Raw genomic sequence first — 142,849 nt, forward strand, 5'->3', positions numbered from 1 at the left:
GGACTCAGTCAAAAGGCTGCACTTGAGGACCTAGAAGGCCACATGTGACCTTGAGGCCACAGGTTCCCCACACTCTTTGATCCAGCAACACCACTGCTAGGTCTATATCCCCAACACATCGAAAAAAAGAAAAAGGACCTATTTGTACAAAAGTATTTACAGCAACTCTTTTTGTAGTGGCTAGGAATTAGAAATTGAAGGGATGCTTATCAGTTGGGGAATAGCTAGCAAACTGTGGTATATGGTTGTAATAGAATATTATTGTGCTATAAGAAATGACAAGTAGGATGATTTCAGAAAAACTTGGAAAGACTTCCATGAACTGATGCACAGTAAAGCAGTCAGAAGCAGAACATTATACAAAGTAACAGCAAGATTGTTCTATGAAGAACTATGAATGACTTAGCTGTTCTCAGCAATACAGTGATCTAAGACAATCCCAAAGGACTAATAGTGAAGAATGCTATCCACCTCGAGAGAAAGAACTGATATTGTTTGAATACAGACTGAAGCATGCCATTTTTCACTTTCATTTTTCCTCTTATTCAAGTCCCTGTACAGAATGACTAATATGGAAATATTTTACATAATTGCAAATGTATAACCTATATCTGATTGCTTACCTTCTCAGGAAGTGAGGAGGGGAGGGGGGAAGGGAGGGACAGAATTTGGAACTCAAAATTTTAAATAAAAATGTTTTAAAAAGAAGTCTTCATGGAGGAAGTGGAGCTTTGAGTTGAACCTTGAAGGATGATAAGAAATTAGATCAGTAGTACAGAATACTAGGAAGGGGAAAAATGTGAGCAAAGGAATGGAGGCATGATATCTTAGGTAGAGATATGCAATCACTTTTAAAAAATTATTTTTATTATTTTAAATTTAAAAATGAAAACTTCAATACATGGGAAGAAAAAAATAAATAAAAATTAAGAAAAAGAAAAAAAAGCATTGCCATGTACACAGCAGAGGATTCAAAATATGTAACAATAAATTTCCATTTCAAGAAAGTCTCTACACTATGCATTGTGTTCAGAGCCGTCCGTCTTTTCTTCACTTCCTGGTAAATTTTCTTTTGTTCTCTGCTATATATTTTTTACTTTGTCTTTTTTTCTCCTCCCCCTCCCCCACCCACAAGAAAGTACAAATAAGTGTGGATTTATGTATACACACATGCACATATACGTATGTACGATACATAAACACAGAGTTATATACTATATATACATGCAAATATACCTATACATTGATACATATATACACATATACACAAAGATATATACACACATGTACACTTACATACACATACATATACTTAAATACCTATAATGATGTTCATATACATATACATTCACATACATCCATGTAAGACCATACTATACTCATTTGTCCTCTGTTTCTCTGAAGGCAGATAACCTTTTCCATCATAGGTCCAAGTCTTTCCATGTTTTTCTAAGTCCTTCAACTCATCCTTTCCTACGCCTCAGCAGTATTCCATCCTTATACTGTCTAGGTATTTTAAATAGTCTAAGAGAATATTGATTAATATGACTGATGTATAGTGAGGTTTCCCTATTTTTCTCTTATGATTAAATCTATTTTAACTTTAATTTTATGTGAGATCATGATGATTATCCCTGCTTTTATTCCTTAATAAATTCTACTTCTGATTTTTATTTTGTTGGTGTGTGTCTCTTATTTCCTATCGCTCCTGACTCCTCTACTTTACTTCTACCTGCTACCTTGCCTTCCTTTTATTTATCCTAAATACCCCCCCATCTCTCCCTTATCTTCCTATTCTCATTGATCTAAATACCTTTCTATTACCCCCAATTATCCTATTCCCTCACCCCCTTCCCTCTAAAATTCCTCCCTCATCCTCTTCTCCCCACTCTACCCCTTAGCTTTTTTTTTAATTTAAAAGACTTTTGAACCCTTCTAGATATATATATTGTTCCCTCTTCAACCCATTCCTGATGAAAGTAAGTTTTCAGAGCTACCAGTCCTCTTCCTCATCTAATTCCTCTGTGTCAGCTCTTCCTCTCATACCTCATTTGTATACAATAATCATACTCTTATTACCTGTTCCTAAATGGTTTTACCTTTGAAAATTATGTCATACTCAGGTCTACTCCAATTTTTCTTATGAACTACTCAATTACTAATAACAATCTTAGACATGTTATACATGTCCTCCTACAAAATCTAAATAGTCTGTCCTTTTAGAGTCTCTTGTAATTAGTCTTTGATATGTATCTTATATTTCTCTTGAATCTTATAAGTAAAGTCTTCTAAGTTCAGATTTTTTTCATACAGAATCCTGAAAGTCTGACAATTCATTAAATATCCATTTTTTTCATGGTTATGCTTAATTTTGCCTGGTATACTATTTTTGACCAGAGTTCTATAGGTTTTCCTCATAGAATCGCTTTCAGGTGGTGATCAGTGAATTTTTTTTTCTATTCCTACTTTCTCCTCTTGTTCTAATTCTTCAGAACAATTTTCTTTAATTATTTCTTGTATTACTTATCAAGATTCTTTTTTTTTAACCATAGCCTTCAGATAGCCCAATTATTCTTATGTTCTCTCTTCTTCATATGTTCTCCAGGTTAGTTCTTTTTCTTATAAGATGTTTCACATTCTTTTGTATTTTTTTCATTCTTTATATTTTGTTTTATTATTTCTTGGTCTCATAACTTGGCTGGCTTCACCTTGTGCAATTCTAATTTTCAAAGAGTTATTTTCTTCCTTAAGATTCTAGATCTTTTCTAATTGGTTGACCTTCTTTTCATAATCTTCTTGTTTTTCTTGGATTGTTCTTATTTTCTAAAATTTTTCATCAATCTTTCTCATTTGATTTTTAAAGTTTTTTTTAAAGTTCTTCTATGATTTCTTTTGGGGCTGGTGACCATTTGACATTGTTCTTATGGGTAGAAGAGACTTTTTTTTGTTTCAGTATCCTCCTCTGAAGATGAACCCCAGTCTTTTCTATTCCCATAGTAATTTTCTATGGTTGAATTCTTTCTCCTTTACCTGCTCATTTTAAAAATTTGTAGTAGCTTATTTTTTATAATAGCCTCTAGACCTGGAGGGTGGAGAATGGTGTTTCTGGCCTCACACCCTCCTTCAATTTTCCCCTCTAGTTTGGAGCTGAAACCAAGAACTTCACCCTCCTGTAAGTTCCCATAGCCAGCAGAATTCCACCTCTCTGCACTGTAATCACTGGGTGTGTGCTGTCTCAGGAGCACAGCTGTGTCTGGCATTCCTTATCATCAGAGGTTCCCTCAATCTTCCCCTGCTCAGACAGCAGATTCCTGTCACTGTCTGAGAAGTGAAAGTTCCTACGGCTGGGTCCAAGGCACCCTCCCAGCCCAGCTAGCCCCAGGGCTTGCCACTTGCCCTTTTATTGGAACTAGCCTGGAAGTGTTTACTCTTCACAAGGACCAAACCTCCATTCTCAGATTTGTCTTTGGATCTTCTGCAGTTGTCCCAGCGGGACCTTTGTTTCACCCAAACTCTTGTTTATTTTTACTTCTCTATATTCACCTTGAAGCACTCTTTTATCCTGTTTGTGGGGGAAATCTGGAGAATTGGAAGTTTCAGATCTATTCTTCCATTTTTTCAGAATCCTCCTCCATCACTTTTTTAAAAAAAATAGCATTTTACTTCCCTCCCAATTATATATAAAGACAATTTTTAGCATTCACTTTTTACAAAATTTTGAGTTCGAAATTTTTCTCCTTCTTTCCCTCCCCTCCTCTTTTCTTAAAATGGTGAGCAATTTGATATAGGTTACACAGAACACACACACAATCATGTAAGACATATTTCCATATTAGTCATAATTGTGAAAGAAATAGACCAAAAGGAAAATAAATTGCAAAAAAGTGAAAACAATATGCTTTGATTTGTTCAGAAATCATCAGTTCATTCTTTGGATGTGGTTAGCATTTTCTATCATGAATCCTTTCTAATTTTCTTGGATCATTGTACTTCTAAGAAGAACTAAGTCTATCATAGTTGATCAGTTTTGCTGTTACTGTGTTACAATGTTCTGGTTCTGCTCATTTCACTTTGCATCAGTTCACATAAATCTGATCAGGGTTTTCTGAAATCTGCCTGTTCATCATTTCTTTTTGCACAATAATATTCCATTACATTCATATACCATAGCTTGTTTAGTCTTTTCCCAAGTGATGGGCATTTCCTTAATTTCCAAATTTCTTTGCCACCACAAAAAGAGTTTTGTACATGTAGGTCCTTTTCCTTTTTTTATGATCTCTTTGGGATACAAGCCTAGAAGTGGTATTGCTGTATCTAAGGGTAGGCACAGTTTGTTTGCACATTAGATGTAGTTTCAAATTGTTCTTTAGAATGGTTGGATCAGTTCAAAACACCACCAACAGTGCATTAGTGTCCCAATTTTCCCACATTCTCTCCAATATTTATAATATTCCTTTTCTGTCATATTAGCCAATTTGATAGGTGTGAGGTGATATCTCAGAGATATTTTAATTTGCATTTATCTAATCAATAGTGATTTAAAGCATTTCTTCATATGACTATAGGTAACTTTAATTTCTTCATTAGAAAACTGTCTGTTTTATATCCTTTGACCATTTATCAATTGGGAAACAGGTGGCATTCTTATAAATTTGACACAGTTCTCTATGTGCTTGAGAAATGAAGCCTTTGTCAGAGACACTTGCTGTAAAGATTATTTCCCAGGTTTTTGCTTTCTTTGTAATCTTAGTTGCATTGGTTTTGTTTGTGCAGAACCTTTTTAATTTTACATAATCAAAATAATCTATTTTACATTTTGTAATGCACTCCATCTCTTCTTTGTTTATAAATTCTTCTCTTTTCCACCAATCTGACACTTAGAATATTCCTTGATCATCTAATTTGTTTATGGTATCACACTTAATGTTTAAATCATATACCAATATCTTAGTATATATTGTAAGATGTTGGTCTATAACCAGTTTCTTCCATATTGTTTTCCAGTTTTCAAGTGGTTTTTCTCAAATAGTGGTTTCTTATCCCTGAGGCTGAGGTCTTTGGGTTTATGAAACACCAGATTACTATGGTTATTTATTTACTACTGTGTCTTATGTACCTAATCTATTTCACTGATCCACTATTCTATCTCTTAGCCAGTAGCAGAATGTTTTGATGATTACTGCTTTACAGTTTGAGATCTGGTATAGCTAAGTATACCAGATATACTAAGCTATATCTGGTTTAACTTCCTTTGCATTTTTTCATTAATTCCCTTGATATTCTTGACCTTTTTTTCTTCCAGATGAATTTTGTTATTATTTTTTTCTCCGAGCTCTATAAAATAAGATTTTGGTAGCTTGATTGGTATGGCACTGAATGAACTACTCTAGGCACAATTGTCATTTTATTATATTGACTCAACCTACCTATGAGCAACTGATATTTTTCCAATTGTTTAGATACAACTTTATTTGTTGAAAAGTAGCTTGTAATTGTTCATGTAGTTCCTGCTTTTGTCTTGACAAATAAATTTCCAAGTATTTGATGTTGTTTATTGTTATTGTGAGTGAAATTTCTCTATTTCTTATTACTGTATTTTGTCAACAATATATCGAAATGGGGTTGATTTATATATGTTGGCTTATTTTACAATCTGCAACTTTGCTAAAATTGTTAATTATTTCAAGTAATTTTTTTAGTTGATTCTCTAGGATTCTCTAAGTATATCCCATCATATCTCTGCAAAGAGTGGTAGTTTTATTTCTAATTCAATTTCTTTTTCTTCTCTTATTGCTATAGCTAAAATTTCTAGTGCAATATTGAATAATAGTGATCATAATGAGCATCCTTGCTTCCCCCCTGATCTTATTGGAAAGACTTCTAGCTTATCTCCATTACAGATAATGCTTGCTGAAGGTTTTAGATGAATACCACTTATAATTTTAAGAAAGGCTCCCTTTATTCCTATGCTCTCCAGTATTTTTAATAGGAATGGGCTTTGTATTTTGTCAAAAACTTTTTCAGCATCTGTTGAGAAAATCACACAATTTCTGTTGGTTTTGTTACTGATGTGGTTAATTATGCTAATAGTTTTCCTAATATTGAACCAACTTTACAATCTTAGTATAAATTCCACCTGGTCACAGTGTGTGATCCTGGAACAGGAAGGGTAGATGTGTAGAGGGAACTTTTGGTAACTTTTGCCAGATTAGCAGAATTCTATAGCCCTGGTTTCTGATTAATAATGCATAATTCTTGGTACCATTGTAAAAAGTAGTTGTAATAGAAATTAAGTGCCTTATACATTCAATGTAAGTACATTATAGTGGAAAGACAGTCAGAAGACATGGGTTCAAATTCTTGCTTGACTACTTTGTCCACATGTAATTGGGTAAATCACTTAACCTCCCTATGAAGTAGAGGTAATTGTATTTGTATTACCTACTATAGGGGGTAATAAGGGGACTTCCTATATTGAAATTAGGGCAACTCAAGAAAACATATTCAAGGGTCCCCTCCACATAATTATGATAAAATGAAATAATGATAGGGCTTTATAATTTTTAAAGAACTTTATAAATGTAGCTCTTTTTTGCATTTTATTTTTCAGCTTGCTATGAAGAAAAATTTTGTGGGATCATAAAACCCTCTTTTGTGTTTTACATTTGTGTATTGTAGGGCACTGAATAAAGATAGGACTTGGTGAATTATCACCAATAATTCTTTAATTTGTAAGTTTGACAAAACCTTTAGCATATCATACAAATAGACAGCCTTCTCATAGAGAGTAAAAAAAATCTAGGGAAAATCAAAACAACAAAAAAGGAAAAAGTCTGTAAAAGAGAGGAGAACAGATCCAAGGATATAGACATGAAAAATAAAAATAGAAATAGAAGTGAGGTAGAAATATTTCCAGCTTTCATAAGCAACTAGTATATTCAAGGCACTGCAACATGAATATTAGCCTCTGCTTTCAAATAGCTTACATTAGTTAGGAGAGGGGAATAATACAAAGTAAAGACATAGCTCTAATAATTGAGGGAATTGGGGAAGATGTCATGGGAGAAGGGACTTGAACAAGACCTTGAAGAGAAAATAAAGATTTCCATCAGTGGAGATGAAGAAGGAGTATAGTCTAGGCACTAGATACACTAGTGCAAATGCAAGGATACAGGACAATGGAGCATTGAATTAAAAACCAAACCAAACAGCTAGTAGTCCAGTTGGACTGGAACGTTGCAATCATGAGTGGTGTAGAATAAGGTTGGAAAGGTAAATCAGAGTTGGATTGTGGAGAACTTTAAAATTCCAGACTGAAGATACAAATTTGGGTTTTAGCCATGAAATGAAGGGCACTAGGGGAAGGTTATAAATAGTATTACCTGTTAGCTTTATTGAGAAGTAAATATACAGGAGAAGGACTTAGGCTGAAGGATAGAACATTGTAAAGAGAGAGATTTGGAGAGGGGTATGAGTTGTAAAGGTAAGAGATGAAATTTTGAGGAAGGGAGAAAGAAGTAAAAGGAGCTAAAGGAGAGCTTGAGCAGCATGGGAGAAGGATGTATTGTAACAAGATCATTGATATAGAAACTCAAGGCACTTTACAGGTCATTGAGTTTGACCCCCTTATTTTATAGCTGAGGAAAATGGAGGCACAGGAAAATGAAGTGATATGCCCAAAGTCATGGAAGTTGTAAGTGGCAGAGCTGGTATCTAAGCCCAAATCCACTGATTCCAGAGTTAGTGCTTTCCCTCTCTCCCATACTGTGCACTCAATTAAACATTAATTAAATACCTGCAATATGCTAGGTACTATAGTAGGCTTTGGGGATTCAGAGGCAAAGAAGACAGCTCTTGTCCTCAAGTAGCTTACATTCTATTGGCCAGAAACTGCACATACATAGATTAAAATTTAAACAAAGTAAATACTTTGTATACTTTGGAGAGATAAATACCAATATATATGTATATATATATATATATATATACATACTGATATAGTATATTTAATATCTATAGTATCCTGATATAGTATATCAGGAATATACTGATAAAGTATATTTGCAGTCTATTCCCTCCCCCCAAAGTGGGGTAAAGGGTCAGTGTAGGATGCCTATAGGAGGTGAAACCAACTGAACTTCGATGGAAATTTTTAATTTTATGAGATGGAGGTGGGATGAGGAGGGAGTATATTCCATGAATGTGGTACAGCCAGTACAAATAGAAAAAGAACAATACTACTAATTTGCCAATAGAAATCTAGAGGCAGATTGTGAAGGGGTCTAAAAGCCAACCAATGGAGTTGAGATTTTATCCTAGAAACAATAGGGAGCCACTGGAGCCTTTTGAATACCTGAGTGTGGATGAGCATTTATCAAGTATCTACTGTGAACCAGGCACTGTGCTGAGTGCCTTACAAAGAACTTATTTGATAATGAGGGAGTTGATGTGGTCAGGCCTGAGCTTTAGGAATATCAGTTTTGTGGTTGTGTGGAGGTTGGATTGCAGAGGAGATAAATCGGAGGCTGGAAAACCAATTAAGAGGCAATTACAACAATCTAGGTGGGAGGTCAGGAGGTCTTGAACGATACAATGACCACAGCCTTATTAATGGACAGAAAAGGGTGAATGCAGGAAATGGTAGGAAGACAGAATGAGCAGGATCTGGCAACTGATAGCCTGAGGGATGATGATATAGTGGGAGGAGTCAACTCCTGATTAACTCCTTAGTTTGTGAACCTGAATCTCCTGGGTGGACTTTTTTCATCAGTGGCTTTAGTTTTGACTATTCTAAGTGACCCATTTCACTTAGTTCAAGGGGCTATTGATATATGAATTTCTACCTGTAGAAATGAGGTTAGTTCAAATTCGTACAGTTATTGTCAGTTATGTCATTGTCCTGATATTTTTCAGTGACATTCTGATAGAAATAATTGAAAGACACAAATCACTATCCTGCTTTTATTTTAATGTTCTTCAGGTTATTGTTCAGGCATACAAAATGACAAATTTTGTAACTGAACGAAAATATTGAGACAGGATGAGGGCAATCACATGTACCTCATCTTGTTTCTAAGTGATTAAATTGATCCCACTGGTTATATAGATACCAATATATGTCAATATATTGAAATCTATTCATCCTGTGTAGTTTGGAATTTTGAGTATTCAGCATGATGATAGCTGTTAAAATATGAATATTTTATGTATCACATATCTGGGCAGCTATTAATATATTTCTAATAGTTATAACCACTTCTAGGTTCAAAGGATTGGTGCACCACGCTCTATCCTTCTCCACTGTGGGGTCCCTCTGCTTTAGAATCACAAATACAGTCCAGACTAGGTTCAGTCCTGAGGTAGCCTACCCACTTCAGTCATATTTTTTTATATTCTTTGGCATATTATATTTGCACCCTGGTGCCATGGAGGGATATTATCTAATACTTAAGGATTTATCTCATGTGTGAGTTCTCCCCAAAGGGGGAAGGGAGAAGAGAAAAGTACTCAATTTACAATTCACACTTGATATGGGACAGGTATTTATTTCCTCTACATACACAAAGCCAAAATATGTATTAACTATTGTTAGACTTTCTTGGGAGGTTCATGTAAACATCAGAACATGAAGCAGTTTGTAGGACTGCTGAACAGGATTTTTACATATCATTCCACTCTGCACTGTCCCCCACAAGAATGGTGCCTTTTAGCAAGTTAAGCCAGGGCTTGGACTCATCCTTTAGTTTATTGCCATGTTGCCAAGAGGCTCTGCTTAGAGGGGTGAAGGAATTTGTTGGTGTCCTTCTTCCACTCTAGTCATGGAGGTGAGTAATGACTTCTTTCCTGCCCCTCCAGGCAGAGACTTGAGTAGGTGCTTTTCTTTTCTCCATGATTTTCAGGCCAGAAGAGAAGGTAGAGGATAGGTTTTTGAAGATCCACTGATTAAATGGCTTTTCCTACCCAGTAGTCATTAAGGGTATTGTGTTCTCATCTCAAAGCATGAGGCCTTCAATGAGTCACAGGTATAAGTGGAATCTATGGAAATTTGTAGGGGATCCCTGTTACACAATCCCTGAGGTCCATTACTACACATATTTGATGGGGTACAACTTCCGTTAGATATAAAAAAATAGAAAATCAAATAGATTAAAAAAACACAAAAGAGAAAATCTTTAAAATTAGAGAATATGTAAAGTGGAAAAGCCCTATAGAACTGATGAAGCTAATAACTGATTCTTTGAAAAGATTTTTTGAAAAAAAATGGATCAAACTTTAGTTAACCCAAACAAAAAGAGAAGAAAATCTAATTACCAAGATGAAAAATGGACAAAGTGAAACCCTAACAAACTAAAAATAAAAAATAACTATCAGAACTTACTATACATAATTATTTGCTAATAAAACTGAGAACCTAAAAGAAATGGAATATTACTACCAAAATATAAAATATGTAAATTACAAAATATGAAATAAAGTGCTTAGCTTTAGCTCAGAAAATAAAGCAATGCCAGGAGTGAAAACCTTGTATAATTCTATGTTAAGAAAAATGGTCCAGTTTATTTTCAATGATAGTAGAGGGCCTCTAGGTGACAGGGTCTAAGAGTGCCAAACTTGGAGACAGCTCCTCCTTTAGACATTTCTGGACAAGTCTAGTAACTGCTCTGACTCTGTTTCTTTATCTGTAAAATGGGGTACTATTAGCACTATCACGAAAGAGTAGTTGTAAGGATCAAAGGAGTTAACACACATAAAACACTTGGCACACTCTAAAGCACTACTTAAATGCTAGCTGTTACTGTTAGAGAATGATAAATTGATTCAGCCAGTTAAGAATGGGACAATGAACACTTACTGATGACGTGTTTGAATCTGAGCATGAGAGATACACAGGAGCAGAAGAGTTTTATTCACTCTCAGACTCATTGATTCCCAGTATTGACCAGTAATCTGAACTGGAGAACTGTAAAATTGTGACCTCCATGGGAAACCTATCAAGTATAGACAGGGATATAAGAATCATCACAAACAAGTTTAAAGAGACTTTAGATTAGTTAGAAGTCAAAATTAGACGGCTTTGGGGCTATAACAGTTCTATTGCTAAAGGTAGAGAGAAGTTTGATTGACTAAAGGAAATGGATTGGTCTTCCATGTTCCTGGCCTTTTATAAATCTAGTTAGTGCTTTTCGGTATTATCTGTGTAATAAGTACAACATGCATGTAATAAGGAGGAAAGCCCCTCACATGTAATATATTTTCATATATATGTATGTGAATGTATATATATGCATTATGTATGTAGATGTGTATACACACACATCTATGGCAAGAATGGTTCCCACATGAAATGTAGATAGTAGTAATGGGGGTGGATTGAGGAGAGTCCCTTACCCTTTTAGTTTTCACTTGTAAATTGAATAGGGTGTAGAGATATAGGGAATAACTTGTACATTTGTAATGAATCCTCTTGCCCCCTCTATTTTTCCATCTTCTTAGCTCTGGTCCTGTTCTACTGAATGCAACAGAAGGAAGTCATTCAACCATGCCAACTTAGACCATTAATATGAATGTTATCTGATCTGCATGTTATCAAAACTCATATTTTGCAATACTTTTATTTTTTCTCAGTTGCTTTTGTATCTTATTCCCTTCACTGGCTCTTTACTCCTTTCTTTGGTAACTTATTGCTCTCTTCCACATCTACTCCATCCCTCATCCTCAGAAGAAGATCTTGACTCCTGCCTACTTATTGAGAGCATCATGATCATCAATTATGAACTACCTCAACTCTCTCATGGTATAGCTCTAAACCTCTGTTTACATCTATTCTCTGAGGAAGAAGTAGTTCTTACTCTTGTTCAGGCTGGTCTCTCTATGTATACCTTTAATACCAAGGATTCTTGTCTTTTCTGGGAACCTCGCTATTGATCAGTTCTCCCCTCCCTCCCACCTTCAAGTATCCCACCATCTACAGGTTCTTTCCCGGTGTCTATAAAAAAGTTCAGATCTGTCTCATACTTAAAAACTTTTATTTTGATAGTGCCAAGCTGCCATTCTGCAGATCAATGGTCTCCAAAAAAATACACAAAGTACATAAGAAAATACAGAAGGGCAAAGGTTCTAACTGTTTTTGTTTTTTATATCTCATTTTTCAGCATATCTTCTGATATCTTTTATTCAATGTGAAAGTAAAAATTTTCTAGAGTTTACCATGAATAAGCCCAGAAAAGAAAAGAGATTAATTGGTTTTTCATTAAAAAAATAAGAATGAGGTATATTTCTCTTAAAGGTACACCAAAACTAGTTAAAATCAATTATTATAAAAAGAAATGAAAAATATTCTTCTTACTTCCTTGACAATCTTTCATACCTCACCCTGGGGTATACATACCCAAGGTTGAAAACTCCTGCATTTTTGTATGGGAAAAATAGTAGGACTTCTATTTACAGTTATTTATTTAAAAATAAAAAGAAAGTGTTTGACTAAAATTCAATATATAGATAGACCATGGTGCTCTCATTCAGTTCCTATATAGTATAATATAGTCAAATATAGTATCATATAGTCAAATGTCATGTAATAATTCGAGAAACATTGAGGGAAGAGTTGGACCTACACCTAGTGGGGTTAACAAGTGCTACCTCTCATTCACTTTCTGTGTATTGTGATGTATTTCAGATTGATATGAAGATGTCTCAATCAGCAAGATATCTAAAAACTTAGCTTTTTTTATGCAAATGATGTGTCACTTAAAAAATCTCTGTCTTGCACACTTAAGAAAAGTAGAACTAGAATTTCATAACTTAAAAATCTCAGAAAGTGCTTCAGTGAGTTTTAAGTACCTTCCTCATTGAGGTCACCCCAGGGTAAGAAGGAAGGAAACAAACATTCATTAAAGACTTACTATGTGCCAGCCACTGGATTCAATGTTTTACAAATATTATCTCATTTGATCCTTACAACAACCCTGGGAAGTAGGTGCTATCAGTATCTCCATTTTATAGTAGAGGAGACTTGGACAGACAGAGGTTAAGTGATTTTCCCAGGGTCACAGTAAGTGAATGAGTCTGGATTTAAACTCAGGTCTTTCTGACTTCAGGTCTAGTGCTTTATCCACAGGTTCTCCTTGCTTCTTTTGTAGAACTTTAGGGAAAATCTCTGAGCTATGGCTCATTGTAAGGATGTGAGCCATACTGCAGTAAGACCTGACTTCCCGGTTTCCCCTCAACAGGGATTAGTTTTATTTAAAAAGCAAAAAAATAGTCCCTGGGATCTGATTGGCCCTTGCCCCATCTTATTGTAGCTCCCTGATCTCCCAAGGGCATAAAAAGGAGTGGAATCAGGGCACCTCCAACCTGGTGGCTATCTGAAGACCACATGAGTCAACATATTCTGTCCTACTGACCAGGTGCATTTCTACTTGTTGACAAGTAAGGGATGCATCTAGAAACTCAAGTGCCTTTTTATCCTTCTTGCATATTCTTACTGTGTTAGGGCAAAATAAACTTTTTGTTTGTTCCTAATTTTGTTTTAAAATTACATCTGTCCGTGCAATCCTTTGTGAGAGTTTTAGATTTCTAATTGCTAATAGAATCCCAAGTAACTTTACTCAAAGTGGATTTCCATTGGTTTCTCCATCTATATATGCTTAATAGGAACCTTATTGGTGGTTGGATAGTCCCTTTAAAGTACATGGAGCTTTCAGATTTCAGTCACAAGGGTGTGCTCAAGAGGTGCTTTCCTTTGAAGTGGAAGATGATAGGAGAACAAACAATTTAGTAGAAATTAGTTTGGCTGGTGGATGAGGAAACATAAAACTCTAATAATCAAGCATATCTAACAAATTTGGTTAGATAATTTTGTCTTAGATAAGTGACGCTGTGGGGAGGAGAACCACTGGCCAATCATTTTAGACTTTCTCTACCCCACCCACTTTACTTCTAAATGATTGGCTATTTCCATACACACCCATGTCTGACTCATTATTACTGCACATTTTTTCCCCCTTAGTAGGTGTATTTACTGAGTAAAAGGAGTGATATTTGTTTAGCAAAACACAGTACTGTTGAGAACACAGTATTGGTACATTATTAATAGCAATGTTTGTTAGTTGATATTGTCATTTTTGTCAACAAATTATTGTAGAACTTTATGCTTACGAAGTGTGAACAAATGTTTACCTGACATTTTAACTGATTTACTTAAAATATGACAGACAATGTGACTTGGTGGGCAGGGAACTGGCATCAGATCTAGTTAGACTTGGGTTCACGTCTCACCTACAACATTACACTGACGGTGTGACCATGGACAAATCACTTACCCTCTCAGTGCTCTAACCAACTCTTAAAACTATAAGTTGCACTGTGGTAAAAGGGCTATAAAACTGCACATACCCTTTGACCCAGCAATACCACTTCTAGGTCTGTATCCCAAAGAGATCATAAAAATGGGAATAGGATATGTTCAAAAATATTTATAGCAGTTCTTTTTATGGTGGCCAAGAATTGGAAATTGAAGGATGCCCACCAATTAGGGAATGGCTGAACAAGTTATGGTATATGAATATAATGGAATCCTATTGTCCTATAAGCAATGATGATGAGCAGGTGGACTTCAGAAAAACCGGGAAAGACTTATGTGAACTGATGCTGAGTGAAGTGAGCAGAACCAGGAGAACACTGTACACAGTAACAGCCACATTGTGTGATGACTAATTTTGACTAATTTCCATGGATTTAGTTCTTCTCAGAAATGTAAGAATCTAAGACAATTGCAAATATCTCATGATGGAAAATGCTATCCACATCCAGAAAAAGAACTATGGAGTCTGAATACAGATTGAAGTATGCTATTTGCTTTCTCTTTCTTTTTGTTTTTGTGGTTTTGTTTTGTTTCTTCTTCTTGTTGGTTTCTTCCCTTGGTTCTAATTCTTCTTTACAACATGACTAAAGTGAAAATATGTTTAATACGAATGTATATGTAGAGCCTATATCAGATTGCATGCCATCTTGGGGGGAGAGGAAGGAAGGGAGAGGGACAAAATTTGGAACTCAAAATCTTATGGAAGTGAATGTTGAAAACTAAAAACAAATAAATACTTTTATAAAAAGAAAAAAAACAAGACTATAAATTGCAGAGAAAGTATTGGCTTGCATTGGTGGAGGCAGTTTCCTCACTCATGTGTCTCTTATGCCAATGAAATCACAGAGGGCAATAAAATTTAAAGCACAAAGGAATATTAAAGATTCTATAGACAACCCTCTCATTTTACAAAAAAGAAATTGAGGCTCAGGAGTGACTTACCTAAAGTAAAATAGAGTTGGCACATAACAGAGCCAAGAGTAGAAGCCATGGCCTTTGACGCAAATCTCAATGTAGTTTCTCCATTATACCATCTCGCCTTCCTATGAACTTTCCTGAAATAACTAATGTTGAATTGGATATTGGCTTAGAAATTTGTTGGATTACCTGGCACTTTGATTTAAAACCTTAAGGACATATACGGAAAGCATGAGGATTTTTTTGTATTTGTAAAGTAATCTTTCTAAACAAATGTTTTATGGATGACTTTTTCTATTTATTGCTATAATCACTGTACTCCCTTCCCAGTGATTCCTCCCTTTCCCCAAACAGAACTCTCCTTTGCAGCAAAGAACTACAACTAAACAAAACAAATCACTAATGTTGGAAATATCTGACAAGGTATAATTTCAGCACCTATAATTTACCACCTCTCCACTGAGAAGAAGGGGAGCACACTTCACCAACAGTTCACTGAAGTCACAATCAATCATTGTATTGATTGAAATTCTGTCTGTTTTTTTTCCCTTTTAAATTATTGTGGTCGTTTTCATTCTATATTAGTTTGGACAAGTCCTTCCAAGTTTCCCTGAATTCTGCGTATTTGTCCTTTCTTAAGGTGTAGTAATATCACATTATATTCATATACCACAATTTGTTTAACCATTCCTCAATCAATGGGTATCCCCTTTCTTTCCAGTTTCTTGCTTTGATGAAAAGTGCTGTTATAAATAATTCTGTATATACAGAATCTACCTTTGACTTTCTTGAGGTGTATGCTTAGTAGTGGTGTCATTGGTTCAAAGAGAATGTGGAGTTTAGTGACATTTCTACTGTAATGTCAAATTAATTTCTTTTTTAAATTAAGTTTTCTTTTCTCTTTTTTATTGTTTATTTTTAGTTTTCAACATTCATTTCCACAAAATTTTGAGTTCCAAATTTTCTCCCCATCTCTCCCCTCCCCCACCTCAAAACACCATGCATTCTGATTACTCCTTCCCGCAATCTGCCCTTCCTTCTATCACACCCCTCCCTTTCCTTATCTCCATTTTCTTTCTTTTCTTGTAGAGCAAGATAGATTTCTTTACCCCATTACCTGTTTTTCTTATTTCCCAGTTGTATGCAAAAACAATTTTCAACATTCGTTCCTAAAACTTTGAGTTCTAATTTCTCTCCCTTCCTCCCTCCCCACTCATCCCCACTGAGAAGGCAAGCAATTCAATACAGTCTATATATGTGTAGTTTTGTATTATTTTCCATAATAGTCATGTTGTGTAAGACTAACTATTTCCTTCCATACTATCTTGTCCCCATTTATTCTATTCTTTCTTTTGACCTTGTCCCTCCCCAAAGGTGTTTACTTCTAATTGCTCTCTCCTCCCATTTACCCTCCCTTCTACCATTCCCTCACCCCACTTATCCCCTTCTCCCTTACTTTCCTGTAGTGTAAGATAGATTTTCATACCAAATTGAGTGTGCATGTTATTCCTTCCTTGAGCCAAATGTGAGAGTAAGGTTCACTTTTTCCCTCTCACCCCACCCTTTTCTCCTCCATTGAAAACCTTTTCTTGCCTTTTTTATGAGAGATAATTTACCCTATTCTATTTCTTCCTTTTTCCTCCCAATATATTCCTCTCTCACACCTTAATTTTATTTTTTTAGATATCATCCCTTTCTATTCAACTCACCCTGTGCTCTCTGTCTGTCTGTCTATCTATCTGCCTATCTATCTATCTATCTATCTGCCTATCTATCTATCTATCTATCTATCTGTCTGTCTGTCTGTCTGTCTATCTATGTAGGTGTGTATAATCCCTCTAACTACCCAAATACTGAGAAAAGTTTCAAGAGTTACAGATATAATCTTTCCGAGTAGGAAAGTGAACAGTTCAACTTTAGAAAGTCCTTAATGATTTCAGTTTCCTGTTTACCTTTACATGCTTCTCTTGATTCTTGTGTTTGAAAGTTAGATTTTCTATTCAGCTCTGGTCTTTTCATCGACAATGCTTGAAAATCCTCTATTTTACTGAATGATCATTTTCTTCTGGAGTATTATACTCCATTTTGCTGGGTAGGTGATTCTTGGTTTTAATCCTAGTTCGTTTGACTTCTGAAATATCATATTTTGAGCCCTTCAATCTCTTGATATAGAAACTGTCAGATCCTGTTATCATGATTGTACTTTTCTAGCTGCTTGCAATATTTTCTCCTTGACCAGGGAACTCTGAAATTTGGCTACAAAATTCCTAGGAGTTTTTCTTTTTTGATCTCTTCCAGGAGGTGATCAGTGAATTCTTTCAATATTTATTTTACCCTCTGGTTCTAGAATATCAAGGAAGTTTTCCTTGATAATTTCATGAAAGATGATGTCCAGGCTCTTTTTTTGATCATGGCTTTCAGATAGTCCCATAAGTTTTAAATTGTCTTTCCTGGATCTATTTTCCAGGTCAGTTGTTTTCCCAATAAGATATTTCACATTATCTTCTATTTTTTCATTCTTTTGGTTTTATATTGTATTTTCTTGGTTTCTCATGAAGTCGTTAGCTTTCATCTTCTCCACTCTCATTTTTAAAGAACTATTTTCCTCAATGAGCCTTTGAACCTCCTTTTCCATTTGGATAATTCTACTTTTTAAAGCTTTCTTCTCCTAATTGGCTTTTTGGACCTCTTTTTCCAATTGAGTTAGCCTATTTTTCAAGGTGTTATTTTCTTCAGCATTTTTTGGGGTCTCTTTTAGTAAGCTGTTGACTCACTTTTCAAGCTCTTCCATGGCCTGATTCCATTGCATATTTATTTTGGAGGTTCTGGATGCAGAAGCCTTGTCTTCCTCTGACAGTATGCATTGTTCTTCCTCATCTGAAAGGATGGAAGAAAATACCTGTTCACCAAGAAAGTAACCTTCCATAGTCTTATTTTTTCCCCCTTTCTGGGCATTTTCCCAGCCAGTTACTTGACTTTTGAATTCTTTGTCAAGAAGAGGATCCCAGTGCTCCTCCTCACCCCAGGACCGTGCTCAGGGCTGAGATTCAGATCAGCTGCTCAATTCCCCCAGGGGCTTTAGGCTGAGGGCTTCACAAGTGAATGTTGCTGCTGCTGCTGCCTCTGCCTGGGGCTGGGGCTGAGAGTGACCCTGCTCCCCTCTCATTCAGTTGCAAAAGCCTTCTCACTGACCTTTGAATCTTTCTTTGGTGCTGGTGGGTTGAGGGATTTGAGAACTTCTACTACTGCTGGGGATTTTACCCCTGAGGCCTGTTGTGGTTCTATTCTCCCTGGTGCCACATGGCCAAGGCTGGGCTGTGCTCTGCTCTGTGCTCTGAGCAATAGACCTTTCCTGTCAGCCTTCCAGTTTACCTTTGGCTGGAAATCTCTTTCACTCTGTTGTTCTGTGGCTTCTGCTGCTCTAGAATTTGTTGCGAGTCATTTTTTACAGGTGTTTTATGGGCTGTGGGGAAGAACTAGAAATGTGCATCTTTCTACTCCAGCATCTTGGCTCTGCCCCCCTTCTGTTATGATTTTTTGAACTATGATGTCTAGGCTTTTATTTAAATCATGGTTTTTAGTTTGCCTACGGATTGTTAAATGATCTTTACTCAATCTGTTTTCCAGGGTAATTATGTATACTATGAGATACATTATATTTTCTTACATTTTTTCAATTTTTTGACCATTTGACCATTTTGATCATTGGTTTCTATTTGGTCCATTCCTATTTTTAGAATGTTTGTTGCTTGGGAAAGATTTTATATCTGTTGATTCAAAATATTAATTCCCTTCCAAATTCTTTCTTCCATGCACTTGTTTCTTTTCCCATTTTTCCCATATGTGCCTTTGGAACTAATTGTAGCATTACAACGGTAATTTCCACCAAATTACTTTGTAGTTTCCCCAGTTGTTTTCTAATAGAAAATCCTTATCCCTATATTTTATATTATTAGATTTGAGAAACTATTACTATGTTATTAATTATGAATGGTCTTGAGTCTATACCACATAAGGATCAATTGAAAGAATTGGGGATAGTTAGCATGGAGAAAAGACTCTTGAGGAGGTGGAGAGATGACATAACTCTTGAAGTATTTTATGGGCTGTTATGTGGAGGAGGAAATAGGTTTGTTCTGTTTGTCCAGAGGGTACAATAGCAACGAGTGTAAGCAATGCAGTTGATAGAGTGTTTGGCCTGGAGTCAGGAAGACCTGAGTTCAAATATGTTCTCAGATACTTACTAACTGTGTGATCCTGGACAAGGCATTTAAATGCTGTTTGCCTCAGTTTCCTCATTTATAAAATGGAGATAATAATAGCACTTACTTTACAGGTTTGTTGTGAGGATCAAAGGGAAAGAGTCCAATATAAAGTTGTTGGAGTTTTTTTTTTTTTTTGAGGGATCAACAATCACTTTAATCAAGAACATATATCATTCACTTAGTTCAGGGAGAAAAGTCAACACCCTGAACTTCAGAGAAAATACAGAGAAATCAAAATCAACAGACAGGGCTTCCAGCTGCTTGACAGATCAACAGACAGATAACTATCTGACCACACATATATAAGTTACCAGAGAGAGAAGCACCAACATCTGGGTTTTCAAAGCTGAGGAGCTCCTCAGAGGCTGCCCAGAGTCTTGTCTGCTCAAACAAACATTTCCAATGAGTAAGGCCCCTAATGTAGGTTTGATATTAGGAAAAACTTCCTAACAACTAGAGCTATCCAAATGTTGAATGGAAGGTATTGAGAAGTCATAGATTCCCACTCTTTGGCTGTCTTTAAGCATTCACTACACAGCCACTTGTATGGGGTAATTATTATGGTGACTTCTTTTATATATGGATTGGACTCAGTGTTTGCTGAAATCTTTTCCAGTTCTCAACTTTTTTGACTTTTCATTTCTTGTTCTTCCTTAATTTTTTTTCTTTTTGTAAAATAGGACCAAGTAATTTTTATGAGTACTACTCCGAGGCCTGGTAATTCTTTACATTATTCATTCTTGCTTTTTAAAAAATTATTTCCCTAGAGATTTTAAAAATTATAACTTTGATTTTTAGGATTCTTGTTTTTTATATTTATTTGTGTTTTTATTGTCTTTTTAGTTTTCTCTTTAGTTACACACTCAAATTATTGACTTCTTTTTTCTCTCTTTTGTTAATATGAGTATTTTCAGATATTCATGTTGCCTAAAGGACTGTTTTGGATATATCACATAAATTTTGACCTGCTTATTATTATCATTTTTAATTTTTTTCATGCCAAATTATTTAGTTTCTACTTAAATCTAAATGATTTATTTTAAATATATTTCTTGTAAAATGCAAATGGTTGTGTTTTGCTTTCTGATATATTCTATGACCCTACTCTATTTAAGAGGAAGTTCATTTCATTCACATACACAGCTGTGATTATTATGTTTCTTTACTCAGCCAGACTCCATCATACTCTTTCCTCTATTTGATACCCCACCCTATTATTAAAAAGAAAAAGAAAAGGGGAATAGAGAGAGTGAAATCAGTTCTAGCTTTCTCTAGTTGGAAAAGTATAATTCAAATTCTTTCCCCTCCCATTTTTACCTAGCCGAAAACAATAGATTTTAGTCTTTGACTCTCTTTCTCATAAATCTTTCTCTGAAGTAGGTTTTACTTGTTCCCTCTTTTTCTTTTAAACCTCCTTCCTTCTGACCCTTTTATACTTAGTTCCTTATTTACTTCATTGCATTTCTATACTAAATTTTATTCACCCACTCTACCTTTTCTGATGTGCCTCTTTTTGAACTGTGTGAGATTCATAAGCTCACTGCTCTCCTCTTTCTCCACCTATGTGCTTGTATAATCTTGATTTGTAATGCTTTAGTTTTAGAAAATAATCCTTCCTCTTTCCTCTCCATTCAATCCCTAGTTGTTTTCCTTTTTTCCTCTTCTTTCTCCCTTTAGTGGATAGAGTGTTAGACCTAGAGTCAGAAAATTGTGAGTTCAAATCCGGTCTTAGACATTTACTAGCTGTGTAACTCTGGACAAGTCACTTAACCTCTGTCTGCCTCAGTTTCCTCACCTGTAAAATGAGGATAATAAAAGCACCTACCTCCCAGGATTATTCTGAGGGTCAAATGAGATCATATTTTTAAAACTCTTTGCAAACCATAGCATTGTATAAATGTAATAATAATGATTTTTAAATTATATACTCTTACCCTGTTTATCTATTTTTGTTCCCTCCATGGCCCCTATAGTAGTGTGACCAATATACCTTAATTGCCCTCAAGTCAATCTCTTCTTGTGGCCTTATATCATGGGGTTTCCTTAACCCATGGCATTTCTTCATCATCTTAGTAATTTTCTTATTGTTCATTTCTTTAGTCTCTCCAAAAGAGATGTCTGGTGAGGATTCCTTCCATTTGCTGTTTCTTCTGAACTAAATTTATTTTTGTTGTTGCTAAAGTTGTGGCTGCAAATATCCTTCAGAACTGGGGTAGTAGTGATTTGAACAGAGGTATGGCCCTTGACTATCATCCCCAGACCTAGGGTCAGAAATATGATAGCCTTCCTTCCCCTCTGAATTGCCACATAGATGATGCAAAAGCCATTAATTTTTTCCCTCCATCTCAGAACTGTCTCTGAGTAGGTTGAATTAGATCAGGTTGAGGTCAGTAGTATAACAGATGGCGGTATAACATTCTGTAGTGTTACCTCTGCCCCTCCTCTTATTTTAGCCCTTCCAACTGGCTCAGAGTAGATGGATTGCTTGTAGTATGGTCCTTTGTTGTTTTCTCATGAGGTCTGCCTTGCTGCAGAGTCTTTCCATTCATCTCTTTTGCTTTAATTTCGCTTGCACATTTTCTTTTTTTAATGTGGTTTTAGAGGGGAACTGAGTTCAAATGGAGTTTTTCATGTCGCCATCTTTTCCTCCCCAGATTTTCAAGAAAGAAGCTGTCTTAAATGAACTAATGTATATGAATGCATTTTGTAAAGCACATTGCATAATTTATTTGTAATAAATTATCATCACTACTATTAATGGACTAATTGGTACTAGTTATCACTTTTAATGCCAAGTAAAAGTACTAAATTGTAACACTAGTGCAGTATATTCCATTGTTTTTCAATATATATATATAACTCTTTTTGTCTTCAAAAGGTCATGTGAGTTCTTTCTCTACCACAAAAACTCAAACAGATGATCTATGACACAAATAGTTATTTCCAACTTTGCTAAATAGCAGTACTCTATCAATGTTAGTTTGATTTTGTGACACAGCACCTTCATGTGTTATTCACATATTCAGTATTTCAGTTCACAAATTCAGTATTTTAGTTTTAGTGAATTAAAATTCATTTTGCTCTGAAAATTTTATAAGATAATGGAGGTACCCTCTTAAAAACCTCACCTAAAATGAAATATCAAAATTCAAGTGATATATCTGAATAATTTGTGATTTCTTATTATTTACTTTTGTTCTCCTTAAAATTGAGGCATGAAGGCATGTTGTCTAATCAAACCTATTCATTTTTTCAGATTGTTTATGAATATTTCTGTTACTAATTCATTCATTACTCTGTTATCTTTAAAGTCACTTTGGGGCTTGTGTAGAAAAGAAGTTGCCTCCTGTTTACAATACTGGAATTTGCTTCATCCCAAGTGAATTCTGATTCTGGGACAGAGTAGAAAAATGACATGTAATCAACTCATTCAAAAGAAAGTATAGGTATTAGATCAAATAAAAAATTTTCATCTAAATCAAATGAACAAATACCTATTGGAAACATAGAAGATATTGTGCTTAATTTGGGTGAGTATGAGGTGAGGAGCTATAAAGACTTTTTAAAGAAATGGAGCTTGTCCTTATGCATTTCTAAAGAGTATGTTCCCCCCTAAAAAGACTATATCCCCATAACTTAAACTATTTTAAAAATTGATTGTTTCATGGTTCATTGGCTCTCTTTTGCTCTTTACTCTTAATTTTAAAAAATCACTGTCATTTAATTGGTATAAGGGTCTCCCAATGAGGAAACTGTTACCTGCCAATGTAAATAAGAACCTGATCTGCAATTAATAATCTTAGGGAGTTTTCTACAGCAAATTTTGAGAGGTTAGCACTTGCCTACAGTCACTTATCCAGTCTGTGGCAGAAGTACTCGAACCCACGTCTTCCTGTCTTCAGGTCTGGCAATCTATCCACTGTATCACCTAGATGTCCTTGTACCATACCTCTTTTTCTAACTCCTAAAACAAGTTGAAGACTGAAGTGCAGGATAGCTCTTTAGGGCAGCAATGATTAAACTCTGAAAAATCCAACAGAACAAGCAACAGAAAAAAAAGTTTTTTGAGTTAACTGGAAACTCATAGCACCTTGTTGACATGAAACATTAATGTTTTACTTACATGAAAACTACTTTTAAAAGACCAAAGAGTATTGAGTTATTGCACTGACCCTGAGATTTTGGAAGAATTTCAGTTCTTTTCTGTTTCATCAAGAAGAAAAAGAAAGATAAAGAGAAAAAAAGAAGAGGAAGAAGGAAGGAAAGAAAGAAGGAAAGAGAGAAAGAAAGAAGGAAAGTATATTCTGAATACCTACCTAGTAGACAAATAATTCTGTCTCAGATGAAAATGTTGACATACCATTCATTACTAGTTAAATTCAAATCTGGGGGCTTTGGTCCTCTATTTCTAGGATGTCACAGTTGTAAAGTGTGTGTGTTCATCCTTCATTGCCAAAGAAGACCATGCCATCAGAGAAATGATGACATGACTTGCACTTGAATTTGTTTTGAATGAGGGAGGGCTGTGCAGGTCACCACCAACCTCACTTCTCATGCAGGGCCATCTGAATCTGGTGACCAGATTTTCGTCAGGATGACTGGAGATGATCCAGGATGAGGCAATTGGGATTAAGTGATTTGCCCAAGGTCACACAGCTAGTGAGTGTCAAGTGTCTGAGGGGAGATTTGAACTCAGGTCCTCCTGACACCTGCACTGGTGCTCTATCCACTGCGCCACCTAGCTGCCCCCACAGTTGTAAAGTATGGTAATGTTGAATTCTCTAGGCCCCATTTGACCTGAATTTTTCAGAATACCTTTACAAGGAAGTATTCCTTTCCATGCAACCATATCTCTTTCCAGCTTTTTTTTTTCTTAAAGCTCGATGGTCATAATTACTGCATAATTTTCTCAATGATTTATTTAGTTCCCTCCAGTTCCATATTTCTAGTCATTAATTGAACTTAGTATTTGAGGGAAGAATAGTTTCAGCGTGCTACAAAGGTGGAAAAAGGGGAGGTTTTTGAATCAAAGCAAATGACTGTCAGAAAGAGAACTGACTCAAGCCTGGCTGTTTTATCAGCAGACCATGTAGTGATTATCATTTGGACAGTGCAGAGCTGACAGGAAATGTAAAGTGATCAGTGACTGGACAAACTGCTTTATGTTCTGATGGGGTTCAAGGATCAGTCAGCTGGTAGATTTTAACAATAGTTATAAGTTAAGTTATTAAATCCTTTTTGAAGTTTATTTTAACCAAATGTGAGTGGTTGATGTTTAGCATTTTGTCTATGTGTGAGAAATAATTATTCCACCCCTGATTCATATATATTTTGAATGCTTTTCTACTCCCCCTTTTGGAAAAACCCTAGATATGAGCCTAATCTTAAGCTTTTAATGAGAAAAAAAAATAAACAAGAAGTTAGGAAGGGTTGCGTGTTTTGGATAAAAGGAAGTAATAAAAAAGCTCATCTTTACCATAATTTTCTAATTTATAAAATGTTTTCTTCTTAACCATCTTGAATCTCATTTTCCTCACCAAACAATGGGGACAGTAATACATGTAGTACTTACTTAACAGTCAAATATCTATGTAAAATGGTATCTCACAGACAAGCTTATTCTAATGTCTCTTTTTGGAGTCATGTTGTTCCTTGTAGGGGTCCAGTGGACATGTAAGCTTCCACTTTAGGGAAATGTGTCTGAGTCTATGTGTGCAGATCCTTTCTTTTCCATGTTTCTTTTGGCACTGGATTTTTTTCCATCTCCCTTTCACCTTTTTAAAAGCAAAGTCTAACAGTATAGCTCAGGTATTGCCTTCTTAGCTATCATGTATTGGCTGGGCAGGTATCAGCTTGTGCATTTCAACAAGATGAGGCTAACTGAGTGGTCTTCAGGACAAGGGCAGGTCACACATTGTTAAACCAAAATAGGTGTCAGAATGAAGGTTTTATCCCTGTTAACCTTTTTACCAAGGAGTTAAACCTGAGGAGTTAACTCTCTCAAGAGAATTTCAAACTTCAATAAGGACACACAAGAGGGATTGATAGATTGATTTTTCATTACTCCCCAACAGATAGTCTCTGGATCAATAAGTACAGTCTCCTCACTATCCTCCTAACTGGAGAAGTTATGTAGCAGAGTGGATAGTGTCCTGTAATTGGAATCTGGAACACGTGTTCAAGTCTAGCTTCTGGCACTTATTTAGCTAAGTCACTTAATGACCCTCACTTTGCAGTTAAATATTTGCCATTTAAATTTTATATCTAATTCAAAAAAGGAAGTATATATCTTTAGGGCAGAGGTCTTAACCTGAGATTGGTACACTTGATTTAAAAATAATTTGTCAGCTGTGTTTCAATATAATTGGTATTCTTTGTAATACTATTTTACTTCATGCCTTTAAAAGTCGTTATTCTGAGGAGGCTATAGACGTCACCAGACTGCCAAAGGGGACTATGACAGAGAAAAAGGTCAAGAATCCCAACTTTAGAGTGAGACTTTGCAATAAAGTTACAGGTGATAGATCATCAATGATGTATGCTTTGCTTTTAGAGTCACATTTATTCCATGAGCCATGAGTGGGTTGTCAAAGTTGAAAGATGTCCCACAGAAGTAAAATTTATTGCAATCCTTTGACATTAGATTGCACTTGAGTAATCACTGAGGGATAGCAGAACAATTCATGCAGAAGGGAGAGTTGTTTATATTTGTTAAAATCAAATAGAGGAACAGAATACCTTTGGGTTCTCATCCCAAAGAAACATCCTGATTTCCTGAGCAAGGTCTGTCTGCTGCTTCCTAAAGGGGGCAGAGGGCTGATTCTTTGTGAATTTGAAATGGCCAGTAAGGTGTTTCTCCAGGTTTCTGGGTTGGATGAAAATGAGCAAAACAACACAAAGGAAACCAGAACCTTTCCTAATCTATCCGTTGACTATGAATTACATAAGATATTTTTGGAGCTATTTATATTTTCAACCTACCCCCTTCTCCCTTTGGGATAACAAATTAATAAATTTATTTTTTGCTATGTGTATCCATGTTCATATATTTTTCTTTTATATTAAAACAGGGCTTTCTGCCTCATGGGATTTTTCAGGATCTTTGGAATTTGTTGCTGCAATGTGCTTTTCAGGGGTCCTTCCCTCTTCTGAAGGTCCTAGGGATGTGACTGAGATTCTGTACAATGTACTGTAATGCCAATGCATTACAGCCACCATGAAATATGCATGCATATTTCCAGAGTAAATTCACAAAATATAATAAACTTCCTCGAAGACAAAACCCAAAATATTTGTCTGGGACATCATTAGAATACCAGGAGGTGAGATTTAACAGTGTACTTATCACTAATTCAGCAAGTGTCAACATCTTAAACCTTCTATCAGGCCTCCCCAGAAAAACAAATTCCTCCCTCTGCCCACTCACAGCTTGCTTTTCTCTCTGTCTGCTCTGCCTGCTCTCACTCTCTGTTCATGCTCTCTCTCTCTCTGTCTCTCTCCCTCTCCCTCTCTCTTTCTCTCACCCCTCTTTGGACAAACTCCTCCCAATCTGAGCTCCATGTGACCCGGGCTCTAAGTGACCACAGACTCCATGTGTTAGCCCTACTAATGGGCAGGGAATGTCTTCCTATTCTTTTAACATTACATGTACTGGGAAAAGCAATCAAAGACAGGAGACATCTTGGTTTAATTTTCAGTAACTCCAAATATTTAACAGGGTGGTTGTTGTTGTTATTGATGGTGGTGCTGGTGGTGGTGAGATCATGTAAGGCGTTGATTAAGGGGAAAATCCAAGAGAAAGAGGAAGTAATCGGGTAACTTTTATTTTTTCTTTGCTTTTGAAAAATCCAAAAGGAAGAGTTAAAAAAAGAAATTCAATTTAAGACAATAGGAAAATGCATTAAATATCTGGGAATTAGCCTATCAAAACACACATAGGACTTGCACAAATGAAACTGTAAAAACATTTTTAACTGAAATAAAAGAGGACCTAAATATTTGGGGAGAAAATCCATGCTCTCTTTTTAAAGCTGTGTCAATACAGTAAGAATAATGATACTACTGAAATTACTCCATAGATTTAATGATATACTAATCAAATTTTTTGTTGTTTGGTCATTTTTAGTCTTGTCCAACTCTTCTTGACTCCATTTGGGATTTTCTTGACAAAGATACTAGAATGGCTTGCCATTTCCTTTTGCAGCTCATTTTACAGATGAGGAAACTGAGGCAGAATGGGGCTAAGTGACTTGTCCAGGTTCACATAGGCAGTAAGTATCTGAGACCAGATTTGAACTCAGAAACATGAGTCTTCCTGGCTTGGTACCCTATCCACTGTGCCATCTAACTGACTATTGATCAAATTATCAAAGGGATATTTTAGAGAATTAGTCAAAATATTAACAAAACTCATTCAGAGAACCCTTCAGCTCTCTTGGTGGGAATTCTTGGTATAGGAACCCACACACATTGCATCTATGACTTAGTACATAAGGGCTAGGACACATATGTGTTAAATGACTTGCCCATCGACATCTAGCTAGTATTAGAGGTGGAATGTAAACCAACATCTTTTTGACCCCAGCTCCTGTAATCTATCCATTATGTCAGGCATGCTACATTGTAAGCATGATTGTTCAATACTTCACTATCCCTAGTCAGTGACTTTAGTTTGGACTGGCTTTTCCAAGTTATTGGGTTCTTTTGGTAGCAATACATGAGTGGGTGTTAAAGGAAGAAGTACGTGAAGTCTTTGAGGAGACTTGTGAGATAATGGATTTGGAGCTGCAAAGGACCTTGGACATCAACTGTCATGAACTCATTTACCATATCTATCCATTCCCATTTTACAGATGAAGAACTGAAGTTAAATGATTTGCTGGACTCACAAAATTTAGTGTCTTAAGGCAAGACTCAAAAACAGGTTTTCCTGACCTCAAGTGTAACATTCGATTCTATATACCATGCTACCTCTCATGACTTTTGTTGACTTAATTAGGCATTGAATTTAGTATTGATTCAAGTATACTGTCTAGTGAACCCTGGAATGATGTCTGTAGGCTGAGGTTTTCATAATTCATATCACATCAATACTGTTATGCCCCTGATAAACTAACCAATCAAAGACCATCCATTTCCTGGGGACACCTCAAAGACCATCTAGTGGTCCTGGAACAACACCCAGGAGCTGCCAGCATGTTCTTTAATAGATACCTTGTTCTCTGCTGGAGCTGATAGATCTGTTAGTTGGTAGTTTCAGCATGAGAAGCATTATTCGAAACCTCTCATAACTCCTATTGGAAGGTTAGGAACTTATTAGCAGATAGGGCTCATCCTAGATAAGAGCTCTATTTCTATCAAATAGGCTGCCTGACCATCCTTGGAATAGGATCCATCCTTTGGAGGATGGAAGCCAATAAGGATTTGCAACTGGGCAATGGATCCAGCAAAGATCGCTGCCCTGAAACATCATTTCCACAGTCTTAACATGACCTGGCTTCATGGTGGTAATATTTCACTGTATTCCCCACCAAAATTAAGTTGTGTTTACTTTATATATTTTATATATACTTACATGAATATATGTTGTTTTCCCCAATAGAACGTAAGCTGAGGGCAAGAAGTGTTTTAATTTTGTGTTTATATCCTCAGCACTTAGCACAGTGACTGATCCCCCAGTTGCTATACCCTTCTCCTCTAAGGTTATCCTGCATCCACTTGATGTACCTATTTATTTAGCCACTGACTTTGCTAGAAGCAGTAGCTGACTTCGAAACCAGGAAGACCAGGAAGATCTATATGATCCTGGGAAAATCATCTAACTTCCCAGTGCACTAGGCAGTTCTCTTAAGACAAAATATTGACTTGCATTGATATTGGGAGTGTCTTCACCAAGTATTCCCTATAGTAATGAAATCATTGATATAGTTTCTCTCCCTTTCCTATCCTATCCCAGTAGAATATACCTTAGTCATAGAAAGGCACTATTGTTTTTTGTTTTTGCTTTTTTTTGTTTTTGTTTTTGCATCTACAGAAGTTGGCATAGGGCTTGGTATATAGTTAGGTGATTAAGAAACACTTTAAAAAATTTGGAATCCTGACCGATATTTGTGCTAGACAGGGCTATCAGTTTCCTCATAGCTAAAATTGGAAGATTTGTCAGGAATGTGATAAGATTGTTTGGCTTCAAGAGAGGAGTTGAGACCTCCATCTACTCTTTTTAGAGGTAGGGGACCACAAGTATAGAATATTTTATATGTCGTCAGGCATAGTCTGTTTTGGAAAACTCATTTTTCCCTTTTCTTTTTAGATGTTTATTACAAGGATAGTCTTGCTGGGTAGGGGAAGAGGGAGAGATACATTTAGAAATGAAAATTATGTTAAAAACAAAAGATATTGATAAAACTAAAACTGGTCCATGTAACTCAGACTTGGCTGGAAGCTAGTACAAATAGGATAGTTTAGGGTCTATGTTCTGTATTGAACCATCCCCAATTCTAGAAGCAGGGAGGGAAGTATAATAGTAGGGTTCCATTGAGGATGGAGGTTAGGAGTATGAAGGAACTGTGAAGATAAATCTATTAGCTACAAAAGGACCAGACATTGAGGGTGGGGTTAGAGATGGAAATAGGATCAAACCCAGAAATTCACAACAAAAATATGCAAGGACCTAGGGATAGGGGGAGTTGCAGGTGAAAAGTCAAGTCTGGATTTTAGTCTATGTGAGTTCAATGCCAGGAGACAGACAAGGGGTTAAGTTAGACACATCTCTGTGTAATTCATTGCATTTACAGTCACATACAAGTTTTTAACCTAGTTGTGTACTGACTGACCCTATCCTTCCAGATCATTCAAATCACTGTCAGCTGTAGAACCAATGCTCTTCACTGCCCTTATTTTCCTCCATGGAAGTTAATGTAGAGCTGAAGATAGATAAATGATTCTGGGGAAAGAAGTTAGTGAAATGTTAAAATGGCAGTCCATGAGGTGGGTATGGAGGGAAGCAAATCAAGAGTGAAGTGCAATGGATCAAGAGAATAAGGATAAGGGACTATATTTCCTGATGATATTAGGTTATATGAATAGGTGTAAATTGAATGAGAGTGGACAAGGGAAATGTGTAGGGGTTTTATTTTAGGTATTAAAATTTCAAAATTCCAAATCTTAGAAAGGATATAAGTCTGAGAGATGATGAGGCCTCAAGAGTGATTGTAGCAGAGATGGGATCAAGAAGATTAGTGAAGTTGAGTGGTTTGAGGAGTTAACAGATTGGATATAGATATTGAACATAGATATTGAAATAGTCAAGAATATTAATAGGGGATAGTATGGAAACAAAAACCATAGACAAGATGCTGAAGTCAGTATAAATTTGGGAGTGACATGGTCAGGGAAAAAATAGTGTTAAAAAAATAAGATGTCACTGAGGGATGTATAGAGGAATGTTAAGTAAGTGGTCAATAGGAGAAAGGATTTATGTTCATCCCTTCTTTTAGTCCTGGGAATCTGATGAAGTAGAAGAAGGGATGGCCTCCAGTGAAAAGGGTAGGAAAGAGTGTGGTGTACTTAGCTGAGAGCCAGATTTCAGTTAAAGAAAGGAGGTGGAAATATTGCCAATTAAAGAGTATAGAGGGGAGTTTGTTAAGAATAGAGCAGGGAGTCCAGTGAGTATCATGGAATGGGCTAGGATATAGATGAAATGAGTTGGACTGATTAGAGTAGAGATGTGGTTTTGGAAAGTGGAAGTATGGGTATACTGCTTGTACACAGGATAACATGGCTAGATCACTGGGACTGAGTACCCAGTACAAGGCAAAGTAGTTTCCAAGTGGCATGCTCTGTTGGTAGAGTTTAACCAATGAAATATGTTTCTTCCTTGATGGGATGTAAGTTTCTTAAAGGCAAATAGTTTCATTTCTGTCTGTATCCCCACCACCTAGCATAAAGGCTGGCACATAGAATAGGAGACGCTTAAGAAATACTTGATTAATTAATAAAATATCTGTCGATTTGTTTTAATATTTTGAAGGAATTTGAAATACTGTTTCTGAGTCTCATTTTGAGGTTTGTTGCTTCCTGCTTAAGGGTTGGAAACCTGGGAAAGACAGCTGGTTAAAGGAAGAACCTATACCAGGGGTGGAGAACCTGTGACCTCCAGGATACATGTGGCCCTCTAGGTCCTCAAAAGCAGTACTTTAACTGAATCCAAACTTCACAGAACAAATCCTTTTATTAAGGGGATTTATTAAGGAGATTTGTTCTGTGAAGTTTGGATTCAGTCGAAGGACCGTGCTTGAGGACCTAGAGGGTCACATGTGGCCTCGAGGCTGTAGGTTCCCTACCCCTGGGCCTTATACAATGCTTCATTTCTTGGTGCTATGCTACTACTTCCCCTAAATCTGGTTATACATGTCATTATCTTAATACTAGCTGAAAGTGGGCAGTCATATTGAAAAAGGATTAGTTGACAAGGGTCAAAGTTAAGTCCTAACTTACAAGACTGAGACAAAAACAGAAATATCTCAGGACCAAATCAGGTCAGGTTTGGGAAACAGAGAGCAAGACATTGTCCTAAAAGACCAAAGATTTGGAGAAATAGGCCAAACCCAGCAAAACATCAGTCCCTCTCATGTATTCCATATCTTGCCTTCTAATCCAAGACTGATTTCCCACACTAGATCTCATCTCCTATAGCTGGTTCTCCTGTTTGTCTAATCCATTGGATCATAGCATTCTGAAGAAATCCTGGTACTGACTCAATGTGACTTTTTGGTTGATACTTTTGTATCTTAATTCAGACCCCAACCCTCGTCCTCCTAGGAGACCACTTTTTTCTTAACCTTGATTTTGCCCAATTCTTGGCATGTGGCCAAGAAATTCCCTTTGGTGGTGGCAATAGGGGTGGTGGTAGTGAGGTACAGCAGTAAATATTAAGTTAGAATGAAGGATGAAGATAAGATGGTACTACATGATTATAGAAGCTACAAGTTGTCAACAGTGAGAAATGGAAAATTTAAACATTCATTCTAAATATCAGCATTTCCTTTCCCTCTGTTTTCATTTTCTTTTTATTCTGATCTCCACAAAACCAAATAAAATTAATATTTTCATATATAATTGTAATATAGAAACAGAGTACTATACATGAAACTGACTTTCCATTATGTGGTACATGCTTTTTTTTCAAAGTAACTTTCAAAGCTATCCTGCTTGTCTATGGTTACCTCTGACCCTCTTTTCTGTCTTCTTCCTTTTTTGTTGGGGGTGGGGGATGGGTAAAGAAGGACAGAGGGTAGGACAACCTGTCCTAACACCCATTCCCTCCCACTTTTTGCTACAAGTGAAAAGCAAAGCAAAGCAAAATCCTGGTGACAAATATTAGGATTTATTAGCAAACTTTAACTGATAGAAAATAGTCACAATTAAAAGGCCAAAGGAGCCAAGAAATTGAGTTTGTCAACAAACTCTTTATCATTGTCCTAAATGGAAACACATGGCAGCCAAGGAAAATAATAGTCAACTAGTGTAATGTACAAGCTTTTTCAAAACATCATAGATCAAGATAGTAGAAGACTGAGCAGTATGACCTCACAAGAGAGTGAAATTGGCTGAGGAGAAAGCACTCTTACACAGAGTTTGACATGAGGATATTTGTAGATTGCATCAGATATACAAATATACAAGAAATAAAAGAGATTTGCCAATATTTTATATTTTATTTTATTTGCCAATTTTGGTGCCAATTTATTGCCAATATTGGTGATAATGTGGACTTATCTCCTTTAGCTTTTATGGTATTCATGGCCAATATAACATCAGAAGAAGTGACAATGGTAATTAAGGAGAAGTTGGGAAAAATGACTGTTTTTTGTCTAACATGAGTTGATAAGCACATAGAGATCCATTTTTCAAGGCACTTCAAATAAACTTATAAAAGAAAAGGTCATAGGTGGTGCTTTACTCTCACCTATTCCTTCTAACTGATGAGAAAACACCAGCAAGTATTTTACTTGCTTTTTCATTTCTATAAGCTTTTTATGAAGATCGTTTATGTACACATTGAAAGTATCTTTGATTTTATATACAATCAATTCTCAACTTCTATGGGGGTAATGTTCCTAGAAAATGACATGAAGAGATAACACTCAAATGTTGATACTTTGAATTTATGGAAAAATAGGGAGTTAGGTTCCCATGACCACTAAAAATTGTAATCTTTTCCTGGAGATTGTTGAAAATACATGTTTATGTATATAATTCTTGACAACAAAACATCAATTCTAACAATTGTACTTTCCCTAACATAGAAACCATGAAATAACCTATAAGACACAGTACAAAAAATAAAATTGGGAACAACCAAAACATTTTTTTTGCTAATGATTCCTTAGAATTCTGTGACCATTAGTGCTAACATCTCAATAAAAAAAAAAAGACGCTAATTTCACACATTTACATTTCATAACATAAAATTTACAATGCCATAAATATGGTACAGCAAATAAAATTCTTAAAATGAAAATTTCTTTTTAACCTGAATCTTGTCTTTCACTGTGTCAGATGTTGGTGTGAGGCTGTTTTGCTGTATGTTATATTGACATAAACCTCTCTAACTTGGCTGCGTTTGGATTTCCATGAAGGGAGAGGTTGCTAGAACGTCACTCAGCCCAATCGGCCAGCATCCCAGCATGGTCAGTTCCGTGTTCCCCAGTCTCTAGCCCTGTTTAAGCACCCCAGCAGTCCTGGGAGCAGAGCCAGTGCTTTCCAAGAGTTTTGCAGGGAAGATTGCCCTTCCCTTCCTAGCTGAGTACCTCAGGCCATGCAGCTGTGTTCCCTCCTCCCCTCCTCCTCTCCTCCTGAGCATAGAAGAGTTTGGCTCCAGGCTAAACTAGGAAAAGCCAAAGCAGGCAGCCAAGTTTTGCCCCTAGCAACTTCCCCATCTGCTCAGAAGACTCAGAGACTGGTGAGTTCTGGTTCTCACCACCTACATTCTTTCTCTACTGAGCATAGCCATGAATGTATGTGGCATGGTCAACCTAAAAGCTAAAAAGAAGTTAGTAATACAATCGTATAAATACTTGAAGTTGCAAAAATGAAATATATAGGAATATTGAAGATGAATTATACACATAGATCTATATGTATGTATACGTATATCTATATGTTGTTGTTTGTCCTTTGTTTTTGAAGAGGACTGATGACATCACAGGGTAATATCTTGACTTGCCCATGTTTTAAGTGAAACAGAGTTGTACATTGTCATCAACCTTACTCTCTCTTCCAGAGTCATTTAAATCCAGTGGCAAGACAGAAGTCAGGATAACTGGTGATAGTCTGAGACGCAGTGGTTGATCTTGACATCTTTGATATTTGACCGACCTCTAAGTATTCCACAGCACCTGCTTTAGCCACTTTCATAGCCTTTGGAACAAATGGTTCTCATTTGCCCATTCCACCAGAGGAAGTCTTCACATGTTTTGCATAGACATCCCCTAGTTCACCAGCAGGTTTGAGGCCTATTGATTACCTTCTGCCTGGTTTAGCCCATCTGCTGAGACAGTTTTTTTCCTGTGGTGTGGTTGCTATGTAGCTTCTTGGAGTCACAGGTGAGAATTGGGTAACAGATGGCAGGTGACAATAGAATCCACAACAATGTGAAAATGAAACTATCCACATTAGAAAAACAAAGTGGATGAAAAATACAAAATGCCACAATTATGACATTCAAGTGGATGAGCAGTCATTCTCTCTCTCTCTCTCTCTCTCTCTCTCTCTCTCTCTCCCTCCCTTCCTCTCTCTCTCTCTCTCTCTCTGTCTCTCTCCTTCCTTCTTCTTTCTCCCTCTCTGTCTTTCCATCTACATGTGTGCACATACACACGCTCCAATGGACAGACATTGCAAATTGGCAATGAACTGAGTTCACAACTAAGCAGGAAAGGATATGAGGTTGGATGACATTTGGGAAACTGCTTACTATATTCATTTTTTAATGATTCTAAATGACAACAAAGGCTTATTTCTTTAACATTAGTATTCTTCTAGTGTTGGTATATGACTAGAAAAATCATAATTCTGAGAAAAAGTTCAAAAGTTAATGGGAAAGTACATAGCGGGTTGAAGCATGCCAATAATGGTTCTCATCAAAACAACGGCAGGAACAATGTAATCAAGGACATGAATGACCAGAAAACAAGATGGCCTTGTCAAGTAGTTAGAATGGAAAGCAAGAAATGGACAGTGCAGATGTTGCCTTGAGAACAGTAAAATAACCAGAGGAAAGCTTCCTTAACATTGATGAATCCTCTGTGGGAGACTTAGAGGAAGGCATGGTCATGAATTGCACATGATGAGAAGTATGGACAGGGTTACAGTCTTTACTGGTGGAGGAAGTACTGGCATTAAGACAATCAGATTCAACTCCACAAATATTTATTAAGTGCCTGCTATGTGTAAGGCTTGGAGATACAAGAATAAAAATGAACCAAGCCCTTCTCTCAAAGATCTCACATTCTATTTGGTGCAGGGGAGGGGCAGAACCCTAATAGGCATGCATGAGCTACATACCTTTGGGGTCCTTCCAAGGAACTCATACTCACAAAGATCAGATTTATCTTAGGCCCCACCTTCCTTCCTTTAAAAAAAAAGGTCAGTATCTCACATTGCTTTTACCCTACCTTGGAGGAAAATTCTAGAGAAATCTCTAAAACCAAGCTGAGATAACATAGGGGAGATAGGGGTTCCCCTGTGTAGGTAACAGCTCCCCACTCCCACCCTATGAAGGCACTCAGTATCCAATATGGACATCAAAGATGGGTACAGCTTTTTATTTCTTCTATTCTAGAAAATATGTAATTGCAAAGGACTCGTGGACACTCATGAAGAAATGGTTGGTTGAGCTCATATTGATCTGATCAGACACAGTCAGACATATTGTACCTTGACTACAACAAGGTGATATCATTTTGTTACTCTTTAAAAATGAAGGATAACAACCACCCAGCCAGCTATATAACCCTGGACAATCAATTAGCCTCTCAAACTCAGTTTCTTCATTAGTAAAATAAGGTTAATAATCACAGCCACGCCACAGTATTATTGTGAGGGTTAAATGTACTAACAGGGGTGGGGAACCTGCAGCCTCAGGGCCACGTGTGGTTCTCTAGATCCTCAAGTGTGGCACTTTGAATCCAAACTTCACAGAAAAAAATCTCCTTAATAGAAGGATTTTTTCTATAAAACTTGGACTCAGTAAAAAGGCCAACCCCAGGACCTGGAGGGCCACGTATAGCCTTGGGTCTGCAGGTTCCCTCCCACTGAACTAACACATGTTAAATGTTTTACAAACTATATAAATCATTGAATAAATGCTAAAAAAAAAGAAATGGTTATTTGGTTGGTTGTCCTTTTTTCTCAGAGGATAAACATGGTATCACTATGCTGGGGTTATGGTAGAGTATGTCTGCCTGTGGCTGATCAGACCAGTATGAGCTCAGAACACTCTACTACAGGTCAGGCACAAATAGTTCATATGAACATTTGGAGTAGAGGTGTCTCTAAATTTGTGCATCTCAGGTTTCTTTTAAATTCAGCACCTTCTTTGAAGTGGGCATACCATACTGGGCACACCTGTGCCAACGTTTCTCATGTCTCATAATCAATTCCAAAGTTTTCAAAGAGACCTTGAGAGTGTCCTTGTATGATTTCTTCTGACTTCCATGTGATCATTTCCTTTCTGTGAGTTCTCCATAAAATAGTTATTTTGGAAAATGTGCTTTTGGTATTTGAACAATGTGTCTAGTCCATTCGAGTTGCACTCTCTGCAGTAGAGTTTGAATGTTTGGCACTTCAGCTTGAGAAAGGATTTCAGTATCTGGTACCTTCTCTTGTCAGGTAATCTTCAGAATTTTCCTAAGACAATTCAAATGGAAGCAATGAAGTTTCCTGGCATGACACGGGTATGCTATTCAGGTTTCACAGGAAATGACGTCAGCACAATGGCTCTGTAGACCTTCAGTCTGGAAGGTAGACTGATAACTCTTCTCTCCCATACTTTCCTTCTTAGCTTCCCAAATACTGAGATAGTTCTGGCAGTGTGTGCATTAGCCCTATTATCTATGTCTATAGACATCCCTAGAAAGTATACTGCCAAGATAAGCGAACTTATCTGCAGCATTCAAAATTTCTCCATCTGCCATAACCAGTAATTCCACTTATTAGTGTGCTACTGGCAAAGAACCTGTTTCCTTGGTGTTAATCATCAGGCCAAAATTAGCAAAAACAGAATAGAATCAACCTATAGTTTGTTGCATTTCTGCCTCACTCAGAGGCTTCGTTGAGTGCACAATCACATTAAGTGCAAACAAACAAAATCATGCATGAACTTTCCCTGTACTTTAGTCTTGGCTTGTAGCCTTTTCAAGTTAAATAATTTACCCTCAGTGTGATAACTGACCTTGATGCCATTTTTTGTCCTTTTGCTGAAGGCTTCTGACAACATTGTTGAAAACAACATGCTAGAAAGCATGGGAACAAGTACACAGCCCTGCACCATTCAACTGGTGACAGGGAAAGTGCAAGACCATCATCTATTATCCAGAACCCATGCAAACGCCCTTGTGAAACTGGTGTACAATACTGATGAACTTCTCCAGGCAACCAAATTTTGCCATAATCTTTTATAAGCCCTCCTTACTGACAGTACCAAAGGCCTTGGTTAGGTCAGTGGATGTTGTCTACAGACATCTGTTCTGCTCCTTATGTTTCTTCTGGAGTTGTCAGACAGCAAACACCATATCAACTATTTCACAGCCTTTTCCGAAACCACAGTGGCTCTCAGGTAGATCATCTTCCAGGTGAAGGAACAATATTAAAGAGGACTCTGGCAAGATTCTTGCTAGCAATGACTAAGAGGAAGATACCCCCTCTTACTCTCCCCCACCCGTGGTTGTCACAGGACAATCTGTTTCCTTCTCCTTTATAGAGATGGACAAAGGAGATATCTTTGAACTCCTGGGAGATAACCTCCTTTTACCATGTAACCCAGAAAATTTCAGTCAGCTTTTGTGTGGGAAATGAACCCCCTGCCTTGTAAATGTCAGCTGGAATAGAATCAGCACCGGGCACTTTGCCACAAGAGAGGAGCTAATGGCATTCAAAACCTCTCCTTCAGTTGGAAGTTGGGCTAGTAAAAAGGGATATATAAAACAGTGAAATAGCTCATTACACTCAATAGTGACCCTGCAAGGTAAGTACTGTTCAGTAAAATATCAAAATACTGACTTCTGGGATTTCTACCAATTGTTCTTTTGCTGTAGATTTGTACTCCCTTTTACTTGTACTGTAAATATATGCTGTTGGTTGAAAGCAGAATGGGGGAATGGAATGTGAATGGTTCAGTGCAACCTGTCCCTGCTGTTGCAAGAGCAGTCCAAAGAACATTGCTTATTTAAGTGTATCATTAGTAGAATCATCGCAAAGGATGGAACACATAGAAATCTTAATGACAGGGATTATGTCTTTAAAAATTATATTGTCACTTTTACCCAGTGTAAATTGTAAGTTTTGGGTAAAAAATTCTAAATCTGACCTATCAAATTAGGGCATCCTAAGCAAAAGTCATGATTTCAGGAACTAGTTGTTGTTGTTTGGTTGTTTTCAGTCCTGTCTGACTCTTCATGACCCTGTTTGGGGTTTTCTTAGCAATGATACTGGAGTAGTTTGCCATTCCTTCTCTAGCTCATTTTACAGATGAGGAAACTGAGGCTAATTGGGTAAAATGACTTGCCCAGGGTCACACAGCTAGTGGGTGTCTTGAACTGGATACAGCTGTAGAAGAAAGTAAACCCACTCTATCGTAGTTTCCACTGGGATGATCATCTCAATTACACAACTCAGAATTTCTTAGGAGACACTCCTTTTTTCCACTTTTTGTGGTCTTTCTTACATACTTGTCTCTAGAAGACAACATGAAACCTGAGATTATAAGAAGGGTGAGGGGACGAGATGGCCTGGGATAGCCCTTCCAGGCCTGGGATAGTTATAGTTCCTCAATGACACCCCAATAGAGAATTGGAGATCCTTGCATATCGTTTTCACAAAATATTTTATTTTTCCCCATGTTAAAATAAATTTTAAAACTTTTTTTTAAAGTTTTGAGTTCCAAATCCTATCCCTCCTTCCCTTCCTTCTTCCCTTCCTCTCCTCTCCCCTCCCTGAGATGGTAAGCAATCTAATATAGGTTATACATGTGCAATCATGTAAAACATTTTCATATTAGTCATTTTGTACAAGAAGACGAATAAGAAAGAAAGAAAAAAAGAAAGAAAAAATAGCTGTATTCAGAAACAGTCTGTATTTAGATAGTATCAGCTTTCTCTGGAGGTAGATACCATGCTCCATCCTGAGTCTTTTAGAATTGTCTTGGATCATTGTGTTGCTGAGAATGGGTAAGTGATTCAGAATTCTTCATCGTACAATATTGCTGTTACTGTGTACAACATTCTCCTGGTTCTGCTCACTTCACTTTGCATTGGTTCATGTAAGTCTTTCCGGTTTTTTTCTGAAATCATCCTGCTTGCAATTTCTTACAGCACAATAATTTTCTATCACGTTCACACTCCACAGTTTGTTTAGCCATTCCGCATTTGATGGACATCTTCTCAATTTCCAATTCTTGGCCACCACAAAAAGAGTGGCTGCAAATATTTTAGTACAAATAGGTCCTTTCCCTCTTTGATTTGGATATTTGTGGGATATAGACCTAAGAGCAGTATTGATGAATCAGAGCATGCACAGTTTTATAGCTCTTTGGCATAGTTCCAAATTGCTCTCCAGAATGGTTGGGTCAGTTTACAATTCCACCAAGAGCTTGCATAGCTTTCTAAAGGATCACTTCTCTATGCCTTTAATATCATAGGATACTAGGATTTAGAGAAGTAGCAAAGCCCAGTGAGTGAAATGCTGGACTTGGAGTTCAGATAACTTGGATTCAAATCTAGCTCCTGGCACTTGTTAGCTGTGTGACTTCAGGCAAGTTGCTTACCTGTACTGTAAATCGCTTATCATTTAAAGAGGAGACATTCATCCAGAGGTATCACCAATCTCTCAGGGTTGTCAGGAGATTCAAATGAGACAGTAGATACACAGCACTTTGTAAGCTTCCATAAAACTGCTGTTATCATTTGGAGGTAGAGAGAACCTGAGAGATCAGTCATCTCATCCAGGGACTTTTAACTGGAGAGATTTCAGGTGCAGTATGCACATCTTTGTTCTCACCAGCCTTTCATTTCCTTTGCAATTCAGTGTGTTTTATTTTACACATCAAAAATATGATTCTCAGAGGGGGTTCATAGCGTTCACCAGACTCTAAAATGTTTCCATAGCACACAAAATAAGCAACTAGGTAGTGTGGTGGATAGAGTGCAGGGCCTGGAGTCAGGAAAATTCATTTTCCTGAGTTCAAACCTGGTGTCAGACACTTATTAACTGTATGACCCTGGGAAAGTCACTTAACCCTGTTTGCCTCAGTTCCTCATCTGGAAAATGAACTGGAGAAGGACATGGCAAATCGCTCCAGTGTCTCTGCCAAGAAAACCCCAAAAGGGGTCACGAAGAGTCAGACAACTTAGAATGACTTAATAATTTAATTCAACCCTCTCATTTTACAGTTTGAAGCAACTGTGACCCATTTGAAGGGATTACACAGGGAATAACATAGTTTCATTGCATTTTTTCTCCTTTTATATTATAAATGATAGTTATCTCCTAATGCTATTGACACTATTTAAAAAGGGAGGCAGAAAAATCAATGATTCTATTGCTAATTTTATCCTCATAATACAGAGAATAATGAAAACAGTTTAGTTCATTCTAGCTCCTAAGTCAGAACTTAGATAATTGTTTAATGTTTCAACTTTGCCTTCATTTTTTTTCACTATTTATTTCCACTATTTTATTTCACTATTTTTTCACTATTTCATTATTCACTATTTCACTATTTTTTTCACTATTTTTCACTATTTAGTAGATATTAAAAAAAAACCCACACCAAACAAAACAACTGATTGAGGGAGGAACCTGGGTCTACAGTCCAAATTAAACATTAGCCCACTATACCTCTTGGTCTGAAGCAAATATACGCAGAAAAAATTTGCTAAAGCACATTGATGATGAAACATTTTAGGTACAAATAATGTGAATCCCAATATACTGATGTTATCAAAGGTTATCTCATGTCCTAATGTGGTTCTCCTTTTGTATCTGACTCCTGACATTGGCCTTTTCTTCTCCTTTTACCAATCCCCTCTTCCCCACCAAAAATAACCACCTCGCTCCTTGTTAAACATTGCTAAATATGAATCTAAGATCCTATTGCTTAACTTCTAGGGAGTGTTGGTTTTGTTTCATTGGTGGTAGTAAAGTATTTAAATGTGGCTTTTGTTACTAAGCAATTAGCAAAACCATGAATGTGCTGGTTGTTGCTACAGAGAGTGGAATTGATGTCAAAAGGGAATGATGACTTCTCTTAACTTAAAAAAAAAATACATATATAAGAGATGCATACGAATGTAGTCATCCTGATTCCTAATCATGACTTTGACATTTTGCTATTTTTGAAGTTCTTGACATTAGATTTGGGGTGATCTTTTGTTCTCCCTAGTGAAAATTTGTTTCTCTTTCCCAGTATTTCTTACAACCTGATTACTCTCAATTTTTGTTGCATCAAATTATGGAAGAACTAAAACATATTTGGAATGTAATGATAAATTAGAAGGTGTTGCTGTTGGAGTGCAGTATCATCTTACCTGTATAATATGGTTTATTTATTATTTGGGCCAGAGTAGAAGATTCTAAGATCAGTGTGAACAGTGATTCCCTAGAAATTATTGGATCTAGGCTACTATACATATAAACATTGCATCTCTACCCTGAAGGCTCTAGAAAATTGTACACCACCACAGTTGAAATGTCCCAGGAATGATTTTTCACTTTTAAAACACTTTCCTGAAAAAAAACAAAACAAAACAATTCCTTTTTTTCTTCCTGTAACCTGGGAAACCTGATTCAGTAACAGTCCATCTGGTCATTATGTAACAATTTCATAGAAATAGAAATACCTTTTACAATAATTAGTGTGGGCAAAGAAGTCTTAAAAACAAAGAAGAGGCATGCTTTCCTTCTGAGATGAAACTGTGTTAAAACTATGCTTCACCAACTGCAAACCCAAGGCAGAATTTAGCTTTGGCTTTCTTTTAGTGATAAGCTAAAATAGATATATGCAAACAGAGAAGTTCATACTAGACAAGTGAAAAAATAAACAAAAAAAAAAAGAAAGAAGAAAAAATGCTGAAGAGAAACAAGGGAGAAACACCTCACAAAAAAAAGATAAGGTGTGCTAGAGTCCCTCCCCCCACTCCAAACCAATTATTAGTCTCACTTTTTCTTAGGAGAGTTTGATCCCACATTTTTCTATTTTCATGCAACAGCAGTACACATGTGAAAACATTTCCATCTGTCCAAAGGGGATGTTAAAATTGGAGTAATTCATAAGTTCCTAATATAACCAATCAAGGATCCCATAGGTTCTTCATTCTTGCAAAAGTCATGGGATTTCTTGGTATGTAATGCTGAATTTTGTGCTGTGGGAGATCAGAGTTCACTGAAATTCCCCCAAAGAAAGAAGGCTCCCCTACCCTCCCTGCAAATGGATTCCTCCAATTTTCTCACATGATTATTCAGGCACTTTCACTTTTCCATATATAGGAGCCACTGGAACTAAAGATCCAATCAGCCAGAGAGACACCGATAGGGGGAAGAGGCACATGCCGGTTCAGTTCACTCATTCACTTTCTCACACATCCTTGTTCTACTCACACTTGCTCCAAGCTGTGCAGGCAGAGGCAGTCTCCTAGATAGAAACAGCTCTGCTGGGGGGAGGAATTCCTTTTGGCTCCCAAAGGAAACCAGGGTGCAATCAGAGTCTTCAAGCTGTTCCTTTGAAGAAACTTACAGGGAAAAGTATTGCAACATGAATGGAGCTGTGGATGGCTTGTGTGACCCTTCTCTGAGTGAAGAAGGGGTTTTCATGTTCACTTCGGAGTCTGTAGGAGAAGGGCATCCTGGTAAGTTAGCTTGCCTGGGAGCAGCTTCACAAAGTTAAGTAACTAGCAATTAGTGACATGGGATGGAAGAGGTGGATGGTTGCCCAAGGGGGAGTAAAGTTAGTGTCAACAATGCCATCGAAGTGGGCAGGTTCTATTAGCTTATATTACTGTTGTGATGACTTGTCTAAAAACAAACAAACCAACCAGAACAGTTAGATGTGCAGGAGATGGAGCCCTGGACCAGCAGTCAGGGACATCTGAATTTGAATCCTACCTTAGACACTTATTAGTTATATGATGTTCTCCTTGTCTGTAGAATAAGGATAATATATCAGCATCAACTTCTCTAGGTTGTTTTGAAGACAAAATGAGAGTATATGTAAAGCATTTTGTACCCTTAAATTGCTATATATCTATTATTATTGGCAATAATAATAATAATCTTGTCACGAGTATGAATGGATTGGTTTGGGCTCCATAGTCTCAAAGTCTTAGAAAACATTTTCATGGAAAGGTTGAACTCTCAGCTATCAGGGTACAGAACAACGGTATATACAATATATTTAGTCCCACTAGCATCTTGTTATATTTTTTAAATAAAGGAATGTATGGAGATATTGAACTAGTAATGCAAAAGTAATCAACTGAACATCTACGTATACAGTCAGAACATTTAAAATTATATATCTTTCTTTTTTAAAAAAAAATCAAATGGTCATCTGCCACCAATATGCAGCTTGAGTCAACAGAAAATGTTCCCTCAAACAAGGACAAGGGTCACTGAGTTTTCCATGTTAAGTCAATGTACTTTAGAAAGAAAGAGATGGTATCAAATATCTGTTATTTTAGGAAATGGGAAAAAAAAACATTGGCTGAAAAGATAATTATTTGTCCTTCTGCTCTTGCAAAGGCATATGAACAATAACTACCTTGGAAAGGGAAATCATCATTCTTGACAATTGTAACTATGATCAAATTCATAGGATCAAAGATATAGAACCAGAGACTTTTGAGATCATAGAATTATGGGCTTTGAGCTGGAAGGGACCTTGGAAGTCATCTGGTCCAACCTCCACATTTCACAGATGATAAGACTGAGGTTCAAAAAGTGAAGTAATTTGCTCAGCACCACACAGTCACTCAATCTGGCAAAAGCTATTTTTAAACCAAGGGTCTCTGACTCTGACTCGACTTCTTTTTACTTTATGCCATGCCCTCCCAAAGACATAACATGGCATTATTGAGTGTTCAACCTGGAATTAGGATGAACTGGGTTCAAATTCTGTGTGATCAGTGGCAAGTCACAGCTTCTGAGAGCCTCATTTTTCTTATCTGCAGAATGTTTACCAATAATACCTGTAGAAGCCATCATACAGCGCTATTGATAATCTCATATGAAATGCCTATAAAATGCTTTGTTAGCCTGAAGGCATTGTTGAAATTCCAGTTGTTTCTAATCTCTAGCATTATTCTTTTTTTCTAATTTTCAAATTAATTAATTTGTTTTCAGTTTTCAACAATCACCTCCATAAGTTTTAAAATTTCTCCTCCTCCCTCACCCCCTCCTCAAAATGGCATGCAATCTTATATGGGTTCTACACATACATTCTTACTAAACACATTTTCACATTAGTCATGTTTCTAGCATTATTCTTGTACAAACATTATACGTCTAGGGATATCACAAAGTTCAGATGTATTTTGGAGCTCTGCATAAGGTGTTTAGTACTTTAGACCAATATGACAAGACATTTTGGTAACCCTCAAGTCTGTGGTTCCAGCATATGTTTATTATGCACTACTTAGAGGCTTTGTTGATAACTTGAAATGTATCACAATATCACACGTATACTCACTCAATCAAACTCAATTCAGTGAATATTTATTATCTCTCCTATGTTTCATTCTCCTAGTTTGTTTCTTTTTTTTTCCTGCCTGACATTTCCTTTTGGTTCATTAGTCCTTTCCCTACCTCCTGTGTAGTAGGTGAATGTTATTATGCCTGTATCCTCCTATTTTCCACTTGAAATGTTTTATCTACTGATTTTGAAGTATGGTATCTGGGATTGCCATGGCATTTATTTTCCAGTATACTGCTTTGTCTCATATAATCTAGAAAGTTCCAAGTGCTTATGAAGTGTTAACAATTAAAGGTTCTGATCCTCTGTACCTAGGGGAAAAACTTGGGACCTTGAACATCCAGTGATCAATTTGGGCCTTCAAAGAGCCTATGATGATACAATACTAATATATTGAACAGTTGAAAAGATGAAAAACTCAATTAATGAATGATTTTGATTACCAAATACCACCATTTAGATGATTTCCTATTCTAGCATTTCTCTTCACCGTAAATTCATTAAATTGACTTTTATTTTTTCCATTATATGAGAATAGTCATAGGCCACCAAGTCTGGGGAGACTTCACTGTGTGCCACATTTGAAGGTAGTTTTGAAAAAAAAAAAACAGCACAGAGGAAAGTTTGACTGCATATTACCAATGAATAATCATGCATAAAAATGTTGTAAAGGATACTATTTAAGAGATGTATGCCTAGGAAAGGAAGTAGCATGATCATATTCTAGGAGTCCTTGCTCTCAATGGAGGAAGTTCCCATGTTCCATTGGCATTTATATTCATCAAGTGATCTGGAAGAAGGCCCAAGCATGGTGGGTAGACCCCCTGGACAAGAGTAACACAAGATCAGCAAACGTAGATATATGGGCTGTGCTTTTAGTGATTAGGATGAGTACCCATACCACTGAAATCACAGATCCATGGATGCATCATTGAAGGATCAAAGTAATAACTGAAAATTTGTGTTTATTTCAAAATAAATTATTTTGGGGATAATATTAATAATTTCATCTTACTACATAGTCTTGAGCTAGAAAGAAATTAAGCCTGCAACATTTGTATGAAGCTTCAGATGATAATCATGGTATTATCTTTACAATATTTAACAATACCAATAAAAAATAAACTTAAACAGCATGCATATCCCTTTTGTCCCTTTCATTGGACTGTGCTCAAGAGTCTATTGAAATCTTCAAGCCCTTGTTATCTTGTATCACTTGTTTGGGACTCCTATGTATTCATCTAAAAATACAAATGTTTAGTCTCTCTAGATAGATTATAAAATACTTCAGTGTAGTAATTATATCTTGTTCGTAATAGGAGCTTAATAAATGTTAACCCATCCTGTATCCTTCCTTAGCTTGTATAGGAAGAATGATTGTTCTTAGTACTGAAAAAAGATGTTCCTTCTCAAGAATGGAATCTCCTGCTTTATTTGGACTTCCAGAGGAGGCGTGCCTCCAGATTTATGTCCCTCTGAAAGATTCCTGGGTAGGGATTAGCACATCATAAGCCTTCCATAAATGATGTTGCAATGGCTAACAGCTGGAAACTTCTTTTCCTTAAAAGCAAAGTGGAAAAGAAATTAGTTATTTCTTTGCGAAAGGAGCATCAGTATAAAAGATAAAGGCATATGTACTATTACGATATGAACGAATTCATGTGTTGGGAGCGCTTCCTTCTAAATTATGTGAGAATAGTAACCACTCACATTTCACATGAGCAAGTCTGTGAATTAGGTAGTAAAATTATTATCATCCCTATTTAAAAGATGAGGAAAGTGAGGATCTTAGAGGTTAAGTGGCTTTTCTATGGTTGCACAGCTGCTAAGTCTTCGAGGGGAGATTCAAACCTAGGTCTACTGACTCCAAGTCCAATATGTTTAATATTATAGCATGTTTGACATTTTGACAGTGTTAATACTTATAGAGAAAAAGAGCATAGTTAGCAAAGACTATCATCATTCTTTTTTGTAGCTTATTGTCTACCAATAATCACTATTATAATAATAACTAACATTTCCACAGGTTAAGGTTTGTAAAGTGCTTTACACTATATCTCATTTTATTCTCACCATCTTAGGAGGCAGATGCTGTCTTTAATCTCATTTTGCAGACAACAAAACTGAGACAAATAGGTTAAGTGACTTTCCTAGTTTCACATAGGTCATATGAGAATGGATTTGAACTCAGGGTCTCCTGACTTCAGGACCAGCACTGTTATCTAATGAGAACTAACTCTTTCACTTTCTTCATGCACACCAGGAACACATAACTCAACCCTCATTAAGCTTAGTCAACCCTATTTAGCAAAATGGGTGACTCCTCTAAGTTTAGAAGATTTTGAAGTGGCTTTATGTACAAACATGTTCTATCAGATCTTAGATGTAGACTATAATATACGTATCACAAATTCTTATTCTTCAGTTCCTCATTGTAGAAGGGAAGGAATTCTGAGTTTCTTGAAGACTATGCCAGTAGAGTTGAAGTTGATTGGTTTTCCCCAGCTGGAAAAGCTCTAATATAGACATGGTGATGGGTCATCAGTCTGCTGTCTGAGGATCAGACTAGCTAAATTTTAAGAGGCTCAACACCATGTCATTGGCCACAGGGTGATACATTTTTTGACCTCACCAATTCTTGAAGACTAATTACTTTGTTAAAGTGGGGTTGCAACCTGTACTTGTGGAGGGGACACTGTGCCAATAAATTGCATATTGTCAAACTTCTGAATTAAGTGCTATTGTTTCCATATTACTTAGAGGCTTCTTTTTCCTCTATCTAACTAGATACTTGTGTAAAGCTGACAGAATTATTCAGTTTGGTTTTAGCATAGTCATAAAGTAGATGATTTTGAGATCTATCTCTCATGAGGATTTGGTTCTCAAGCTCTTGTTTCCATAAGGGAAGGCTCCTTCTTTGACTGACCATCTGATGGCCAAATGTAATAGGAGCAGACTTTGCTTCTTTACTCACTTGCTTCAATAGGCCTTTAGGAAATTGGCATAAATCTTTGCCCATTGTCGCTCACAATAAAGAACCTAGGAGACATTGGCCAACTTTGAGAAGATCTCTGTGCCCTACACTGAGATTCCCCTCCATTATCTAGTACTGCTCTGTTTTGTCCATGGCACTTAGTGTACTTCTAGGAACACAGTGAGTATATACCAAATGTTTGTTGATTGATTGCATCATTCATGGAGGCCCCAGAGAGACCCTGAGCTGTTCAAAGCTTGGCAAGCGAACATAAGTTGTTTAAAGGAAGAGACTGTTTCATTACTGTCTTTGCAAAACCTAATATTGTGCCTTACAGGTAGTAGATATTTAATAGATATTTGCTGAATTGAATTTTAATTATTACACCCTTTATTCAGTCAGGTAGAGTTTTGGCTGCCTCTTCTGAACGTACTAAAGTATATTTAGTATATCCATTTTGACATCATTAGATTTTGTTTCCTGTCTCCTGTCTCACCCATATAAATGAGATACAGGGAGGCAGACGGGGGATATCGAGATGCTTCATTAAATTGTCATTGAGGTTATTTATTCTAATCTATTGTTATTTGGATGAGAATGGCTCTCTGGTTTCTACAATGTGGTAGCTCTTCAGATGCTCTCTGTGTTAAGGTGGAATGTGGAGTTTTGAAAACATTTGCCAATGTGAGTGCTGATTTAGAATTTAAAAAACCCTAGGTTTGACTTGTTCCTCTGCTTACTACCCGTGTGACCTTGGATAAGTCATTCCCTTGTCTATACCTCAAGTTCATCATCTGTACAATGAAAGGGTTAAATTCGATGGTCCTTCCCAGTTCTTAATCTGTTGTGCTTTGAATGTATACAGGTAACTATATTCAAAATTTCATGTTGTAGCATAGTGAGTGAAGCTCATTCTAATTTTTTTGATAGTATGAACTATTTTTAGATGAATGTGAATGGATATGAATTTTTAAAAAGATAATACAAACTATTAGAAGAACAGCAGAACATTTTAGTGAGTATAGTTTTAAAATTTTGTTCTACCAATACACTTACAGTAAAATGTAAGATGTATCATATACAATATAATATAACACTTACAGTGTTAGAGGATGAAAGGATCCCAGACATGTTTCCCTTTTAGTTTCATTAAAAACTATTCTATACGGAAAAATATTTGTATGTATGGTCAGTTTTCTACTTCCAGACTAGTGGATTACTTTATGCAGTAGAAAATACAAGACAAATTCTATTGGATTTGGGAATGTATAACATAATAAATTGTTTAAAACAGATTTACATTCCAATTAAATTCAGTTCCATAGTTCCCAGAGTGATAATTTTTATGTAAATAATTATGTCACTTGTAGGTGTAGATATTTTTAAAAAAATATTACAAGTAAACTCCCACTGGTAAAATGAACCTAAAATATGAAGAAAGTAATGCCAGGTAATTGTTGCATAAAGAAGTGTAAAGGAAATTGATAAAAGGCAACAGCAAACAACATATTTCATGTTGTTTAGTATCTATCTGAACCAGAGCCTTAATACAATTTAGATACAGTAACTATGGTTCCATGGCTACATTCTTAGAAGATTTTTTGGTTTAAATAATAGTATTCACATGATTCGGTGACCCTGTTCTTAATACTTATTCCTCACTGGAGAAACAGAAGATTGATTTCAAGAACTGATTTTTGTAGTTAATTTGAAACTTGAACTTGATATCTAAGCCTGTGTGTGCAAGGCCAAGGCACTTTTTATTCCTTACGTTTTGAACATGGGCAACTCAGATTATCCTGGAGTTACAGTGATATGAAGATTTTTTTCTGGAGGAGTTTTCCCCAAACATGATACTCTTCAAGGTGTGCATAAAAGGGAAAATTTTATATTTCTTCTCTAAAATACTACACATCAAATAATGTGCATATAATATATATGTATATGTGTGTGCATATATGTACATACACATACACATACACGTATATGAACATGGCATTTTTGCTATGAAAATAAGGTTAATTTGCTCAATCCAAAAGTTATCTGATCTGATCTCCCTTTATGCCAGTAAAATTCTATACCTCTTGACAAGAATGTTTGATGTTGTTGGTAAATGTCAGATTCTGAAGTGCTCTGTGGTCAAATTAGTTTGGGAAATGCAGCTCTGCGGTTCGTCTGTACAAGTATCCTTGATGCTGAAGACATCCTAGGTAAATATGAAAAGCACAATGCCAAACAATGGATTGAGCTCTCTTCTATCTACTGCAACTAGCACTTGGCAAGGGTTTTCAGTTAGGTATTCATTTTATTAAAAACAATGAAGATGTTTGGCATTTTGGGATGATCTGAGAAGACTAGAGAATTTCCTATGAAAATATCTTAAACTATTATACTGATCTACAAGTATTCTTCTGGTCACCTTTGTTTTAGAATTTTCACATGCTGTTATAATATTTTGAACCTAGTGCATTGAAAAAACCCCATCTGCAGTCCAATCAGATTTTGCTGCCCTAACTTTAACTTGTTATATTGAAGTAAGTGCTTGAGTGTCTGCTTTTAGGACTTTTCCAGATGTGCATTCAGGAATTAGGGAATATATGTTGATGGATGAACACATTATTAGAAGAATGTTTGTGAATTACCCTGGAGCTCTTGGAGTAACTATTTTTGGCATGCATTTTTCTCTACAGGAAATTCCAGGATTAGGACAAAAATCTACATCATCCCAAAGTTGGGGTGGGAGAGGAGTGATACTGGAGAAAATGTTTGAAATGATTTCTCATTTCTTAGATATCCAATACTGTAGTCTCTTCTTTAATAGCTAATGATATACTCTCATTTGTCCATTCATATATTATGTATTTACTATTTCAGACTCATAATTTCCTTCTTATTTCAGATAAGATCTGTGATCAGATCAGTGATGCTGTTCTGGATGCCCATCTGAAACAAGACCCAAATGCCAAGGTTGCTTGTGGTAAGAATAACGAAATCACATGGTTTTGTGAGACAGGATTATTTAATAGCTAATTAATTAATAGCTAATTATTCTATTAGGACCAAAGTTTTTCTTCTTTTCTACTTCTTCATCAAGAAACTAACCAGCATGAGAAATCTCTCTTAAAGATTTACCCTGGCCAAGATCTAATCAGATAGTAAAAAAAATTCTAAGTTTGGCTTAATGGGTGTAATTCTGGTCATTGTATTTGCTCAGATAGATCTGAGAAAATGTGGCTCCTCCCTTTTGTCAGACAGGTGATATGGAAATTGATAAGTCTCTCTGACCAAGTCATACCCCAAGACCCTCATTTTAATATAGCCTACCCTCTCATTGCAATATTCATTCTCTCATCAATTGTTAACTAATCAGAGTTGATTGCCATTCCTCAGGAACACCTACTCTTTGAAGAACGTAACTGTGAATTCACCACCATAAGGAGTTTTTAGTCTAAGAGAGATGGCCAAATGACCTTCCTTTTATTAGTAAATGTGCCGGCCTTATAAATAAAATGATTAAATTATCCAGAAATTCTCTCAAACCTTTTAATTGTCACAATTTCAGAATTAGAATTAATCTCAAAGGCCATTCAGTCCAACCTATAATTGAGCAAGAGCCCGTTCTACAGCGTAACCAGCAAGTGATTATCTAGCCTTTCTCTGAAGACCTCTAGTAGAGGGGGGTGTGTGTGTGTGTGTGTGTGTGTGTGTGTGTGTGTGTGTGTGTGTGTGTGTGTGTGTGTGCGTGTGTGAGTATGTGTGTATTTGCCTACTTGAGTATTACCTCTCAAAGCACCTATTCCACCACTGGTTGCTCTAATTGTTCACAAGTTTTTCCTCAAATCAGATCTAGATCTAGATCTCTATAATTCAGGCCTGTGGCTTCTACTTCTGCCATCTATCATATTAGCAGCTAGGTGGCTCTGTGGATAGAGCACTGGGCCTGGAGTCAGGGAACACTTGGGTTCAAATCCAGCATTGTACACTTATTAGTTGGGCAAGTCATTTAATTTTTGTTTGCCTCAGTTTCCTCATCTGAAAAAAGGAGAATAACAATAGCCCCTAGATCCTAGCATTGTGAGGATCAAACGAGATAATAATTGTAAAGCACTTGGCGTAATACCTAGCACATAGCTAGTAATGTATAGATGTTAGCTCTTGTTCTTGTTGCAAAGTAGAGCAAGTCCAATCCTTTTTTTTAAGATTTCAACTTATTCATTGATTTTTAGTTTTCAACATTCATTTCCACAAGATTCTGAGTTCCAAATTTTTCCCCATCTTTGCCCTCCCCCCACCCCAAGATGGCATGCATTCTGATTTCCCTTTTCCTCAGTCTACCCTCCTTTTTATCATCCTGCCCCATTATCTCCTCTTTACTTTCTTGAAGGGCAAGATAGATTTCTACACCCCATTGCCTATATATCTTATTTCCCAGTTGCATGTAAAAACAATTTTTTGACATTTGTTTTTTGAATTCCAAATTCTCCCCCTTCTTCCTTCTGCACCCACCCCCATTGAGAAGGCAAGCAATTCAAAATAGGTTATACATGTGTAGTTATGCAAAACAACTCCAAAACAGTCATGTTGTGAAAGACCAACTATCCAGTCCTTCTTTTTGTGACAACTTTTCAATGACTTCAAGACAATTATCTTTTTCTCTCCTTAAGATAATTTTAGGCTAAACATCCCTGTTTTCCTCTCCCAACCCTCATGTGACATGTTAATCAAAGCCTCAACTATTCTGGTCATCCTCCTCTGGAAACTTGCTGGCCTAATCAACATCCTTCCTAAAATATTGTTTCCTTAGCAACATCATTTTCCAGATATGGTTTGATAAGAGCAGTGTACAATGGGAACATCACCTCTATAATACTGAACATTGCACCTCTAAATGAGGGATGTTGACATGATTGTTTTGGCAGTCACACCTCACTTTCAACTCATATTGGTTTGAGCCAACTGAAACCCCCACTATTTTTTCAGATAACTTGCAGTTTAGCTACATCCTTCCATCTTATATACTCATGAAATCATTTTTAAACCTCAGTCTAAAACTTTTACCATTTTATCTTATTAGGTTAAGCCCAGTATTATATCCTGCCAAGGTCTTTTGGGATCCTGAGTGTGTCATCAATTGATGGCTGTCACTTCTAGTTTTGTCACATTTTCCAAGTGTAATAGAGGTCCTATCTGATCTTGGGTTCATGTAAAATTTTATTTTCTTCTCCTAGAAATCTAAATGTCCAAATGAGCATTACGTGGTACCTTCATGCTTCATGGGATATGGTGTTTCAGTCAGTCAACAAGCATTTATTAAGTGCTTACTTATAGGGATAGGCACTGTGCTAAGAGCTGGCTTAAATTAGTAGAGGTGAACTAGAAATGATCTAGTTCAATCCTTTCATTTTATAAGTGAGGGGACTGAATCTTCAAGAGACTATGTCTATCTACAAGTCACTTGCCAAATATGACTCGGAGCCAGGAACTAAAATCCAAATAGCCTATCTCCTAAATCCATTGTCTTTTACCAGCTTGATTTGTTCCCCCATTTCTATAGGTGAAATCATTGTACTATAGGCAAAATTTAGTAGTTCTATCTTTTTGTTTTGTAGAAGTTCTGCTTGGTGTTTTTAGTGGTCCTAAATAGGTTACCTTCTCTGGGAGAATAATGCTATATAGAGCCTGTCCCAGAGCTTGGTCACAGTTAGAAAGTCCCAGAGAGTTTGTCTGATTGGGAAACAGGCAGTTTATCTTCAGTCAGGGCAAATATCAATACAGATTTGGGGCCTTCTGCAGAAAGTTATCAGGCAGTGCCTGGGAACAAGCAAAACTTTTGAAGTGTTAATGGTGCCTTCACTGTACCAATCTGGGCATAAACACAAATGTCTCTCTGGTTTAAATTTATTTTTTCATTTATAATTTTTAATTCATGATAGCATTCGATAGAAGAGTGATTTTCCAGGAGGTTATTATTTTGGCACTAGTCTGTTGGTTAAAGTTAAATTGTGATAATTAATTCATTCTCCCATATATGTCATAATACCCTCTTGGGGTTCCTTATTAAGCCAGTAGAGAGACCAAGGAACATTATTGTTTAATTAAATCAGAGGCACCATCTAAATTCCATCACATCATTATCATCCTCCATCAGTATTTCTTAGACCGGAATAAGGTGCAAGGTTCTACATCTTGACATTAAGGGAATGCTCTTTTTCCATATTCCTTTGATTTTAATAAGACTCAGGATTATAATGATAGATTTATAGAATTTTTGAGCTGGAAAAGTTTTTAAAGATCAATCTTGTCCAATTCTATCATTTTATAGGTAAGAAAACTAAAGCCCAGAGAGGTCATAAGATGATAGATTAATTGCTGGAAAGGCCATCAGAGGCCCTCTTGTCCAACTCTCTCATTTTGCAGATGGGGAAATTAAGACCCAGGGAGGTTGAGTAACTTTTCTAAAGTCATAAAGACAGGAAATGTCAGAGGTAGGATTTGAGCTGGATCCTCAGACTCTAGAGACAGTGATCTTTCCATAAGTGACTTTTCTAAGGTCACAATAATCCTTTGGTCTTATGCTAGAACTAATTTCATAATAAACACACAAAGCAGAGTCTTACCAAAGGTGCAGTTGTGCAAGGGGACAGACTGACCCCCAAGGCCCCTCACATTCTGCAGGAGATGAGAGAGGGATTATGGGCTACTGCCAATTCTAGGTGGGGAGGGGTAAAGGTGGACAGAAGTTGTACCGTGTGGTGACATAGAGAATGACATGTGGGATGGTTGTTGTGGGCAGGAAACATGCTCTCTCCCCTGGAACAAACCCCCAGTCGCCCCATACTAGTTACAGCTTTGCAGTCAGTCTCCTTCAGATTTTTTAATGTCTCTCTGAGGTCTGTATCAGGCAGTATGGAGACTTTGCTACCTTGCAATACATGTTATAAGATTTCCTCTGTTCTCTCCTTTACAGAGACTGTCTGCAAAACTGGGATGGTCCTCCTCTGTGGGGAGATCACTTCAGTTGCCATGGTGGATTATCAGCGTGTAGTCCGGGACACCATTAAACACATAGGCTATGATGATTCAGCCAAAGGTAGGGAAGAAAATATTGGAACCGAAAAGCATATTTGTCTTAACTGTGTCTCCATGTCTGGGATGAGAACAGATTTATTTGGAGGCTGTTCAGATGTTTTTAAGAGTGAAACAAATTCACAGGCCATCTCATAGGAATTCAGGAGTGACGCAAAAGGCCACGTCAGAAAAAAGATGAGTTCAGGCAGCTATGCCCACACCTCTCCATCCTGACTCTAAAGCATTGGAAGAGAAACTGCCTATAGGCAAACACCTCTAATTATTATAGAAACTTAGAATTAAATGAAAACATATTTCTGTTTAGGTTTTCTGTTATGACACTATTTGACTCCAATGGTGGGTGACCTTAGTCAAAAGCTTATTTAAACAAATGAGCAGCCTTGTCTTTGGAAGCGCAAACATCATCTATGAGTGTTGCTCTTTCTGAGGACTTTGTACTCTTTCTGAATATTTTCCAAGATTAGTCAGTTGTAAATATTAAAGAGTGAAAACCTAGTGATTAATTACAAAATTGTACTTGGTGAAAATATCAAGGACCTGGAGTTGAAATGCTAATATTAAATATTTCATAAGGGTGGTGTCCCTGGATGCCCAAATGACAGGAAAATGTAGAAATGAGAGCAATAGAGCTCTCATGACATAGTGGCAAATGCTGTGTGGCTTTGTATATACTTTGCACAAGCAATCGAGTGAAGATTAACATAGGAATTACAAAACAGCACATAGAGGCATGATATGATATTATGTGACTTCTCCATCAATGGGGGAGGGGCTTGAGGAGAGGAGAAGAAGATGATTTGAAGCTCAATTTTTTTTAAATGTTAAAAATAAATAAATAATAAATTGAATAAAATAAAATAAAACAATTGGGGGGGGGGAGGAACACCTAGATGCAGCCTGGTGAAAGAGAATTGGTGGTCAGGAAGACCTGAGTTCAAGTCTCACCACTGACATATACTAACTCCATGACCATGGACAAGAAGGTTCTCTTCTCTGGGCCTTGGAAGAGAAGGCCTCTCCACTGTTACTTACCACTTGTTCCCTACATTAATGAAATCTCAGGAAAGTCCCTCAAACCACAAAATGTTATAATAATAACTTGAATCCTATGATGACAAAAAGAGACATTTTGCCATTGGGTTCACTACCTGCTTTTTTGGCCCTCAACACATTCACTTGAGGAACATGTTAAGCTAAAGCTTAGTGATTAGACTAAGAGTCAGGGAGACCTGGGTTTGAATCCTGCCACAGATAACTTACTAGCGGTGTGAACCTGATCAACTTACTTAATCTTTTTGTACCTCAGTGTCCTCATCTCTAAAATAGGGATAATAATAGGATCTATCTCATAAGATTGTTATGAGGATCAAATAAAAGAATATATAATGTTGTGGGCAGCTAAGTGGTGCAGTGGATAGAGCACCAGTGCAGGAGTCAGGAGGGCCTGAGTTCAAATCTCACCTCAGACACTTGACACTCACTAGCTGTGTGACCTTGGGCAAATCACTTAAACCCAATTGCCTCATCCTGGGTCATCTCAGTCATCTTGATGAATATCTGGTCACTGGATTCAGATGGCTCTGAAGGAGAAGTGAGGCTGGTGACCTGTACAGCCCTCCGTCACTCAAAACAAAGTCAAGTGAAAGTCATGTCATTATTTCTCTGATGGCATGGTCTTCTTTGGTGTTCTATAGTGTTTTGTAAACTTTGCAGCAATATATAGATGCTAGCTATTATTTCATTGTTATTACTAACACTATCACTAATTAAGAACAAAGTAGAGAAAATATTTAAAAATTCATTAACATTATTTGTATTTCAGTATCAAGGTTAGTGATTTGCTTAAGATAATTTGTCTTTATTTTTTCATATAATTATATTTTTAAAAATTGTTATTTATTTTAAACATTCTTTTAAAAATGTTTTAGTTCTAAATTCTCTTCCTCCCACCTATCCCTCTCCCACCCACTGAGAAGGCAAGAACTATGATAACAATTATACATGTGAAATCATGCAAAGCATATTTCCGTATTAGCCATATCACCCAAAAGCAAGAAAAATAAAATAAGAAAATTATACTCCAATTTGCATTCAGTTTATAAGTTCGCTCTCTGGAGGTATATAGCATTTTTTATCAAGAGTCCTTTGGAATTATCTTGGTTCATTGTCTTGATCAGTCAAGTCACATTTTGTCTTTATTAAGGTCATTAGTACCTACCTCAAATCCCAGCTTCTCAATGAAAACTTCTTGGACCACTGGAACCTGCACTGATTCCCCTCTGCTCTGAACTTACCAGTTTCTATCTATTGTGCTATAAAATTTAGTTGTAGTGTTTTATTGTTTTTTATTATTTAAAATTGTTATTGGGAGTGTTGAGTTCCCAGGTGGATTTTCAGTTTTTTGAAAGCAGGAATAATTTTTTTATACTACTTTTGTATTCTCCCGCATCTCCAGTTTAGGTGGAATAAACAAATAATTGTTGACTGGTAACTGAAAAAGTCTCTCCTTATTTATGTTTGAATTTTTCAAGCTCATTTTTAAAAGGGGATTTAGGCTTGGTCTAAGGGTAGCTAAGTGATACAGCAGATAGAGTACTGAGCCTGGGCCTGAAGTCAAAAGGACTTATCTTCTTGAGTTCAAATCTGGCATCAGACCCTTACTAGTTGTGTGACCCTGGGCAAGTCACTTTACCATATTTGCTTCAGTTCCTCATCTGTAAAATTAGCTGGAGAAGGAAATGCAAACCTCTCCAATATCCTTGCCAAGAAAACTCCAAATGACTGAAATGACCGAACAACAACAAAGACTTAGCCTAAGGCATAAGCTATTACTTCTATTGACAGTTATTCTTCACAGTAGGAGTGATAGCAGGTCATTGAATTTGCTAATTGTTCTTCTATATTGTAAACAAAATAACAAATTCAAAATTAATTATTGAGCACCTACTATATTTAAGGCATGATCTTAAGTTCTATGAGAGATGAAAAAATGATTGATCCATAGTACTTGCTTTTAGGAAGCTTGCCATATAGTAAGCAGGATAAAAGAAACATACTATTAACAATTTTTGGGGGCAGAATAAAATAAGAGATGGATTGTTACATCGGAAGAATAACACTGGAGGCCAGTGTCTCTAGTTCACAGAGGGGAGTATGACATAAGAAATCTGGAAAGGTAGAACAGAGCTAGGTTATGAAGGGCTTTAAAAACAAAACAGGATTTTATATTTGATCCTGGAGGTAATAGGGAATCACTGGAGTTGGTTGAATGGTAGTAGGGTGGGATGGTGATATGTTCAGACATATTTTAGGAAGAATATGGACTATTAGTGACTCACCTGGGGCAGAGCATTCCAAGCTCATAATGCTATAATCAGTCACAGTTGGACACGCTGTACCTTGACCCCAAAATAGTGATGCCATTTTGGTCCTCTTCAAGAACAAAGGATAACAACCAACCAACTTTAGGAAGATCGATTTGACAATTGAGTGGAGAATGAAACTAAAGAGACTTGAGGCAGGGAGACCTATCAGCAGGTTATTGCAATAGTCCAGGCACAAGGTGATATGGACCTGCACCATGGTCTTGGAGTTTTAGAGGAGAGAAGGGGGTGTATTTGAGAGATGTTATAAAGATATGTGTGGCATCAGACTTCATAGGAAGGAGATCTTAGAACCAACTGGTGGGATAAGTATCATAGACCTGATTATATTTAATCTTGACCTTTTAGGGTGGATAGGGAGGAGATTACATGTAAATATACACAGTATACACACAAGAGAACTATCTGTCTATCTATCTACCTATCTTTCTATCTACCTATCTACCTATCTATCCTATTTATCTATCAAGACATATCTAGATATCTACCCATATAGATACATATCTAGATATCAATATCTAGATAGATAGATAGATAGATAGATAGATAGATAGATAGATAGATAGATAGATAGATAGTAGATGGAAGGTAGTCTGAGAGGAAGGCACTAGTAGCTAGGGATACTGGAAGAGACTTCCTATAGATTAGAGCTGGGTCTTTAAGAAAACTAGGGAAGCTAAGAGATGGAGGTGAAGGGGACAAACATTCCAGGCATGGAGGGCAGCCAGTACAAAGGCACAGAGATAGGAGATATAGTGTCCTGTTCATGGAAGCAAGCCTTCATAGCCAGATCACAGAGGACATGGAGGGAATTGAGTCCACTACAATAGAGCCAAGTGTTTGGCTCATCTGCTTTCAGGGAAAAAAAAATGCCTTAATTGTTTTATATAATGTTCTGTTACTACATTTCCCTGTACTGACATAACTTGAATTTGAATTCATGGGATAGCCTACAGAACACCTTTAAGTATGGAGACAACTTGGTCCAATAGACACTGTGCTAGATCCAGAACCGAGAAAACGTGGGTTTGAGTTCTGGAACTGAGAAGCTATGGGGTTGAGTTCTGTCTCAAACACACTGGTGACATCTCAGTTCATCTCCCCTACCTTCAAGCAACTCTCTGGGATTGTTTAGAAATTCCAGAGAAGATGCTGGTCTCCACTGGAAGTGGAAGTTCTCCCTACACCAATGAAATCACATTTAGCCCCTATCCTCATCCTTGTCTCTAACTTATACTATTTACTAGTTTTGTGGCCATGGTCAAGTGACTTAATCCTTCTGAGCCTCAGTTTTCTCATCTATAAAATGGGAATAGTAACTCTTGTAATACCATATAGAGTAGATATCTCTCTATAGTGTGTATATATAAATACACACGTACACTCATGCACACACATATGCATACATACACACATATATGCAGATACACACATTGTCTATTCATTACTTACTTCCTTTGGTGAAGGAGAATAGGTGATAGTGCTGGAGGCACAGATTTTAATAAAATCCTGTCCATGGTAAAATACCTTGCAGATGTGCATGCTTTCCCCAAAGTAGAATTTTCTGACTCCCTTCCTTCTTCCCCTTTCCACCAATATCAGTGGTTGGCTGAGTTGTCAAGAAGTATCAGGGAAAGTTTTGGATGGTTTTCATCCATTGTATTACCCTTGAGAGTGTGGTTGTGATTGAAAGTTCAGTCAACCAATAACACTGGTGGAAAAGAAAAGGGAGGAGGAGCAGCAAATTCTACATCAGGTAGCCAGAAGATTATAGGAATGCTTGAAGATATAAAACTATCCCCTGAACACTTTTGTTCTCCAATAAGACAACAGAGCTTTGGGTCAAGTTGGCCATAATGTCGGAATGTGGGAACAACATTAGACACTTCAGAATGCTCGAACTATTGCCTGATGTCTCCACTGACTACTTTTAAGGAAGCGAGGTTGGGGAGAAAAGAGAACACCCTTGAGGCTCTAACTATATTCTGGATATACCTAAAATAGAAAAGACCCCCAAATGTCCAGCTATCACTCTGATTGAACACCAGAAACAAGAGGATTGTAGAATCAAATCATAGGAGCATTTATTTAGAACTAAAAGGTACCTCAAAGACCAGTGGACTTATTTTACAGATGGGGAAAGAAGCACAGAGGACAATTGACTTGCCTACGTCACAACAGTTAGTATCTGAGACAGAATTTGAACCCAGGTCTTTGCAACAAACCATCATAGATTATAGATTTAGAGCTGGAAGAAACCTCAGAGGCCATTTAGTCAAACCTTCTCACTTTAACAGATGAGGAAACTGAGGCCCAGGATGGCTAAGAGATATGTTTAAAGTAATTGTTTCTCTCTACTCTGCTAGTTCTTAGAAGCATTCTTTTATGACATCTCTCCAAGGAACATACTGTTCAACATTATTTAACCTTCCTGAAATGCCAAGTGGGCATGTTTTGCCAGACAGAATTGTCAATATGTTCTACCAAGAAAGTCACTTTATTTTGGTTTATTCAGAGGTTATTCAAGAATTACTTTTTGTCTTTGTCTTTAAAAGAGACAGTTCCCAGAAGGGATTTCCCCTAGAAATGATAAAGGGAGAGGAACGTGGAAGAGTAACTCCAAAGCTCATTTTATTTCCTCATGAGCCCATCTTACTGTAGCAGATGGCGCATGGACTGTTGTCTATGACCACTAATTGGCATAGACTACTGGGCATGGAGTCAGTGAGACCTAAAGCCAAATCTAGCCTCAGACACTTTCTATCTCTGTGAGCCTGACCACGTCCCTTAACTTCCATCTGCCTCAGTTTTCTAAATTGTAAACTGAGGATAATAATAGCACCTACCTCCCAGGTGTGTTGGAGGATCAAACAAAGTAATATTTGTAGTGTGCTTAGACCAGTTCCAGGCATATAGTTGGTACTTAAGAAATACTTGTTTCCATCCTGTGACACCTGGACAGTTCTATGATTCTCTCTCTCTGTCTCTCTGTCAGTCTCTCTCTGTCTGTCTCTCTGTCTCTGTCTCTCTCTGTCTCTCTGTCTCTCTCTCTGTCTCTCTGTCAGTCTCTCTGTCTGTCTCTCTGTCTCTGTCTCTCTCTCTTTCTCTCTGTCTCTCTCTCTCTGTCTGTCTCCTTCTGTCTGTCTCTCACTCACTGTTGCACACAGGTGCTAGAGTTTCTATCTGATCATCATCTGGCATCGAAGATATTTCAGAAAATCTCTGACTATTGCAGTCAGTCAGAAAGCCATATTCTTCTGTTCCCCAGTGTGTTTGCTACATTACGCCAGAGTCTTTTTTGTCATGGGCCTTTGTTTTCATGCATTGCAGCTCCTTCTGTTTCTGTCCCACAGATGCCATCTTTTTTTATTTTTTAAGTATCATTGATGCCTTTTGTTGCTACAGCACCGTCATTTTTAGAAATATTGCCATCTCTCAGGAATTGAATCCTCTTTTGTAACTAAGGAAAACAGTTAAGCAAACATGCCTGGCAGGGTGACCTTTTCTACTGAGAAGATCATAGACCCAGAGTTGGAAGGGGCCCAAAGATCATCTAGCTCAACCCCCTCCTTTACAGTTGAGGAAACTGAGACCCAGAGAGGTAAGTAACTTGTCCAAGGTAACCCAGGGAGTAGTTGTCAGAAGGGACATTTAAACTCAGTTTTTTCTGACTCTAAAACCAATTTCTCTCCACAGTACCATGCTAATGGATAGCAGAGAGGTACAGTTCAATTTCATTATCTGGTCTCTGGGACCAAAGTACACAGGCCCCCTCTGAGCTCCTGCTTTACTTTCTGCTTTCCTGTGAAGAAAGTCCAGTGACTAGTGGATTGCTAAGGAATGTGCCAGGCTTCCTCTGCCACTATTTTGCTAGACCTGTAGTGAAAAGCTCTGTTCCTATCTATAATATTGCTATGCCCTTTGAAACGCACATCCATCATGCTCTCTGTCCACATACAAAATTCATGGCTGGTTTTGAATATCTGAAAAGGTTTTGGTTGTTGGGATTCACCTTGAGGAGCCCAGGAGGTATTTTCAGTCCAGCCACTTGGGGAGGGAGTATCCCTTGGCCTTAATCTTGATTTAATCATATAGTTGGCATTCTCAGTCCACCTTAACTAGAATGTTTTTTATGGAGTTGCTCTCATTAGACTATTTCTTAGTGTACAGAATGTAACAATAGCCAAGGAGAAATGAGCCTCTGGCTCTGAAATGGCATTTGACTGTATAGAATTCTAGCTATGACAGATGGAACTGTTTCATGAAATGGAGTGAGATTTCTTGGGGAGGTTTGTGCCATTTTAGGATTAAATGACTAGTGGTGTTTTTTTATCATCCCATGCTGAAAGAATTTTTTCCTCTCCCTTTACTCCATAACTAAGGAAGCTGAGACTCACAGGGGTGGTGGGATTGTCCCAAGGTTATACAGCTAGTGTGTGGCTGAGGTGGGACAGGAGTCCAGGTGCCCTGTCTCCCACCTCAGTGCTATTTCAGGAGCACCTGAATTCAAATTCAACCTCAGGCACTTGATAGCTGTGAGACCCCAGGGAAAGTCACTTAACCTTGTCTCATACTTACAATCTGTGTGACCCTGAACAGATCACTTAACCCTGTTTGTCTTAGTTTCTCATCTGTAAAATCAGCTGGAGAAGGAAAAGGTAAACCACTCCAGTATCTTTGTCAAGAAAACCCCAATAGGGTCACAGAGAGTCAGACATGACTAATTGATCAAATAACAGTGACTAAAATCAAGGCAGCTAGGTAGGGCAGTGAGTAGAGCACTGGTACTGCAGTTAGGAGGATCTGAGTTCAAATTTGCCCTCAGATATTTACTAGCTGTGTGACCCTGAAGAAATGACTTGAACCTGATGATATTAAAAAAGTAGTGGCTTCTTGGGACCCCTTTCTCTAGCAAAACTGGACAAGTTCTGTTTTCATTCTGTGACTTTGACTCTTTCAAGCTCTTACCTTCCTTCTTTAGTTTATAGGCAGGCAGATGGTAACCATCACTACCACCACCACCATCACCACCATAACAGTGCTAGAGCTTTCCCTCTGTTGATTACCTCCATTTTATCTTAAATATATCTTGATTGTACATAGTTGTTTTTTTGTTGTAGCCCTACTAAATTGTGAGCTCCTTGGGGTCAGGACCTGTCTTTTGCCTTTCCATGCATCCCTTGTACTTAGCATCATGCCTGGCACACAGTAGGTGATTAATAAATGCTTATTGCCTGACTAGCTGGTGTTTTCAATATTCCAAAGCATTTTACAAATATTATTTCATTTTTATCTTCACCACAAACCTGGGAGGAAGATGCTATTATTAGCCCACATTAGTTACAAGTTTCTTGGTTTGGGTTAGTTTTAAGTTGTATCTGACCTTATATTAGACAAATGAGGCAGAGAGAAGATATTTCCCTAGGGGCATAAATAAGAAAAATATAAAAAGTTTTAAAAACTAAATACCATTGCCTGGATTAGGAATTGAACAAGGCCATCATGTGTTCACCTGGGGTGTAGGCCTCTGCCCAACTTACCTGAGAAATGTGTATTATAATGTTCATATTTGCTTTTCTTCCCCTGCAGGCTTTGACTTCAAGACCTGCAATGTGCTGGTAGCCCTGGAACAACAGTCTCCAGATATTGCCCAGTGTCTCCATTTAGACAGAAATGAAGAAGATGTTGGGGCTGGAGACCAGGTGACTAAGCGTTATTCACTGTAGCAAAGCCCTAATTCAGTCCCAGTTAGTCAATTACTGTATCTGTTCTTTTCAGGGAGAAAATGGTCTCTGTTTTTAGAATACGTCAATTATTTAAATTTCTTACCTGTTGATATCTCATGGTATTTGCTTTTTCTATGTTCTTATTTCTATCCAGTTATAAATTGTGGGGTAAGGCCAGTATGTTACAGGACCAACAACAGCTTTTCCTGCTCCTTAACCCTCCATCCCCATGTCCTCAAATAAACTTCCCTCATTGATTTCCAAGCTGCTTAGGGATTTAGGAAGAACTTTTAAGCTTTGTATAAGAGGATATTATTCCTTCTCTTTTTCAGTTCTCAGTATCCTCCCTCAAAGAAGGATTAATTTACTATGTGGTATTTGCAGTGGGTTGGATGGCTAACAATGTGAATATGGCCTGATGGACAGAAAACTCTGAGAGAGTAATTAAAAGTAATACAAAATAAACTTAATAAGTATTAAAAGCTCAGAATCACCACCTAAGTCTCATGTTACGTATAAATTTGATGACCATACATCAAACACAGGATACAGGGATGTGCTGAAACCAATACCCACTGGCTCCTGAGAACCAATTGTTAAATTTACTATGTGAGAATTTATAGTTTGGAAATTGGCAAATACTATAAATCTGAGCTTGATTGATTGTTGATTGATTACACTTAAGAAAGTGCTGGAAAAAATGTTAATGATGCAAATTAAACTAAATATATGTCATGTATACTTTTTTTTCCCCAGACAGCTGGTTGTTAAATATTTACCAGCATACTTCTTATTATAGAGCATGAGAAACTCATAAAGTCATATAATATATATGATCTTTATATAGAGAAGGCCATGTGGTCTAACAGGATGCATGTTGGAGTCAATAGAGAGCTAAATGTAAATCCTGCCTTAGATATTTACCAGCTGGATGATCATGAGACAGTAACTTAGTCTCTCTGAAACTCAGTTTCCTCCTCTGTAAAATGGGATGATAGCACATATTTTCTAGAGTTGTGAGATTTAAGTGAGACAACATATATATATGTATAACATGTATAATGCTTCCCAAGTCTTAATTCACTACATAAGTGTAAGCTTTTATTATTGTGAGAATTAGCATGGCATGATGGATAGAAAGATCAATTTGTCATTGGCCTGCCTATGTATCCCTGAGTTAGTCACTTAATTTCTCAGACCTATAAATAATTCTCTAACACTCTAAATTTAAGAGAAGGTACCAACCTGCATTGATAGAGGGGATCCCCCATCTGGCCATTTATCTTTGGTAGAAGAGCTGAACACTGAACAAAAGGTTTAACTTGGAGATATTGTAGTCTAGAAATAAATCATTCTGAATAATAAATTAGATCAAATCTCAAACTCTTATCTATTTGACATAGTTTCTATGATAAATCTTTAGACTTGCCATGAGGAAAAACTAAACTAGGTGGGTTGTGGTAATTGATGCCTAAGACAGATCTAAGAACACCATTTGTCTTATCTGTAATGGTGGGAACCACTTGGAGACTGAGGAGGAATGGTCAGGTTGGTATGAGAAGAACCAGAAGGAAGCAATGCCAGGAAGATGCAGGAAGGAGATAGTCTTTAAGGGCTATAGTCAGCAGTACCAGGCATTTCAGAGAACACGAGGATGAGAACTGAGAAAAGGAAACTAGTTAGAGCAAATGAATGATCTTTGGTGACCTTGCAGAGAAGTTTTGATAGAATAGTGGGATCAGAAACCAGATTACAAAGGGTTGAGAGGTGATTGGGAGATGAGGAAGTAGAGGCAATGGGAAGCTTTACTTTCTTGGAGTTTGGCTGTGAAAAAGAGGAGAGATAGATGTGTGAAAATCTATTTTAAAAAATATATAATGAAGAAGGAAAAAAAAAACAGTCCATGCACATTCTTCTTTTGGACTGAAATCTGGATGTTTGGTATATAATATATTTAGTTCTAAAAGCATAAATGAAAAGAGATGGAGACATAATGTCACAGCAAAATACCACAGATAAAACAACTTCCCAGTGGTTGTGAGTCTGACTTCGTTTAAACTGAAATGGAATGCAATTGAGTGGCTTCCAAGTGGAAGACTGCTCAACGGGGCTCATAACTAATCCATGTCTATTTACTGTGTTTCAAGTTGATCAATTTCTCATTTTCCTCATGGATAATGAACGCTAATGTCCAAAGTAAAAAATCCTTTTGTAATTTTATTAGACAACAAAATGAGCATTTCTTAAGTCTAATGGAGTTTCAGAATCTGCAAAGGTCAGCTTTGAGAATTAAATGGCAAGTTCAAGGAGCTCAAATGCTGAGGCCTGCATTTTTTGGCCTTCATCTATCTTTATGTGTTTATAAATGACTAAATTTAAATTTGGTTGGTTTGAGACTGAATGGATTCCTACTTTTGAAATGAGAAACACCCTCTTTTAATAAGCACATCTATTCAGAGAGCAATTATTTTCTTTTGCATCCAACTATTAAACACACTTTACATTTAAATGAACTTGATGCCTCCCCGAGAGTATGTCCTTCTCTGTCACTTACCTTGAGAATGGGGACATTTTGGCAGAACTTGTTAAGGGACCTGAGAGGAGTTAGCAACTGAAACAAGGAGTTGTAGACATTTAAGAGACAATTAAACCTAGGGTATAGCACCCTATAGTTGGGACACTAAACTGTTTTCTTCTCCTCTCCCTTTCTTCTTTCCTTCTTCATGTAGGGTTTGATGTTTGGCTATGCCACAGATGAGACAGAAGAATGTATGCCTCTCACAATTATACTTGCTCATAAGCTCAATGCCCGGATGGCAGATCTGAGGCGCGCAGGGGTTCTCCCCTGGCTAAGACCTGACTCCAAAACACAGGTAAGTCTTTCTTGGATTCACTATAGAGGACCACTGAACAAAAAAGAAAAATCTCAACAACCTCAAACTCTTCTTAAATTACGTTCCCTGATGGATCAAAATGGTATACTCAGAGACACAAAGATTAATTTTTAATCTCTTTTCATTATGAAATTAGCAATTATCCCAAAACATGAATATTTCAATGTACAAAGAATAGAAGAGAGTTGGCCCCTTTAGATTGGGGGCAGTCTTTTGTGTAGTCTTGAGATGGGGTGGTGGTGGTGGTAAATGAAGTATCAGAGCCCTTGTGATGAAGCTATTCCAGGTCACCTTAGAGAGGATAAGAATGAGGAGAAACAGCAATAGAATAGTGGGACACTCTCCAGAGGACCTTCAACCATGGTCAGTTCCATGGTCAATTCCAGTCACACTACTGCTGCTACTACTACTGCTACTACTACCACTACTATTACTACTACTACTACTACCATCATTTATGTGAAGTCTTCAAAGCACTTTACATATGTTATTTCACTTGATCCTCACAACAACCATGAAAGGTAGATACTATTTATCATGCCCATTTTATAGATGAGACCGATGGAGGTTAAGTGATGTACCCATGGTCACAGAGTAAGTAAATTTCTGAGAGAAGATTTGAATTCAGGTCTACCTGATGCAAAATTCTGAGTTCTGTGCACCATACCTCACTTGGAGGAGGGGGATGGAGCAGGAAGAAGTGAGCCTTAAGTGAAAGGTATCCTTATTTAACAGATGAGTTGGGGGTGAGGCAGCATGGAGGTATGGGCAGAGGCCAGTATGTTTCAGTTGTGTGTAGTGGCATTGGGCAATTCTCAGGATAAGCTTCAGGAAGTTGGGGCAGGAGAGGGTTAGATATTCCCTCATTGAAGGATCCTCATGGTAGAAGGTGGAAATGAACATAGGAGGGGCTTCCTGCTATTACAGTGGCACTGGACACCTCCAAAGGAGATGAGAGGAGGCAAGGAAGTAATTAGGAGTATGGTATTGGGAAGGAATTCTAAAAGTGTCTCATAGGTCAACATTGACAGAGAACCAAGAGTGCTTAGGATGACTCACTGGGGAATCATTGTGGCTCCCTTATCCTAATATGTTGATGTCAGAGACTTTTAATTACTAATTCCAGTTTTTTTCCTCCATCCTCATTCTCCTTGATTTTTCTGTAGCACATATTGACCACTTCTTTCTTCGAACTTCCTTTGGCCTCCATGACATTATTGTATTGTTTTCTTATCTCTGACCACTCTTTCTGTCTCCTTCTAAGGTTTTCTTTCCTTCTTCAGACTATAGTTAATCTCTGTAATTTTTTTTAGTTACGTCCAAAATTTTGGAGTTGTCTTGGACATAATTTTCTTCTTTCTCCTGATAATCAGTTAGTCACTAAAACAGGCAATTTTCCCCTTGAAATGAGTCTCAAATTCCTTCCTTTCTTTATGTCATCATTGCCATTATTAAGACCTCAGCCTTTACCAACTGACTCATATCAATATAATAGCTTCCTAACTGATCTTCCTATAATCAGTTACACCATCTGCCAGGCAGCTAGGTGGTATAATAGGAAAGACCTGAGCTTGAATCCTGCCTCAGCCACTTACTAGCTGTGTGACCCTGGGCAAGTCACTTATGCCCTCTGTATCTCACTTTTCTCATCTCTAAAATAAGGGAATTGGATGGGATGATCTCTAAAGTCACTTCTAGTTTTAAGTCTATGATCCTATGATTTCCTCACTTCTTTCCATACACAGCTACCAGATTAGATTCCCTAAAGTATGACTTTCACAATTTCATGTCTGCTCAAAAACTGTTAGTGTTTTCCTCTTTTCCATTAAACAAAGCCAACATGATTTAGTAAGATCAAGTTCTGAGACAGTGAATCCTAATTCACTTTCCAAATATGATGATCTACTCTTTCACATGATCCTTCCACACTCTATCACTTGAACATGCTTTTTGTTGAAACCGTTCTCCCTTCCTGAAGAACCTTCCCTTCTCTCATCTGTCTATTGCATTCTTACCTAGCCTTCAGAGTTTACATCCTCATTTCTTGGTGAAGCCTCCTCTGACTTCACCAGTCTGGGGTAATCTTTGCCTTCTTTGACCTGCTACCCCTGACTCTTTGTCATGAAAATGTCTCTTATCTATGTGCTGTTTTCCAGTGGAAGTATTTTTATAGGTAATTTTAAAAAATTCGCCAACTAGATTGAAAACTTTTTGAGGACAAGATCATTAATTTCTTTTTATCATCTGTAGCACTTGACCCTGAATTTTGTATATTGTACCATTCAATAAACACTTCAGATTTCATTTATGCCCTAGCAGCAGGAGCTTAGCCACCTTGCCTCCGGGCAGAGTTTTGAAGGTGAAATTTTTAATTAATTGGTGCAATGGACATCAGAGTACATACTATTTAAAAAAACCCAAACAAATAGGTAGAATACTGTCTTTTGGTTTCTTTAGTCATATGCATGTAATCTCAGCTAGATATTTCATCAGCAGTGGAGATATTTTTTAAAGGTCATTCTCAAGATCCTTCCCTTTGGGAGAGTAACATGGGGATAGATTGGGATAAGAAATTTAAAAAATATATTTTTTATTGCACCAAGTAAGATTAACAAACATGTGGTCTGATCTTACATGTGTACAGATATTAAAATAGGATGGGATTCACAGAAAAGAAAATCCTGGAGTTGAGCTGTCAGGAAGTGAGAGGAACCACCTGAGTTTTCCTTTTTCTTGGGTGATCAATGAAAAGTGAAATATATACTTGCAGTGCATTTAGTAGGAGGGGATTATCCATTTTACTTGGATAAGAAGCAAATTACTTTCCTTGCTCCTGTACTAAGAAATGGAATGTTCCAGGATCTGGAAAGGAGAGAGAGAGGGCAAACATTGATCCAAAGCCAAGCTTCTTGTGGATTTCCACTACCCTGAGGACATGAAGGATACACATACACATTTTTTTTTTTTTGGCCAAGTCTTACAAGGCTTACTTGCCTTCTCAATCAATTGCAACATGAATGAATTACCATTCATGATTTGTGCTAGCATAGGTTGTTCCAAAGATTCCTGAAAGGAGATTGATGTTCATCCCAAGCTTTTCTTCATCTAGAGATTAGACATTTGACAATGGGAGCTTCTCTACTAATATTCCAGGTAACTCTCTGAGCTATCTTTCTCTGGTCCCATTCCCATGGAGTTTCTATTTTCAGTCAAGATTTTTTTTGGTAGTACAGGTCTGAAGTCAAGAAGACAAGGTACAAATCCTACCCCTAACAACACCTACTATCTGTGTGACCTTGTGCAAGTCTCTTAACTTCCCTGGACCTCAGTTTTCTTCATCTATAAAATATTTTATGATCTCTGTGATTCCTTCCAACTTTAGATCTATGACAAGTGCTTCCTTCTGGGCAACATTGTTTTACTCATTATTGATGATCCGATGAGAACAGGAATGACTGAGAGTGTTTAGTTTTTTAGTTGTATCTGACTGTGACTCCATTTGGGATTTTCTTGGCAGAGCTACCAGAGCAGTTTACCATTTCCTTCTCCAGCTCATTTTATAGATGAGGAAACTGAGGCAAACAGGGTTAAGTGACTTGCCCAGGGCCATACAACTAGTTAGTATTGAAGGCTGTATTTGAACTCAGGACGATGAGTCTTCCTGATTCCAAGCACAGTGCTCTATCCACTGCCCACCCAGCTGTGCTCTATCCACTGCCCACCCAGCTGTGCTCTATCCACTGCCCACCCAGCTGCTCCTTGACTAAGAGTGTGCATGTTCTTTTTCACCTGGACAGTATAACATTTGTGTTATTTTTCATAATGACAGGCATTAATTACCCTTGTCTCCCTCTTCCTTCCTATTCCTACTTGTTTCAAGGGTCTAACATGAAGCTCCACTGAGCCCTGGGTTGTAATACTGCAACTTAGCTACTTCTCTTATGTTCAAAGAGAAGAAGATATTTTTAATCAATACTTTGATTTTTGCAGACCACATTTCTTGTGGGATAAAACTAGTTGCCATATTTCTTTATCAATCTATGAAATGGCCACTAAATAAGGATTTGAGAGAATCTGGGGCTATAAAGGACATGCCAAAGTCCTCTTAGAACCAAAGATCTACAGCTGAAAGGGACTTCAGGTATCCAACTTTCTCATTTTAGAGAAGGTTAATTGAGGCCCAGAAGAGTGAAGTCACTTGCCAAAGGTCACACAGCATCAGAGATGGGATTTGAACCCAGGTCTTCTGACTTTAGAACCAATCCTCTTTGCTATTGTATCAAGTCTACTCAGACAAGATGAGTTTTAAGCATGATTCTGCCTGAAGGCTGAAACAAAAACTTCTCCAACTCCTTTTTCTAGCCCTAGGATTTGGGGATTGTGCTCTTGTCACACAGGAATTCAGGAGATCATGTAATTACATATTTAAATAACTTGGAGGTCATGCAGCCCAGCACCCTCATTTTACAGATGAGGAAACAAGCCCAGAGTGCTGAAGAGACTTGCCCAAGGTCACACAAGTGGTAAGTTGCCAGGCCAGGTTTCCAACCCAGGTTCTCTACTTCCAAATTGAGTACTCTTTCAGTGTTTTCATACTTCTAAATAGGTCAATGTTGGGGGTAAGGTGGGGAAGCTCCCAACATCTGGCAAACTTTTTAGTCATATTTTCTTCATGAGTCATGAAGTCTTCACTGAGCCATGAAATCAACAACTTCCCCTTGATCCACATCTGGTATCACCTCCTCCAGGAAGCCCCCTTGGCCAGTCCAGCCCTGCTGCATTTCCTTTCCATAAGAACTATTCTAGTCCTTACAATTGGTGTGGTACCATTTAGTATTTAGTTGTATCCTGTTGTTTCAGGCACATTCATCTTGCCTCTGCAGCTTTTTGAAGACAGGGGTCATTTTATACTTTCATTTTCTCTCTAGTATCTAGTACAGAACTGAACCCAGATTGAGTGCTTAGTCCCTACCATTTGATTGGTTGATGTTTTAGATGCCCTGGGCAGACTTTGTGCCATAAATCCCTCTTCCAATAAGTTGTTTGTATGGATAGCCCTGCCGATGAAATGGACAGCATGAAGGCTAACTGTTGAGTGTCTCCAATTTAAGTGTAGGCATCAACAATAGGTGAGAGAGACCTCCATTTTGGTAATGGAGATTCCTAAAATCGTATTTTGTTTAGATGAAAAACTGACCCTGATCATAAACATGATAGTTCTTTTAGATGATTAAAGGGTGGGATAGAGCATTCTCCTTGAATCTAAGCCGCTGCCTGATCCAAGGGAGGATATGTTTGTTACTACAGTTGATGAAAATCTACTCCTAGGAGCTGCTAGTGTGGAATATGTATGTTCTATTATCAGAGGTTTCGTCTCGTACCCGATACCAGCTGACCAAGAAGCCCTCTTCTTCAAGATCCTTACTTGCTTGGGAGTTTTAGACTTTGTCTCTCTCATCTTCTGTAACCAAGATGGTCAGATGATAGAAATTCAGAATCCATTTGTTTTCCTGTGTGTTCGCCCCTTCACCATGACTAATCTAGTTCTCCACTAATTCCATACCTGCCACATAGTGATGCCCACTCCTCGGGCAGTATAGATATAGTTTCATGACCCGGAGTGCATGATAAATCCAGAATATTTGGACAGTATTAGAGAATGGCTAAGCATTCTGTTTAATACATTCTCAGTTAAGAAAGTTGAATATGAAGGGTACATGGGGTTTTTCAGGTATTGGATAATTAGGGCTAGTATTTAACCTATTAAATGCAATTTTCCATCTTGCTTGGAACTCAATAGAAAAAAGCTGTAGACTGAATGTCACTGGAGGGAAAAACTCACCTAGTTTAATAGCAATAAGAGGGTTAGCAAGGTGAAGAGGATGGATAGAGTGCTGGGTCTGGAGTCAGGAACTCATCTTCCTGAGTTCACACCTGATTTCAGACACTTAGTAGATGTATGACCCCAAGCAAGTCACTTAACCTTCTTTGTCTCAGTTTCCTCATCTGTAAAATGAGCTGGAGAAGGAAAGGGCAAACCACTTCAGTATCTTTGCTAAAAAAACCCAAATGAGGTCATGAAGAATCAAACACCAGTCAACTGAAATGACTGAGCAACAACAGATTGACACTAATAATTTAAGACATTTATGTGAATTACTTGCCATTTATGGCTAATTACATATAACTTCATTTGTCATTAAATATTTATCAGATGCATTTGTCTGTTATTTTTATTGTGCCCTCAAACTTTGTTCTTACAGGTGATACTGCATTGTATGAAGAGTCTCCCGTAGCTTTGTATTTAGTGAGCACTAGCTAAACGCTTGTTGAATGGAAGCGAATTTATTCATGGTGGTCACTTTTTCAGTGACACAAATTAGAACTCATCCATATCTTAGTGAACTAGGAGGTTCTTGTGACTCACCGTGGATAGGAACATCCATCACTTTGGATCATTCTTCTGCCTACTAGCTGTGTGACCCTGGGCAAGTCACTTTTTTCATCTGCAAAATGGAGATTACAATAGCTCCTACTTCCAAGGCTGTTGTGTGGATAAAATAGTGACACTTACAAAGTGCCTTATAAATCTTAAAGTGCTATAGAAATGCAAACTTTTATTATTCTTGGCAGTAGTAATATTATTTTAAATTTAGCCAGGCTGACTCTTAGATGACAGAAATATGTGGTATGGCCTTCTTCCTTGTTCTTCAATTTGGTAGGACCTGACAGACCCTATTCTTTTCTTACACAGTCTTGAAGAACACCAGATTACCTTCCTGCTGTAATGAGACATGAGAGAAAAGGATCTTGCATACTTAACGTTTGTTATCTGTCACCTATATGGCACCAATAGATAGTTTGGTTCTCTGCTCACAACAGGAATGGAACATGGATGGTGATCACCTTGTTTTTTTCTCCATGCAGGTCACCGTCCAGTACACTCAGGACAACGGGGCTGTCATTCCAGTACGTATTCACACTATTGTGATCTCGGTGCAGCACAATGAGGACATCACGCTGGAGGACATGCGCCAGGCTTTAAAGGACCAAGTGATTCGAGCTGTGGTGCCTTCAAAATATTTGGATGAAAAGACAATTTACCACCTGCAGCCCAGTGGGCGTTTTGTCATTGGTGGGCCACAGGTGCCTTGTTTATCTTTATACCCCAGCATCCAGATCAGGCAGTATTGCCCTGTTGAATCTATTCCATACCATAGGTTGAACATTTGTTCTATCTATGTATCTATCTATGTATTTATCTATGTATCTATCTATCACCTATTTGCCGTCTATCTATCTATCTATCTATCTATCTATCTATCTATCTATCTATCTATCTATCTACCATCTATCTATCTATCTATCATCTATCATTAAAAGAGGTAAGGGCTTTGTAAACTTTAAATCTATTATTATTATCATCTATTTTGCAATGAATGAAAATCTATTCATTCTCTCTCTGTCTCTGTCTCTCTCTCTGTGTCTCTGTCTCTGTCTCTCTCTCTCCCCCTCCCTCTATCTCTCTGTCACACACACATTCACCTTTTGTTGAAAAAAAAAAGAGAAACAATCCTTCTCTTTTTGAACCAAATATTCATAGTCATGAAAAACGAATTCTTACATTGGCTATATTAAAAAGAAGTCTCGATCTGCACCTTGTCAAGCACCTCTCTGTTAGGAGGTGGGTAGTGTGCTTCATCATGGTGACATCTCTTAGCCCCATGCCCATATGTATGTCCAGGGAGGCCCAGAAGTTGATTTGAGGTGGCACGGTGGGGTCTGGCCCTACCTAAAGTTGGGAATTTATCTCTATCTCTATTTTCTGGAATCTCAGGAACAAGTCTAATACTTCTTCCATGTAACAAACCTTCAAATCCTTGAAGGCAGCTATCATATGCCCTCCATCTTCTCTACTCCAAACTAAAACAGCCCCAGTTCTTTCAGTATCCTGGCTCCATTATTTATGGATATAGGATTAAATCATTTCATCCCTCTAAATTTTAGTTTCTCATCTGCCAAAGAAGAACTATTCTACTTTCCTTCTCATGGGAAAAATGTTATGTTAAATATTAAGGGCCCATATGAAATTAATAATAATAACAGCCAACATTTATATGAAACTTTAAGGTTTTCAAAGTGCTTTACAAACATTGTCTCATTTAATCCTTACAACACTGGGAGGTAGGTGCTGTTATTATCCCCATTTTACAGATGAGGAAACTGAGTTGTAGAGAGGGTGAGTCTTGTCCAGGCTCGCAAAGCCAATGTGAGGCTAGATTAGAACTCAGATCTTCCTGACTCTGGGACCAGTGCTCTATCAGCGGTGCCCCCTGAGCTACCCTTTGAACTGTTATATATGCCAGTAACCTAGAGTGAGTGAGAGATAAGAGGGAAGCAGTCCACCACCCAGGCAATGCAGGTGTGCCCAGAACACCAAGTAGATTGTGGAGGATTTACAGGCAGACATGGAAAGGAGTTACCCAGGATGAGAAACGTCATCCTTGTTTTATTTCACCTCTGTCCTCAAGTGCAATACTTTGCTGGCAGAATACTCAATATATTTATAACCACTATGTATTTCCATCTTGAGGTGACTAGTTTTTCAGAGACTGTGGTATTCTGTGGCTCAAAATCGTACAGTTCTATTTCATCCAATCAAATAAACATGTTAAGTGCCTATTATGTGCTAGGTATCGCTAAGCATTGAGGAGACAATGAATAATAATATAGTCCTTGCCTTCAAGGAGTTTATAATCTGAAGGGGGAGATAACCTACAAAAGGAGGCAGAAAAGGGGGAGAGGTCAGACACAACCGGAGACACATTGTTCCTTTGAGCTGAAACCAGGGAGAGGAGTAGCTGCAAAGTGGAAGGAGCTGAGTCCATTTTCTAGCCTCTATAAAGGAAGGCATTGGGAGGAGTTCTCAGAGGGGAGAGGGGGCTGAGGGAGGGAGTGTGGATCAAGGCTTGGTGAATTTAGGAATGATGAGCTTGTCCTGGGAGGGACATCTTGTTCTGCTGAACTGAAACCAGGCAGTGCAGCAAAGGCCAAGCCGAGCTCTACTGGGAGAATGTCAGTCTGGGCCTTTGTTTTAGGGTGGAATGTTGCCTAGCTTTCCAAATGTAAATCAGCTCTCTTCCTCCAATTCCATTCGAGGCTGGGTCCATTGTCCAAATTCTGTTTGTCCTAGATATATTCATTGCTGGACGAACTCCATGGCCTGTCCACGCAGCTGCTTATCATGAGAGGCTTATTTTGAGATAGTGAACTGCCTTTTTCCTGTTCTCCTCAAATGATTCTCTATTTTCCACCCCATTGATGCCATTCCCTTCTCAGGGGGATAGTGCCGTGAAACTAGCAAGACTTGATTTAAATTCCTGTCTTAGATACTTACTAATTGTGTGACCTTGGGCAATTCATTTAACCTTTGTTTACCTCAGTTTCCTTGACTGTAAAAAGGGGATAATAACAATACCTATCACAGGTTATTGTGAGATAATATTTGTAAAGGGCTTAATATAGTGCCTGGCACATGGTAGGTGTTATATGTGTGTGTGTATACATACCTACATACATACATACCTACACACACACACACATACATATATATATGTAAATATATATGATAGTTTTCCCCTTCCTTTCCTCTTCTTCCCCCCCTCCTCTCAACACCTAGCTCATATATCTCTTTTGTTTACGCCAGCTTGTTCTCAGAGTTTGGGGAGGGGAAAAGGATCTTTCCTATTCTCCTTAGAATTTCCTGGGGTGAAGATTTCTTAGTCACAGGAACACGAGGTCATGCATTCAGATCTGGAAGGCAGCTCAGAAGCCCTCTGACCCACCCCCTTCATTTTGCAAGTCAGGAAACTGAGAGCCAAGGAGGATAAATAATTTACTCAAGGTCACAAGGTAGTTAACGTCAGAGGTGAGATTTGAACCCAGGCCTTCAGAGTCTTTCTTATGACTGCACCACACTTTTTCACTACAAACAATTGTAGCAACAGTGATGATGATGATAATAACAATTATAATTATTAGTAGATGACATTTATATAGAACTAAGGTTTGCAAATATGTGCAGTAAGAGGTTAATATATTCAATTACGTATATTTTGAAAGTATGCTTTATGTATGCTACCACATTTAATCTTTACAGCAACATTCTAAGTTAGGGATATTAGTATTCTCATTTTACACAGAAGGAAACTGAGGCCATGGAGAAGTTAAGTGACTTGCCTGGGGTCACACTGTTAATATTTGAGAAAGGAATTGAAACTGAGTCTTCCTGACTCCATTTCCACTACTCTAGCCACTGCCCTGTGTAGTTACCTCACCATCACTATAATTATTATTTTTGTACCATCCTCTCCCAGGTAGAAGATCCTATATCTCATTTCTCATTGTCCCTATTAAGGAGTTAACTGGAAACTAAGATATTAACTGATTCAGTTTTAAGCAGTTTTAAGCTCACTCTCTGTTATTTACAAAAGTCTTAAAGATCCAAAGAAAAGAATGAAGATACAAGGGTGAACGACAATTAATGGTACTGATGTCCTGGAGCAGGTGACCGTGCCTGGTGCCACTTTGATTCATATCACATCGATTGCCTCCTGTTATGCATACGTGCATGGCTGGTATTGGCCCTGCTTATAAAACTTGATTAGAAGCCAGGGCAGTTAAGTAGGGACTTCTGGAGAGTTTTTTTTAAACACCACTGACCCAATATCACCATCTAGTGGAGAATTCTCAACACTAAACATTTCTTTGTAGGACTGATTTTCTCTTTGAAAATTATTTTGTTAGTCATCATCATCTGGTTTCCTTCTGCCTCTACCCACGATGTCCCACCCCAACCCTTCACTTTACAGATGAGGAAACTGAGGTTCAAAGGGGAGAGGTGACTTGACTGAAGTCAACAGAGGCAGTTGCTTTCCTGAGTTCTGACCTATCCATGGTGGCCACAGTATAGGAAGATGGAACTGTGCCCAAAATATTCTTGTGAGTTCCTTGAGGTCAGGGACTGTATTTTTCCTCTTTTTGCATCCCTGGAGCTTAGTATAGTGCCTGGTAGTAGGTAGGTAATCAATAGATATTGATCGATTCTGGATGCCATTATTGGTTGTTCCTCAATCTGAAACTGCTCATATGACCCTTATTCTTGCCTCCCTGCAGGGAGATGCAGGAGTCACTGGCCGGAAGATCATTGTGGACACTTATGGAGGCTGGGGAGCTCATGGGGGAGGTGCCTTCTCTGGAAAGGACTATACCAAGGTGGACCGTTCTGCAGCCTATGCAGCCCGTTGGGTGGCAAAGTCCCTAGTGAAAGCCAAACTGTGTCGGAGAGTTCTGGTGCAAGTAAGTTGGCACTTTTCTTCTTCCTCTCCACCCCCTTCCAATGCCTTTTCTATTTTAGGGGACAGTTGTTGATTACTGGAATGCTAAAGGCTAAGGTTATTTTCCATCAGTCAGTCCTTCATCTGCAGAGCTCCATTTCATTCCATGCTATCCTTTCCCCTTATGTATTGCTCTTAGGATGAAGGGAAATGAATTTTAGAAGATCTTATTTCATTATTATGGATATCTAATCCAGCAGTATTTGTGGCAGAGTGGTTAATCTTAAGATGGTAGAATAGATGCTTTAGGTTCTTGCTTTTGTAAAGACTTGGATTATGATGAGGAATGGGCAGAGGTAAAATTAGGGTGGAAGAATGGGTGATTTGTCCTAGGGTGTCAAAATTTAGAGTTTATGATAGAATTTACATTCCATCAGAAAACAACATCTGAGATTAGCACCTACTTAGCATGACTAGTGAAAATAGGAAGCTGAATGATAGTCAACTTCCTTACTGTGGTCTCCCTTGCAACAGCTTATTTCTGCCCATAGGGAAAGTGGTTTATAATCCATTTCTCTATGGTCTGAGATATATCCCTGAGATGTCTCTTCTACCTTAATCTCCATTGAATTTTTTTTTAAAAACTGATTTAAGGGCATCTTTCATATTGCTTACCTTAGCTGCCAGAACTCCTAATTATGACTTTAGGAATGGTAGAGACTCCCAGCTGATCTGTTTCTTATGCCCTATCTGTTTATGAAGGTTTCTTATGCAATTGGTGTGGCTGAGCCTCTCTCAATTTCTCTGTTCACCTATGGGACTTCCCAAAGGACAGAGAAAGAGCTGTTAGATGTGGTGAATAAGAATTTTGATCTTCGTCCTGGAGTCATTGTCAGGTAATTGTTTAATAGTTTCAACGTTCCCATGAGTGAGCATGCACACACACATATATTTTCATTTTTTGATTATTAATTTATTTTTAGTTTTCAATATTCACTTCCACGAGTTTCAGATTTTCTTCTTCTCCCTCCCTAAGATGGCATGCAATCTGAAATAGGCTCTACACATAACATTCCTATTAAACACATTTTCACATTAGTCATATTGCATAGAAGTTATAATGAATGGGAGAAACCATGAGAAACACAACAAAACAAAAAAGAAAACAGTCTGCTTTCCAACTCTACAGTTCTTTCTCGGGATGTGGATGGCATTTTCCATCATGAATCCTTTGGAATTGTTTTAAGTCCTTCCATTGCTGAGAAAGGCTAAATCTATTAAAATCAGTCCTCTCACACTGTGACTGTTCCTCTGAACAATGTTCTCTTGGTTCTGCTCACTTCACTCAGCATCAGTTCATATATATCTTTCCAGGTTTTTCTGAAGTCTGCCTGCTCATCATTTCTTATAGCACTATAGTCTATATGTCACAACTGGTACAACCATTCCCCAATTGATGGGTATCACCTTAATTTCCAGTTCTTGACCACCAAAAAGAGAGCTGCTATAAATATTTTTGTACATGTAGGAACTTCTTCCATTTTTATGATCTCTTTGGGATACAGCCCTAGAATCAGACTTACATGCTTTTAAAGAAACAATAATCATTTCCCCTTTTGTAGTCTACATTTATTGCCTCCCTCACTCTTCATTTCCTAAAGATGAAACAAGACAGATGATTTTCTTCCTTCTAGAATTATGATTTTTGGAGGAAGAAAGAAAATGGAAAGGCTTACTCATAAGAAGGTTCTGAGCCATGAAGGAAATCAAGGCATTCTAACAGATAGAGCTGAGCAGGGAGTGCATCTGGGCAGGAGGGAATATCTAGGGCCAGACATGTCCCTGTGTCCTCATATGGGAAACATCAAGAAGGACCAAAGGGTATGTGGATAAGATTCATGTACAATAAGCCTGGCAAAGTAGGCTGGATTCAGATTGTGATGCACTTTTACAAGCTGGGGAAATTTTTTTTTCTAGATGCAATAGGGAACCATTGAAAATTCTTGAGCAGGGGGCAACATGGTCATAAAAGATGACAGAGTCTGGCATAGGGGATAATAAAATCAACACATTCTTCCCTGCAGTAGCATACCTAAGTCCTCTAACAAAGAGTTTTCATGACACTCCAAGTCTCAAACTTTATATAATCATAGTAATAATAACGTATTTTATAGTGTGTTAGAGTTTGCTTTACACATGTTACTTTATTTGATCTCCACAACAACCCCATGACATAGGTACTATTACTCTCCCCAACTGATATATAGAATGAGAGTATTCCCTACTCTTGGTTCTCTTATGTTTAAATGCAAGTGATTCACAGATTGCAGTTCTAGAGTAACAGAACCTTTTTCTTTCCTTTTGCTGAACTCTTAGGGACCTTGATTTGAAGAAGCCAATTTATCAGAAGACAGCGTGCTATGGCCATTTTGGAAGAAGTGAATTTCCCTGGGAAATTCCCAGAAAGCTCATATTTTAATGTTAGCAGGAACCAGTCTGTTGAAGAAAGCACAGTAGAATTCTGCATTTCAAGATGACCCTGGCTTTCCACTCCTTTGACCACTCTATATGCAGATCAGAGAGCTACACGATACTGATAGATGCTGATTATCTCTCTAGAAACTGGTTCTCCTCTTTACCAGCGTCCTGAGTTAGTGGCAAAGTCCCATCTATTTTTAGCATGTTGCCATCAGCAGAAGGCCTGGTAGAATTCATCTATCTCTAGTGTTGCTAGGTCAGACCTGTTTATAAAGATGATAATGATTTCCCCTTAACTCTTGATTCAGACCCAGGATAATATGATTGATTTGAAAGGAAAGGCATACATCCAGGCTGTATAGATATGTCAATTGCAGCCAATTGCTTTCATCACTCAGGGGCCAGTGGTGGTAGTGGTGTTTAGAATCAGGGAGTTCTAGAGTCCAGATTTGTTTTTCTTCTAATGCCATCTTGGGTTCTTTGTAGATGAGTCTCCCTTACTTACCATGTGCCAATTTCCCAAATGGGTCAATGTCCCAAAGATTTGGCCTTATATTTTTGAGATAATCTCTACATCAGGGGGTTCCTATGTGGGGGCTGCAAGGGAATTCATAAATAGATTTCTGGTGGGGGGGGTGTCTGTGAATTTAGCTGGGGAAAAACCGCACATCTTTATCTTCACAAATCTTTAAGTGAAATATATACTATTTTCTATGGTGACTTAAAGACATTATTCTGAGGAGTCACTAGTCTTCATTCACCAGGCATTGCCAAAGAGAACACCTTAACTACATTAAAAAGTTCTTATCTAGGGAGGATGTGTGATGCATTGAAGAGTCAGAAGCCCTAGGTTTGAATTCTGACTTTGCCATTTAGTAGCTCTGTGACCTTAGGCAAAGCACTTAAATGCCTCTGGGCATCAGCTCCCTCAACTTACAGTTCTAAATCTATGACCATATGAACCTAAATGTCATGCCCAATTCAGCTCAGGGTCATGCTTCTGAGGTCTCAGGCTCCTTCCTGTTCAGCCCTCTCTTGATGCTCTGGGTCAGGTTTCTGTCAAGAAGCAGGCCTCATAGAAAAGCAGGTTTGAATGGCACCCTAACCCAGTGCCTTGCACATAGTAGAAGCTTAAGAAGTGTTTATCAAATTGACTGGGAAGGAGGACTTGAAATATGTCCACTTCTGCCTGGAGAGAGGATTGGTGGTTCCATGGCCAACAGATAATCAATGATCCTCATGATTCAATGTATAAAAGGAGACAAGGCCAGGAAACTAAAGAAGTGTTTATTACTGTCTCAAGAATATTTCACACAAATCATACAATGTGTTATTTAGCAAGGATACCCCAGAGATTGCTCTTGGAGGGAGAATGGAGAATAAGAACCAGCAAAAAGCTAGAAAGACTGAAGCATAAACTAAAAACCTAGGAGGAACCCCTGCTAATCAAGAAATCTATCACTTCAGGAGCCTGTATCATTCAGGGGCCAGCTCCAGCCCAATTTCTATATAGCTGCTGCTGTTAGGAAAGTGAATCCTGAAAACTCATTTTGAAGAGACTTATATTCAAGTTCTTTACTAGAAAAATCACATCTATTAGGCACACAGGTGTTTTTCATGTGAAGGACTGCCAAGCCCCAAACTGTGACTGTACTTTCATCTTCTCACCTGGTACTTTATTTAAAGACACATTGGAGAGAGGATAATTTTAAATTAAATGCATCTAAAGCTTTTACCGTGAAACCATTGCTAATTGGCAGGCCCATTGTAAAGGTCAAGCTGATTTTTGAATGTATAATACTAAGCTACATAAAGTAGCATGTGCAACATACCTCAGCTTCTATGCCCCACCCTTTTTCTGGCTGAAATGAAGGTGAAAAATAAGTCAGACACTGAAGAAAGTTCTGATTTGAATCAAGGATGCTGTGATGAATTGGAACAGCCTATTGTCTCCAAACTTAATTCCCTATTCCTTTAAGCCAAGTCCCTTTCTCTGATACACCATTGCCCTTAAAGCTGTGAACTCACCTGCTTTTCATCAATTACTTATCTGCCTATGAAACTAAAAATTTTCAGCATCCTTTGCCACTGATAACCAGTAATGTCTATCTTTTAAATTTCCCCTCACATCTACCTAAAACTAAAAAATCCCAGCATCCTTTTGTCATTGATCACCAATTATGTTGTCTCTTTTAGCTTTTCCCTCTCATCTATCTAATCATTGATGCACTTTTAAAAAATAGTTCCAGAGAAATAGCCAGGGCAAGACTTTCTTTCAGATCCGTAATTTCTAAATATTTGCCAAAAATTCCAGTGTTAGGCAACCACCGTAAAACAAGCCAACCTATCTGCTCTGATCATTGCCAGCAGGAAATACAATTTTTCTTCATATTAATGAAAGGGTGCTCAGAGATAAAATTCTAAGGGCAATGAGGCCCATTGACTAGTGGAAGAGCATCTCTGTATTTGTCCTATAACACCAGCTGAACTTAATACTATTTTTTTCATATCCATGGTGAGATGTTTCCTGAATACAGAAAGAAAATTTATCTACAAACCCCTTGAGCCAAAATGGGATGCAGAAATGCCATGCTATAGCTTAATAATATTTTACCAAAACTCCCTGTGCTTCTATCAGGGTGTTACATTTAGAGCCAGATTTGGCCTTGGCCAGGCTCTACTGGTTAAGTGCCAAAGGAGTAAATGATCTGATTTTTATTGACTCTTCCTTTCCAGAAATATAAAAAGCAAGTTCATTTCTGAGCCTATTTGCAATTCATTGATTTTTCTACTTTCTTGTCCCTTTCATCAAAGATTTTTTTTTAAGGAAAGGTATTTGTAGGAAACTAATCTCTTTCCTTCTTAACATTTAGCTCCTTCTAGTTCTGTATATAATAAATAAAATTTCAAACAATATTAGTCTTGGGCTCACTCTTTGCCATTCTTCAAAGTCTTCCAAAATAAGAGGTGGGAAAAAACAGAATAATAAGCAAGAGTATACTTTGAAATGGAAACAAAGGGGCCAACTTCTGGATAACCACAATTTTCTCCATACTCTAGCATGTCTGTTCTTTTGTCTTCCCCTCAGATGTTACCCCAAGTTTTACAGGTCATAATGATTAACTATGCAATGCTGGGTAAAGGCACTAAATGAAATTTAGCACCAAATAGACAAGCACAATCCACCGTCATATGTATTCAAACTGGTTCACAACTGCTCACTGCTTAAAGGAATTGGAAGTTGGAGAAAATGTGCAAAAGACATTTTGTAACAACTAAGGTCAAGTAAGACAGAAAATGTGAACTTGTTGAGCTGCTAATTCTTCCTTACTTTATTTTTAACCTTAATGTCAAAATATAAAAAATACAAGTAAATATGAATGACTTCTTATAAGTTTTCTAGTATGAACAAGTATGCCAGTACACCTTTGTATACCTTCCCCCAAAAGATACTTTGTATATTTGTGTATAATATATATGCTATTTCCTATTTCCTCTGTTTCCTTTTCTTCTTCTTTCCTCTCCTTTCTTCTCATCCTTTTACTTCTTCTCTCCTCTTACTTTCCTCTCCTGTCCTCTTGTGTCCTCCTTTCTTGCCCTTCTTATTTTCCTCTGTTTTCTCCTTCCTTGTCTTCCCTCCTCCTCCTTCAGTTCTAAGAATCTACCATTTGGTGGTTCCCATTTACCAATGTAGGCTGCAATCCCACTTTGCTGTAATAGATGCTCTTTGTGAATTACTGCAGCTGAAAATCCTCATCACTTTGTGGCCAACCTTGTGTTGAACTGAGCCTCTGCACTTAGCTTGACTGCTGCTTAGAAGATAGATAGTTATTTGGCAGGCCTGAACTTGAAGTTCTTTGAATTTGGAAGGATGCACCAAACCAGGTGCTTGCATAGCCATCAAGAACCCAGGGCCACCTCCAGAACATGAGGAGGCATTAGAGAACTCTGGTGTGAACACAGAGACCTATGCATCCTGCTCCTCAAGAAGGTCTAGATTCACTTCCTTTCCTGCGAGGATGGAGATCCCTTAATGAGGAAATTCCTAAATCTTTCAGATCCCTCAGATTCTATTTCAGCATTTTTTGGGGCTGAGATCAGTATATCACGTGGTAAGGTTTGAAGAAATTATTTTAGAGATATTTTTCAGGTTTGGGGGCTTTGTTTTTTTTTTCAGAAAGGGAGATGGCAACTTTGAATACCATCTTGAAATTTGTGATTCTGTCTTAGGTAATATATGGCTTGTTCTAGGAGTGATACAGGTTGGGGACTGGTCCTTTTATTCTTGCCTGTAGATGTATCCCCCAAAAACAAAACCTACCTTCTCTCAATTTTGCCATATACTTGAGTTGCTCTCTCTTTTCTTCCCTTGTTTATGAAGCCACTCCTTAAAAAGAATAATTTACATTTCCTGTCTCTATTGCTTCAACACCCTCCCCATTATATAAAGGATGCTTTCTCTTTAATGTCATCAGTGGCCTCATTAGCTGCCAGATGCAATGGCAATCCTTACTCATTCTCATTCAACAAGTGTTTATTAAGCAAGAGAGGAAATGTAGTACACAGAGGAAGGATGGTGCATGCCTCAGAGAAAGGAAGATTCAGGTCTTACCTCTGACATTCACTCTCTAAGAAGCAAAGATTCTAAGGCACAGTGAAAGTGCCAACTTGCACTGGTAGGAATTTCCTTATCTAATATCCCTCTGATCATGAAATCGTTTGTCCAGGTCCTGTCTTTATCTCTGTCCTCTTCAGTTGCTCTGATCTATATTTCACCAGATGGCTCCAGAGGAGAAAGTGAGGCTGGTGGCTTTTCATAGCCCTCCCTCACTTAAATACAATTCACTTGCAAGTCATGGCATCATCTTCTTGATGTCACGGTCCTCTTTGAGAAGGGAGGACAAACAACAACTATTTTATAGGAGCTGGGGTTACAAAGAACAGGAGCAACTGATGGGAAGGGACGCATGTAAATAGATAAGAAAATTCAAAGTATATACAAAGAGGTTTTGAGGGTAGAGATCACTAACAACTAAGGAGAATGAGGGAAGATCTTGTGTATGAGGAGGCATGTGAGCTAGAGCCAGAAATTTCAAGAGGCCTGAGATGAGGAGAGAGAGAGCATTCCAGGCACAGGGGATAATAGAGGCTGAGTAAGGAAATGGAACGTTGTGTAAAGGCAATACAAAGCAGGACAATCTGGCTAGAATACATGGTACATAAGGACAAATAAGGAGGATGAAGTCTGGAAAGAGAAACTGGATGCAGACGAGGGCTTTACATAACAAACAGTGGCGTTGGTATTTTATCCTACAGGGAATAAGAAGGTAATGAAATTTCTTGAGCAAGGGAATGACATGGTCAGACCCATGCTTTAGGAATAATAATTTGGCAATTGTGTGGAGCAGCCATGTCAAGCTCCTAGTGTGAGAACGATTAGAATGTAACTGGGTAATGTTTAACAGAATGAACTGAAATATATTTGTGGTTTTCTAAGTCAATATGGTCTGGAGGATGAATTTGAGAGGAATCAGAATAAAAGTTTTTTGTTGTAGTTCAATCATTTCAATCGTGTCCAACTCTTTATGACCCCATTTGAGATTTTCTTGGCAGAGATACTAGAGTGATTTGTCTTTTCCTTCTCCAGCTCCTTTTATAGATGAGGAAACAGAGACAAACTGGGTTAAATGACTTGCCCAGGATCATGTACTTAGTAAGTGTCTGAGGCCAGATTTGAGTTAAGGGAGATGATTCCAAACCCAGTGCTCTATCCACTGCTCCACCTTGCTGCCCCAGATTTGAGGTAGGGAGACCAGTTCAAAGGCTTTTGTAATCATCTGGGCAAGAGATTATGAAGAACTAAAGTAGAGTGGTGGGCAGAGGAGCAGAGAGAGAGAACCCAAGTTCAACCTCCACACCTTCAGCTTACTAGCTGAATGAAACTTCAGCTTCCTCATCTGTAAAATGAGAATAAGAAAAACAGCTCTGTCAGATAGGGTTGTTGGGAGGATCTAGTTTATAAACCTCTAAGTACGGTGTGAGTGGCAGCTCTCATGGCCAATGTGTTCTAGTTTGTACATCCCTGAGAGTTTTGTATATTGTGGTCATTTTATGTTGAATTAAGATGTTTGGTTGCTTTGGTGAATTAACCCAATGGAAATGATTCAACTGGATGGAATGAAGCATTCGGCTGTGCCATTCTATGGATGGGTAAGTAGGTGGCGCAAATAAGAAGGAACAACAGGGAAGAATTGTTTCTGAGAAGTTTCTTTAAAGGCCTGTAGGGGGGCATTCTGGGAAGATGGGAGAGTACGTCAAAAGTTTTTAGGCTCTCCAGATTTTCTCTACAAACATTTTCTCCACAGAAAATTGTCATCATATGAGTAGGATAAGAGAAGAGGAGTGAGAAACATGGCCCTCTGGTTAGTAGATTGTTTTAGTGTTTGTATGGCTCAGGGCCCCTGGAAATATGGCTGACATCTTATAGATGTTTTAGTGTTGCCCCTACCCCACTCAAATTCTTTGCGTATGGGAAGGACAAGGTCAAATCCTGCCTTAGTCACTTGCTAGCTGAGTGACTCTGGGCAAGTCTCTTACATTTCCTCATTTGTAAAAATGGTGACTCTGCTCTCCAGGGTTTTTGTGTGGACCAAATGAGATAGCTTATGTAAAGCACTTAGCAAACCTTAAAGTACTATATTTTAATCTTTGTATCCTCAGCTCTATTGCAATGCCTTGCACAGAGTAAGCACTTGTATTTTAGATCATTCTCTCTCTGAGGGTGCCCCGACGAACATAGTCTTAGATGTCCCCGAAAGAAAACTAGAAAAAAAGAAGGTAAAGTTATAATAAGAATAACAGCAGAATATTTATAAAGTACCTACTATGTGAAGAACACTTTTCGCAGTGCTGGGCACACAAAGACAAAAAACAGAATAGCTCTTGACTCCAAGGAGTTTAAATTCTAGTATGATGGAGCAGGGAACATAAGGAAATACCAGGTAAGTAGGGGGAGGGGGAAGAGAAAAAAAAGCATTAATACTTGAGATGATTAGAGAGAAAGTGGTGCCTGAGTTCAGGATGGAAGAAAGAGAAGGATTTAGAGAATGGAAATGAAGAAGGAATACATTTTGGGCACGTGGGACATTGGTAACAGTCACTGCCTTTGTTGGCTAATTGAAAAGAGTGAGTGTAGTAAGTGGGTATTTGGTGGCAGAGTAGGCCAGTGGATAAAATAGTCTGGAATAGGCAGAGCTTCGTGATCACTCTCAAATCACATGATAGAGGTGACCATGTAATTTACCTCTGCATAGGGTCCCACTATGACCGAGGGTCATGGTGTTAAGAACTATTGGACCACATAAAGAAGACAACAAGGGAAAAACTATCTGTGTCTTTGTTCAATTCTTAGTTAATTTTCATCATGATCTGTAATTCCTGTTTTGTTTAGGTCTTATTGATGCCAGCAATGTTGCTTCCAAGGAAGGGTTTATTTGATTTTGATCTGGTTTTTGAAGAATTGCACCTCTGTCCCATAAATTTGTAGTCAACATGGCATCTATGACATATTTGAGTACCTGCAAAGTAAAGTTATTTTGATGTTTTCTAATCTTTTCACATAAAAAGGGGTCCTGGGTGCTTGAGTTATCTGATAGATGCATCCATGTACAGATTTAGATGACAAGTTGATCAGATTCCTCTGCTGAATTGCTTCATGAAGTTAGGGTAGTCATCTATCTCCCAGATATCATTTCTTTGGACTTTTCAACATAGATTTTCTCTTCATTCCCCCCTCTTCTCTTATAGTTCTTTCTGCCTTCTCTTCTTTTCTCTAGCACGTATCTATCCTTCTCTTGACATGATTTACTCACAAACCTAAGAACATATTGATGTCCATGGTTGACTTTTTCTGTCTACTTGTTCCTTCTGGGAATCAACATGGCCAGGCTTCCTGGAACCAATGGGAATTAATATGTAATTGCTGAGTTTCTAACTTGACCTACTCATTCTCTTTCCCTATGATCTTCAGGATCCAGGATAGGTGAAATGGCAAATCTTCCTGTAGATTTCAGAACATGGAGAAGTGATCAATAAAAAAAATAAACAAGATGGCAAGGTACCAAGATGGTAACTATTGGCAATAGTCCTAACATGGGCAGAGGTTTCTTTTCCCCCTATCTATACTGAGAATGCCTTTAGGCAGTATATGAAAGCTAGGAGAGCTGGAATTTCTGTCTTATGTTGAGGCTAGGTCCCTATTCAGAATGGTATTGTGATGGATCAAAGTAGAAAAAGAAAACCAAAAACCTTTTCGTGGAAGAGCATTGTGGGTCTTATTGGTGTACAAAACAAGACCCTATTTGTCTATTTTAGCCATTTTGGTGTTACTAATGTTATTGTGATTCTCTCTCTCTCTCTCTCTCTCTCTCTCTCTCTCTCTCTCTCTCTCTCTCTCTCTCTCTCTCTTTCTCTCTGTATTTCTGAAGAAGATTTGCATGCCAGACTTTGCTGTAAACTGCTTGAGGTTTAAGACCCAGAAGGCATTGAAAGGCTACATGATGATGTTGTATACAAGCTTTATACCTTTGATTTCTTTGAGGCATACCCGGGTCAGAGACTGCAAGTCCTCAGTTACTGGGATAATTTTGCAAAGCTAAGTATCTGTAAGTACCCTCAAGACACTGTTGACTTTACTGGAAAGTAAAGAGGTCAGTGCTAGACCTGTGGTCAGCCAGAAAATGGGAACTCTCATTCCCCATGAACTCTGTGTAGAGACCTTGAATTTAATCTCAGGCCCTTTCCCCTCAACTAATATTTGCCTCTACCTAGCCAACTTTGAGTAGGAAGGTCATGTTTACAGAGTGCAACTCTTTTGGAAGAGGTGCTATTGAGATAAAGAGAGAGCAATTCTTTTTTAATTCTTTCTGTAGGTTTGAGTTAGCCCTCCTTGCTCATCTTCCATGAGAGGGCTCTTATATGCTGTGCCCTAGAAGTGATACCTTTCCCCAGATAGAGACTCTTCTATTTTAGTATCAGAGAAAGATGCCTCTTCACAGGATTTTCACAACTTAAAGAGGAAAGCTATTAAAGCTTAATCTTTGTGAACCCTGGAGATTTTAGGATGCATAGTAAAGCCACATTTCTTGGGGATAGGTCACATGAAACATCTAGATTCTGACATTGACAGGTAAGGGCAGAGTGGGTGCTTGTCATCCTGGCATGCTTCTCTCTCCAAGCTCAGATGCTTACTTGCTACAGCTTCTCAGAGTCACAGGTGAGAGTTGAGTGCCAGGTGGACATCAAAGGTAGATTGGCAGCCTTGAAAAGGGCTTGGCAAGGCCTCATACCTGAGGGACTGGTCCTTCTTGAATATCCATACACCCATTACTTACTACCAGAGCAGGCTCTAAAAAAGCTTTTATTCTCTATGCCTTTTCCAGCAAAATGGCTTGGGGGATGTGAAGACACTAATTTATAGCTGTCGAGTCTAACCTACAGTGACATTTGAAACTTCATTTGTGATTCCACCGATCTGGGAAAAAATAAAATATTCTATCCTATTGAGGGGCCAATGAGGAGCTTTTAACTAGAGTAGGCTTTTAGTCATAAGTTATTTTGACCACTAGAGGGTAGAAGAGACCGAATTTTCGTAGTAGTACATAGTATTGGCTTAGGAGTTCTTCCAGGGCTAAAAAGGACTTTTTTTTTTAGTAGGTTTGTTTTCTTGCTTTTTGTTTTTTCATCAACCTCTGGCCTCTAGGCAGAAGTATTATGGAGGCACTAAAGTGTAGCAGATAGACAACTGGACTTGGGGTCGGTCAAGAAGACTTCAGTAAAACATGGGTTCAAATTGCACTTCTGATACTGTATGACCCTGGAGAAAAGGTGTCTCTGATACTCACTTTTCCCATTTGAAAAATGGGGATAATAATGCTTGTAGCACATACCTCATAGGATAATATGACGTGTATATTACTATGTACAATATTTTGGAAACTTTAAAGCATATATAACTCATATTTTTGATTTCCTCAATTAGCTAGCCAACCAACATTCCCAATGAAAGAAGAAGCAAGATGTACCTAAATTACAAGGATGTCTTCCACAAACATTTCTCAATTACTTTCAAATCTCATGACTCATCTCTCATGAGCCAGGAACATTCCAGAGCTCAAGATGGAAAAAACCAAACAAAACCAAAACAAATCAAAACCCTAAACAAATAACACCTTCCCTGTCATAGTTTTTCAATTAGAAAAAATATTTCTATAAATTCTTCTCACTTAATAATTCATATATTTCTTGTAAATTTGTTCATATGTGTTTGTACTGCTCTTTCATGAATGGAGGATACAAACATGCTCATACCCTGAATGTCATGGCAGAGTGACCCTAGGTATTCTGAACCATCTAATGCTTCAATAAGTTGTCTTAGAATAGAAGCATCTCCAACGATGAGTTGTTTTTTTTGATTGCCTTGGCAGAGGGCTCAGAGAAATGTTCTGCTGAATAAGCCATTTCTCCTCTCTATTTGAGCAAGATTTGATTGTATCAGGCATACAAAACAAAGTGGTAACATTTTAATGGACTTGAAAGTAGTAAAGGCAGTTCACAGCATCATAAAATCTCAGTATGACCCAAGAAGTGATCTAGTTCAATTCTTAGCCCAATGAGTGAGTATCTTTTACATCTCATGAAATAAATGACTGTGCCATAAAGGGGCCTTATAAATGTCAGCTCTGAGTTTTAGGACTATGGCAACTCATGAAATCTATTCAGTTTCAGAGGAATTACAGTCTGCATGTTTGTGAGGAAGTGTAGAAGACCTGATGGACCCTCCCTATATGATGGTTGGACATGTCTCTTAACTTCTGTGGACCTCAGCTGTCCTTACCTCCAAAATGGGGAGGCTAGACAAAATGGTCCTTCCAATTCTAAATCTTATGTTCCTATTATTATACACCTCCAGCAAGGTGTCCTCCAATTTTTGCTTGATAGGTAACTCACTCCTTACAAAGGCTCTAATTAGTAGATGTTTCCTTTTATTGAGCCAAAAATTTGTCTTGCCTGTAATTTAGTATCTTAGAATGTTGCAAGTGTCCTCAGAAGTCATCCAATTCTACTTCATATCTAATGTAGAGATCCATTCTGTAGAATATCTATATTCAATATCTATATTCAGGTGGTCATCCAACAAGTTTAGAACATTTCCATTGATATATGTTCCCTCTAATTTCTAACTCATTCTTTACTTACTGGTTCTAATTCTTTCCTATTGAATTACAAAAAAATATACTGCAATTCCTCTTCCATGTCATAGTCTTTCAGCAAAGCATTTGGCAGAATTTCTCCTTCAGTGACTCTGGAGTCACAGAAATTGGGACCAATCCCACTTCTATTACTCACTACCTGTGTGACCTTCCATGGGTCAGTCACTTTGCCTCGCTGGGCCTCTGTTTTCTTATCTGTCAAGAGAGGAGGTTAGGTTAACCATTCGATAGTTTATGAAATCCCCCTGGCTCTAGGTCCATGATCTTACCAGATTAGAAGGTAGTACAGAGTAATGTTAATGAGAGTTGCTTGATTAGGGGAGGCTTCTTATATAAAAATTAAAGATCTTTTCCTCATTGATTGGCTTCCTCTGGAGCCCATTAAAGGAAGCTTTTGTCAATTGCTAATGAGGATAGTGTTGCCCTCTGGCTCTGAAAAGTGTATATATACTCTTAGGTGAGGTTTGCTTTGGAGGCTTGCCAGATGAAACTCTGGGTAGCCATTAAAGAGCTCCCCACCCTTTGAAAACCTGATGGTGGTGTTTCTCTCTTTGGTAACTATGTATGTATGTAATAGTCAGACAATTGGATCTGTCTATTGATCTGTGATGTACTTATTGCTTATGATCAGACAGAAGCCCTGTCTATTGGTTTTCTGCTTGTATTTTCTCTGCTGGTATACATAATTAAAGAAGATTGCTGACCCCTCAAAAGTTGCTTTCCTTTTAGAAAAGCAGATCTAAGAACCTGTGCTAGTAGGCCATCCTGGATGCATCAGAGTGCTCTCTGCTACATGCAGTCAAGTGAATCGGAATTGGTTGGATGGTCAGACTTAAGAATTGGGTCAACCTATTAATGGGTCTATGTCAACTTGGGGGAGCAAAGAGATCACTGGAGAAGTGTCCCAGGAATCTTTTCTTTGCCTTGTGCTCTCTAAGATTTCCATCAATGATCTGAATAAAGTCACAGAAGGCATTCTTGACAAATTTGCTGATAATAGAAAGTTGGAATTGATTGTTAATATATTTGGGTCAGATTCCTAAAAGATAGCAACAGGGCACAACAATGGAATAAAATGAATTGGAATAAATAGTAAATTCTATATTGAGCCAAGAAAAAACCCCCTAACTATTGAATGGTGGAACCGTGGCTAAATAACAGTTCTAAAAACAAAAGGGGTCTTGGCATTTTAATGAGTCAGTGGTATGACATAATAGCTAAGACACTTGTATGCAGTCTTTGGGTTTACTCTGATAGGCATAATGTCAAGAATGAAGGAGGTGAGCATCTCTGATTCAATCAGATTACTTCTGAATAATTGAATCCAGTTCTACTCACATTAATTTAAGACGGGCAACGATGAGTTTGAGCATGTGTAGAGGAGTATGAACAAGATGGTCAAGGTACTGAAGACTCACAGATTGATAAAAGAAATAGGAATATGTAGGTCAGATGAAAGAACATTTAGAGGGAACTATAGTAGTTCTCAAGTGTATTTGACACTCTCATATAATTCCCTCTTTCTTCCAACTACTGGGCACCCACTCCTATCGGCATTTCCTACAAATGTTGACACTTAATAAAATATGCCTTAACTGTCCCTCAGGCACCAGGAGTCACTTTGGAAGTAAAGAAATAGAGACAAACATGCCACAAATATAGAAAGATACAGAAAGATAGCCACCAGAAGAGGAAGCACCTTCAAGGAACATGACCCCTTAGACCAGAGGGGAATGTCAGCTATACACTTGAAAAGGACTTCCAGTAATCAGGAGTTGGGAGGTTTTCCTTGATGTATACATATTCTTTACAGTGGGAGACTACACTCCCAGGGACGTCTGTGAACTCATGGAAGAGTATGGACCATTTATGGGGTTGGGAGTGTTTTGTCCCAACTGTTATATATTTACTGCCTTATATTATATCTCTTTCCAAAAGTGAATTGAAGTCTGACTAAACGATGTTAATGGAAAGTACACTAACATCATGAATGACAATTCTAGAAAACTTCAATCTCTCCAAGTTCCCCCTTGAACCCTGAGAATACTGCCACCTGCACTGTAACCCAATCTGTAAATGCACATTCCAAGTGGAGGGAGTGATATATTGACATTACTAAGGTAGGGAGGAACATTTCCCTTTCCCCTCCCTAATATGAATATTATGGGAAGCAACTTGGATTTTAAAAAATATTGCTACTTTTTATTTTTATGTCATCTATTGTCTTCACTGTGTTTCTCTACCCTCTCAGACAACTGTCATTTATGATAAAGAAGAAGAAAAAAAATAGTCCAACAAAACTAATCAACATGTTGAAAAATTCTGATAGTTCCCCAGCTTAGCAAAGGTATGTGTGTGTGTGTGTGTGTGTGTGTGTGTGTGTGTGTGTGTTTCATATTTCTTCTTTGGGTACAAGCTTGGATATTCACATTTGACAGTAGCCAGTTACAATTTTTTTTTTTCAGGGGAGTGCTATTTGAATAACCTTTTCCTTTGGTTCTGAAGTGACTTTTGGGGCTTGAGGGACACTAGAGGCATTTTTTTCTCAAGTGTCAGAAACTGTAGGAAATACTGATTTGGGTGGGAAACACACTGCCTAAGATTATCTTGTCCCAACCTGGTGTCAGTGATAGAGAATTGTTTAAAGATAAGAAAAGTAGCCTTGTGTGCCTGACTACCGAGTAAAAGTATGAAACAGAGCTTTGTGGGAACCAACTGTCAATAGTTCAAGAGAGAGGCTTCAGAATGGAGTCTCCCAGGTAGGTCCTGATGTTTAGGCTATAAAACCACCATGACAAAGATACTCTGAAATAGCCAACTTTGTCAGACTGAGATAAACCTGGGACAGAAGATAGGCTTTCCTTTGAAGAGGAGCTACCCCTGCCACTTTGGGGGAGCTTTACAGAAGTACAGGCAAAGTCCTGCAGAAAAGTTACACTGCAGGAAAACAGTAGGAAGAAGATGATGTATGATTCTATGATGTACTGAAGAACCATAAGAGATAACACTTCCTGGGAGTTCTCTATCTGTATGCTTCCAAAGACAAGGGGTGACAACATATTAGATTTGTGTCGTATAGCAAAGTTCTCATTTTGGGGAGGGTCAAGAAGAACAATAAGCCAATGATATGAGAAATCCTTTAAAGTATACATGGGAAACTGAGCCAAAATGGCAGAACAGCAGGAAGTGGTTCCTCCCAGGTCCCCTCACAACTATTCTAACAGCAGTATAAGAAAGTCACCAGATAAGTCATGACTTGGAAATCAAAGGCAAAATTGCAATGTGTCATCTTTCTAGCCAGAGATCAAAAATTCATCCTATAGGTAAGTGATCAGGGCAAGAACTATGGACCTGGAGAACTATGGTCTGACATCACAGATTCAGCTCCCAGAAATCTGAGCCTGGCCAGAAATTCAAGAACACTCAAAGTCAATTGTGGACTCAGTCCTGAGCCCAGGCCTTTAGTATATGGTAACCAAGATGGGCTAGCATGATAGACTTAGTGCCCAGAGCCTTGAGCTGGCATCACTCAGAAAAAAATTATGAAACCACTTCTACCTTCTAGGATAGCAGCCTAGGGGGTAAGCGGTATCCCAGAGGAATCTGAATTACAGATCCAAGCTCCAAAATGCCTACCTAGGCCAGCAATGCAGAATTTCCCAGAGAAGATTGCTGGAAGAATAAATAAACAAAAAAGATAAAAACTTATTATGATGTCAGCGATACTTAATGACACAAACTCAGAAAAGAACAATAACTCTAAAATTCCTACAAATTAAACCTCAAAAAAAAAGATTACCTACAAAATCGATTAGAATTTGTAGGAGATAAAATGAAAGTGTTTTTAAAAAGAATTAAGATGATTCATCAAAATAAAACAAAAGGTCTAGATGAAAAAAATTGGAAATGAGACTCTGGATAGAGATAGATAGAAAGATAATTAGTAGCTTAGCAACTTCATGGCATAAAACCTTATCCAAGTAGCAGACTCTTTGAGAATTAGAATACACCAAGCAGAAGTTAATGACACCATAAAATAACAAATATTAAAAACAAGTCAAAAAATAGAAACTCACCAGTCAATAAAATGTGAGATATATTATATAAATATCTACTGACCTGAAAAACAGATCCAAGAGAGATAATTTAAGAATCATTATATTACTTGAAACCTGTGGTCAGAAAAAGAGCCTAGGTACTATATTACAAAAAAAATTGTGGGCTCAGATTCAGTCCAGCTCAGACTAGGTCTTCTTGGGATTCTTTCTGGCTGTCTTGTGAGTACAAGCATTACAAATGCTTAGGCTCATTAAGAGCCAACCCAAGGTGGCGAATCTTTAATAAACTTTGTTTTCTTTGGCGTTAAGAAGGTTTAAATCGAATTCATTCAAGCAGAACCTGGTGTGTTGGTATTTTGGGGTTTCCAGCACCCCTACACCTCATCATTTATGGTTCTCTGACCAGGAAAAGCTGCTAATCTCAAGTTCTTCTGCTAAGACTGGAAGGAACGTAAGCCTCCCCCTCTCCCTATCCCTTTCTGGCTCTCCAAGCACCTTGGAAGCAGATTTTCAGACCTGGCTTCAGGTCTCAGTATTGGGCAAAATGTCTGAATTTCTTGGGCACGAGGGAATTAGAAACTCAGGATGTTGGTCTAGTGGCTGTGTTTGAGGCAGTGGGCCTGGGCATACCCTCCAAAGCAAATGTGCACAATTCTCTGAATTTCCTGGGCACTAGGGAATCAGGGAAAATTCAGTTACTTTTTTGTCCTCTTTTTTTTTTTCTCAAGGCTTATTTCCATGTCCTCCTTTACCGAGAGAGGGACTTCCAGCCCTGTGCAAGGAATGGGTCAATCCTCTTCAATTCCAAAAAATTCGCCTTTGGGATCTCTTACAAAATTTGAAAATATTTAGCTTCTCTAAAGAACTTAAAAAAGAAAAAGTTAGTGTTCTTTTGCAACACAGTTTGGCCTCAGTATCACCTGAAGGACAACGAAGTGTGGCCCACGTTTGGGACCTTACAATGTAATACTCTTTTACAGTTAGAATTATATTGTCTCCAAAAGGAAAAATGGATAGATATACCTTACATAAGTGCCTTCGTCAAACTCTCTCAGGACCCCATTCTCAGAAAAGATTGCAAGATGCTTGTAGCCAGAGCTGCCCCACAAAAAGGAAATGGGGGTGAATTGGACCTCCTCCCCATCTCTGTTCCGAAACCCCACTCAGTTCCTAGCCACACATCTTGCTGAGGTGCCTCCCTCTGCAGCCCCTCTCGCTGGGGCAACATTCACTCAGGCCTCAGGCCCCATCCCCACAGCAGTCTCTGGGGTATCTCCCCCTCTAACCCCTTCGTCTCCTCAGGGGCCAGCTGATCTTTCTCCTTGCCAGCCAGATGCCCTGGCCTTGCAGCCCAAACCAGTTGAGTCAGCATTCCCCAGTCCCTCCCTCAAGAAAACTGGGACTTCTTATCTCTCTAACCAAGCTCCTGCCCCCACAGCGCCTTTAAGATTTTTTCCCTTGAAGGAAGTGCATGCTCTGTATCTCATTCAGATTAAAGAGAAACTGAGGAGATACTCAGAAGACCCCACTAGGTTTACTGAAGGTTTTAGGGATATATCCCTACAATTTGAACTTTCTTGCAAGGATCTGTATATTCTTTTCTCTGCCTGTTGTACCATTGAGGAGAAGGGGAGAATTTGGGAACATGCCCAAAAGTTTGGGGATTGTATGGCTAGCAATGATCCCATAAAATAACCCCCAGGAGCAGCTGCTGTTCCCACTAGTGACCCAGGATGGGATTATCAAAAGAGTGAAGACAGGGGAAAGAGAGACCTTATGGTAATTTGCCTGTTAGAAGGCCTAAAAACTGCATTTCAAAAGCAAGTAAATTTTCAAAAAGTTAGGGAAATTAGGGAGAAAAGGAAAACTCTGCCCTTTTTCAAGACTGGCTAGTAGAAGTTATTAAAAAGCATACAAATTTGGTTCCTGACTCCATAGAAGGGGCAGAAATCCTTAGCATGTATTTTATTAATCAGTCTGACCCAGATATTAGAAGGAAACTACAGAAATTGGCAATGGGACCCCAAACAACTCAGGCCCAATTACTGGAGATGGCCTTTGAAGTCTAACAATAGAGGCCTCGTTGCAGCAGAAGAAAGAGAATGAAGAAGAAGGGCCAGGGCCAGGGAACATGCTCAATTCTTGACTGTTTCCATGGCCAGGAAAAGACCCAGGGAGCACCCCTCCAGGGTGCCCCCTTGGAGGAAGGCTGGCTACTTGGGCAGTGGGAAAATCTGCCACAAGGAGGGTCACTGGTCCGAGGAGTGCCCCTCCAGGGCGCCCTCCCAGAAGGAGCCCCAGGAACCAATGCCTGTGGAACCATGCCCATGTGACCAGGAGGGACATTGGAGAAAAGATTGTCCCTCAGCTTGGAAAAGTGGTGGAGCTACCCCCCAGTACCCTGTCCTCCAGTCTTCTCAAAACTTGGAACGACAGGAAAGCCTAGGTGCTGACAGTGCTCCAACTTTCTCCACCTTTCTCACCAAGTCCTGAGCAAAAATGTAGGCTGAAGGTAAGGTTACCTACTTTAACATGGCTAAGTTCTTTGCTTTAACCAGTTACTCCGGCCCTACCCTACTCTTGACCCCTTGGATCATAGGCATTGAAGGGGAAACTAAGGAATGTCTCCAGACATACCCCCTCCCCAGCCTGCTTGAGGATCTGTTGTTTAAAAACTCCATCCTTATGCTTTCCTGTAGCTCTGCCCCCTTGCTGGAAAGGGACTTGATGCTGAAATTGGGGAGCCAATTTTCTCTAGTTAAACCTCCCATCTCCCTTTTGCCTCTGTTCACTAGATCTCCCCACGTGTGCTTGAAAGTGTGGGAGACAATCGAGCCAATTGTTTGGGATCCAGGAATTCCAAGGTGAGCTACTTTTGCCACTCCAGCCATTGTTAGCCTCCCAGATCCTAAAGTGTTCCCTCTTTATGGTCAGTATCTGATTAAGCCTGAGGCCTGGGAAGGACTACAACCTTTAACTGAAAAATTCCTTAAGTATAGAATCCCTGTCCCTTGTTCATCTCCATGCAGTCCTTCCTACAAAAAAAGCCTAATGGAGAATACTCATAATTTATTTTTTCCTTTGAATGGACTCTTCCTGGGGAATCAAATCCATATCAGCTAACATGGACAGAGTTGCCCCAAAGGTTTCAAGATAACCCTCATTTATTTGGCCAGACTTTGGGAAGGGATTTAAAGGACCTGAAACTACCAGGTAGTAGCTTAATTCAGTATATGGATGATATTTTTATTTGTAGCCCCACCTAGATGGGTTCTTTGGCTGCTGCCACAGAAGCCCTTAATTTCTTGGGCATTCGAGGCTATAGGGTCTCTTTGGACAAAGTCCAGGTAGCATGCCAGTCCATAAAGTATCTGAACTCACAGCTATCTTTCTCTCCTTCACCTCTGTGAGAAAAAGGACAGTCCTGTCTGTCCCTGTTCCAGCCACTAAGAAACAAGTTCGAGTGTTTTTAGGCATGACTGGATTTTGTAGACTCTGGATTCCTAATTTTGGTTTTATCGCTTACCCCCTTTATGATCCTACTCAGGGCACTGACTCAGACCAGGCTGAAGCTTTTGAGATTCTGAAAACTAATTTGATCACCACCCCATCACTAGACGTACCCAATCTGGGAAAACCTTTCCCTCTGTATGTTGATGAAAGGAGAGGACAGGCTTTGGGATCAACCCATTCCTTAGAACCTAGGCCAGTTCGTGTTTTTATTTACTCAAAATATGCTTTCCTTGTTCTACATGCCCATGGAGCAATCTGGAAAGAAAGAGGATATCTAACAGCAAAAAACTCCCCTATCAAACATGCGCTTCTATGTTTTGGCCTTGCCATAGTAGTCTTTAATTTTCTCCAGAGAAATTATCTTTTATGCCAGGGAAATTTTTTTTCTTTATACTTCTTTTGTGCCTTTTTGGTGTGTGTGTTTGCCTAACCTCCTTGCCAGGTTTGTCTTTTCCAAAGTGCAAGCCATCAGCTTCCAGATGATAGCTCAGGCTATATACCAACCTCTGACTGAATCCAAGGTCTCCAGCCCAGTGGATCTGGCACCGCCCAGGTTCTGAAGTCTGACCCCTTGGACAGGACCCATCAAGACAGGAACAGTTCTATATCCCTTGCCATCAGGAAGCAGTTTCAGAAGCTGAGACCTTCGCCCTTTACCCCAAAAGAATTTGGGTCCAATCTGTTTGAGGGGGGAATGATAGGTTTCAGACTCTGGGAACTTCCTTAAGCTCACCTTGAATCTTCCCACTTAATCTGGCCTTCCTTACTCAAATCTAATCTTCCCATTTGTTCCAGCGGTCTCAAGAAGCCCAATTATCATTGTGCTCAGGTCTCTGTTGCACCCCCAACCCTTGATCCCATCAAAATCCCATTCCCCAGGCTGCTGACCACTCCCATCACGATCTGTATTCATTCCCATACCGCTTCTATCAAGATCTCTGAATTGCCCCATCTGCTTCCCACCCAGGACCTCCATTGTCTGATATCTCCTGCTTGCCTCCAGCTATTTCCAACCCTTGACCAGTCGTTCTTTCCTTGGACTTCTCCTCAAGACCCTCCCTAAACCCCTCCTCCCATCACCCTAGAGTACCAGACCCCCAGATCCCTCCTATAGTCTTTTCTGTATTTAAGTTCAATCTTACCTCTATGAAGGTGCTCAGATTCAATCCAGTTCAGATTCTCTCTAGCTGGGATTCTATCTGGCCTGCTTTTAAATACAAATGTTAGAAATGCTTAGGCTCCTTAAGGGCCAATCCAAGGTGGTGAATCTTTAATAAACTTGGTTATCTTTGGCTTAAAAAAAAATCATGAAAAAAATTTCCATATCTCTTAGAATCAGAGGGCAAAGTGAAAATAGAAAAAATTCACTGGTCACCCAGTGAAGAAGTCCCAGAATGAAAATTCCAAGAAATGTCAGATCCAGAACTTCCAGTCAAAGAAACAAATGCCAGAAGCAGCCAAAAAGAAAGAGCTCAAATACCAAGGACCATCACATAAAATTGTGTAGCTACCACTTTAAAAGAACAGAAAGAATATGATATTCTAAAAGGCAAAAGATCTAGGTTTACAAACAAAGAATAGCTTACCCCAAAACACTGAATATAGTTTAGTAGAGAAAAACAGGAACCTTTCAAGAAATAGAGAACTTCCAATGATTCCCAATGAAGACAACAGAGCTGGGTAGAAAATTTGAAAAACAAATGTGAGAGTACAGAGACAGGTAAAAAGTTAAATGCAAGCAAGCAATTGGAGAAAGACTTTATAAGGGTAGAGTGTATTCTAATGGAAAGGGGGAATGATAGAAGCATTCCCTAAAACCTATTATGTTATCAGGGGTCATAAAAGGAGTAAAAAAGTTGGAGGCTCTGGGAGTGATTTTTGTTATGTTTTATGATCTTAAAAGAAGAAAGGAAAGAAATGAGGGAAAAGGATATATTAGGAGAGGAAAGAGGAGGAATTAGATGGAACTTATCTCACAAAAAGAGAGGATACAAACAGAAGTTCCAAACAAGGAAGGGTTGGAGAGTGGCTGTCACTTTCATCCTAACTGGATAACATAAGACAGTTATCCTTATGTTGTTTAACATAGGATGTAAGGGTAGAACACATATATACAAAAAGTGTTTGGTGTAGAAATACCCAATCAGGGAATTAAACCTAACAGTGAAACAGATGGAAAAAGGGAGAGGGAAAAAATTAGGAAAAGGGAGGAACATGAAGGATACTAGATCTAAAGGGGATTAGTCATGAAGAAAATAAGTTTAGGAAATAATTCATTTTTTATGAAAGGGGGTTTGTTTTATTTGGGGGGAAAATTATAGTTTTGTTTAGTTTCATAGGAGACAGAAAGTGATGAGCACATGACATAGTAGCTCAAAAAAGCATCATCATCAAGCTATGCTAAGGATATTGCAAGAAATTACTTCAGGGAAAAATCTTTGCGAACTTTGTTTTCCTAAATTCAAAATTAGTTCTTTAAATAGTAAAGTTTATGTTAGGCCAAAATATCTTTGAGGAACAAGAGTGTCAATGCCTGTCCTCCCTTAGGATCAATTACCAAGATTTACAAAGGGAAATCAAAACGGTAAAACAAAACAAAAGAAAGCCCATGCAGCTATTAAGATTTCCCTTTTAATATGTCATGCATTACCTTGATTTTTTTGTCTGTTTTTCAAAGTTTTATATCTTAACCAGTTTCCATTTTCCAACCCTCCCAATAGGTTTTGCCCTTTTTATTCTAATGGAAGAAAAGTTACATCAAGGAAAATTGCCCTGATATCCTAGAACCAGAGGGAAAATAAATATTGAAAGAATCCACCAATCACCTCCTGAAAGAGATCCAGAAAGAGAAACTCCTAGGAATATTATAGCCAAATTCCAGAGTTCCTAGGTCAAGAAGTTGAACTATTTACATTCCTATATGGAAAGATAATATTTGTAACTCTTGAGACTTTTCTCAATATTTGGGTGGTTGGAGGGATTACACATGTACACACACACACACACACACATACACACATACACACATACATATATATATGTATGTATGGATATATATATATATAGACAGAGAGCAGAGGGTGAACTGAATAAGAAGGGATGATATCTAAAAAAATAAATAAATAAAATTAAGGGGTGAGAGAGGATGTAGTGGGAGGAGAAAGGCAGAAATGGAATGGGGCAAATTATCTCTCAAAAAAAAGGCAAGAAAAAGCTTTTTTAATGGAGAAAAGGAATGAAGTGAGAGGGAAAGAGTGAAGCTTACTCTCTTCACATTTGGCTTAAGGAAGGAATAACATCCTCACTCAATTTGGTATGAAAATCTATCTTACACTACGGGAAAGTAGGGGAGAAGGGGAGAAGTCGGGTGGGGGGATGATAGAAGGGAGGACAAATGGGAGAAGGGAGTAATCAGAAGTAAACACTTTTGGGGAGGAACAAAGTCAAAAGAGAATAGAATAAATGGGAGGCAGGATAAGATGGAAGGAAATATAGTTAACCTTACACAACATGACTATTATGGAAGTCTTTTGCAAAACTACACATATATAGCTTATATTGAGTTGCTCAGTGGGGATGGGTGGGGAGGGAGGAAGGGAGAGAAGTTGGAACTCAAAGTTTTAGGAACAAATGTTGATAATTGTTTTTGCATACAACTGGGAAATAAGAAATACAGGTAATGGGGTATAGAAATCAATCTTGCCCTACAAGAAAAGAAAGAAGATGAGGATAAGGGAAGGGAGGGGTATGATAGAAGGGAGGGCATATAGAGGGAAGGAGTAATCAGAATGCAAGGCATTATGGGGGAGGGGGAGGGGAGAGATGGGAGAAAATTTGGAACTCAAAATTTTGTGAAAATGAACGTTAAAAACTAAAAACAAATAAATAAACAGTAAAAATAAAAAAGAAAAGTTGCTGGAGACAGTCATACACACACACACACACACACACACACACACACACACACACACATATATATATGTGTATATATATATATATATATATATATATATATATATACTTATAGAAAACAATACAATGCCAGTGGCTTGGGTTGGCCATATACTCCCTTATGCAAAAGGCGGAAAAGTGTCCAAGCATCAGAAAACTAGTTTTGAAATATTTCCTTCAATTTTATATTGGATCAGCTTTTTAAATCACTAAAAAATGGTAGCAGCTGGAACTCCAAACATTTCTGTGGAAGGGAAGAGTAGAGAGAAGGGAGAATGAATGCTACATTTCTCCATTGGCCTCCAAAGTACTTAGTTCACAATAGGATACATCAGAAGCAAATATACAATGGTTATTTTAAAATTTTTACTGCAACATAGCATTGAAGTAAAAAGTAATTTGGTTTCTACTATTTTTTTTCATCAAAAGGAAAAAATCAACAGGAAAATAACTTTGCCTGTATGTGTATAGCTTCTTAAATCATGTTAGAAGGGCTGTCACAGTCAATGATCAAGAAATTTTAAAACGGCAATAATAATTTTCATCAGAAAGGATTTCTACCTGCCTCCCAGCAATTAACATGAAAGAAAGGCCTTTCTCACAGTAATTTCATACATATTTGAAGCAGCAAAAATAACCACTTGTAATTTGGTAGTTATGTTCACAGTTGCTCAAAAAAATCTTTTGAATTTCACAAAACCATTACTACTGTTGCCATGAAAAAGGGTTGGCACATCCTAGGCAGCAAAAGCCCTCTCCAAAACCAATACTAAGTAAAAAAAAAAAAAAAAGAAGAAGAAGCAGGACATTACATTAAATTTCTGTATCTAATACACTAAAAAGAGTGAAAGCCTGGGAAAAGTTACCTACAGTTTTATCATTGGAACTAAATACGTGCAAAAACTGATTTTTGGTTGTGTAGTATTTTACGCTGTGTGGATTTTCTGCACCTGCTAATTAGACAGACATACACTGTATTTTATTCTTACCCTATTTCCTACATCTCCTCTCACCCGATCCCCAATCACGTACTACCTCATACCAAGCATTATGGATATGAACCCAAATTATTGCAGACAATCCAGTGAACAAAGTTAGTGTAATATACTGGTGTGATGTATTAGTTTAAAAAAAAGTCCCTTTTAATTTTCATCAAGTTCTGTTGTAGAAGAAAATCAGCAAGCAAATTTTCATTCTTCTCATGAGCAAAATAGTCTGTATCACAAGTCCTTCAGGGAATCCTAAAGCCTTTAACATGTCTATAACTTCTTTTCCCTGAGGTATTACTTGAATGTAATCCATATGACCACTTCCAGGTTCAGCTTTTCCTCCACTGTCACCCCCAATTCCTTCTTGACCACCAGATTCTTGAACTGGTTCATTAAACATTTGAAGAAAATGCTCTTGATGGTGGCTGATTACTGTGGTAACTAGAGACTTTCTTTTCCTATTTGCTGTAACAAGGCTGGCAGAAGGGAAGGATTCTGTTGAGTAATTTATTTCATCTGCTGGAACTGAGGTTGATTCTGAAAAATCAAGTGGATATCCTCCAGAAGTCGTGGTAGTAGTTGTTGGTTCTGCTGTTGCGGCTGTAGCTGCTGCCACTGCTGAAGACTGAGCAGCAGCCTGGAGTGGGGTGGAGGGATCTACGGCAGCCTGACTCTGTCTCAATTAAAAGATATTGGGATGCTCTAGCGAACTTCTTGAAACTGGCCCTCAGTGCTGCAATTACTTGCTGTTGCTCATAGCCTGTTGACATGACCTCAACTACCATACTTCGATAGGACTGGCCCCTCACAAGAGCCCTTGTAGCATCTTCAGAAAGGTTTGACTCAGAAGAGTCACTCAGGATACTGTCAAATGATGGTAGATTAATACTAGTAGGCCTTCTACTGACTTCCCCGCTGTTTCTCTTCCTTTGGAGCCCTAGTTGGTATAGGTTCACAAGCTGCTGCAGCTGGTGTGGGAGTGACAGATGTAGGTGTGGGAGTGGGAGCCAAGCCAGGGAAAGGGATAGGGGCTTGAGCCACAGGTGCTGCTGTAGATGAACTAAAACTATAGTAGTGGTAGCAGGATTTGATCATGGACTTGTAGCCCGTGATGGGGTTGAAGTAGCTGCTGCTTTGGGTTTTGTCACCACAACCACCACAAAGTTCTTCTCATCAATTTTGTATTCTTTGAGACATTGAAGATTTTGCCTACATAAAGTAATTTTCAGTCTGCTACTGGAAAGGCATCTTTTTCCTTTTCAGATTCAGTTTTCTCTGTCAGTGCCTTAACTCTCTTGTCAGGGTGAACATCAATCTTGAAGGTCTGTTGCTGCTGCATGGCGTCGCCACCAGCCGGGGACACCGTGGTTGCTGTGGGCTAGGTTGGCCTCTTGGGCCTGTTGGGAGGTAGGTTGAGGTGGCTGCTGGGGTTGGTCACATTCACCCCACAAGACAGCCTTTCCCTGTCGTGGTTCTCCGCCACTCCTGCTGTCACTCTGGTCCCTCACCTCGTGATGCGCTATGTTTGCCTTCTCCCCAAGGCACCCAGTCAGTGAGGGGTCAGTCCTCAGGAGCTGCAGCAGGTCTGGAAGGCAGTGAGTAAATCCACTAGTTCATCAGGGCTTGGGTGCCACCATCACAAGTGGCTTCAACATCCGAAAAGGGGTTTAAAAGAAAAAAAATTGTGAAAAAGAATTTAAAAGCAAAAGAGGGTAAGAACCTGTGACTGAGGCCTTGGGTGAGGGGCAGAGAAAAGGGACAGGGACTTATACTCGATTTACATAAAGCCTAGAGTATTAGTGCGGAACATATTCTTATTCCATAACTGTCTTCTATGTAAAGAGGGGTTGGGGAACAAACAGCAGAAAAAGTGTAAGGAAATTCACAAAATGCAACTTATTTTTTATTTTATTTTTGCACTGCAACAAATGGAGTTGAGTTAAGGTCAGAAGCGAAAATAATTGAGGAGGGAAATTTTTGTATCAGGCTTCTCTGATAAGGTTTGATATCCAAGATACACAAGAAACCAATTCAAGTTTATAAGAAGAGCTATTTCCCAGTTGATAAATGACCAAAGGCTATGAAGAGACATTTCTAAAAAGAAGAAACCTAAAGCAAGTGTAGCCATATAAAAATGCTGAAAATCACTAGTAATTAAAGAAATTCAAATTAAATCATCTCTGAAGTTCTAAATCAAACCCCAAAGACTGGTAAAATTGATAAAAAGGTAAAATTGCAATTATTGAATTAGGCTCTGGATAGGCACACATTAGGGGAGCTGTGAACTGATCTAGCCCATTCTAGAAAACAACTTGTAACTACATGCAAAAAATGGCTCAAGTGTTCATACCCTTTGAACCATTGATACCACTGCTAGGTCTATATCCTCAAGTAATAAAAGAAACAAAAACACTCACACACTAAAACACCCACACCCACCCACACCCATACCTACAACAACAACAACAACAACAACACACACACACACACACACACACACACACACACACACACACACACACACACACACACACACCCCTACAACACCAAAGCAAAAAAATCAAATAAGAAAAAGTATACTTGGGCCCTTCTAAACATGAGAAATTCTTTGCTTTAACGTTTATCCTATGTATGGTCTTTGATTATTTTTTGTGACCCCTTTCTGTCCAATACATAAAATAGGGCTATATGGAACATATTTCTTTTAGATGAAAAGTGATTTTCCTGGATGACAAAATTATTTTGGAGGTTTTATTCCTTCTAAATTTTGTGATACTTCTTGATATAATTGAGATGTCATAAAATCACTAACTTATGTGTTGTATTCCCCTTAATTAGAATGTAAACTCTTTAAAAGCAGAAACTATATTCATTGCTTATATTTATATCCCTTTGCTTAATACAGTGCCTGGCACATAGTAAATACTTAATATCTACCTACCTAACCATCTATCTATCTATCTATCTGTCTATCTATCTATCTATCTAATCATGGGGCAAGAGGAAAGTCAAATTTTCTATTCAGCTCTAGTCTTTTCAACAAGAATGCTTGTAAGTCCTCTATTTCTTTGAAATTCCATTTTTCCCCCTGAAATATTATACTCAGTTTTGCTGGGTAGGTGATTCTTGGTTTTAATCCTATATCTTATGACCTCTAGAATATCATATTCCAAGTCCTCTGATTCCTTAGTGTAGAAACTACTAAATCTTGTGTTATCCTGATTGTGTGTCCACAGTACTTGAATTATTTCTTTCTTGGCTGCTTATAATATTTTCTCCTTGATCTGGGAACTCTGGACTTTGGCTAAAATATTCCTAGGAGTTTCCCTTTTGGGATTTCTTTCAGGAGGTAATTGCTGGATTCTTTCCATTTCTATTTTACATTCTGGTTCTAGAACATCAGGATAGTTTTCCTTGAAAATTTCTTGAAAGATAATGTCTAGGCTCTTTTTTTGATCATGGCTTTCAAGTAGTCCAATAATTTTTAAATTATCTTTCCTGGATTCATTTTCTAGGTTAGTTGTTTTTCCAACAAGATACTTCACTTTATCTTCTATTTTTTCATTCTTTTGGTTTTGTTTTATAATTTCTTGATTTCTCATAAAGTCATTAGCTTCCATTTGCTCCATGCTAACTTTTAAGGAATCATTTTCTTTAGTGAGTTTTTGGACATCTGTTTCCATTTGACCCATTCTGCTTTTTAAAGCATTCTTTTCCTCATTGGTTTTTTTGGACTTCTATTGCCATTTGGGTTAGTGTAATTTTAAAGGTGTTATTTTCTTCAGTATTTTGGGGGGTCTCCCTTAGCAAGCTGTGGACTTGCTTTTTATGATTTTCTTGCATCACTCTCCTTTCTCATCTCAATTTTTTCCCTACTTCCCTTACTTGATTTTCAAAATCCTTTTTGAGTTCTTCCATGTCCTGAGACCAATTCATATTTTTCTTGGAGGCTTTGGATTCAGGAGTTTTGATTTTTATTGTATTTTTCTGGCTGTATGTTGATCTTCCTTGTAACCAATGATATAAGAAAATACCTTTTTAACCCAGGAAGTAAGAACCTATAACAGGTCCCCTCTGCCCTCCCACCTCACCCCCACCCCCATTTCCTCATTTTCCCAGCCAAGAACTTGACTTTTGAGTTCTTTGTTAAGTGGAGGGCTCCAGAAGCAGCTGCCACTTAGCCAGTGACTGCAGCCATCCTGGGGCTGGGGCCAGGCTGGTACTGAGGTTGAGGCCAGACCATGCTCCCCTCTCAGCCAGGTGAGAGACCTTTCTCACTGACCTTCGAAGATGTTTTTGGTGTTTGTGGGTTGTGAAGTCTAGAAACCTTTGTAGATGCCAGTGATTCAGTCCCCTCTGCTCCACCTCCATCTCCCCAAACTGTACTCTGTTCCCAGTCCTGTATGATAGACCCTTCCTGTCAATCTTCCAGGTTGTCTTGGGCTGGAAATTTGCTTCAGTCTGTCATTTTGGGGCTTCTGCTACTCTAGAATTTGTATAGGGTCATTTTTGCAGTTTTTTGATGGGTTTGGGGGGAGAACTCAAGCAGGTCTCTGCCTCTACTCTGCCATCTTGGCTCTGCCTTCTTCACGGGGCAAGATGAAAAGACAGCTAGCAGAATGTCTCTCTCTAGCAGAATGAGATACAAAGGAGCAAGCCAGCTGAGTTTTTATATTGTCTTAGGCTTAGCCTTCCTTTTTCTTGGGGGGCAGTGCCTAAAGATTTGGGGCAGTTGTTATTTTAGGCACACAATACTGTTATAGTCTCTTTTTAAATCACTTCTTTCCTCCAATGTCCCTAGAGCAGTTGATTAATATGTTACAGTCCTTGCTTGACCCTGGGTCAGCTTTAGAGAGAAAAATTTCCTGGGTGTAAACTATGAAAGTTGATTATAAAGGAACTTTTATATTTATGTATTTTTTAAAAACAAGTCCACTGGAACATGCACATTTCCAATGAATATTTTGCTCTTCACACTAGCCCATTATGTAGAGACTCTCAAATATTGGGATGCTGTTTTTGGAGTATCTTTGGAACTCTTCCAGAATTGCTGACAAAGGCTATGTGTGGCACATTCCTTTTCTGAGCAGCTAAGATTCTGTGACTATCCTGAATTGATAATCAGTTCTCATCCCTTGAAGGTGGTTTGATATTTGGATAAAGTCAAAAGTTATTTAGAGCCAAGTCTGAAAAAAAAACGTGGTGCAAAGAATAAGGCTGTTTTAGGTCAAAAATAAGGTGTGCCTAAGAAGAGATGAGACTGCCTTTCTTGCATGAAGGATAAATTGGCACAGAAGCCCATTCTTACAGATGAGTTCCCAACTTATATTTGACCAATAGTGGCATGGTTGGAGTAGGATCTTGCATTTCAGTGTGACTACTCAGAAGGAAATACTCCTGTGGATATAGAACTTCTATTGTGTTTATTTAAATCATTCTCCTTCTTCTGTTGAAGGTACCACCTACCTTCCAGTCACTTATATTTGAAGGCTCAGTGTCATTTTGATTTTTCATTCTTACTCACCCCATACATGCCATCAGTTAACAAATATTATTTTTTAATCCCCCACTACATTTCTAGTATCAGATTGGAAATACTCAGACCAATTCAGTGATGAGTAAATAAAGTGAGGCATTTATTCAAGGTCAAGGAATTGCAATTTGGTACAACATATTTCTCTATTCAGACAGAGATGCCCAGGGACGAAAGGGAGAATGGAGTTCTCATTAGGCACAGTCATGGGAAATATCATGGAGGGCATATAGTCTGGGTACTCAGAACAGCTGAGCTGGAGGGCAATGTTGAGGAGTTACAGAAACAAGGTCACAGAAATGAACCTGGGTTAACTTTGCCAGGTTTTCCAGGAATAGGGGCTGTTGGAAATTGCTGGGATATGTGTGGGTTTTCTTGGGAGCAGTTGGAAATTGTGGGTAGGGTCCCAAGGTCTCCCCAGAGTTTGCCACTAGCATGTGTCTTTTTTTCTACTCCAGTCTCTTACCTCCTTTAGGCCTTCATTACTTGGACTTTTGAAATAGTTTTCTAATTATTTTCCATGCCCTATTTGACCTCAATCTAATCCATCCTCTACACAGCTGCAAAAGTTATTTTCCTAAAGTGTTGGTCTAACCATGTCAACAAACATCAGTGGCTCCCCATTGCTTTATTGTCAACAACAATCCTTCACAATCTTGCTTGATCTTTTTTGCCTCGATTTATTACTCATTACTCAACTTCATGTATAATATGGTTCAGCCAAACTTGTTGTTTCTCATACATGGCACCTCACTTCTCATCTCTTTCTTCTCTGGCGACTTCCCTTCCCCAATATTACTGCCCTAATCCCCGCCATGCTGGACGTCTCTCTTCACCTTCATCTTTTATAAACTTGGTTTACTGCAAGGTCCATCCCAAGTTCCATCTTCTACATTAATTCTGTCAAATAGAAATAGGGGTCACTAATTCATCCATAAGGATCCTTGCTGGCTACATATTGACTGTTTTAAAATGTAGTGTTATCTATATTTTATTATTTTTTATTTATTTTGAAAAGTAATTCCCAATTACCTTTTAATCTTTTTTTTCAGGTAGCAGTAGAGAGTGGCATGGGATGCATACAGTCCGAGGGCTGTGGGTTTAACCAGACAGGTCTGTTCTCCATGAAACCGAGTTCTTAACTGCTAGTTCCTTCCCCTTCTAAATTATCATGTACCTACTTTGTGTATATTTTGTACATTATCTATCTATCCATCCACCCATCCATCCCATTCTATCTATCCTATTCTACCTTCCTATCTATTTATAATGCTTCCCTTCACTAGAAAGGAGATTCTTCAAGGGCAGCCTATTTCACTTTTGTATTTGTATCCTCAGCACCTAGAAAAATTCCTGGCGTATAGTAAGTGCTTAATAAATGTTTGCCGATTGATTGCTTGAATGGCAACTTCCTCATTGCGTCACGGATGTATCCAAGTCTGAGCAAGTGTCTTAAGAAAATGGCATTGCCACTGTGCTAGTTCTAACCAGGGAGCCTGTTGGACTTGGAGTTAGGCTTTGTGTCTTGGCTTTGCTCTTTACTTCCTGTGACCGTGGATCACATAATCTCTCTGGGAACCTTCTGCTTCCTTTGTAAAATGGGAGGGTTGTACTAGATTATCTCGAAGGTCCTTTTAAGCTACTGTTTTCTGTGATTCTGCATTGTCACTCTACCAATGGAGGCTCCAGAGTGCCACATGGAGGGTGAAAGGACACAGATGAAGACTTTTGTGCATTTGGCTCCCTATCTGCTGATGTGCAGCTGGAGCATTTTATGTAGTAATAGGAGACTGATTCACCAGGTCCTAGAAGGACACATTAAAGTATTATTTTAATTGGGTACATTCAGAAGAAGGGAAAGGGCTGATGTTCTGACCTGTGGTTAGACCTAAGTTTGACTCTTGGTTCTGCCACTTAGTAGCTGTGTGGCCTTGGGCCAGTTCCTTCTCTTCTCTGGGCTTCAAATTTCTCATATGTACCATGGAGGGTGTGGTTGCTTCCAGCTTTTACATACTGTGATTCTATGAAGGGGAAGCAGTTGTCTAATGTGGAAGAGCCACTGAAAGCTTGTGACAGGGAGGTAAGGGCTATATGAATTTCATAAATGGTCTAATACTTTTTTGCCTTAGTAATACCATCGAAGAAAGAAGAAATTGGGAGTCAGCAGAGGTCTGCAGGGGCCTGGATTTATATGGCCCCTACCAGGGAGATCTCTGGCATCTGGCGGATTCTCCAGATGAGAAGGGTGATAGGAGGGAGGATCATCAGTGAAGTCATTATCAGCACAGCACCAAAGATCACCAGGGCAATGGTCCAAGGGGCAAGAATTGTCTCTTCCATTTTGACTTTTGCAAATCTGCAAATAGAAAGCAGAGTTAGGGATCTTCATGTAGAAAGTCACATTGTTTCTGGCTGAGCTGTCTGTAGATGTAAAAAAAAAATCTAGATATTTATTTTTATATACCTACTTATTCTGGGATGTAAGATGAGAAACTTCATTAATATCCTTGATAGTGTATCTCTTATATACTTTTATCATTGATAACATTTATCAGTTGAAACTCTATATGCCATCCTTAGAAAAATTTCTGATGGTTTGAAGCTGTGAGGGAGAGCTACTACATTGGATGATGGAGTTGGTATCTAAAAAGGTCTAAGATTAGGAATGATGGGCTTACTTCAATAAGGCGACATTCAATAAGAATGAATGTAGAACCTTCTTTGCTGAATTAAAAAAATCAATAGCACGAAGATGTGAGTGTAGGGATTGTTTTATTTTTTATGTTGATATGACTAAATATCTAGCAAAGTACCTGGCAAATAGTAGGTAGATGATTAGCTGGCACAGTGAATATAGAATGCTAGGTCAGGAGTCAAGAAGACTCATCTTTCTGAATTCAAACCTGGCCTCAGACACTTACTAGCTGTGTGACCCTGGGCAAGTCACTTAACCCTGTTTGCCTCAGTTTTTCCATCTGTAAAATGAGCTGGAGAAGAAAATGGCAAATCACTTCAGTATCTTTACCAAGAAAACCCCGAATGGGGTCCTGAAGACGTGACTGAATCAACTAAACAGCAACAAATGTTCACTAAAGGCTTGTTGACTTGATTGGTTGAAATGGAATAGCAGTTGATGTGAAAGATCTTAGATAATTAACGGACTGCAAAAGTAAAGCACTAGCATAAGTGGGAATAGGGCAGTGACTTCCCTGCCACTGGGACTACTGTAGAAACAGTGCTGGAGAGGAAGGCAGAATCTAGTTTGGCTTGAGATTTTGGCTCTGCAACCTCAGTAGGCAGGCTACTTAACTTTAAATGAGCAGGAGTGGATTAGGTGATCTCTAAGGTCCTTTCTAGCTTTAAGTCTATCGTCTCAGCCATTCTATCAACTTTGAGGTGAAGGATAAATCAGGGGACTAACAGCTGAACCTTGCACATGTTCCCTCAAGGGAATAATCACCCAAAATGGGCTATGGAGAAGCATGCTTTGTGTACTGATAAGAACCATTGGCTTGTGCCACTTAAGGAAGCCAGTGCTCTGTTAAGTTACTTAAGTTTTCCAAGCTTCAATTTCCTCATTTGTAAAAAAAACAAAAAAAAGAAAGAAAGAAAAAAAGGATAACAGTTCCTACATCTCAGGATGGTTGTTGTAGATCAAATGAGATCATTTGAGTAAAATGTCTTGCAAACTTAAAAATGCTCTGTGAGTGATTTTTAATAATCTCTCAAAACACCAAGTTTCTTGCATTTAGTACACCTTTTTGACTCCAAGTCAGTTTCTAGCAGCATCAAAGGATGCTGGACATGAGAACCAGAATCTGCATACCTGAGTTCTATCAGTTATTTCCTAGTAGAAAAAGTACACAGGTTAAGGAGAGTTACTTTAGTTGTTTCGGGCGTAGTGATTGTAAGCCCAAGGTCATATGGGACAGTTTATTTGAGGGCAAGCATCATGGCTCAGTATTTAGAGTGCTGGGTCTGGAGTCAGAGTACCTGCATTCAAATCCTGATCCTGCTGCTTTCTACGTGAGTCACCTTGAGCAAACCCAAGGTCAACCCTCTATGAGCTTCAGATCTCTTCTCTGTTAAATGAGGGGCTGGACTAGATGAAATCCCTGATCCCCTGCATCTCTAAAGCTAAAATCCCATGTGCTATATTGTGTCAGCTATAGTTTGGAATAAACCCGTAGCAGTCCTTTTTCCTAGAGAAGCACATGAGCCAATGGGAAACTAGCCTCAAATGTATCATCTCTAGTGGTCAGCAGCATCAAAAATGATGAGATTTCTGAGCAGTGCTTTGGGTTCTCTTTTTTGGTCAATGGTCTAAAGAAAACAATCTCCACTGGTTTCCTTTTGTACTTGACAAGAAGGTGAAAGTGTCTATGTCATGATAATTCAGGGAGACAGAACTGTTGGTGAGATCTGTGTGGGGAAAGCCTTATCATAACTGACACTGTGTTTGTTGTGTGTACTGTGTGACATAGATCCCACGGTATTTGGTGTCAATACAATCAGAATGGCAAGTGTTTGTTAAGAAAACAGCCATGACCCAGCTTTCTGGTTGGCCAGATTGTTGATGAAATGGGAAGAAACTCAGTCAGGTGAGGATGGGTAATGTAGGCAGTTCCTCTTCTGGAGCAGTCTGGGAGCTGGAAGGATTTTGATATGGAAAACCCCATTGTGGTTTCCTAGAGAAACTTTGCAAAGGAGCTTGTATATTCCAATCATCACCAGGGTATTTATTTAATGTCTAAGCATGATAGTTATAGGGAAGGTCAAAGGAAATCCTATTCTTTAAGTGAAGAAGAAAAACAAAGGTAGCATAGGCTAGAAATAGTAATGAGAATGATGCTAATGATAACTAGGATTTATGTAGTGCTTCAGGGTTTACAAAGCGGTTCATATGCTATCTCATTTGATCCTCATCATAATCCTGTGAGGTAGGTGCTATCCTCATTTTGCAGAGGAAGAAGTGAGGTTGAGAGAGAAGATAAATGACTTGACCAGAGTCACACAGCTAACAAGTATTGGACTCAGAATTTGAATTTAGGGCTTCCTGAGTCCAACTGCAGCAATCTATCTATGATGCCGCCATTCTCTCTCTAGCTCTCTCTAATTGGACTGGTACCTCAAACTCAACATGTGCCAAAATGAAATAAATTTTATCATCTAAAACCTGCTTTCCTTCCAATTACCTTTTTTCTATCAATGGTATAACCATTTACCCAGACACAGTGGAAAGTGTTGGACCTGAAATTGAAATACCTAGGCTCCCTATTTTCAATATGTAATAGCCAAATAACTACATAAAACGTGCTTACTATGAGTCAGTGGTGTATCTAACTTCTTTGTTACATGGATTGATCTGTGATCTCCTCAATGTAGTAATCTCTCCTCTATGCCCACCTTTGCATTGAAGTTGCCAAGAATTAATTGCAGGGGTCTCATCAAGTCAGTAGAATTTTAATATGATACATATTGAAGCATAAACTCAAACTATTTTAGCCATTTGGTAAAGGTTTATCATGAGTACTACAAATAAGGTGACTAGTTATCTCATGAAATTATATTTCGTGTTGCCTTTGGACATTCAACAAAACTGACTTTACAAACTCACAATTTGCTTCTCTACGGAAAACCTGGAAACCACTATTTTGGTTAGGGCAAACTATTTTTTATTCCTTACTTTCATTTATTTAAAGCAGAGAATCTTAACCTAGCATCCACAGACCCCCACAGTGGATAGATTTTAGGGGGTAGCTATAAACTTGAAACTTTAAGTATTGTGAAAATTGCATTTCAATATAATTTGTTTTCTTTGTAATCTATGTATTTGATTTTATACTTTTAAAACCATTATTCTGAGAAAGAATTTATGATATGGAAAAGGAACTTCTGATTTATTATTTAGACTTTCAAGATTGGCATGATTCAGATTTTTAATCCATCGATCAAGCAGTATGTATTAAGTACTTACTATGTGAGCACAGTATTGACTAATTATTAATCAAAGAACAAGGATCTCACCAGTTAAGTTCATGTTTCTTTTTGTTGTTCATTTTTTAGTCATGTCTGACTCTTCATGACCCCATTTGGGGTTTCCTTGGCAAAGACACTGTAGTGGTTTGCCATTTCCATCTCCAGATAATTTTATAAATTTGGAAAAGGGCTAAGTGACTTGCTCAGGGTCACAGAGCTAATAAATGTGTGAGGCTGGATTTGAACTCAGGAAGATGAGTTTTTCTGATCCCAGATGAGTTTTCCTGACTTCAGGTCCAGTGTTCTATTCACTGTGCCACCTAGCTGCCCATCATGTTTCTAGATAGTCATGAAACTATGGAATTCTTTAGTACCTTTGCATTCTTTTTCTGTCCATCTACTACTCTCACTCTCACTGTTGTCGAGGTAGTGAAAGCACGCTGTACTTTATCCATTATACATCATTTTGTATTTTTCTTCTTTATTTCATTGGTTGTCACAACTGAGGAATTATGAGCCTATGTGTGCCTAATTTTTTAGAACAGACCTTCAAAAAGCAGACACCATCTCTTACCAATATGGCACTGGAAGTCATTTTTGGCATAGTAAAACCTGTCGTGCTTTCATTCTGCTGTTGTAGACTTTGGAAATCGAGGCAGGGCTTTGGAGAAGGTGCTTGTGACTTAGTTCACCAAATGGCTAATGCCATCTTAGGCTGCATTCAAAGGAAAGAGTGTACTACTCAAGTGTGAGTTGTTTCTGTCATCAACAAATACTCCTGAGAGAGCTCAGAAAGCAGCCACCTGAAGCCTTTTCATCTCTCGCTAGATGCAGGCCTCTAAATGTCTTTTTCATTTCTACTCAAAATATTTAAACAGCTTTAAACAAAGGACTCTGCTTTGTGGGGAGCTAGGCTGGGGATGCAGTATTTTACTTCTGCAGCTGCTTCCCTTAAAGGCCTCTAAGGGTCTAAGCTTTGAAAGGTTGTCCTCAATATTCATGATTCTCATTACTGGGGCCTGGGAGTTTTTCTTACCTGTCTAATCTCAGGTGTAAAAATGTACTTGACTTTCCAAGGCCCCAGATGGATGAATAAGTCATTTCTAATAGTGCACCCTAGTACAGGAGTGGGTTCATTGCTCTGGCTGGGATTAATCAGGTCATTCCTTTGTTGTTTACTGGAGGAAATGAGGTCATTGCTGCTGAATTGGGTGTACAGGGGATGGTGGTGGAAAGCACCAGAGCAGAGAGGAAAGTGAGGCTGGGTGGGTAAGGAAGGATGAAGCCAAGACACTCCCAGTATTCAAATGCCACTTTGTGTAAAACGGTATCAGTAATAGGCTAGCAACACATTACCTGGGGAACCCTGGATGGCACATAGTCAGGCTCCACCAGTGAACACAAACACTGAAAATGACAAATTGATTTACCTCATCTGTTAAATGGGTGTACGAATACTTGCATTTAATACTAGGATTGTTGTAGGGATTATACAGTAATAGAACCTAACATTTACATGCTATTTAAAGTTCTTAAACATTTTACCCTGTGTTGTCTCATTTGATTTTTGTAACACTCCTGTGAATTTGGTGCTTTTGTTACCCCTATCAAGCAGATGAGGACCCTGAGTGACATGTCTAGGGTTATACAGCAAGTCAATATCTGAGTGTGAATCTGAACTCAGGTCTTCTTGACTCCGGGGTGAACACTCTATCCACTGAGTCACCTTGCTGTCTAATTATTTTTATTATTGCTAAGTGGAAAAAGCCCTGGACTGTGAGCTGGGACACCTAGATCTTAGTTGGGGCTGAACCTTTGAAAGATTTGGGGAGTGGGAAGGTTTGTTACCCATAATTTCTACTTCTGTCATAACATTTTGAGATTAACCATCTGAGACATTGCTAATCATTAGTATGCTGGAGAAGGCCAGAGCTCATCCTACTTAAGTTGTTTAGAAAAACTGAAAGTGAAAGTTTAGATTATTTAGGACCTCACGATGATCACAACTTATATAAAAAGAGAAATTTTGCTTTAGGGTTCAGCAGATGCAGAGAAAATTTTGCAAACTACACTACAGTTGAGTTCAGCTCTTGCAAATAACCACTTATTGCCTTCCATACCAGACACAGCAGTCACAAATTAATAATTTTAAGTGACAAAAGGGCAAGATCAGGAGAAGAATTCAGAATGTGGGAATGCAAGGATGGTTGGGGTATGTGAAACTGTGATCCACTTGTCAGAGGTTGGGCAGCTGGGATTATGACAGGAATGAATGAAAACCTGATCAGTAGGTGGGGGTGACCAAGATACAATGATGATTATTTCCTTTCTCTGTACACACACACACACACACACACACACACACACACACACACACACACACACACATTTATGTCAGGAAAGGAGGGGGAAGGGAGGAAGAAAGGAAAGTAGGGAAAAAACAAAGAAGGAAGAAAGGAAAGGAGAGAGGAAGAAAGGGAGGAAAGAAAAGAGGAAGGAAAGGAGGAAGGGAGAAAGGAAAGTAGAGTGGAAAGAAGGGAAGGAGGGAGGAAGGAAAGTAAGAAGAAAAAAGGAGTAAAGAAGAGAGGAAGGGAGGGAGGAAAAAGGGAGGACGGAAAAAGGAATTTATCAAATACTTATAGACAAGCAAAAAGAAAGACAAAGGTCTACTCTCAAGGAGTTTACATTTCAATGGGGGAAGACAACACCCAAAAAAAGAAATGAAAACTGAGTGAGTAGGAAGAGAGAAAATGAAGGTACTGATGCCAGAAAGTCAGGAAAAGGGTGGGAAAGGGGAGGAAGGCAGGTTGGCCAGGGCCCCTTCACACAATGGAAGCTTTAGAAGAAGCTCATTAGTGGGGGGGTCAGGGGGCCCGGACCTTGCAGAGGGATATTCCAGGATAAGTGTGGGTGGCAGGATGTTCTAGGGTGAAGGAGGGCCTAGGGGAAGTTCTACGATGGGACTGCAGTAGAGACATGACTCTGAAGTCCAGAGTCAGAAACAAGACCAACAGGGGAAAACAACCAGTATGTAGCTGAAGTCCTAGGTCTTATTGCCTGTAAGCATTTTGTATAAATATTTGTATTATTTTACTTCTATCAATGTACTTACACAATGTACTTGCACAAGCACAAGCTAGAGTGAGAAGTGTCTAGACAATTTTATTTTTATTTTTAAAAAGTGGGATTTTCTATGTACAGTGAGCTTCATGATAACAGTGCCTATTTATACAGCAGGACAAGTTTTACAAAACACTTTCCTCCCAGGAGCCCTTTAAAGCGGGTGACCTTCATATTTGCTTTCAGGCTGGCATTTTGTACTTTTTACAGATGAGGACGCTGAAGCTGAGAGAGGCTAAAATATCTTGGCTGCTTAGACCCAGGACTGGGCTGTGAGGCACAGGAGAGGTGAGATACTGTTTACTAAGGGCATCACAAACCTGAAAGCTCTTTGTAAATGGCAGCTTTTATTAGCACCTACTTCCTAGGGTTGTTGGGAGGATAAAACGAGATAATATTTACAAAGCACCTTGGAAACCCTTTAAAGCACTGTATACAACCTATTACTATTATTGTTTCTTATATGCTACACCACATTGTGTCTTAATATAAGAAAAAACAGTATGACTTGACGAACAAAGCCAATGTCTTAGGGCATAGGGACTGGCGCTGGGAGTTCATGGTGATAGGAAACTCACTCTACTAATGCAGATGGCACCTTCTCTGCAACCTACAATTGTAGAGAGTTTCTTAGAGCTAAGGTTAGGTGATTGCCTGGAGTCTCACAGCCAAGAAAAATCAAAGGTAGGCCTTGAACCCAGGTCTTCCTGACTCTAGGGTCAGCTCTCTATCCATTAGGCTGAGGCTGATATCTTAAGCTAAATTAATGTAGAATCTCTTGGTTATATCCCTCACCCCTCCATCTTCCTAGTCATTATTTCAGTCTATACACTGATCGTACCTAATAATACTTTTTTTTTTGAGGAGGCAATTAGAATTAAGTGACTTGCTCAGGGGCCTACAGCTAATTAATGTCAAGTATATAAAGTCAGATTTGAACTTAGTTCCTCCTGACTCCAGGGCTGGATGCTCTATCCTCTGCACCACCTAGCTGCCCCATACCTAAAAATACGTAATCATGATACCAATAGCACAACCATTAATGTAGAATTTTATTTACAAAGTCTTTTCCTCTTGATAACCCTCCAAGTTAAGCAGTGCATAGATTATCATTTGTTTTTATAGATAAGGAAACTGAGGCTCAGGCAGGGTAAGTAACTTACCTGTATTCATCAAGCTAGTCAATTTAACAGACAGGTATAAAGCCCTAGAAAGTGTCACAAGCAAGGCTTCAAAGATAAATTTCTTTTGATTCCAAAGTGCTCTTTCCATTGAAGGTTTCCTTATATACATACTTTTTTTTTTGCGTGTTGTTTCCCCCTTTAGACAATTAGACATGGTCCTAAGGAACCAGGGACTGGCCCATGTTTTTTCTGCCTTTCTTTGTATTATCAGTAAGCATTTAGAAAATTCTTGTTGGCTGACATGAACTGGGCTTCACATCTTTGATTTTAGACCAAAGTTTGGGAATTGGGAGCTTCTTGAAGGTCGGGGCTGGTGTTTTCTCCTTCCTCTCTCTCTTTTCCCATAGACCTCATTGCCCACTTCTCTTCCTTTCTGAAACTCTCTCCTTTCTCCCTCTTTGTCAGTTCCTGTCCCTCTCATTCTTTAGGACCAGCCCCAAAATCTCTTTTGCCAGAATCCTCCCTTCTTCAACTCCACCTTTTCTTTTGATGGATCTTTGAAACCTTTACTTTGTCTGTGACTGATGGATAGCCATGCACTAGTAATCTGATTTGCAGCCATTAAGTTCAATTATATACATTACATGTATGTATTTTCACCTTACTAGACTATATAGGTTCTTACGTGTTAGGGATCATAGCACCTAGATAGTGGTTCACATGTAGAAGTTAACAAATACATACTTCAGAACCTAATACCTCCCAACGTATTGGGTTAATATGTCCTGCCTTGGTTATCTCACCCCTAGAGGACTGTGTTTACATTTGGATGTTACCTTTTTAGAGAAGATGTCTGAATCATTGAATTAGAGTTGGAAGTGTCTTTGGAGGTCATGTAGGATTAGGTGGAAAGGACTTTAGAAATTATCAAGTCAAATTCTCTTAAAATGTGCCCCAGAGATGAGGCACACAGGCTTGCTGAGGTCACATGGCAAGCAGTGGAATCAGAATCTGAACTATAGCTCTCACATTCCAAATACAGCACTTTCTCACTATACCACACATTGACAAACCTGAGGATATCAAGAAAAAAGCAACTGGGATGATGAGGAGAGTCAAAATGAGGTCATGAAAGGCTCAGCTGAAGGGCTGTTGGAGGAAAGGAGACTCAGGAGGGTCTTCAAGCTCTTCAACTTGACATTTAAAGACCATCCCAGGGTCCCTCCTGCTTCCTTTTCAGATTTATTTTATATGACACCACTTGGTTCATTCTATATTCAGTGACACTGGCCTACCTGCTGTGTCAGCATTATATTTCCTATGCTTTTGCACAGGTTCTTCCCTATGCCTGGAATTTACTCATCTCATCTGCATCTCCATCTCGAAGGATCCCTGGTTTTTTTCAAGCCCCAAATCATACACCATATCTTAGGAGAGACTTTTCCTGATTCCCCTAATTCCCAGTGCTTTGTTCTTCCTCAAAATAATCACATATCCACTTATTTGGGGTGGCTAGGTGGTGTAGTGGATAGAATGCCTAGCTTGGAGTTAGGAAGACTCCTGGGTTAAAATCTGGCCTTAGATCTAACTAGCTGTGTGACCTTGGGCAATCTACTTAATCCTATTTGCCCCAGTTTCCTTTTCTGCAAAATGAGCTGAAGAGGGAAATATCAAACCACTCCAGTATCTTTGGAAAGAAAACCCCAAATGGGATCAGACCAGACTTAAACAACTAAAGAACAACAAGCCCACTTATTTATGGGGTACTCTCCAGAGGAATGTGAGTTACATGGAGGCAGGGATGATTTATTCCCTTTCATTTTGTCTTCTTATCCACCAGCGCCTTAAACAGACACTTAATAAATGCTTGTTGGATTGGCTTAGGATGCTTTCATTAAGGATGGACTTAAAGCCTACTATTGAAATGCAAATATATTTAATAACCTGTCAATCTCACCTGTACTTTTCAAACACCTTCTCCAGACATACATGTGCTCCTCTAGGGTATCCTGATTTCAAATTGCCTTGAGCTTCAGACTAACCAACTCCCTTCCCCTTCAACATTGCAGCATGACCTCATAAGACACAGAATAATAACCAGGAAGAATCAGAACACTTTACCACCTATATAGGACATAAGGGAGAATTACCTTTTCCACTCTTCTCTGAGACTCCTCATGAAGCAAGATCTTCACCAAGTTGTCACTGGAACCATGGAAGCACAGAGAATTTCAGTTGAAAGGAATGGTGGGGATCCTCTAGCCTGACCTTCTCGTCTGCAAGTGAGTGTTAGTTTGCACTTGAATTAAAACTACATGCTTTTCAAAGCCCTTTCCTAAATTTCTTAATCTTATTTGATCCTTAAACCAGCCTATACTAGGAGATAAGAATTATTAGAATTGGAATTATTCTATTAGATTGCAATCTCTTTGGAAGCAGAGGTTATTTTTGCTTTTCTTTGTATCTCCTGTGCTTGGCACATAGTAGGCACTTAATAAATACTAGATGACTGACTGATCATCTCCATTAGACCGATAAAGAAATGGATGTCTAGAAAGCTAATGCAACTTTGCCAAGATCTCTTAGAGATTACTGAGTCAGTAATGCTGTTGGGTTCAAAATCCAGGTCTCTTAACCCTTAGTCTAGGGCTAGTCTCATTACATCATACTTCTTATAAATCACCATAAACCATTGAGTCTTCTATTCCTAAATGTTTTTCCTCACGTTTGCAGTGGTTTGTCAGTTCACACAAATCCTTAGAATGCTTGTTTTGGTTAGTGGTCAAATTGTAGTGCTGAGTAAATCCCTGATGATCATTGAATTTAGTCCCCCTAGGGCAGCTAGGTGGCCCAGTGGAGAATGCCCAGCCTGTATAATCAGGAAGACCCATTGTCCTGAGTTCAAATTTGACCTCAGACATTTACTAGTTGTGTGACTCTGGGCAAGTCACTTAACCCTGTTTGTCTCAGTTTCCTCATCTGTAAAATGAGTTGGAGAGGGAAATGGCAAACCACTCCAGTAGCACTGCCAAGAAAACCCTAACTGAGGTCACGAGGAGTTGGAGACAACTGAAAACAACTGAACAACCACAACAAAAATCATCCTTAGACTGCCGAAGAGAGATTATTTTAGAGATTACCTAGGTTAGAAACATGGAACAATTTTCCATGTCATGAAGTGGTCCACTTTGTCAGTCTGGCGAAGCCTATGGATCCCTTCTCAGAATAGTATTTTTGAATTCATAAAATAAAATACTTAGGATGGATGACAAAGGAAACCATTTTTATTGAAATACAGTAATCAAAATGTTTTTTAAGAAACCAAGTTCACAGGCCCCAATGTACGAATCATTGATCTAGTCCAATCCTTTCATTTTATAGATGAGGAAAAACTGGAGCCCAGAATAATTATCAATTAATACTATCAAAGAGCCATAATTAGAACCCAGGTTCTCTGCTGCCAAATTCAATATTTTTTTCCATTCTTTAGGTAACACTGTCATTCCCCTCATCTGGTTCTTGTATCGATAGTATGACACTCCCTTATCATAGCTGCACCCTTCATATCAGACTTCTAGGAACCTTGGTAATGGGGATATTCCATTGAGAGCCATGGTATATATCCTAGTGAGTTTGGTTGTACAAAACAACATGTGGCTTGATTTCAGGGAGCTCTTGTTAAGATTGAGGTCTCCAGGAGAAGACAGGTGAGACAGATAGCTATCTGAGAATGATGTCACTTTTTACTGTAGTTGATTAACATGATCTATCCCACTGAAGCACATAAAAAATCCAGAATCTGAATCATAAAAGAGAGGTCAGGCATCTTCCTAATCCCTGGTATACAGTAGTAAAATAGATACAATGAGCTATTGTCTTAAATGGTTATGGTGGGGAGATGGTTCTTAGATTTTTTTTGATGGAATGGAGCAGATTGAGGAAAAGATATGAAGAGTATGGATCATCGGCTGTGTCTCTGGAATAGGTATGAATGTAGGTAGAAAGGAAGGATCTGTGGATATAGCTATCATGTTCAAAGTATGGATTCTTGGAGCTAATGCCATGGTGGCATGTCAGGTCCATGGTGGGCAGCCTCTAACTATGGCACTGCGGAAAGTGAATAGGAGCCCTGGGCTCTAGTGTTGAGTGCCATACAGCAATACTAGCAGATGACCCATGATGAGTAAATGGGCAGATTTGGCCTTATATTTGAGTTGGCATTTTTGAGTCTCCGGAGAGAACCAACAGTGCTCAGGGGGATACCAGTGGTTCTAGAGCAGCAAAAAGTGTGTGTGTGTGTGTGTGTGTGTGTGTGTGTCATGGCTTAGCACTGTATAGGGTAGAGTTTCCAGATAAATTCTCTTAAAATCTGACACATTTGCTAATGTTTGCAGATAAAAGAATGGCAACAAAAGATTTCATCTACAGATATCACAAGAGACTTGTTTGAAATCCAAATAAAGATTTATGTTACGCAGACCTATTTTTGCAAACCCTGTACCACAGCTGTCTGGCTCATTTATCTTTTACTAGATGTGTGTGGTTATGGCATATTATGCAGTCAACTTTTCCACATATGAAACCTCAAGATTCTAAGAAGAGAGAGAGAGAGAGAGAGAGAGAGAGAGAGAGAGAGAGAGAGAGAGAGAGAGAGAGAGAAGCAAGTTACCAAATGATTCAGATATATTTCTACAAACTTGGCTCAAGTGAAATATAGGGTGTGTGTGGGAAAGAGCCCAAGACTGAAGGCAGAAAACATTGTTTCTGGCCCCTGCTTAGCTACTAGGTAACTGTTTGACCATTGGGCAAATCCTTTTTTTCCTCACTAGACCTCAGTTTCTTCATGTGTAAGTTGAGGAGTTTGGAAAAAATGGGCTTAAACATCCCTTTTAACTTTGATATTCTTTGAGTCTGAGTCTAATGCTCACTAGGTTCAGTATCCCCAGTGTCCAATGTGATGTCCAGTTTCAATTAGCTGATTTCCTTTACCCTCCTCTTCTTCCACTGGGATTTTCCCTTCAGTTCCAACTTAACCTGTTCATTAAAAAACATACTGGAATCTGGCTTATATTTGCTTCCCCCAGCTTACCTGGATTCATTCTACAGATATTAGGGATGCATTCAGAGAATTCAAAGTTTGCTTTGTTAACCTGCACTGGATCCCATTTGTCTCTTAAAACAAAACAAAAGAAAACCACCTTCCAGCTAACCAAGAAATAAAACATATTTTTATCCATTTCTTACCTCCTCAATCTGCCTTCAGTGAAAGAAATCTAAATGAGAAGGTTTGTCCTTTAGCAAGGGGAGGCTGACACTGAGGGTGGAGTATGTAGGTAGGTGTTGGTCTGGGTTACCTTTTGCTTTCCTTCTTAAAGAGATAGCTTCTTGTTAGTGAGCCTTGGCTGAGGTATGAGGAGCTTTCAAATGGGCTGACCTGAATCGTCTTGCTTGGGTGCATTCCTTGTAATCTGCTGAAAGAACACATGCATCTTTCTCTCCCTCCCCCTCTCCCTGTCACCCCTCTCTCTCCCCCTCCCTCTTTCCTTCTCCCTCCCCCTCTCCCTCTTTCTCTCTCCCCCTCTCTCTGCCTCTCCCTCTCCACCTCCCTCTCCCTCCCTCCTATCCTTCTCTCTTTTCCTCTCTTCCTCCTTCTCTAGGTATCTGTCTCTCTGTCTCTCCCTCTTTCCTTCTTTCTCCTTCCTCTTCCTCTCTTTTTCTCTTCCTTCTTCTCTCTCTTTCTCTCTCTCTCTGCCTCTCCCCACCTTCCTCTCATTTTCTAGGTGTCAATAAAGAGGGAGGATAGGGATTTAAGCATTCAGCACTGAAGTTTTCTGCATCCTGAATGAACAATGCTGTTTTTCTCCCTCTTTTGGGTCTTTCTCCTTCCATCGCTATTTCTCAGTACAGACCCAAACAAAGTGCTCTTTTTTTTTTTGAGTTGGAGAATCAACAGATGGCCAATGGAGAAGTCCTATCACCTTCCTTTCCTGACTCCTGTTGTACTCTACAATGCAGGGACTGTCTCAGAACCAGCCCAAGTTCAAAACCTGCCTCATATGGTTAGTAGCTGTGTGATTCATCACTTATCCTGTCTTCCAGAGTCAGTTTCCTCATTTGTAAAATGAGAGAGTAGGCTTTATGGGCTCTAAGGCTCTAGTTCTAAATTTATGATTCATGATTAAGTGACATCTAAGTTCCTCGTAGCTCAAAATCTGTGATCCTGTGGTCCCTTTCTGCCATGTTTGATGGAAAGAAGAGGGTTGTGTTGGGTTCTACAGTGAAGACCTTTTGACCTTGTATATTCTCAAGGGCTTCCATTCACACTGTGGCTTTAGACTCTTGTCTGAAGACCCCCAAGGTGCAATGAATTAAGTCTATAACTGAGCATTCACCTGTGGTAAGGAAATACTCACACTTCCTTATAGTCTTGCTCAGATACACCCATCAATAAATATGAAACTCTTAAGAACAGGGCTTCTGAATTAAAGTGCTCCAATCTACCTTCCCTATCTGTCCCTTTTGTCTTTCCTTTCTTCTCTCCCCACCTTTCCCCTTTCCACTCACCTTCTTTTTTATCCTTCTTTTCCCCCCAAAGTGAACAATTCAGGACTTTGACACACTGTATTGGTTGAAGTTAACCAGTGCTCTCTCTGCTTTCAGTAGTGTCAGCTCTGGAAAGTGTCCTGGCCTGTTAGCATGAGAAAAGGGCCCTCCCCTCCCTGAATCAATATAATTAAAGCTTAGACAAAGTAAACTACCTGCTTCTGTCCCATGGGCAGAAAGCATTGAAGAAATTCAGTGCTATAGCTAGAATAACTAGGGAAGTCTCTAATGATTTTATGGCAGAGGAATTTACAGGACTATTTTGGCATAAACATTATGGCTCATATTTACGTAGCACTTCATGATTTACCAAAGGCTTTTGTTTACAAATAGGAAGCAGAAACATTCTTCCCATCATTGATTCACCTCAGTTCACACAGCAAGGAGGTGACAGAACTGGAACACAAAACCTGGGCAGAACCAGAACTGGGTTTGAGTGTCTGTGGCTTTATCCTAGCACATTAAAATGTAGAGGTTGTAAAATATATTTTCTATAGTAACTAATTTACTCTCACACTCACCTGAATTTGTCTTGATTACTTCATGATAGGCAGTGTGGCATAGTGGTTTGAGGACTAGCCTGATAGTCAGGAAGACCTTGATTCAGGTCTTAACTCTGACACATACCAACTGTATGACTATGGGCAAGTCACTTCATCCCCCACTGCTCCAGGCAGCTTTCTAAGATTGTAAATTACAGACTAGGGTCTGTGCTGTATCCAGAGAGTTCTCATACCTAGAATCCCACCTCTCATTGGAATTATAGGTTCAGCAAAGACCCTCACACTTATTTTCTTAATTTTTAAAAATGTGGATATCTTTTATTTTCATGGCACCATCATTTTTGGACATATCCCTCTCTTTTACCCCTCCATCCTTTGTACCAAAGAGTAAGAAAAAGGGGGAGAATTTTTTTTCATAACTTACCACCGCTTCAGGTGAGTCCCATGGTATATGCTATGTTCCACACCCATCGTACCTCACATCTGCAAGGTAGGGAAGTATGTGCTTGTCTTGTCTTGAGGTTCGATTTCAGTCATAGCTACAAATGTTTATCCCATTTTGTTGTTTGCGTTCTTTCTGTGTATGCTGCTGTTGTGGTTATGTCTATTTTGTCCTGTATCTACTCACTTTATTCATAATTCTTTGAAGTCTTACCTTGTTTCTCTGTGTTTTTCAAATCCATAATTTTATATAGCTCAATAATATTCCATTACATTTATATACCACAATTTGTTTAGTCATTTACCCATCAATGGACATTGATGTGGTTTCCAGTGCCTTGAAACTATAAGCAGTTTTGCTGATTTGGCACATATACTATCTTTATTTCTCTCTTACCTCCTTGGGAATTAATATTTAACAGTGGGATCTTTGAGTCAAAGGATGTGGCTATTTTTGTTATTTTTTAGAGTAATTTCAAATCGCTTTCTACAGTTGTTGGACTAACCACAAGATGGTTCACATCTTGATTGGTGACGAAGTCCCACGCCTATTTTACTGCAGCCCCTCCAATATTGACTGTTCTCATCTCTGATAATTTAATGAACATTTTCACATAATGAATTGAGTTGATTTTGAGTCTGTCTTTTAGTTGTATGTTCTCAAGTGTTAAAACTTGCCAGTGATGCCAAGGAATCATGGTTTGGAGTGATATATTCTTTTTGTTCTACTTTGCTGAAAGTAATCAACAGAAAAAAAGTAGTCCTGAAAAGTTTGCAGAGCTCTCACCCAATCCACTCATTTTAAATAGGGGGAAATTGAAGACTAGAAACTGACTTGGTACAAGGTCACCATATCACATCGGAAGCAGACACAAGTCTCTCTAATATTCTTTTCCCTGTACCATGCTGGAACGGGTCTCTTTTTCTCTTTCTGGAAGGAGACTTGCTACTCTCACCCTGATTGTCTCTTTCCTTCTCTTCTAGTTGCCAGGCTCTGACACATGATGTCCTAATCAGTAATAAAACTAACGCAGGAAAAGAGTATGATGGGAAACGTAGCATGACTTTCCCTTTGGTATGATGCCTGCTTTCAGAGTGCACACATTATAGCTGGAGTAACAAGACTTATGCACATAAAATAACCAGAGAACATTTCAGGACTGTGTTGTGTGGTCTAGATGATAGGTGGTAGAGGAGACCAGAAGAAGGAGAGAGAAGGATGGAGTGACACAAAGAACATGGAACACAGGATTCTCTCTCCATCATCAAAAAATGGGCCATTGTAGACAAAAATAATAGCTTATGTTTACACCATGCTTTATGGTTCCAAAACATTTGACATGTACTACAACAGGCTATCCTTTCCCACTAAAACTGACTCATAGTGATAGCTGGGGTTGATATTTTTTTGAGGGGGGGAGAGTTTATACACACACCTTTATATATGTATGTGTATGGTTATATATTTTGTTGCTGAGTTGTTTTTTGTTTTTTGGTTTTTTGTTATAGTTTACTCTTTATGACTCCATTTGGGCTTTTCTTGGCAGAGATACTGGACAGTTTTGCCATTTCCTTCTCCAGCTCATTTTACAGATGAGAAAACTGAAACAAACAGGGTTAAGTGATTTGTGGAGAGTCACAGTTAGTACTTGTCTGAGGCTAGATTTGAACTTGGGAAGATGAATCTTCCTGACTCCAGACCCAATGTTTTATCTACTGTACCACCTGGCTGCCTCATGTGCATATACATAGACACAGACACAGACACACATGCACACACACATACACACATGCATGTATGTGTATATATAATATATGGTTATATCTGTGTGTATATATGTATGTGTATATATGTATGTGTATATATATATGTGGATGTGTATTTACAGATATACATATCTATATATTCATATCTCTGTACAGACACATATATATCTTTTCAAAGAGATTTTGTTTTCATAGATAACATATATTCAGCCCATTATGGTAGCTGTCACATTCTTATCTCAATTGAAAGACTTCAAGTTCAAGCTATATGACAATTGGTTGAAGGACCTGGATCTCTTAGTCTAGAGAAGGAAGATTTAGAGGGGATATGATGGCTCTTAAAGGCTCTCATATGAAAATGAGAGTTGATTTGCTCTACTTGATCTCTGAGGGTAGAAACCATAGTGATGAGCACGGGCTGCAAAGAGGCAACTTTAGGTAAGGCTTGATGTTGGGAAAACAAAACAGAAAACTTCCTGACAATTGGAGTCACTGAAAAGTGGGATGGGCTGCTTTGGAAAGAGGTGGGTTCTTTTCTTCTTATTAGAAATGTTCAAGCAAAGGCTGGTTGACCTCTTGTGGGATAAGTTGTATGGGGATATTTTTTCAGGATGGCTACTGAGCTCTCTGCCAGTGTTGACATTTCAATTTGATTGTTATAACAATGCTATAAGATAGCCTCAGGATAGGCATTATTCATTATCTCTGTTTGAACATATAAGGAAACTAAGTTTTGGAAAGTTAAGTGAATTGCTTTAAGTTTTGATGGTTATAGATGGTAGAGCCAAGGCTTGAATTCAGTTTGGTTTCAAGTTCAATGATCTGTCTTCTATAGTGCCCCATTTAATCAATAAATCTCATTGAACCTCAGTTTCCTTATTTGTTCCATGAATGATATGGATGAAATAGTCTCTAAGTTCATTTGTACCTCAAAAATTCTATGAGTTTCTGAGTTTGATCATATTTGGTCTTTAGTGAACAATTCCTGGAGAAGGTAGGTTTTGAATTGGTCTATATCCTTCATGCTACAGATAAGAAAACTGAGGTACAGAGATTAACTGCTTAGAGTGGCATCTCCAGAAGGGTATTGTGAGAGAAATCAGAAATGCTGATCAGTCTCTCCAGGATAATTGCTCAGAGGAGATGGACTAAGAACATAGATCAATGTGGATTCATCAATTCTCATTCAGTTACTGAATATGCATTTATTGACTGTCTTCTGGTTGCCTAGCCTAGTGCTTGGCACTGTGAGGGTTACAAGGGAATAAAAATTTCCTGCCCTTCAGGCTTACAATCTAATTGAGAATTTAAGACACACACACACTGGAAGCATTTATTATCATTACCAGGCAATGAGGGTGAATTTGAGGGATACAGAGTTATAACTGCTTCAAGAGTTCAGAGAACGGGAGATCACTGGAGATTGCAGAGTCCAGAAGGGTTTTATGGGAGAGGTGGGAATCAAGCTGGGCCATGAAGGACATGTAGGATTCTAATAAGTGGAAGGAAGTGGCGAGAGAAATGTATTCCTGGAAGAGGATTCAACAGTGGCTTTATCTTGTCTTGCGACTGCACATTGATTATCACCTTCTCCACCCAGGCTTCTTATTGGGAAGCAAACATGTTGCATCACAGGAAACTTGCATCAGTCCATAATGTGAAAGCACTTTGAAAAAGTAAAAAGTCTAATAAAAATATATGATGTTAGTATAATACCTGAGAAGACATGTGAAATGAATAAAGCCTTGTAGCCCAGAAGATTCTCAATTAAATCTTACTTCTGACAAAGCTGATGGAATGTGGACAACTTACTGAACTTCTCAGCACCCTCAGATAACTCTCTAAGGCAGTAAATTACAAATGAGTTATATTTTAGGTAACTTACAAATTAATTTCTACCTCTTTGCAGGAAAGGAGTTTCGTTTCAGGAAATCCATACAATGATGAATCACAGATGTAAGCATCTTTGTCTCTTTCACAAATCTCTCTATCTTATATGTCTCTCTCTCTCTCTCTCTCTCTCTCTCTCTCTCTCTCTCTCTCTCTCTGTCTATCTATCTATCTATCTATCTATCTATCTATCTATCTATCTATCTATCTATCTAATCCCTTACTATACAGATTAAAAAACTCAGGCATCAAGACTAGAGTTAAGTGATTTACTAGAGGGCAAAGTAAGTTAGAACAGTCTGAACTGGTCCTCTGATTCCAAGTTATCTGTTGTTATTTTTGCCACATTACATTGTCTATGTTTGGAAGAGACAACTTAGCAGCCAACATTTTAGGGAGACATAATTAGTCCAAAGCAAGGAAAGCGACATAAAAAATAATTTCCTGGAAGAGGCAGATAAGTGGCCAGAAGGGAGGGAGGAGAGGTCATGGCCAATTCATTGTGCTTCCTTTACCCTTTAGCCTGGGAAATGAAGCCACGGTAAGGGGCTCAGAACTCACAGATGGCAAGGCGGTACTGCAGACAGCTCCTGTCATTCCAGGTGCCATCCGTGTACATCTCTACACAAGGCTCCAATCCTTTACCTGCAGGCTCCCCTGGGTACCAGTTGGTATACTCCACTAGGCTTCCATTGAGGTAGTAGAATTCCCCTGGTGTCTTCCCTTCTGTCAGGCCTAGATAGGCATATGTGTTGTACTTCTTCACAAAGTTCATGATAGCAGAGTTCTCCTCTTCATTTCTTGGGGTGGCAATAGTGCCACCTGCCTTGGCACATATTTCATTGATCCCCTGGAAATTCATTGACTGACCATTTGTAGAAAAGACCTTCTTGCCCACATGCAACATGGTGCCTTGCAAGTTGAGAACTAAAAAAAAGAGGAAGTAAAGTCAAGTTCTCTTTGTCTTTGTGTAGCTTTCAATTCTCAGTTTATATGTAGAGAAAGATGAAGATAGGGATGGAAGGAGAGAAAGAGAAAAAAGGAAGGGGGTAAAAGGGAATGTGTACATGTGCTGAAGAAGACCATGCCATCAGAGAAATGATGACGTGACTTGCACTTGACTTTGTTTTTGAGTGAGGGAGGGCTGTGCAGGTCACCAGGCTCACTTCTCCTCCAGAGCCATCTGAATCCAGTGACCAGTTATTCATCAGGATGACTGGAGATGACCCAGGATGAGGCAATTGGGGTTAAGTGACTTGCCCAAGGTCACACAGCTAAAGGTTGTCAAGTGTCTGAGGTGAGATTTGAACTCAGGTCCTCCTGACTCTTGCACTGGTGCTCTATCCACTATACCACCTAACTGCCCCAAAAGGGAAAGTGTAGAGAAGAGAGAGCGGGAGGGGAGAAAAGATAGAAAGAAAGGGAGAGAAAGAGAGGGGAGGGGCGGGGGAAGAGTGACGAAGGGAGGAAGAGAGATTGAGATTCAAGGACCCTGAACCATTAGCTTCCCAGGGACTTGGCTCTCAGCCAGAACCTGAATAGAAAGGGGATACTTGTGGTGAGAGGGGTTGGAGATTGGGTGTATTATATGACCAGAAGCTATATGGCTGTACATTCTGGTCAGTAGCTTAGCCCTTGGCCAGTCTGAAGCTCAAGGTCCTTCTTGCACTCTGGTTAGTAGCCCTGTGTCCCTAAACTGCCACCACCATTTCTACCTTGGAAATTATGATCATATAAGAAGGAAAGGAAGGATCCTAGAGCCATGAATAACCCTAATTTTTTATCCCCCAGTTTTTTTATTCCCCCAGTTTTTATCTGTTTCCCTTCTCTGCCCATTTTCTCCCTACCCCAATTTTTCTTCCTCTCCTTTAGTCAGCTTCCTCACTCACACTATGACCCCAAGGATTGAGAGGATGAAGTAGACTCTCAGCTTCCTCCGCTGTAGGCCCCACAAAGGTCCATACCATAAGTCTTTCCCACTCTATGGGAAAGGAATTGTAGGAATTGTCCCCCTTACCTCCCATTGACTGCAGGATGTGATGTCTGAAGTCCTGAAGTACAGATTGTAACTCTTCATCTAAATAAGCAGGCAGCCCTGGGGAGGAGACAACACCAATTAGGAGTCACTATCAAGGCTGAGAGCCAGCTGAGCTCAGGAGGCACTGCACAGTGTTCATTCACGTTCTGCAAACTTGCTATCCCAAAGCACCAACTATAGATAGATAGATCATGTTACATTTAGGAAAACAAAAGAACTAGACTAGGAGTCAGAGAGCCTATAGTTTAACTCTGTCTCTGCTACTGTGTTGCCTTGGGCAACTCATTTATCCTTTTTAGGCCTTAGTTTTCTCCTTTGTAAAATGGGAGGTTGAGAAGATGATCTCCAAGATCTGATAAAAAACACCTTGTTGAGCATCTTGCTGAGTCAGGGATTCATTTAGATCACAGGACATGTTCTGCCATTTATTGACACAGGAATAGTGTTTCTCCCTTGCAGGTGCAGTCTAAAGAGTCACACAGGCTAGTCTTCTCCCTATTCCCTATTCATCAAGCAGGAATATTTTCCCCATCTTCTTTCCCTGTCCATATCCTGCCCATCCTTCAGGTACAGTACAAATCTTACCTCACTCAAGCCTTCCCTGACTGCCTTAGCCCACTCCTTCCTTATTCCCACCTCATAGTTGGTGTTTGTCTCTTCATTGTGAAATGTCTTAGATTTTTCTCTGTGTCTTGTCTCCTTGCTTAGGCTAAAAGCCCTTTGAGGGCACAACCCTAGTCTTCTTCCCTTTTATCCCCTGTATCATTTAACAGAAGACTTGTTGAGTTGAATGGAATTTGGGGGATGGAAAAATACATTGCAAAATCTCCCCAATACTAACTTTTAATGGAATTTCAGGCATTTTGTACCCCTGAATAGAAGTGTTTTATCAGACCTTGGAGTTCATCTTGTCTGCTTCCTCCCACTCCACGCATAGGAAAATTGAGGCATGGAGAGGTTAAATGATTTGCTCAAGGCTAAAAAGTAATAGACACAGAGTTTGAATATAGACTCTCTAACCCCTAATCTAGTTCTAACGTTCTATCTATAGTGGATGCTTTGGGATGGCAGGTCAGAGTGGTAGGAGTATGAATGGATCCATAATTCCATCTGAAGCCAGACTTCCTTGAATAGGCTGATGGGGAGAAAGGAGGCCAGTGACAGTGTTTTCAGGTAAGGAATTCATTTGAGATTTTGGCAAAGTGGGTGTGAACCCTTTGTCTTCTTTGGACCAGAATTAAAGCAAGGAAGAAAATATTTTTCTTGTTTTGAAATATATATATATATATGTAGATAGATAGATAGATATAGGATCTTTAATATTTAAAAATTCAAATCAGTGGTGTTTCTCTAGGCCAGATGAGGGATTGCCTTTAATACAGGGATGACCATATTATTTTCTAGAGCCAAGACTTCCCTTTTTTTCACCTTTAATCTCTACTAATGATTTCTTTCCCCCTGCCTACAAATCTCCTTTAGGCTAAAAACCCAAACCATACTATTCTAAAATGATTATTTCCTTGCTTCTTTACTTTAGCACCTCTCTGTCACCTTCATCTGGTAAAAAAGAAGTACAATTCAGAGTAGCTGTAATAGCTGGTACCCAAAGTTCTTTCATATGTGAATATAGCTGGCTGTGTATTTCAAATGACTGACTGGGGGACTTCAGAGAACAGAAAGCAGTAAAGGAAGTGTTGTCAGAACCTAAGCACTGGCCATTTCTGTGGCTAATGATAAGTATTATAGAAGGTGAGGGAGAAGAAGAATCTTGGGATGAAACTATGGTCTTCTCAGGGTAGGGTGGGCAGGACAGGAGAGGAAATGCCCCTTCAAAGTCTTCACCTTCTCAGTTCTCTGCCCTAGTTATAGCTCTGGGTGTCACTGGAGAACTGAGGAAGAGTGGGGGGAAGGAATATGCTCTTTCAAAGCTAGATTTCCCCTTTTTATACCCTGGAGCAGAAAAAGTGAAGATTGAACCAGGCACCTACTAGCACTTGGAGTGGAGGACTACTCCTTGTTTCATCACACAGTCATGCTCACCTGGAGGTCCTGTCTCACCCTTTTCACCTTTTTCACCTCGTTCACCCGCACTTCCAGGAGCCCCACTCAGCCCATCCTTTCCAGGGAGACCGGGCAAGCCTCCAGAGGGTCCCATGGGGCCTATAGAGAGAGAACCACAAGATTGGGTGAACACAGGAACTCATAGCAAGAAGACAGACAGCTTGACATGGGGCTTGGAAAAGTTCTATTATATAGTCAAATTCTTAACAATTTCCTCCACTTCTACAATTCTCTGCTTTGGTGAAACTTCAACCAAGTCTCAGAGGAAGATAGAAATGGATACTCCAGGGAGCCTGCAGGTAAAGGGCAGGAGCCTTGTGTGGAGATGTACAGAGATGGCACCTGGAATGACAAGAACTCTCTGTAGTACGCCACCTGTAAGTTCTGAGCCCCTCAGCAGGACTTCATTTCCCAGGCTAAAGGGTGAAGGAAGCACAGTTAATTGGTCATAACCTCAACTCCCCTCTCCTCCCCTCCCCCTTCCCCCGCCACTTGTCTGCCTCTTCCAGAAAATTCTTTTTTATGTCCCATTCCTTACTTTGAACTAATTATGTCTCCCTAAATTGTTGGCTGCTAAGCTGTTTCTCCCAAACATACACAATGTAGTGTGGATAAGGAGAGCCTTGACCAAAATACCCCACCTTTACCCATACTTCTCTCCCTATCTAAAATTTCTTTTTTATTCCTCTCCATCTAGTCATAGTTTATCCATCTTTTAAGCACCAGTCTCCCTAATGAAGTCTTTCCTTATTACTCCAACCTACAATGATCATGGCCTCTGTGACCCCCTATAGTGTTGTAGATAGCACACTTAGTTGAAATAAAATTAACTTTTCTTCATCCTCAAGCAAGCATGTTCTAGAACAGGAATTCTTAACTTTTTTGTGTTGTGTACACCTTAGGCAATCTGGAGAACCACTTTTCAGAGTAATACCTTTAAAAACAGTCATAATTAAAGGAAATGCTAAATTTTTAGTTAGAGGTTAATGAAAATAAAGATGTAATTTTTTTCCCCATCCAAGTTCAAAGACCCCCTGAAGTCTCTCAATGAAACCCTCAGGAGTCCATGGACCACAGGTTCAAACCTCCCTGTTCTAGGAGCAAGGACTAATGCAACCCTTTCCTCATCTACTCCTGATATAGGCTCATCCTTTACAATTAATCTCACCTGTGTCTCTGGAACCTTCCACTTTCTTCTATTTAGTCTGAGGGTTGTATCAGATCATAGGAGCTGGAAGGGACTTTCGAAGTCATCCAGTCGAACCCTTTCATTTTATACATGAGGAAACTGCCGTCCAAAGAGATTGTAACTTCCTCAGGGTCACACCAGTAGTAAGTGAGAGAGCTAGGATGTGAACCATGTCCTCTGACTCCAAATTTCATCCCACTTACTGTTATCCTGTCAGTAATCTAGTGTGTGTGTGTGTGTGTGTGTGTGTGTGTGTGTGGTAAGGCACTCCCCCCCCATCCCATAATTACGTCATTTCTCGTTAATCCAGTCCTTTTAGAGGAACAAAGCTCTTTCCTCCTACCAATTCTGTGAGGCAGGTAGACAGATGGTCCAAGTTTTACCCCCATGTTAGAGATGAAGAGACTAAACCTCAGAGAAATCAAGGGACTTTCTCATTAACCCATAATTAATAAATCCAAGAGTCAGGATTTAAACCCAGATTTCATGATTATGTCTAGTGCTCTTTACTACATCTACTATGTCTGTACCATATCTCTTACCAGCTCTCTCTCCAATAATATTTATGACATACTCAGGCAGGTGACAGGGAGCTTTTTTGGGTACCTGGTGGCCCAGGGTCTCCTTTGATACCATCACGACCATCTCTACCAGGCAAACCTGGAGCACCAGGGGTTCCTGGGATACCGGGACTTCCGGAACACAGGTCCATGCCACCCATGACCAGGGAAGGCACCAGAAGTGTCAGGGTCAGGACCAGTGAGAACAGGGTCATTGCTCCAGGTCCACCTGCAAAGGTCAATGGAAGTATTTGCTTAGCAGAATAGATCCTAATATAAAGAGGCTACCATCCTTTTTGAAATTTTAACTTGCATTTTATGCCTCCATGCTAGCTAATCAGCTTGAGAGAGGCCCCTTTGCCCTTAGCCCCCATGACCTCTCTAACTATCTTCACAAATGAATTGTACACCCCTTGAAGACTGGACAGGTTGGTCACTTGAGAAGGTGACAGTATCCCTTTCTACAGATTTTCTTACTAATCAGATGCTGCCTTCAGTTTCACCATTAAAGCTTTATTCTTTAAGTACCATACTTAGATCCCTAGGAAGCAGCAGAAAGAATACTGGGCAGTAAGGAGACCTGAATTCTGGTCCCAGCTCGTTTACTAACTTGTTCTATGATTTTGGACATTATATGTTTTTTGGCCTCAGTTTCCTCAGCTGTAAAATTAAGATCCAATATTTAGTGCTGGAACTCATCTAGTCCAGCCCTCTCATTTTATAGATGAAGAAACTGAGGTCCTAAGAAGTTGACATTTGTCCAAGGTCATAGAGGTAATAAATATCAGAGGCAGCATTAAAAACGAGTCCTCTGACTTCTAAGTCACTGCTTTGCCCACTGTGCTCTGTTGCCTTTGTACCCAAAGAAAAATAATATCACTTCCATAGAGGTGCATAGGGTTTAGAGCTGGAACAGTCTTATATCTTATCCAACCTAAACCCCCTCATTTTGAACTGAAAACAGCAGATGAGGAAACTGGGATGTAAAAATCCCCTATACCTGTAGGGGGCTGTAAAGAATATTAAATGCTTTGGGAAGATAGAGAGAGAAAAGAGTTTGTATCAATCACCATTAGATTATAAACTGGGCTGCCAGGAATAAAGGAATCATAAAATTTTAGATCTAGGAGGGGCTCATTATCCCTGCTTTAGAGTTGAAGAAACTGAGACACAGAAACATTAAAATCCCATTGACACCGTCATCTATCAGAAAGTTGGCCAAATCAATGAATTGCTGCTTAAAACGTTGAGTTCCTGGGCAATACTTTCTTGAAACTAACTTCACCATTGAGACAGTTCCCATTCCTTCTCCCCAAACTCCTTAATTTTCCTCATTATTTATGCTAAATGTATAGGCAAATGATTGGGAGAATTCTACTTTTGGTAACTTTTTGGTTATGAGGTCTATAGGGAGATGTGGGTAAGTATTGGGAAAGAAAAAAATTCATGTAGATTAAGTTTTTCCTTGCTATTGTATTTCTGAAGCTCCATTTTACCTACCTGTCTCCTTTTCTCACTGAGTACCTTGCCTGTGAATTTCCTGAATGCTACCCAGGGCTCCCCACTTCAGCATCCCATGTGCAGGTTTTTCCACTGCATCTGTTATTCAGAACTTACCTTGGATGCTTTTTCTTGTGCAGGAACTTTTCTCAGTGTTCAGCCACAATGAAAGGGTCCTGATGGGCGTTAGTTTTATAGTTGGTAATAGCTCAATATGTTGGCTCTCCAGAAGACTTTGAACAATACCTTTCCTTGGTCCCAAAAGGAATGACTATCTAATGGTGGAAATTTCAGGTATTGTGACAGACAAGTGTGGAGATGTTATACAAGGAAGCCTTTCTGCTTTCCCCTATATCCCACCATACTCCTCCTTCCCACCTTTCCATTTGCCCTCATCCCCGTATCCCTTAGCCAACTCAGAGGGGGAAGGGATAAATGCCCTGGATATAGAGAAATTCAGAAATATTTCAGAGTTTAAGTAACTGACACTTACCCTTCTTCTTCCAGGGAGTGTCAGAAAGGAGAAGCTAGTGGTCCCATTTATACTGTTTGTAATGCAGCATATTTATATCCTGTACCTGAAGGAAAAATCTGGTCACAAGGGTTTCCAGAAAGTGTTAGGGAGAGGGGAAGGAAAAAAAAAAACTTTTGTTTACACATTTAATATCTTCCCTTGAACATTCAAGTGAGTTGAAGGGGAAGGGTACTTGGAACTTCTCTTCTGGGTCATGAGTAAGAGGACCTTGGTTAATAGGATATGGGGAACCCCTACAGGTGAAAGAGCAAAGAGTTTCTGATTCAGAAAATTTCAGAAATTCTGAAGGACAGATAGGCGATTTTGTAGCACTGTTTAACAAATCCACCAATTCCTTAGAGTTACATTGCTTTGTCCCTCCCAGTCTCTTCTTCTTAATTAAAATAATCTTGTTTCTCTTGGTAGCCTCACATTTGAAATTATTCTGTTAATTAGACCTGAGTCTCTGACATGAAAAACCTGAGTATAATTTTTTGGGGGAGTCTTTCATAAAATTTCTCTGGCTCATGCCCCTACTCAGGAAAAAAGCTGAGGATGTCATTATCTGAATCATTCTTCTCTTTCTGAAAGGACCCTCAGTTTCCCACAAGCACTCAGGTTAATCCTACAACTACCATAGTGCAGGATTAATTTAACCCAACCTGAAAATGTAGAAAGGGTTTTTCACTAAGCCTTCCTTCCCTCAGGAAAACTCTCCTCACCATTCTAGAGAGCATCAAGCAACTCTTTCTCAACACTTTCTCATGTGACCCCCAGGTCACATGATTTGTGGGACCAGAAAAGGGACATGTCTATGTTGCTCTTTTTCAATGGGGTTCTTTGCTTCATCATTTTTTTGGTGCATGTGATTTCTTGAAGTTCCAATTTCTCTAGTACTAACAAGGGCAAAGTATACCAGTTCTATCACTTTCTCTACTGGCTCCTTGCCATTTCATCGTGTCTAGCTGGCATTGATTGCTTCTGTGTATGAGATTCTCTTTAAGATCCAATTTCTGAGTGCCACTGTGTATCTCTGTCTCTTGCCCCAAAAGGTCCACATGCTCCCACTTATGTATGGATGCAGATTTTTTTTGAGTTCCCCGTGAATGAGAGGGAGGGATTTTCTCAGAGTGTGTATGGAAAAGAGGAGGTTACTTATATGCCTATTGTAAGACAATCTGTAGACCTGGTTCTTAACCTCATTCTCTTTCCACTGGCTCACATTGCTTTCATACCCATTTGTAGTTGTATGGAAGGTTTTGTTCATTTGAGATCCTTCCATTTCTGCATAGCAACCATTCAAGGAATATCTGAACACAAAAACAGCTGTGACCCAGAAAAAAATTGTGTATAAATGTTTTTTTCTATTTTCAATAAAATGAATCCAATTTTAAACATATCAGGGGACCTCATTAACAATCACATAACAAGAAAGTTTTGTCGATTGAAAAAACCCACCACATCCCTTATTTAATGAATCTGTTCTTTCCATTTGGATTTTGCTCTGTCCAGGTCATTTTTGGCATCCTTTTAAAGACTGGAGCCTATCTACATCAGACCATACTGTGCAATTAGGGATGAATTATAAAAGCTACATTCCTAATAATCAGATTCTGAGGAGAGCTGCTCCTTTGGCGACTGTTAAGGCATGGTTGCACTCTAATCCTGTGGAACATTGTTTCTGTCTCTGACGAGTGAACAAAAAACAGAGCGGTCATGGTTGCCCAAAGTCCATAGACAAATGCATACAAATAAGACAATAATATTGTGGGGACTTTTTTGGGAGGAGGGGTATTTTCAAGTTATTTTATTTGTGCATATATGTATATGTATGTTCAACAATTTTTCCCCTTTCATTTTTTCCCTAGCATTTAGTACAGTTCTTGATACATAGTAGGTGCTTATTAAATTTTTGTTGGTTTGAACAACTTGACTATAGGCAGTTGTGACTGCTGGGTTAGTTTTGTAAATTCAATTCAACAGGTATTTAGTCACCATTGCTATGTACCAGTACTGTGTAACATGCTAGAGATATAAAGGAAAACTCCTTTCTCTCAAGGAGTTTGTGTTCTTTTGGAAGAAGAAAATACATAAGTAAATACAAAGTTATTTCAGAAATAGCAGATAGGGCGAGCACTAAGATTGGGGATCAAGACAGGAAAAGCCTAAATGATGCACTTGAGCTCAGTCTTAAAAGAAGCTTGAGATTCTAAGAGGTGGAAGTGAGGTGGGAAGATATGAGCAACAGCTTGTACAAAGACATGGGGCAGGAAATGAATGCCATGTGGGGAGAACAGCAAATAGGACAGTTTGGCCATGACTCCTAAAGGGGGAAATGATATACACAAATAACCAACTTCATTCATATTTTTCCTAGCTCTTAAAAGGTTTACAAAGGACTTTCTTTAGAATCATTTTGTGAGATGGTAAGGATAAGTATTTTTTAATCCTGATTATATAGACGAAGAAATGGAGACCCAGAGAAATTAAATGCTATGCATGGAGATCATGGTGGAAAAGATACTCAAACTCAGGTTTCCTAACTCCCAATCCAGTGGTCCTTCCACTACCCCTTGAATATGGCATATACTGGCATAGTTATATGTTGAGTATGGTAAATGCAGTAAGAGAGAACAAAATGCTATGTGAGCTCAGAGGAAAGAAGGATTATTTTTGTCTGGGAGAGATAAGTAGATCAATGGGTTGATAGATTAATAGATTTATCAATAGATGGATGGATGGAAAAGTAAATTGATGGATAGATAAGTAAATAGAGAGGTAGCTAGATTGTTGGATGTATGGATTGATATAGATAGATAGACAAATAGGTGGATGGAAGGGTAGGTAGACAGAGATATAGA

General features: G+C 38.6%; 2 protein-coding genes, 1 long non-coding RNA gene and 1 pseudogene across 4 annotated transcripts; 1 reads left to right on the top strand and 3 right to left on the bottom strand.

The window, feature by feature from the left end:
* The first annotated feature begins 43,335 nt into the window (after nucleotides 1-43,335).
* On the top strand, nucleotides 43,336-84,299 carry MAT1A (methionine adenosyltransferase 1A). The gene is made up of 9 exons (XM_072627990.1): nucleotides 43,336-43,664; nucleotides 51,379-51,456; nucleotides 55,447-55,569; nucleotides 64,541-64,653; nucleotides 67,407-67,550; nucleotides 74,499-74,717; nucleotides 78,747-78,929; nucleotides 79,670-79,803; nucleotides 81,284-84,299. The coding sequence occupies exons 1-9, from the start codon at nucleotides 43,571-43,573 to the stop codon at nucleotides 81,384-81,386; spliced, it is 1,191 nt and encodes a 396-aa protein (XP_072484091.1). The 5' UTR covers nucleotides 43,336-43,570; the 3' UTR covers nucleotides 81,387-84,299.
* A 20,998-nt stretch (nucleotides 84,300-105,297) lies between these two features.
* Nucleotides 105,298-106,505, bottom strand: LOC140513304 (UV excision repair protein RAD23 homolog B pseudogene; annotated as a pseudogene).
* Nucleotides 106,506-110,773: 4,268 nt separating this feature from the next.
* LOC140517089 (uncharacterized) lies at nucleotides 110,774-126,258 on the bottom strand. Its single transcript, XR_011971472.1, has 3 exons — nucleotides 126,167-126,258; nucleotides 123,073-123,198; nucleotides 110,774-113,055 (listed from the first exon to the last, which is right to left on the bottom strand). It is a non-coding gene; the product is annotated as an uncharacterized lncRNA (long non-coding RNA).
* Nucleotides 126,259-131,421: 5,163 nt separating this feature from the next.
* On the bottom strand, nucleotides 131,422-140,065 carry LOC140517090 (pulmonary surfactant-associated protein A-like). Of its 2 annotated transcripts, none has more exons than XM_072627991.1 (6): nucleotides 139,968-140,065; nucleotides 139,592-139,749; nucleotides 138,021-138,203; nucleotides 136,205-136,324; nucleotides 134,144-134,221; nucleotides 131,422-133,053 (listed from the first exon to the last, which is right to left on the bottom strand). In XM_072627991.1, exons 3-6 carry the CDS (start codon nucleotides 138,187-138,189, stop codon nucleotides 132,677-132,679), a joined length of 744 nt encoding a protein of 247 aa, XP_072484092.1. In that variant the 5' UTR covers nucleotides 138,190-138,203; nucleotides 139,592-139,749; nucleotides 139,968-140,065; the 3' UTR covers nucleotides 131,422-132,676. The 2 variants fall into 2 exon arrangements, with proteins under 2 accessions (XP_072484092.1, XP_072484093.1); XM_072627992.1 differs by having other exon boundaries at nucleotides 139,592-139,650; nucleotides 139,968-140,013.
* Between the last annotated feature and the right edge of the window lie 2,784 nt (nucleotides 140,066-142,849).

This window comes from Notamacropus eugenii, chromosome 1 (assembly GCF_028372415.1).
Source record: "Notamacropus eugenii isolate mMacEug1 chromosome 1, mMacEug1.pri_v2, whole genome shotgun sequence".
NCBI lineage: Eukaryota > Metazoa > Chordata > Mammalia > Diprotodontia > Macropodidae > Notamacropus > Notamacropus eugenii.

Coding starts and splice junctions, on each gene's coding strand:
- MAT1A (XM_072627990.1), top strand. CDS start 43,571: ATGAATGGAGCTGTGGATGGCTTGTGTGACCCTTCTCTGAGTGAAGAA. Junction 43,665..51,378: donor TGTAGGAGAAGGGCATCCTG/GTAAGTTAGCTT, acceptor TTCTTATTTCAG/ATAAGATCTGTGATCAGATC. Junction 51,457..55,446: donor AAATGCCAAGGTTGCTTGTG/GTAAGAATAACG, acceptor TCTCCTTTACAG/AGACTGTCTGCAAAACTGGG.
- LOC140517090 (XM_072627991.1), bottom strand. CDS start 138,189: ATGACCCTGTTCTCACTGGTCCTGACCCTGACACTTCTGGTGCCTTCC. Junction 136,325..138,020: donor AGGAGACCCTGGGCCACCAG/GTACCCAAAAAA, acceptor CTCTCTCTATAG/GCCCCATGGGACCCTCTGGA. Junction 133,054..134,143: donor CATCCTGCAGTCAATGGGAG/GTAAGGGGGACA, acceptor TCTTTTTTTTAG/TTCTCAACTTGCAAGGCACC.